We start from the raw sequence: 144,179 nt of genomic DNA, 5'->3' as shown, positions 1-144,179 counted from the left end.
CCTTTCTGCTATTCCGGTCTATATTATCAATTATTCATTGCTATTCATCCCCTGAGTTACTTAGAAAGGAAACCCGAGTCAAATTAAGGCAAACAAAACTAACCTAACGAAATCAGGTTCTTTTAGGACAAGTATATAGGTAATTAACACAAAAGCTACAAATTAGTTCTGCAGCAATCCCCTTAAAGGGTCACAATTTTGCACTCTTCTGACTATTACTCTTCTAGAACCAAATTTTATTGTTCAAAAACACTGCTAGTAAGTCTCCTCGCAACCAAACCCTGACCACTTCCACTCTCTAGAAGCGACGTCGGCCACTTATTCAACTTTATCCTCCACAACAGCCATCTCCACCCTAATCTCTATCACTCTCCACAAGACCTCCAGCCGACAGAAGCCGGCGTATCGAGAGAACAAACCACCAACGCCAGAACACAACTCGAAATGCCAGTAAAAATTACAGGTGCCTTCGCGAAGCGCCACCAATAACCCAACACTAGCTTTCTATATTAGCAGCTACCCACCATACACAGAGAAGAGGTAGCAGTAGCACCGCCGCTACACATACATAGATTTAACAAGCGGTGTACCGAAAACACGAAAAGACTGAAATAACACAATGCTAGAAATTCCTGGGATCGCCTTCAATTCTGTCACGACGCTGAGGAGTAAAAGCATAAAGACAAATTCGTCACTCGTCACACGGGATGGTCGCATCGGATTGTTCGATTGTCGAAGCCATTACGTTTTTATCCACGTTTGCCTAGTTGTACCAGATATTTAAGGCTGAGGTTAGCGGCAAACTACCGTTTTCTTTAGCCAGCAAAGGTCCTTCTCTCAAAAACCATAATTCCACTTCAGCTTTCTAGATAAAGTGAACTGGCTCTTAATGACAAATGATCGGATTTAAAAACCACAAGGTGTCATTTTTATAAAACTCTGCCACAATATGAAGGACGTATTTTACAATGCAAGCACATTATATAAAAGATTTTACCTCTTAAAGCGCCTTTCTTTTGTTATAATCCACGAGTGTGTTGCTTGGTGAAAAATTGTTTGCCTGATATGCGCGGTCCATTCCACGCGTTTCCTGAGTCGATACTGGCTCTCTGCACGCAGGAATCAAACCCCATGGTTGAGTCGGTTTCTCGGAGCCAGCTGACGTCAACGAGCTCTCCGTCCCGATCAGCCAGCGAGGACGTCGACCAAGTTGCTGCGGACATCCACACGATACTGTCCACAGTGCCTGTCCTGTACAGGATAACTAGGGAACAGGCGGCACTTCGAAGGTCCGTTCTTCTCGTTCGAAAAACAAAAAATGGGGGGACCATGTGGATTGAATTGAGGGACCATGTGAATTTAATTGCCTTTCACGCACCAATCCATTACGATTCGAATTCTATTTTTCTTAAGTTTTTTTTTTCTAACCACTTCTGATTCAGTTCGACCGTATCGTTATTAGTGCAGCCATTCTGTCCTTCACAATGGGCAAAAAGGGATATGTCAATCTCCACTTGCATGGCTGTGAGGTGTAGGCTTTACACTGACATCGTCTACCGGCAGCTTTTGCCTTCATGATAGTCCTAATACAATAGCCTTAAAGATAAATATCATAATCTCTGCACTCCTGCAACAGAAAGCTCACCCACCTTGATTGATAGAAAATTTTCATTGGTTGAAGAGGCAAGTACTCAGGTTTCACAGTAGAGGCTGGGTCGGCAAAGGATATTTGGGTATTGCCCACATAAATATAGAGATCTTTTAATTTCATGTACTATATTTTACCTTCTACTTACTCCACTACTTTTATCATGCGTCTTGCGTCTTCTCTGCTACGCCTCGAGTTTAGTGCTGGTCTTGTGACCCACAACTTTCGGTGATCCTGTCACTGACAGCTATTGCTGTAACTTTTTTCCGCACTCAATAATACTTGATATCGCTTTACTCCGAGATTCCCACAGCAAACGTGCGAGGTTATGCTAGAGAGATATTCTCTTAATTTTAGGGCGGAATGCTACTTTTATACAAAGCAAAGCACTGTTGTTTCCAGGAGGATGAACAAAAAACGCAAGCAGTACCTTTGCTGTGCCTGCATCATCGTTGTGTACATGGTGCTCATCAGTCTTCTGCTCTTCATTCCCCCTCCGGGTAAATATACAAATCCCTTCTGTTTTCCTGGAATGAAAATTATCGGCATCATTATGTCAACACGAAAGCGTTCCTCGATTTAAAAAAAAAAAAAAAAGCCGGCGTCGCTACCGTTTACTGACTTTAGTTCAAAGTCCACTAGCCTCCTTCGTCAAATCGTTGTCTGTACATAGGATGTCGAGGCACTGATTATTTGGCAAATTATAGGGAGATCACTAGACAGCATAACATGGCCGACTGGGCAGGAGCTAGCTGCCAACAACTTTAGTTCGTCTTGTGAGATGAGATAAAAAAAGATTAACATTTCAGCCCAGGAAATTTGGATACTGAGTCAGACATGCTAAGGCACGTTAATACAGCATTGTTTAAAGAAGGCGTTATGTCCATGTCGAGGAGCAACCTAACGTGGTAGTTGACGATTGAATGCTAATTTATATGTGTGAGATAAAAGCGGCACAAATGAAGAGAAGTGAGATTAAGCGAACAACAAAGCACATGTACGCGAACAATAATCCTCAAGGAAAGCAGCCGCTGACGGGAGCCATATTAACGTTGTCGACTAGTACACTTCAAGGCGAACCTCAAGATTCTACTAATCACGCATTTGTTCATCAACATCAGCCACGGTCTCCGAACATGAGTAAACATAACTGTGAGAGACCTTGACGTCAGTTTGTCAGCTCTTAAATACTTAGTCTTTACGTTGAACCTGTTCCTGCCCTTTAAAGTCGACCACAAATATATTGACATGGTAGCAAGAATACTACGAGGCACACTAATCCTCACGTACTAACCTCCATTGAAGCCACAAATATATTGACATGGTAGCAAGAATACTACGAGGCACACTAATCCTCACGTACTAACCTCCATTGAAGCCATTATCCTCGGTTCAAAAGAGAGTCTAAAAGCAGCGGATTGAAGCAAAATATATATATATGGTATCGGATAAGTGGAGTGTGATGTGTGGAGGATTAAAAGCGCAATGTAAGGCGCTAAAGATGACACAGAAATTTATTTATTGAAACTGCGCAGGTGCCGCACGGCACATGAAAACTTGGGACAACTCACAGTATGGTCTCTACAATGACCTAAACTACTCTAGCAAACGCAAGAAAAGTATGCTTTCTCTTGAGCCTTTCTTCTGTGCCAGTTTAGAGGTGTTCCAAAGCAGTAATTGTGCTGCTACCACAAAATTATAGAAGCCTACGAAGGGCATGCGAAGAATGATGATTTTTCGGCGTGTGATTACTCAGAGCGGTAAAGAAGAAATTGGGCATAGGCAAAAACCAGATGTATGCGATAAGGGACAAGGCGGGCAACGTAATCACTAATATGGACAAGATAGTCAAAGTAGCCGAGGAGTTCTATACAGGTCTCTACAGTAGCCAAAGTAGTCAGGACCGTAATGACATTGGCGGTAGGGAAAAACAGTCAGACGTTCCACCAGTGATGAAGGACGAGGTCAAGAAAGCACTAGAAACTATGAAAAAGGGAAATCAGCTGGAGAGGATCACATAACTACAGATTTGCTCAAGGACGGGGGGGATATCGTGCTAGAAATACTGGCCACCCTGTATACGCAGTGCCTGATGTCATCGACGGTACCGGAACCATGGAAGAATGCAAACATTATCCTCATTCACAAGAAAGGGGACTCTATGGACCTTAAAATTTACAGACCAATCAGCTTACTGTCTGTTACGTATAACGTATTTACTAAGGTAATCGCTAATAGAATCAGGACAACCTTTGACTGCAATCAAGCAAAGGATCAAGCAGGGTTTCGGAAACGGTACTCTACTATCGATCATATCCATACCATCAATCAGGTGATAGAAAAATGCTCGGAATATAACCAGCCCTTATACATAGCATTCATTGATTACGAAAAAAACATTTGACTCAGTTGAAACCTCGGTGGTGATGCAGGCATTGCGAAATCAGGGGGTAGACGAGCCGTACGTGAAAGTGCTGGAAGATATATATAGTGGCTGCACAGCAACCATAGTTCTGCATAAAGAAAGTAACAAAATTCCCATAAAGAAAGGTGTTAGGCAAGGAGACACAATCTCCCCAGTACTATGCACAGCTTGCTTAGAGGAGGTATTCAGAGACTTGGAATGGGAGCAGTTAGGGATAAGGGTAGATGGAGAATACCTCAGTAATCTGCGATTTGCTGATGACATTGCCTTGCTAAGCAACTCGGGGGAGGAACTGCAAATAATGATTGACGACCTAGACAGAAAAAGTAGAAAGGTAGGCTTGAAAATCAATATGCAGAAGACTAAGGTAATGTTCAACAGCCTCGGGAAGGAACAGCAGTTTACATTAGGTAGCGAAATACTGGAAGTAGTAGGCGAATATGTCTACTTAGGACAGGTAGTAACCGCAGATCCGGACAATGAAAAGGAAGTAACAAGAAGAATAAGATTGGGAAGGGGCGCATTTGGCAAGCACTCGCAGATTATGACTAGCAGCTTACCAGTATCGCTCAAGAGGAAAGTATACAACAGTTGCATCTTGCCTGTACTCACTTATGGGGCTGAAACGTGGAGGCTAACCAAGAGAGTTCTACTTAAGTTGAGGACAACCCAGAGGGCTATGGAACGAAAAATGGTAGGGTTAACATTAAGAGATAGAAAGCGTGCAGAGTGGGCCAGATAAATAACTCAAGTTTCCGACATTCTAGTGGAAATTAAGAAGAAGAAATGGACATGGGCAGGACATAGAGTGCGAAGAGAGGATAACCGATGGTCGCTGAGGGTAACAAACTGGATTCCAAGGGAAGGAAAGCGTAGCAGGGGGCGGCAGAACGTTAGGTGGGCGGATGAGATTAAGAAGTTCGCAGGGGTCAAGTGGATGCAGCTAGCACAGAACCGGGTTAAGTGGAGAAATATGGGAGAGGCCTTCGCCCTGCAGTGGGTATAATCAGGCTGATGATGATGATGATGATGATGATGATGATGGTGATGATTACTCAAGGCCTTTTTACAGTTGGTGTTGTCGTAATACGCGGTTTAATATTTGTCCTGCTTTGTCTGTGTCGGCAGCAGTCCCGTTTCTTACCTGAGCATAATGCGCGTGCCCTGCAGTGGGTATAATCAGGTTGATGATGATGATGATGAATGCGCGTGCGCAGAACCAGTAATACGGCGGGTGTTCATCACGACGACACCGAGACCAGTGACCACAACGACGACGACCGCTACGACAGCTACTACTACAACTACTACTACCACAGCAACGACTACAACAACCACAACTACTACTACTACGACGACGACTACCACCACGACAACCACAACTACCACAACTACCACAACCACCACAACCACCACAACGACGACCACTACCACGACCACTACCACAACCACAACCACTACCACAACAACCACGACAACCACCACCACAACAACCACTACCACCACCTCCACGACTACTACCATTAGCCCTACGCCCAGCACAGCCAGGCTCCCGACCTCTAGCACAAGTAAGCCCTTTCGTGTGGAGCGGTCCACCCTGTGCCGCCGCTCAGTAGTTTTAACACTGATACATTTGACGCCAGGAAATCTCAGCCATATTGAAGCGAAAGCTTCACTGTGCTAAGCAGAGCCGCGCTTCTCGTGTCTGATTATTTTACCTTCAGGAGACCTTGACAAATGCTGCGCCTTTGCTTTCCTATTTATTTAGTACATATTGCAGATTTAGTACATATAGACTTAGCACATATTGGAGACCCTTGTCAGAGTCCAAGCATGGTAAGCATCTATCAGTAAACGTAAGAAATATATACAACAATCAAGAGAAATGTGCCTACAAAGTGAGTCTTATTAAACTGCGAGAACGGCATAACATTATTTCAATCGGATATATATCAGCGAAACAAAAACGAACATTTAAAACAGTCAGTTTTAGCTATAAAAGCAATAAAGCAATTTACAATTTACGAGCCAAAATAGGCACAACATGACCTGGTTAGGTGTAAGCATCCTCCTTTCCGGGCTGTCCCCCTAGAAGTACAAGGCGCCTTTCTTTCCCCAAAACCACGGCCGGTCTAGAGGAAGAGCGTGCTTCTTCTTACGGCATTCGCAATGAGGTCTGTTACCACTTCCCGCCGTACCACTGTGAGGTCGCCACCTCATCACTGCGTCCGCTACTGCCGTTCCACCTCATGGAAAGCACGCACTCCCAGCCCGCTCAACCCGCATAAATTGCAACCTCCATGTCTCCACATTTCAGTCCTTATGGTTCACACAAAAACCGCGTAATCAGCGTCTAATACTTGCGATCTATTATAACTAGAGCTTAGTTACTACTCCGCGAAATAGTGACATTCGCAGCATCACTACTAGACTGCTGTAGAATGCACTGTGTAACGTATGTCTATGCACTTGCAGCAGAAATCAGTAAGCATTTCAGTCTACCAAACCCTCCGCTCCATGGATACTGTGGAATAAATCATCACGTAACTACCTTTAATTACCTGTTAAACTCAAACGACAGAGCATGATCCGATTATAAATTGGACATTGCATTTATGATGCTTTTGCACATCCTTTAGATTATCAAAAAACCTGCAGCTCAAATAATTGACACGGGGAGTTACTTTGTTTTTTTTTCCTCTAACTCTCTGTCGCAGTGAAGCCGAAGAAGCTGCATTTCCCCGTGTTGTGCACGACGAGCAGTGAAAAGTACGACGCAGGCACATACCTACCACCGGACAACGTGTGCACCTACATTTTCTACGACTCGGTGTACAAAGGGGGCGAGAAGCCGTTTGTAAACAGAAACCCGTCGGGCAGCGCCGACCGGTTCCACGCACACTTTAACCATTTCGTTGGGCGCCAGACATCGTTCCTGAAAACTGTACTTGGCGTATCCTTCTCAATGGAGTGAGCCGCTTATTCTTTGATTTTGTCCATCTGACACTACCTAACTGCCTAATTTGCCTAATTGCACTAAAACTGACACAGCTAATAGGAGTTTCGTAAGAGGGTGGAAGTAGAGGCTGTGTCATCTCTATACTGCAGGAAATACTACAGGCTGATAGGGATGTTCGTCTCTTGCGAATGATTACTGGGATTTGTGCCGAAGATGCTGATTTCTAACTAAACGGAGGCTTTGTACGGTAGAAAGCTTCCGAATATGAAAGATAACTAATGCAGTAAGTAGCCGCCCTCTCAGGCAAATTGTGGTCCAATCCTTCGGCGCTAAACTTCGAAGCTAGGATACTCCACCCAAATAGTTGAAAAGAAACATACAATCGAATTTTTCTTGAGGACAAAAATGACTGAAGATACGATTTATTAGCTTAGGCAATGCGAATTAGGGCACTGGTACGCGAGGTCTAATTTCAGTTTGGTCAACTCTCAAGGCCAAGCAGGCTTCACACAAAGATAGGCGAAATCTGTCAATGAGTCGCGCACTATAAAATTCTGGAACCACTTAATGGCCCTTAAGAGGGCAGTGCAATAGTATTGTATCATATATGTGCTGCACACTGAAATGAACTATACTCGATTGGACTTGATCGGATTACACTGGATTGGATGGGATTAGATTGTATTGGAGAGAAGTAGGCAGCCCAGCGCCAGACACACATGCTGGCCTAGCTGAACTAAGCCACGGCCAATTTTTTTTCCAAACAGCAGCAAGGTTTAGAGGAAGCTTCAAGCTTAGAACAGCATAAAAACGCTTGGCCTGGTCTGGTTTATGAAATTTAACATCCCAAAGCGACTAGAGCTATGAGAGACGCCGTAGATGACGACTCTGGAAATTTCGACAACCTGGCTTTCTTTCACTCGCACTGACATCGCACACAACACAAGCGCCTTCGTTTTCACCTCAATAGAAAAGCGAACAACACGGCTGGAATTCGATTGCGCATTTTTGGTTACAGCAGTCGACGCCCTAACCACTGCTCCACCGTGGCGGGGTTGCATAAAAAGCTCTCACTATCACAACTTAATTTTAACTAATTTAATACCCTAGGCTGAATGGTCAAAATGGTGGTCTGGAAATTTTGAAAGAAGGCCACACATTACCTTTTGCAAGGCACTTCTCTGTTCTAGCATACCTGCCCGCAGACTATATCTCCTACATGGCAAACGACCAGACCAAAGGCATTCTGATCTCAGAAATTACTCTTCAGAGATAGACCTTATAGTTTTCTTAGCGGGATTTGCTGGCTTTCTCTTTTCCTTTCTTTTCCTTGACTCAAAGCATTCTTTTCGACCAAGCTACTCATTTTTGTTTTATTTCAGCAACGGAACCCTTATGAGGGACTACACTACGCCCGAATTCAAGACAAACCTCGATTACACTTGGAACTCACAAATCTACGAGTACGGCATCATCAGCATGCAGCCTCCCGGTACCACGGGTCAAGATATCACCAATGCCCTGACAGTCCTCAGGGTAAATGCTTCAATGTCAGATGCGGTCGAAACTAACTGTACGTTGCACCAATTATGCACCTTACGTTCTATCTACTACATGCCATCACTCTATAATCACGGTAAACACGTAGTACATCTAATCATATGAATGAAAATGCGACCTTATTCCTCGCCATCTTAGCGCAACTCAGGAAATCGTTTGAGCAAATTTGTGCGGCATGATTTCAAAATTGTAGCGCAACGCAAACCAGCTGCATGAAGAAGATAGTAGATACACAAGCGCTCTTGAAGATCAGGTGGCCTCATCTACGCAGCATTTAAAACCCCAGCGCAAGCATATCGCAGCTTGAATCCGGCATACCCAGGGAGACTGTTTTCAAAAAAGTTAGAAAGACACTTATCATTCGCCATAGAGTGGACGCAATACTGTTGTTTAATTGTCCCACTTACATTAAAGGAAAATGCATGCATATACATGAAGTATGGACCGGAAGAGGAGATGGAAAGAAGAAACCATTAATGCTTTCCCACCATACGCTCAAGATTGGATAAGTGTCCACCCTAATTCATCAACCGCGGCGGAGGCTCTTCGGCGGAACAGGCACTAAATGTTATCACGTAACATTCCATCCTTCATACGAGTCAATATCAGCATTGACCATGCTTTACAGTCAGGAAAAATTCCCTAAACTTCCACGAATAAAAATACCTCCATTACCACGATAACCGTCACGACAAGCATGTCATAGATTGCAGTTTCGCTGATGGTATCACAATAACCGAAACCGGTCTGTGACGCTGCCATGCGTGTGGGAAACAACGCACTTTATTTCGACATCAATTCCACTGCTCAGCATAGTCCACAGTGCTGTATCATCAAAATATATGACTCTATTGCATCGTGCTCATATTCCCTGTCAGGCTTTTCCAATCGTAAATTTAATATGGTAGAACATAATGAGCACATATCCGTGTCGACAATTGCAAAAAAAGCTGCACCTGTTCCTACCGTGTTTTACCTCAAATGCATGGCAACTGGAAGGAGGAAAGAAAGAAAGAAACCTTGCAGTAAAATACGGGACAACTTGTCTAAAACCTATATTGAATACGGCTGATTTGGCGAAACCGGCAGCTCCAGGATCACACGATGCACCCGGCATTTTATGCTAGAATGAGCGCCTTATCCTCTTCATCGCTGTTGTTACGTGCAGGACATCGACCAGTACTGGCAGGGGAAGCATAACTACACTGGCATTCAGCCGTCCTCGGCTATAGGCATAATGATGATTAACGTGAGCCAGTGGCAGGAAGTCCGGACGCTGCTACAGTGAGTGATCACCTTGGATCTACTTGCGAACTTCGTGTGGAGTTTTTTTGTCCATGAGTAATTTCGTGGGTGATAAATCGCCCCTAAATGTACGGCGCAGGAAGTAGCGTGCGAGAATGGTGCTAGACTGCTTCATAAAAAAGAAAAGAACAAATGTAACCTTTATCGAATCAACGGCTTCTCGGTTCCGTGACCGGCCAGCTCGTTTCGGCAAACGAACGCTTTCCTGCTATACTCTCTTCTCTCATCCGGTTTTTCGCATCAACTACATACGGGCTGCGAGAGCGGAAGGCACTGGTTACTAATGACGAGCCTGGGAAAGGTGATATTTTTGCTTTCTTCGTTAGATGACGCTTCGTAGAGGAGCTTTAAAGATATTCTTCGATATTCAATATTTGTGTAACGCAAAAATTATATACTTATTTTGCTTGAAATACCAGCAAAATATGAGAAGCTTCGCCCCCTCCTAGGTGTCACCTGCTACCATACCGCCCCAATCAGAGAGAAGAGGGTGCTTTTATCGCCCGTGCATTTTTCCGTTCTTCCTTTTTTTCCTATCTTTGTTCCATCCATCCGTCCTTCCTTTCTTTCCCTGTTCATTTCCTGCATTTTCTCGCCATTCCGATGCATCTAATTCCTTCTCATGCCACTGCATTAACTCTGTTCTATCCATCCCATGTATCTCACCCACCACTTGAAAATATTAAACTGAGTAAAATTCGATTACATTCCATTCCCACTCCCATTACAAATAACAGTTTTAAAGCTCACTCCATAATTAAGGAAGCTTTGTTCTAAAACATCGCGTTTTCGAGCGTTTAAGAAGCACTATTCCAAGCAACGTATTTGAATTTTACAGCGGCTTCTTTTAAGGTTATGAAATAGATTGACGCACACTGTGCCTTTTTTAAAACGTTTACAGACTAGTTTACAGACTGATTTCACCATAGTCAAATGTACTTTCTCTGTTTGCAAGGAACAAAGAAAGCAGATCTGAGTATGGGGAAATTATATTTTGAGCAAAATAGAGAAATAAAGACCATCGCGTTGGCACAGTGGTTAGGAGGCCTGACTACTGTGCCGGAGTACCCGTGTTCGAACCCGACCGCCGGTGGCTGCGTTCCAATGGAGGCCAAACCGAGAGGAGTCAGTGTGCTGTGCGATGTCAGTTCAGTTCAGTCGTTCAGTCGTGTCCGACTTTTCGTGACCCTATGGACCATGTCACGCCAAGCTTTCCGGTCTCTCACTATCTTCCTAACATCACATAACTTCATCTGCAGCGCCTCGAGGATGCCATCTAACCATCGCGTTCGCTGCCTACCTCTTCTACGGCGACCCTCAACCTTTCCCAACATCAAATCTTTCTCCAGTGACTCCTCTCTTCTCATCAGATGACCAAAGTAGCTGAGCTTTAACTTTAGAATTTGACCCTCCAATGAGCAGTCAGGGTTTATGGTCGGCAATATCGACTGATTTGATCTTCTGGCCGTCCAAGGAACTCTCAAGAGTCTCCGCCAGCACCACAATTCAAACGCGTCAATTCTTCGGCGGTCAGCCTTCTTCAGAGTCCAACTCTCGCATCCATACATCACAACTGGCAAGACCATAGCAAAAGGCATACGGATCTTGGTTGGCAGACTAATGTCTCTGCTCTTTACTAGGCGGTCAAGGCTAACCATGGCTCTCTTTCCCAGAAGCAGCCGTCTCCTAATTTCATGGCTGCAGTCTCCTTCCGGGGTAATCTTGGAACCCAAAAAGAGAAAATCTGTCACAGCTTCCACTTCTTGTCCCTTGATGCTCCAGGACTTGATATGGTAAGACGCCATGATCTTTGTCTTTTTAATGTTCAGTTTAAGCCCAAACTTCTCACTCTCTTCTTGTACGCGCATCAGAAGTCTCTTGAGTTACACTTCATTTATGCCATTAAAGTGGTATCATCCGCATATCTAAGGTTGTTGATACGTTTTCCAGCAATCTTCACTCCAGCTGAAGACTCGTCCAGACCGGCCTTCCTCGTGATGCACTCTGCATATAGGTTAAATAGGCAGGGCGACAGTATGCAGCCTTGTCTCACTCCTTTCTGTTGTCAGTGCACGTTAAAGATCATCAGAAAGTCGAAATTGTTCCGTAGACCTTCACTATGGCACCTCTTCGTCTCTTTCCTCTTTTCCATTCCTCCTTCTTCCCTTCTCTTAAGCCACTGTCAGGTGTCCACAGCGCAAGTGTGAAAGCTACTGTGCCTTGGCTTTCCTGTGAAACAGTTAATATTAATGTTCCTTGCGAATGCATCAAAATCGCTCCGGTATTTGGTTTAATGCTAGAGTGTTCGTTTGCACCAAAACCCTGAAGGTCGTAATTGGTAGCAGCAGTGCTGCCGCCACGAAAGTCCCTTTACCAAGCAGGAACAATCGCACAGCACAGCTGGCTGCTTATCACCATTATGATCATGGGATCTGACTGTACCCTTTATAGAGCAAAGTTGTTTCCTTTGACCACTATAATTACCCCTCCTGTGCTTGCCTTCTTGTGGAATTGAATCAGTCTAGCTTACCGACTATCGGTTATATTACCTTCTCAATAATTATTTTCCTTGTGCATATTTCTTTTTAATTTCGACTAGAAAGTTACTAACTAGCGATTGTTTCTCGATCCACTCTGCTCGCGTCCTGTCTGTTAATCTTGCACTTAAATTTTCTTTGCCGTTCAGTCACATGCTTCGTCTTCAATTTCAGTTCAATCGTTTTTATTAGCCTCCGCATTCTTTCGAAGTTTAAACTAGGAAACCCGCAGAAAATATTAAAATTTAACCGTGAACCATTGAAATTCGTCCACACTTGTAAACACCTGTCCCTTATTACTGATATCGATCTAATACTCAAATTCTTGTTTTTGATTTGAGTTGTGCATTCTGCTCTTGACATGAACACCAAACACTTGTCTTAAGCTCTTCATTCACCGATATACAATGCAGTTCCAAATAAATCACCGTATAACATTCGGATACGAGCAAAATGAAGCTCTAATTGAAATTTAGACTCACAATATATCGCTTTCCAGGCCCGATAGGGGGTCATGCTATCCAAGTGCGATAAATAAGTCATCGCACGCACCCGACCCGAAGTGTGGCTTGGTTTTAAACAGAGCGCAGAAAAATAAGCATGGACAAAACAAGACTACGAGCGCTCCGACTTCGTATTTCGCTACGGCAGATTACAGAAACCAACTCGTCCATCTTTCTGTTGTTCTGGGTAATTTAAAACAATTTCTTTATTCTGTATAATTTCACCAGCCGAGATAAAATGGCGCACAAAATGTGAAATGAAACTAGACATTAAGATTTGTCCGCACGCGTTTTGATTGATAACTTGACATGAAAGTGTGATTCGATGACACACCCGCTTTTAGGTTCTTCAACGTTAAAACAAAACGTGAAGTAAAAAACTTCAGCTAATTTAGCTTGCATGGTCAAATGAGAAATGTATCTGCCGGCATGTCGCATTTCATTTCGTTTTTGGTTTGAGATTACAGTTTCATGTTCAGGCTTCAGGTAAAGGTCGGCGTAGACTAACTGGGGGTGATAGGGGTAACTCACTTAGTAATTTTCTGTTCGCCTAACGCTCCATAAGAGGGCATATAGTTAGCGGTATGTTCGCACCGCAGACAGCTGTTGGTAAAGACGAGAACTTGCAACTTAACAATGAGAGTGCTAGGTAAAATATGTAGCGGCGAGACCGCAGTGCTCTCGTGCACTGGCCAGGTAGTTATGTCGTCTTTTCAAACGCTCCGATGTTCTGGCTTTGTGAAACGAGGCACCAACAATAGGCTGACGTTCAGTCCTTTCTATCGCAGAAGCATTTTCTTGCCCCACATCTTCATTGCCATAAGCCACCTCATATTTCAAGACCAAGGCCGGCCGGACTGCCTTATTATGCCGCCTACCATATACAACTTTCCTGCCCGGGTGGCGTCTCGCTATTTCCCCTCTGTGGTGAGTGCTCTGCCCAGTCGCGTATTCTCGTCAGGCCCGCTGTACAGAGTTGTTCACGCTAGTCTAGGACACACGAGTGCTCCTGTACGGAGGAAGGGATGTGAGATTCTAAGGCAGGTACTGACATTTATGCTAGAACAGCCCACATCAGACACGAAGACACAGAGAACAACACTGACAGAAGCGCTCCTGTCCGTGTTGTTTTCTTTTAACATGGATCATTACTAGCTGGCCCAGCTTTCTACTTTTATGACATTTAATAATAATTCTTGAGCTTCGGTGCAGCAGCAATGTTATGTAAGCCTTATGGTGAAACAAACGAAATATGCATAAAAAATAGCTATTTTAAGTTAATTTGCTCCGGTAGTACGAAGTGTGATCATCTTCGTTCATTATTGTTCTTGAATACTCTTTCTAATTTTCGAGATTAATTAGATTCCATTGGAAATTACTCATTTTCTGTCATAAATTCATGTTTATATATCCCACATTAACCGACTAATGTTATTGCACTAGTACAGCTGCTTCTAAGCATACACCAGAAGGATACACATTTCAGCAGCGGTGCGCAGTACTTGGCTTGACATTCTGCACTTTAGTTTTCACTTTTACTGGATATAATAAATTAAGCCTCGCCAAGTTATGACGTTTCGTTCCCGTTCTCGCAGAACGAGTCTGCGGCGTTGCTGAAGTTCTTGTGGGACGGCGGGGTGCACTCGGCGCTCTCCATCTCGTTCACGATGAAAGCACGCTGGTACCGGCCTCGCAGCCCGGACCTGAATTTTTCAGGCGCTGGGAAATTCGACCTGTACAATCCTTGCGTACACACAGGCATCGATCAAGACATCAGCCCCGGAGACGTGAGCATGCACACTGCGCTTGCTGGGTTTTACAGGACTCCCGGCCGCTGAAGTCTAGAATGTCGTCCTCAAGTGGGTAATGAGCTCCAAACGAGCCATTTAATGATACCGTGTCTCTAGCCTGTTGAATTACACTAGGAGAAAAGGGCAGGGAAAGGTAAAGAGAATATGGAGGGGGAGTGTGTTCACTTAGCTTTAAGATCAACAATGCCGAATTTAACAGGTACCCTTCTAAATTAATAACTTCTGTTGCGTATCGTAATTATTTTGCCGGGCAGCTACAATATACCTTTTGAGTGTGGCAGCCTCCTTTTATAAAAATGATGTAACCACCACGTGGTAATTGGCTTAACTGCGGTGTAAGAAAAGCGCCGACCTCGGCAACAGACTCGAGCTCCACACTGTCCCGTAGAGACGTCGTGATCGTCTTAGTCATGATATAGCTTCATCACCTAGCAATGCTCATGATTTATTTTCTTTATTAGCAATGGCACACTTAGCCCATTATTCATTTTAACAACCATGACGTTAAAATCTGTAGAATATGGTTAGGACAATAGTGCGACATATGGCGGAGCAGTGGTGCACAAGGATGCATATATAGATTCCTGACGCATCTTAAGTGTTTTAGGTGGCGACTCTAACTCAACACTCATGAAATCCCCATGCCCCTGAACGACCTGATAAGGTCGGGTAATTTGGCGCCGAGCGGCAAAGTACAGATCGATCGCCCTACCAACAATTTTTCCTTGCCTCTTTCCTGCGCCTTAGTCCGCGAAAAATGAATTGTGCACAAGTCATTTCATTGTCACAAGATTCCGCGTCACAAAACTGTGGCGATGAAATGTCGCAAATTGTAGGCTCGCTCTTTATTTAGACAGTACCTAGGTTTAGTGAGTAAGCTTTTCTTAGCCTCCATGAAGACAGGATGACAGAAGCGTAGTAAATTCTAGCAGCTTAATGCGGACATAAACAGAGAGGTTACCAACTATTTTGGGTTGAGGTATTGCTCTGTTGCTTCATTGCCTTTTGTATTTTGCTGGCGTGAAGAAAAGCGGAAAATAAACAGTCTAGATGCACAGTTTCACTTTCCACTTTTTGCATCCGAATAATGAAGGAAAAGGCTAACGTAATTCAGACAGACCGACCACCTAATCTAAAGCTGCCGTGAGTACAAGCCAGAATGACCGCGAATGTGATGCCCTTAATTGATTCCTTTGTTTGAAAGTTTTCTGTTTCCTCCACCACATTTGCATTACGCTTCCAATCGACGTGGCAGAGCGCGTCGATTGGAAGTAATGTAATGACAGTTAGTGTAATGACAGCAGCAACGCGTAGAAACACTGGGCCGGAGATGGAAGGGATCTGAGGAAGAGGAAATTTTGATTACATTTCCTGTTTTATCATCACTGTGCAGGGTAGTAAAATGGCCGCGATAGGTGAAAGGTGGGCCTGCGTTGTAATACGTCAAGAATGGTACTCTCAACGTGTACTGTGTAAAAAAAACATAACCCTTGCATGCGCCACTTTAATTAACGCTAGAAAGAATTCCAGCGTCGATGCGTTGCTTGTGGCCTATTTCAGTATATTTTATTGTTATTTCCAATACTGCATCCAGCCATGGGGCTTCACTTACTCATCTTACCTCGCGCCACTCATTACTCAAAAATGCGTTAGAAATAACAGCATCGGTTCCTTGGCACTCATCATCAGAACCACTCTTCAAAGACCTTAACAACATGCGTTTTGATATAATTCGCGATTACTAAACAGCGCTTTTGGTAGGCACGACTGTAAATTCAGAAATACGGTACAGTTCTTCCACTCAAAAGCTTCCTTCAAGTCTCACTGGACACTCTGATAACAGCAACCTCAATTTACCTAAAACACACAATGTACAACGCACGTAGCACCATAGCATTTGTCAGCGCTAAAGTTTGGAACGTCATCCCATTCAGCATTAGTCCATCTCGAACATTGCATCTGCTCTAAAAATGCATATGCTGTCAGAACGGTACACCTTCCCACACTATTGAAATGATCATATGTATGTTGCAGCCATAATCAATTGCTTAGATGTATAGCATTTTGCAATAAATCTGCAACTAGCCACTGGCCAAGCAACCAGATGCCTCACTGAACCTGAACTTTGTATATTTTTCTGTGCATTAAACTTGATGATGATGATAACCCGTTCAAAAAGGCCTCACGTATGTAGGTCCGTTGAGCGGCATGCTTCTGTTATCTACCTTTGCTCATTTCGCCGGTGCCTGAAAGAAGTGGCAGGCGCTATCTGGCAGCTGGCACGGCCACCATGCAGGGACAGGATGTAGGTTTGCCTGATGTTACGTTCGGCAGGAGCTGCCAACTGGGGACTCTCCTTTCATATGGGAGGAGATATCAGAATCAGCCTGCCAGATTCCTCGCATTCACCTTACCCTAGGCCATTCGAACACGTTTATACTGATTAAAAAGCTGGCATCAGAGAGGCTATCAGAGCAACACACAGATTTCGCTCTATCGCTAGACTCAAGCACAAATAGGAAAGGACGCCATTGAATGAGCATGTCAATTGATCAGACTGGAATATTCTAGACCTCGCACCAAGGCGCGGCGAACAAGTTAATGTAATCTGGAAACAAGGGTGGTTCATGGGTGAAAATTTACCCCCCCCCCCCCCCCCCACTCCCCACCCCCACCCCGTCCACTAAGCCAGCTTCTGTGAAGGAATGGTCCCCTGTGTTTAGTTGTGCCTCAAATCTGTTTAATTCTCTACCGGATGCGAGCAGCTCATGGCAGGATGGTTTCTGCGTAAAGAACTTCCTTTGGTCCGAGCCCACAGCTGCGAAGTTTTTAAGAATATACCGCGCGTATCGCGGATCACAAGGCTTGCCACTTTGTCATCCAGGAGTCCGCCTGCAAAACCTGAGAACCGATTATTTATAACGTGTATGTGGCAGTTCGCCGTTAACAGTATTCAATTGGCTTGGATTTATGAAGAGAGGTATTGACGCTCGTGAAGATTTTATCCTCTTATCGTGCTTAAAAGGGCTTTACAAAACAGTTACAGCTTACGTACTGGAATGTCGTAATTATAGGATGCATTAAATTGTTACGGAGGGCCTTGATATGGCCAGTTAACCCAGTCTGCCTCATCTAGTACAGGGGAAATACAGTACCGCCTAGTAAACTGCGCACACTTCAGCGTCGTCGTCTCTCAGTCCAATTCCTTAATACTTCCTCGTCGCAATATGAGTGGTGGTCGGGGTGTGTCGGGCGCGGATGCACTAACGATCTCGCCAAACGATACACACAGTGCTACAACCATAAAACTCTACTGGGGCCATAGCGCATGAAGCACGAGGATTGATAGAATGTCTGTAGATATTTACTAAGTTTAGAACTTTATAATGGCACTGATGCATTGTGAAAATTGGAAGGGGGCACACTTTGCCCAAACCTCGCCGAGGTGGTGCTATGGTTAGAACATTCCACTGGTGTACCTAAGGACGCTGGATCGAAGCCCGGCCGCGGCGGCTTCTTTTCGATGGAGGCGAAAAGCAAGGCGCATGCGTGCCGCGCGCTGTTAGCGTTCGTTATAGAACCACAGGTAGCCGAAATTTTATGAGCCCTCTACTACGGCGTCTCTCGCAGCCTGAGTCCTTTGGGACGTTAAATCAAAACCTGAGAAACCTTGGCATACATTACACCAAACTTTGTGCAAACTTTATCCAGCCGTGGACCTAAACGCCAACGTGTCACAACAGGTTATAACACATGGACACCAAGAGAAGGTAGAATTATGCGAGAATTCTTCTGGTAATTTTCATTTTTGCGCAGTCATTTTTAGAAGTTGTCATATTTGTGTTCTTTCCATGTCAGTGCCTTGTCGGCCTTATAGCAATAGACGTAATTTTCATCCGCCCACGTGCCAGCTGATACACGTGGAAGATGCCATGCGGTAGTAGCGGGGTGATTATGGCGCTCTTTTACTGAGCGTGGGGTCTCGGGTTCCAACTCGTCTGCGGCGGCCGTGTTTTGGTGGCGGAGAAACACTATACACAGGAAGCCAAAGCCATGGGTTCAATTGTATCTATGTTAGCTGTGCCTGGCCCTACATAAAACCAGTGGCCTCCAACACAGCCCAATAATGCGCCAAAATTTTTTCATACTGGCACAAGTGTGATATCAGTTCTTGTTAAAGAACCACAGACGGTTGAAATTATCTGAAGGCCTTTACCACGACAGCTGTGATAGAGGCAACACTTCAGGATGCTAAACCGAATAAAACAAACCAAACACTCAATAGGTGGCAACAACGTGTACGTAGCGGTACGCCAGACACTGGCATTTCTTCGCGGTGCTGATTTAATGCTGACTGTTTATACGTATTCGGCTATTGCCTACACAAAGGTTAGTGCGCCACATCGGAAGCTATTACAGTATGCTAAGCGAAGTTCCCGCCTTCAAAAATACGTCCTAGCGGACGGTCCACACTTCGTGCATAACAGTGAACTTCCCGGCACCTTTGCGTTAGGGTCTAGTGTCAAGCTTCTGAGCCTGAGTGATTGCTTGTCTCCCATCTCCGGTGCACACATGCTTAAAATAGCACGCACGCCGACATATTGCTACGACGAATGCTAAAAATGGTGGGCGATGCCGACAGGCATGATGTTTCCGTTTATGGTGCAAGGCTGAATTTCGTATAGTGATTTTCAAACGCTCATTATCCTTAACTCACTCAACTTTTCTTTGCTAATTCCGCCTTCGCTATTCCCTTCAGTTTTACTCAGCTGGTTTTATGAGACAGTGCCAATGATAAATGCAATAGAGGGCGCACTTTAATGAGATGTGAAATTATCGTGGGACACTATGGGCGAAATGCAGTCGTATGCATGTAGTAAAACCGGCTCAGGCGCTGGTCCGCTTAAAGCGCTCTTCAGTTTTGTAGCGAGAACTACATTGGCCACAGTCTCACCATATCGCAGTGCCTGTCCGAAGAGCGAAGAAAGAAGGCAGATAACTCGGTAGTTGGTAGAGGCGAACAGCACCGAGTTGCTAGGACAGTAGAAGAACGGCTGATTGGGCAAGTTGGTGAACCATGATGGACAGCAATATAAGTGCGCAGTAATGGACAGTAATATATTATTGTCCATTATTGCTAGGACAGAAGGTTCATTCGAATGTTGCGACGGTGGTGTGCCCCGGAGTTCGACGTAGAGAGGCGATGTCGTACCTCTAGAAGTCTTCTACACCCGTATGATAATGGTCAACCGCGAGAGGCAAGAGGTGCTCATACGTGAAGTGATTCCCCTATGGCATAAATAAAGCTGAAACCATAAAGCAAACTACTATGTGCAAAAGTCATGTCTTTACCTTCAAGCCGAACCTAAGCGTAGCCACGCAGATTGCTCTCACTTAATTTGAGGTTTAACCACAAGCTAAACCAAATCTAAATTTCATGTTTTTTTTTACTATTACAGGCGTGCAACGTGTCGAGCGTCTTAAGGAACAATTCGCATTATGATCCAAACAACCGCGTGAGGATGTCTTTCGACAAGACACTCGGCCGCACGCTTGTGTTTGACTCCGTACAAGGACTGAGAGAAAAGGTAAGGCTGAAGATAACTGGTGCGCAGACAGAACGGGCCGAAGACAAGGACTGGCGCCTATTGATAACGTACATATGAATAGCATATGGTGCGATCCAAATACAGTTGGACAACTAGAGCCTCAAAAGGTTGAAAACTACAGATCCTAGCATGATCCCGTTTTCAAAAGAATTGAAAGACTCATCGCGGTGGTGCAGTGGTTCGGTTGCTTGAATTCTACTAGACACGGCGACCGCTTCTCGGCGGCGGGGAAAAGCAAGACGCCCGTGTGCTATGCAATGTCTATGCACGTTAAAGAACCTAGTGAGGTCGAAATTCCTGAAGCAATCCACAATGAAGCCATCTCATAACCTGTGTGGCATTGGGATGTTAAGCACTACGCCTAAAAACAAACCAAATAAAGGAGGTGAAAGACTTGAGGATCCTTTTCGATAATGAGCAGTTTTATTGGTTAACAAACACGTTTCCAAAAGAAGTTTGCTGCCTCTGTGTGCTAGTACTTGCTGACTGCAAAACTTTATTGCGAGATGTGAGTCCAGGTTGTGTGGGTGGAGTCCATAGTTGCACCTTGCCTTATAGTTCCATCTATCAGTCACAAATGTGAAATCAAAATGTTCGGTATTAAAATTTCTATGCCTGCGATCTATGTCTCCGATCACTGCACAGGCCGGTGGTCTAGTAGCACTAAGCAGCACTACAGTGATGGCCTGGTGATCACAGCTTCCGCCTGTCATGCTGAACGGGTAGAAATCGATTCCTGGTGTTATATGAAAGTCTCTGGGGTCTTTGGCCAAACTCCCCTCTTCTTGCTCTGTACTGCGGAAACATATGTTTATCTTTTCAGAGTACTAGCTCGGGAAGAGGCAAGGATATCTGCACCTATGTAGACTTACTCGACTTGACGGTGGCAAACCTTGGATGTAAAACATGGCAAACATTTTGACACATCATTCATAACCCCATGTTACAGCGGCTTTTTCGCTATAACCGACTGGACACTCCATTAGATACATTATTCACAACACTAGTTAAACGAAACCAAACTTCAAGAAGTGTAACTCGCGCCATTGGCAAGAACTGTGCGCGTTTGTCAGGTCTAGGCATTTCAGCGATATCTCGGAGAAAACTAACATTTTTTCCTTTTTACATTTCGTATTCTGTCTCTACAATTAATAGCTAAAAGAAGGAGCTTCGTAGTAACCTTGAAACTTACCACACACATACACAAAATAAGACTGACTGTAGCAGCTGAAATTGATCCCAGCACAGCAATGCCTTTCTATTTGTAAGCTAAGCCATTCTTGTCTAGCCAAACAAGCGTAGCCGACACGAAAACATCTCACTGAGGTATAAGGTAAGTGTAGTTTTTTTTTTTTGTAGTTTATTATTTCAACACTGAAGTGTCTCAGCACAGAGAGGCAGGGCCTATCGTGCCGGTTCACATGAGTCACTTGGGACAGTTCGATAAGGCCGATGTGCTGAAATGGAATATGACTAGATGGCTTGTCGTTTTATAATATGTTCACTTTTTTGCTACGATGAAATTATTTCGCCATCTCACTGCTAATGGCACGAAAAACCTAATGTTGTTTGTTTTATTTATTTGGCACAAATCGAAGGTGGCGTTTACGGATTCAGGTGGGGGTTAAAAATTACAAGACACGGCCAACCAAAATAAATAAACTGCGCATGCTTCGATTCTCCCACACGCTGGTCGCAAACAGGCCATGTCGTTTCCATGTTTCCACTGAGGAGACTGGGGCAGGAAGCAGGTTTTGGGAAGCGCACATTCTCCACGTGTCATATTAAGGCAAGGTTTGGTTTTGTTTGGTTTAGGGGGTTTAACGTCCCAAACTGACTCAGGCTATGAGAGACGCCGTGGTAAACGGCTCGGGAGATCTTGACCACCTGGGGATCTTTAACGTGCACTAACATTGCACCGCGGACGGGCTTCCATCGGGCTTTTCGCCTCCATCGAAAAGCGAATACCCGCATCCTTGGGCCAACAGTCAAGCGCCTTAACTGCTGCGCCACCGTGGCGGGGAATACCGCAACGCTCACTCTGACTTCCTCCAACCTCATCGCCACTTGTTGCCCTTCTGCCACTCTGGCGAGAAGTTACTGCTGCTAAACTACTTTCTTTTCCACTGTACAATACTATGTGCTGATAGCATAAACGCAACTGTTACTAAGAACTGAGTTTAGACAAAAACATCCGTTTTCGCCAGAAAACGGCTGTGACGTCCGGGCGCTTTGCTTTCGGACAGTGATAACATAGTCCTTCATTGTCTTGCCATTAGGAGTCTGGGCTGAGTGACGGAACAAGTGGTTTCACCGCGCTAACACATAGAACGAAAATAAAGACAACACCACGGAGCGCGTTGTTCTATCGCGGTGAAACCACTATGAATACCAACTAGGCCCAATTCTCGTCATTGTAACGGAAAATTTTCAAACGCATTTTCCTGCTAAATAAAACACCGTCTTCCGCTGTCGGACAAACGAAAACTTACCCACTTCGAGAATTGATTTATTATTACAGCTGAACTCAAAAGCATGCGCACATTCTATTTGAGTACATCACGATCAAGGACCTCACTTGTCTCTACATGAAGTACCCGAATAACATGGTAGTGATTGCGCACGTTATTGCCGAGACGGGTCTTACAGCTTCGTGTGTCTTCGTTTTGTTTTTTTTTTCACTGCCTGCGACAGACTTGCGTCGCGAAATATGTCTACCCACCCGTCAACTTCACCGTCACCGTGTACGACATCGAATTTGACTCATGGCGTCACACCCTGTCCGTAAATAGCACAGAGTGTGCCGCGTTCGGCATCGACAACATCAACTCAAGGGTGACACTCCTGGAAAGGATTCGAGGCTTCCTCAACCAGAGTTACTCGACGCAGCCGAACCTACAAGACTGCTTGCGGATTTCCTAAACCCATGTGCACGACCCCTCTTCAACGCAACCTTGTGACTTGTGCACAAGAGGCTATTGGTCACTTTTTCGTTTAGTTTCATATACTGCTAGGGAATTGACAAGAGGTTTGGTCAAAATATTCGACTACAATTTCTGAACGCAAATGTTGAACACGAGTGATCTGGTAAAAGTCGCAAAAGTTACGGCATATCCTGAAATCCGACACATGACGAAAGATATGCCCGAAGCCCATGGGCTCCCTAGACCTGCAAATCTAGTAAAGACGACCTGTAAAACTGATGTTACATATGCACTCTTGTTACGGTGTACTGACTTTCTAAGAATGTTTCCCAGTTTTATTCGTTCGTAAAACGTCAAACTGACGCAAAGGTCAAAGACAAGCCTATTTTTATATATGGTTGATATAAACATATCTGGGTGTCTTAAACGTGCACTAAAATTCTCGTGAGACATTGAGCTGCCGAATTCTCCGCATGTTATTTTGCTGCTACTCACTATTAGTATCAGTTATCACTATCAGTTATCGACTAACAATCCCATAACTTCATCGTTATTAGTGAATGCATATTTTCCTTCGCAGTGAATTGACGCAGCACAGCGACGTCGTGCCTAATAAAGCAATGATGACGTCGCAGTTATACTCTTCATTCAAAGCCAATAAAAATTTCGCTGACACATTTCTCGGAGTTCTTACTTTGTAGCTTCTATGACGCCCTGTCATCATCATCATCATCACCAGCCTGACTATACCCACTGCAGGGCGAAGGCCTCTCCCATACTTCTTCACTTAACCCGGTTCTGTGCTAGCTGCATACACTTGACCCCTGCGAACTTCTTAATCTCATCCGCCCACCTAACTTTCTGCCGCCCCCTGCTACGCTTTCCTTCTCTTGGAATCCAGTTTGTTACCCTAAGCGACCATCGGTTATCCTCTCTTCGCACTACATGTGCGAAGAGACGCCCTGTCACAGCTATAGAAATCATTTTAAAACTAGGCGAGGCTGCCTACTTCTCTTTTTCTCTATTTATTTATTTCACTCAAAATCACCCCACTTGCTTGTGTATTTTTGTATCCTAACCATAATTTCGCAACTTCTAGTTTGATTTTTGTATTAGTATTTCTGCCTATTCCGTGATCACTGGTTAAAATCTTGAGAGTTGTAATTGAATACATGTTCCTCCTTTCTTTTCATGCTCAACTCATGAAGACTGATTTTGCTTGCCGGTACCAGGCTCATAATATATTTTTTTTTATTTCGCTAACGTACCATAAGGCATACCGTAGAAAGTCGTGCAAATCGTTTTCTGCCAGAAACTGGAGAATGATTTTGCTTTTAGTGTTGTCCGTTAGCCACTCAGAAATCTCCTCCCTCGTCGCCGACAGTCCTACTTCCTGGCGAATCCGTGTCTTTGACGCCCTCGTCCCTGCCCAAGTCTACAGCAGATGGCGAACATACAACTCTGCAGCCGGTGTAGAACATTTCGGGCAGGTTGTCGGCCCTTTGTCTTAGGAGTCCCACCGACACATGACCGACGGGGTATAAGGGCCGATCCATGGAGCCCTTTTCCTTCTAAGGGGTACCTCCTACAGCCTAGATCAATAATTAAGGAGGGGGTAAGTGCAAGGCAGAATGAGGACACGTGTACTTTTTCGCAGAGAGGATGCTTGGATGGGGACAACAAAGCGGGCATCAAAAGGTTGCTTGATGGGTGTTCCATTAGTTTTTGGAGTTTGGTGTTCGAGTTTGCCAACTTTTCTCTGCTCAGCTTTCTCAGCACTATCTTATGTGCAGTGCATGTGGAAGCGTACATTTGTTTCCTTATTAGTGCATTGGTCTCCTGGGTTGCAAGTAGTGTCTTTGTCACTCTTTTCAGTGGTTTTATGGCAGCTAAGGAGTCGGTATAGATGTGGGCTTCTGTTATAGACTCTATTTTATTTATGGCCTACATTGCATTGTGGATGCATAAATTTCCATAACAAGCCTGTCCGGATGTTGTTTTGCGTTATGTACGTTTAACTCTTCGTGAGTCGGGCTGGTAGCTGCTGTTCTGCCGACATTTTCTATAATCGACGCGTCTGTATATGCAATACAAGTTCCAGGGAGTAAATCAACCAGGGGGCGACACGCCGGCTTGTCTTTACGACGTAGCTTAGTCGTTTTGGTCGTCCTAATAGTCGCGAGCTCCCATGGAGGGGGTTCAGCCATTGTCAGTGTTTTCCTTGTCACCGCATTGGTATGCCATGGGTATAACATATTTTTGTTTCATATTCCTTGTTGCCCCTAGCTGTTCAATGAGTTCTGTCAGTGTATTGAGCTGCGTATATTTCTGAGGAATAGGGATGGAGATAAGTTTTGGTAAGGCAGTGATTGTACTCATTGCTTCCTATTGTTTTATACTCTGCCCACCGTCGCTTCGTCAGTCTTTGGAACTGAGCCTGGTATCCTGGGCTGAAGCACCGATTGTACAAGACGTCTGGCCACCTCCGTTCCGGCTCTTCCTCCCCTTGACGAAAGTGCAAGGAAATCGCACCTACTTTTTCATCCTATGGAGCCATTGTGTTCCTTTGCCAAATCTAGGCCAAGAACTCTCTACTCGTCCACCTCTTGTAATGACCGATTTCCAATCTTTAGCGTAGCTCCTTTCGTTTCCAATTGTTTTCTTCCATTCTTATTTGCAACATGAATGTAGCTGGACTTTTGGGGTGACAGCTCCAGACCTGCTTCGCGGACGTACTCATCTAGTGTATTTAAGGCCTCTTGCAAATAAAGATTTTGTGTCTCAAGCAGTTTATGAGTAGACCATATTATGACATCGTCTGCGTAAATAATGAACTGCAATTCTGGTGTTTCAGCTAATTTCCACGCCAAAGGGATGAGAGCGATATTAAACAATGAAGGTGCCAAAACTTACCCTCGCGGCATGCCTCTGTTTGATGTGTAATTGCCGATTCGTTGTCCATTTATCCGGACAGAACACGTCCTGTCCTTACGCAGGTTATGCACCGTTTTTATGACCTGTAGTTGAATGCCCATACTTTCCATGTTGATAAGTATCATGACACGTAACACGTTATCGTATGTCTTTGCCACTTCTGCAGCCACCATGGTGCGAACAAGATGGCTATGAGGGGACACATGTACGACCTCTTCGGCTAGCATAGCCAACCCAGATTCTGTGCCAAAGCTTGTACAAAATCTAATTTGCGAGCATGGTATTTTTGCAGAATTTGCAACTACCACAACAGGGTGGTGTCTATTACTGTTTGTCATAAAACTTGTAAATTTTGGGCGTTAGCGATATTGGCCGCACAGGTTGTAAGCTCGTAGGAGGTTTCCCAGGCTTTGGTATCGAGACCAACACCGAGTGTTTCCTGCCGACTGCAATTTCTCCTCTTTGTCTTACCTCGTTTATCGCATGCAGCAGGCCGAGGTGCGCAATATCTGCTACGCTTTGCGTCGCCCGTGCATTATGTGGAAAAATGAGCTTCGATCACCTCGTACAAACTGGCGCAATGCATTCAGGGCGTCGCAAGAGAAACCTTAATGAGCGATCGGTGGCTTGCCCTTTTAAAATGCGTTTCCTTTTATGGTGTCATGGTATTTTGCCACTTCACAGCTAGCATAATTCCCAATTTAAATGTTTCAATAATGCGCAGACATTAAGTGGGTATGTTTTCAAGGTCGTGTCACCAGAGGTTTTCCGGCAGGATTACAAGTTCGAACGAAAAGAGTGCTTAAAAAAAACTGATTTATTTATAGGAAGGGAAAGGCGCGGTAACTGTCTCACTTATTTTTCTGTGGACACCGCAACCGCTCCGTAAGGGAAGGGAGGAAGATGGGAGTGAAAGTGGAAAGAGAGAAAGAGGAGCCGTAGTGGAGGGCTACGGAGTAATTTCGACCACCTGGGGATCTTTAACGTGCGCTGACATCGCACAGCACACGGACGCCTCTTCGTTTCGCCTCCATCGAAACGCAGCGCCGAGGTCGGGTTCGAACCCAGGTACTCCGGCACAGTAGTCGGGCGTCTTACCACTGCACCACCCCGGCCAACGAATGGTTGCACTAGATAGAGGGTGAAAACATTTTTGAATGGGAAAAGTCTGCTGCATGTGGAATAATTACAGCCAATTACGTCAATCAGACAGCGAAATAGCCAAGGGTCGGTGTCCAAAGCGGAGTCACGTAGTAACCAACTTTCATGGGATGTTACGTAATAGTGTGATGCCACAAACCGGGATCCTCTTCTTCCGTGCCTCTGTGGAATCTTCCGTGAACTGTGGAATCATTCTGCCAGCACCTTTTATTTATTCTTGTATTCGATCGCCTGATCCACAGCTAGAGCCAGGCGAAAAGCTAAGCTTCTTTTTCTGTACCACATGGTCAACTGTCTTTGTATTTCAGTTCCAAAATATTACTACAGCAATTACTACTGAATGATCTGGAGTCAGCTTCACATAATGTAAGGTAAAGTACAGCGCGATTGCTAGCGTCTTTCAAGTACGATTTCTTTCAGGTCCACGTCATTTTGTATTCTGCTTATTGAAGACCGTAACCAAGAAGCTCGATTTCTGTCACCCTCCATGGCGTTGCTGGTGTTTATGGCAGACGTAAAAAACTTCGCAAGCACCGAAAACTGCCCTCCATCACACCCATTCGGGTTTCACACAGAGAATATAGCTGTCACCAAAGTGTGCAGCAAGATTGTGCTTGTGCTCCACAGTCGGTTTATTCCCGCCAGGAAGAATGCAGCTGGGGCAACATCGCTCGCCTCGCTCAACGGGTCCACGTAAGCACGAATGGCTTGGTAAGCTGGTAGTGGAGACTGGACACCTTCATGAACTGAAGAACAGGAAAAAGAAGGTAGGCGCTGTGACAACTGTCCAGAAAAAAAGCTACACTCCGAGGGAAAAAAACTGGTAAAGGAAGGACAAATAACGCGAGAAAAAAGCGAAGGAAAGAAGGGGAGTCAAGAAAGAGAGTAGCAAAAAAACAAAGGCTTAAAAATTAAATGAAAGAAATATACATCAAGAAGCGGCACAGGGAAATAAATCAAGATGTAACGACTCTAGCCGACGTACGCACCTGTCCAGCCGGGTTGTAGGTGAAGTTGGTGGCCTGCTTGTTGAAGCTGACGTCCCGGGGCTTTTCGGTGACTCCGTATACCGTGACCGCGTTCAGGAGCATGATGCTGTCGTATCCGCAGTGGACGCACATGCTCGACACCGTATTCTGGGAATGGCCGGTACAGCCACAGAGTACATTTTTCTTGTAGCAGTCGACGTCCAAAAAGGGGGGAAAAATCGGTACTGTGCAGATTTTTATGTCCGTACCGTGTATAGTGATTTGTTCGCGTATGTACAGTCTTTGTCAAAGATATACAGCCCAAGGGGTTTGCTTCTAAGCACTCCAACTAGGCTACTGGAAGCAATACTGGTATATGGAGTTAATCATAGAAAAGAGTGAGGACTAGATTTTTCGTCAACGAGATTTAGAGCCCTGCAGATGCGTAAATAGCTTCGTTACGAGGCTTAGAAGCAATACCCTTGAACCGTATATTTTTGACAAAGACTGTACATTCCGATTCTGAACGTTTCCTATGCAATGATTTAGCTTTTTCCATAATACAAAACGGTATTGAGGTTTACAGCCTGTAGGTCTCATTGACGATCGGTTTGAAAATGAAGAAAATGTCAGGCAAGAAAGCAGATGCTAAAGTGTGGCAAGAAATGTGAAGTTAACGTCTTTCTGTTTTGTCCTCGATACAATCAGAGCGGCCACGGAAATAAAGAAATTCAAGCGCGTGGCATCAGCGCCCTCAAGGAGCACTCGAAGCACGTGGCAGTTACGGGTACGCACCTTGACAGCGACGAACTTGATCAGGCTGTACTCGCCCTTTTCGTACGATCCTGCGCAGTTACAAAGGGTCACATTATCAGTATCAAATGCTGCGGCACTATCAATTACAAATTCAAACATATGCTATTATGATGACTTGGTCTTTTCACGTGATTTTACAAGCGCTGCGTTGGAGCAACGTTTACTTCTTTGGGGAGCAAAAGCGTTAAGCCATTCAATTTGTGTACGGTCTTGCACCTGTCCTGTGCAGATTTGAAATATTTCCTAATGAGGCCATAATTCATCCGTTGGCTCGTATTATACCCTCCGTTATGTCTTGTTTCTTTTGGTACCCATATAATATAACACGCTTGCAAAATTCGTCACGTGTTCTGGGCATTACATTTTAAGCAGATGTTCGAATATCGTCACTTAGGAAATATTTACACAGTACTGAGGGCAGCATAAAAAAACGGCTTAAGAGAACGCAAGTATAGAAAGCGTGAAATACGAAGTTAATGTAATGATTGCGCTCCCGTACCACTGTAAAAGTCAAACAAGTAATGAAACCAGCTGTGTTTCGTTGGCTTAATTGTAGATGAGATTCCCATTTGCTGGCGAGACTCAAGATTGGAAGAAGATAGCAATGTTCTGGTTTGAAATAAGTCTTAATGGAAATTAGCTTGCACCTTATCCAAAAATTAGATAAATGCAGTTATTATTTTCATATCTCCGACAGGTGACTTGTAAGGATTTTACGAAGAGAGCGACAGTTTTTTTGTTTTTTTCCGAAGCTCGTAGGTACAAATATAGAGTAAATATTTATTGCGGTTTTAAGGACTGCAGCCATGCGCAGCTTTGATGCACTATTTTCCTAGTTCAAGCTATTTTTCGAATCCTTGGGTTACTTGGCGCTAATCCCACTTCTAAATTTCGGCATTTCGCAGCTCTCTACAGGGCACACGAAATTACCAGTATAAGTGACAGCATACGCTTTGTGGTTCATCCAGTATTCAGGATGATATACGACTCTCCTGACTTTTGTTATGTTATTTACTTCTGCATACGAGGCCTCTACGGCCGCAGGCACCAGAGAAAAAGAATTACTTGCATAGTTTATTCAACGTCTGTAACGTATATTTTGATTATTTGGTTTGCGTATAGTTTACTGTAGTTTTCTGCTCTCTGGCTCTAGAAATGTTTCCAGCTCGCACCAACACTATACCGCGTTGCTTGCACTAGGAGACAACAAGCGTCAAGAAACCAATAGTGCTCTTTAGTCCTTCGTATAGCCAGAAACATAAACACCATATAAACCTGGTGCTTACCGACGTACTCCCCATCGTCCCAGTAGAGCTCACCAGTCGCCAGCCCATCGTGGTTCTGGGCAACCAGCAGGTTGAACGGCTTCAGCCGACTGCGAGAGAAAGTGATTTAAGGAGAAATGCAAAGTGATTCAGTGCGCTGTGTAGATATTCTTGCTCTTAACTGAGTGAAAATCAATCCGCTGGCGACACGAATGGCTGTATTCGCACTCGCATCCATGCCGTCTAAATGCTATGTGCCACTATACACAACGTAAAACGGAATGACCCGTGCAACGCATGAGAGAGGAGAACTCCGGTCACCTGGCGGCGGTGGTCTGTGCGGGCTCCTGAGAGGGCACCACGTGGCCTCCGCGTATCAGCAGGCAGATGGAGTCGTTAAGCGGCGTCATCTGGAAATCCTCGCCGGCGCTGTGGTACGGTAGCCCCAGCATCACGTCGTACCAGATTCCCCGAGGAAGGTACGGCTTCACCCCGGTCACATTCTGGGCGCGCGGCACAGATTGCCGTTGGTCTGGTAAATTCAGCCTAGGTTTCATAATGTTGTACTGAGTCCGAGATAGTTGGCACGTCGTTGCAAAATCCACATTGCAGAAAGCAAAGAAATGAAAGCAGTAAGCGGGTTATCTAATGTTCCATGCATATGTTGTCCGCCCGAAACGGAAAGAAACCTTACCTATGCAAGAACTTCTAGCTTGGCAAAGTGAAATATTTTATCTGTTTCAGTTCTGTTATGTTCTAGCCTGGCATCGGATGAAGTGACGCTTTATCGCTTTGTATAGTTAAACTTCAGCAAACAACCAAGAATAAACACAAAGTACGATATCACTTTAACCAGGGGCTAATACAATAATCACGAAAATTGGTTCACAGGAACGGAAAGGCACATTATCTGTCACACTTGTTCCGTGGACACCTGAAGGGAGGAAGGGAAGGGAGGAAGTTGGGATTGAAAGCAGAAAGAGAAAGAGGTGCCGAAGTGGAGGGCTCTGGAGTATTTTCGACCGCATTGGGAGTGTTAACGTGTGCTGACATCGCACAGCACACTGGTGCATCATGCTTTTCGCCTCCATCGAAACGCAGCCGCTGGAGGTCGGGTTCTAACCCGGTATACTCCGGTACAGTAGTCGGGCATCTTAACCACTGCCCCACAGCGGTGGGGCTGGCCAGAAACGACAAATAACAAAAAACGCAGAGTAGTTAAATAATCGCAGCCTTGGGGGAAACGGGTTGATGCACCAGTTAACGAGAACTGGAAGAGAATGACATGATGAAATGAGAATTCTTGACATAAGAGTTAAAACTTAATTGTCGTGTCGGAAAATTTTCCATGTTCGGATTATTAAAACGAAAGCATTTAATGGCTCATGCTGTGGTGGACAAAGTGGGTCCCGCTTTTGCGGCGTCCTGATTGGCCGAGGCGGGATGCATCCCTGCCATCTGCAATGCCACACTCGAATGCGCGCTAAGGAACGCCACGCGATAGGAGCGATGGTGTACAGTCTAAAGTCACACTTGCCGGAGAAAGAGTGATAGATACGGCGCCTTACCTTTCCTGTAAACCAATCAAAGTTATATGTAGCACTGCAACGAACGCCGACAAGAGGCTAACGATAGGAGGCAAATTATAGGATAGGAACGATAGGCTTTCGCCATTCTCTTATTAAGAGACATCAGAGGCCCTGTAATGTTTTATTTAGCTGCCTATCAAAACCTCATGGTACCGTACAAACTCCATCCTAACTACGGCTTATCGTTGTTTGGTGAAGTATTATAATCAATAAGCGGCTAAGTGGAGTAAGATTTTTTTTTTTCAAAAAAGCACTTGTGCATTAGCCTGAGCTGCCGCTTAGCCACCAGGAGGGGCCTTATTCCGAGTTCACTACACAATGCACTAGAAACAATGATGGTTGTATCATAAGGCCTGCTACGTTGCAAGCGAGCCTTAGGACGACATGTTCCACACGTACGCGTAACTTACGGGCTCCAAGATAGGAAGAACGAGCAGCGCACTGCCCCACAGGAATTGCGTGTCGACGCCGTAGGTGTTCACGTCCTTTGGGAACCTGTAAACATAATATTGTACGAGGGGTCATCGATATCCGCAACTTCCACATCCTCTTATGTTGTTTCTTCTGCAGAACGCCGATTACAGTTACAAATTCCTGTCTACTCCGTGACAATACACTGAATGTCTAAAAGGTATTTCTGCAAGGGGATCGCCTTGTCACCTCGGATCGAAAGTTATAGGCTGCTGTAAGGGCATTGCAAATAACGCAGCTATCGGGATTCTGAATGGCTTCCACAGATAAGCAACGGGCCGCTTACCGTGTTAAATTTTATGAATAGTCCTGCAGTGACTCGATGTCAATTGTATGATGAGGGCACAGGTTTCAAACGTTAGGCCGGTGTATGAGAGGTGGTTCATATTTCTAGGTGCTGCATTTCAATTTCATTCTTCACGCAGTCTACATATCTGCAGGCAGTGTAACGCACCGTCGGGGAAAGGATGTGGAAGGGGTGAAACGGTTGCTGTGTTCCTAACAGAAGGATCAACGATGCATAAATTTTGGATTATTTATCTTATGCAACGTCACAAAGTACAGCAGAATGTTCTACTGTACACCTGTGAAAATGCCACCTCCGCATTCAGGACGCGATTCCGCGAACATATGCTGAGGAACCGAGCGCTACAATCGCATAAGCCTCAAAATACGGAAAGTATCACCACACTTTTTGCTCAGAAAATACTTATCTGCCAATGTCAACTTTGCACGCAAAATCTGGGCTACTATTCCACTTAACCTTCATCTGTCCTTTGACCTGCCTTGCACAACATGTCAGGTATTCCGCCATAATAAAAATTTGTCGCTGTGCCCTTGTTTGGGCCTGCATAACTCCTTAAGTGACAGCCGTATCTATGGCTCCCATTCTTTACTTGTTCTACAATATTTTTATTTATTTATTATTTATTGGTACTTCAAAGTCCCCCTAAGCGCGTTACATGAGGGGTGGGCTAACAGGTCATTTAATTAGTTCACTGATGAATGACTAGAAAAATTCATGATCAGGATGGGCAAAAGCTTCAGCTGGCAGGTCGTTCCAATCTCTTGCAGTCGGGAAAAAGAATGATCTGAGGTGTGTAAAAGTGGATGCTGGAGGTGTGTGGATGGCTTTTGAGAGACTGGTGAGAAGTGAAACTCGGTGAGCAGGGTTGATAACGGAAAGACTGAAAGGGAAATAATAAAATATGTGCAAAAGTGAAAGTCTGGCTATTTTGTGACCGGATGTAAGGATGGGAAGGTTAGGTTTTGTTTTCAATGATGTTACTCCCGTATGATATGAGTAATCAGAATATACGAATCGTATGGGGCGGTTTTGAACGGACTCGAGTGTTTCAGAAAGATTATTTTGTGGGGGATCCCAGATAGAGCATGAGCATTTTAGTTTAGGGCAGACAAGAGTTAAATATGCGGAACGTTTTATTGACGCCGGTGACAGACTGGAAGGTATGTTTCAAAAAACCAGGAACACGGTTAGCTTCGTTGGTTACGTTCATAATGTGGGTGTTCCAAGAAAGATCCCGTGTTAGGCTGATTCCTAAATATTTATATGTGGATGCATTAGATATCGATGCTCCGCAAATAGTGTAGTTCAGGGTAGGGTAAGACTGACGACGATGAAATGTGATTGCAGTTGTTTTGTTAGTGTTTGAAGACATTAGCCACTTATCCCATCACTTTTCTACAAATTTTAAGTCGCATTGCACATGGTCTGTGCTGTTAGTGATGTTCCGGTAGATGACGCAGTCATCGGCGAACAAACGTACAGTAGAAGATAGATTATGTGGAAGATCATTAATAAACAATAAGAATTATAGAAGATCTAAAACTGTACTTTTCGGCACGCCTGAGGTAAAAGGGGACATGGAAGATGTGTTGTTTTTTGCCAATACAAACTGTGTGCAGTTAGTAAGAAATTCGCGGAGCCATTCGAATACCAGCGGGTGCAGGTTTAAGCGGGAAAGTTTGAACAAGAGGCATTGGTGGGCAATTTTGTCGAAAGATGTTTCAAAATCTAAAAAAACAGCATCTATCCGTGTGTTAGTATCCATGGTGGAACTGTCGTCGTCAGTAAAGAGAGCCAGCTGGATATAGCAGGAAGGGTTTTTCAGGAATCTATATACTTTCCTCCTCAGCAGGGCAACCTGCCAAGGCATTAATATTCGATGAAAGACATTCTGCAACTAGCGCCTCAGGCGCGGAGATGATGGAAGAACAAAGAACGCAGCTCACTCGAAGAACAGTGGTCGGGCAACCTTCTCGACGAAAGCGTGGCTACGGTAGAAGAGCGTGTACATGTAGAGCAATAAGCAGTAGCGGATTCTGAGCGTAAAGGCAGATTTCTACAATGAGCGCATCAGGATTTAAATGGAGAGTGAAATGCGGATGCAGCTTACTCGAAGAACAGTGGTCGGGCAACAGTCTCGCCGAATACGTGGCTGCGGTAGAAGAGCGTGTACAGGTAGGGCAAAAAGCAATAGCGGATCTTGAGCGTCTTCTTAGCAGTAGCAGCCACGGACCCACCCAGCGCCGCTGGATCCTGGTCCTGCAAGCACAGTCATCATGTCACTGAGTGGGTAATGACATAGTACTCCCTCAATTAAAGATTAAGATAGAAAACGTTAGATCATTATATGTCATTTCTTATTCGCGGTATTTTTCTTTCAATCTACGCTTCAAGGCAAGGAACGTGACAGAAACCTTGAAGATACGTGTAAGTGACCCGCATCCATGAGTCTATAATACCGCTCCTGTACGTCAATTTGAATATTTCGAGCTTCCCTGCCAACGCTGTAACATGAAATCTGCAGCAGTGGTATCCACCAAGCGTTTTTCCCACCACTGTTGCTCAATTATGCATTGTGTTTCGCCTAATATTAAAATATGCTCCGTTGTGGCAAAAAAAGCATACAATACTGCAACGACGTATATGATATGAGAGACCAAGGTGACGACAGACAAGAGCTTAATGCATAGGCGACAACGTTTCTGCGCACTGTTTTGGAACCGTGTGCAACCTTTAAGGCAAGTAAATAAACTGGCATGATATGGTTACATGGCGAAGTACATCGTACATGTGACTCATATTATGGGGAAATTCCTGCTAATATACTGAGTAGCTTCCGATTTAGTCCTAGCGTAAGATCGAGATGAAATATTTCTCCCTATTTGTTTCAGTATTTTAGAGTAATCGCATATCTCTAAAGGAAGGGTCACCCTAGACGTTTTGAAGGAAGCATCTAAAGTAAGCCACGACCAGGAGTAGGTCTTGTCGTGGTCTACAAAAACCTTTGCTGTCGCAGGGACCGAAAGGGACATATCTTAAGTGCCGGAGCAACTCTTTCGTATTAATTACTTTCGCCGTTGTCAACGAAGAGGAGAAAATCTCAGTAACATTTCACAGTCACTCACGAGGTTTCCCTTGGCGTTGTGGTTCCTCGCGAACGGGTAGAAGGCTCCCAGCGCCTGCCACCTGTTGCACAGTTCGCTGGTGGTGTTGTCCCAGAAGCCGCAGATGTCCGAGCCGGTCAGCGGAATGCCCAGGATGTTAAATGTCAGCATTGCTGATCATGCGCGTAGAGTACGCGCCTTTCTTAGAACGTCGGTGCAAGTTAGAGCTCGAGCTGATGGGTATGAGCTGAGCGCTAACACGTAGGTGTATGCAGATACCTTGTTGAAACACTTGGCACCAGCAGCGCATTCGAAGGTTGTAAACGCAAATTGCTCAAGGAAAGAGGCTTCCTGATAAAACTTTTTCTCTGATATAAATTTTTAAATTGGTTCACAGGAAGGGAAAGGCGCAGTAACTGTCACACTTGCTCTGTGGACACCCGAACCGCGCCGTAAGGGAAGGGAGGAAGGTGGGAATGAAAGTGGAAAGAGAGAAAGAGGAGCCGTAGTGGAGGGCTACGGAGTAATTTCGACCACCTGGGGATCTTTAACGTGCGCTGACATCGCACAGCACACGACGCTGTAGAAAAAAAACGGCCACCCAATTGATTCCGTGCCACAGACAGCAAGTCTTGCTGTTGCATGAAGATGCGTGGTAAGCATGCGTCCAGAGCAGCGAGCTGTTGTTGTTGTTGTTGTGGCTGTAGGAAGAAGGAAAAGAAAATGCACGGGCCTGCTACTGGCTCTGTAGCTGAGCCATCTCCGCTGCCTCGTGCGGACAGAAGAGAAAATAGAGAAGAAAGAAAAGGAAGAGGGAGAGAAAGACGCGCGCCGCAACAGCCGTCGTCCACCACCGAAGCAGTGGCAGGTGCAATGACAGCCTACAACAGATAAATATTATGTGGCAGGCTAGCCCCCGCCACAAGCGGCGGTGACCCACCTGTCCCAGCCCCATCAGGGGAGTACTTTTCTCTGGTTGCAACACGCAAAGCCGTAGTTTGGAGTTGAAGAATACCGATCATAATCGCGTGTAATATTTATTACCAGAAGTATTCATGAACGCTTCTGCGGCAAGGTTAGAGTCTAGAGGAGTGGAAGAGAAATAAGTATTCACTTGCGGCCTTTCGTGGGCAGCAGTACTGCACAACAGTACCGCAACGCCATCCGCAGTGATCAGAGTTACATTTCAGAAAGGTTTCATTACCCGTATAGTCGTGCCGTCACTGGCAAATATCCGCAGCTCACAAAAGAGATATACCTATATGTGAGTGCTTTCCCGGTAGCGGAAATACAGACATTCGACCGTCAGCAACAAATTGCACATTCTGTGCAAAGTGAATAATGTGTTTCGTAGGGGACTTAGTTTGGAGCTGCGGAGCACCATTAGTGTCGCTATAACCTGTTTCTTTTGGATTGCGCCAGTGCCAGCGGCACAGGAACATGCCATAATTCTTTCACACCATAAATTAACGCGTTTCTTTAGCGTACGATACTAATTCAGCACGAAACGCAGCCACGTACAAGGAATGGATGCCCGCATGGAGTCCCAGTCTGACTCGATGTCTCCGCTCCAGTGGCCAGAGTAACGTCCTTGACCGGAGAAAGTGGACCGTGAGATGATGAACGGCCTTCGAAGCAGGATCTGGCGCAGGGAACTGTGGAAAAAACAATAAAGAGAGATATTAGCAAAACACAAATATGGAAACGAATTGTTTGTTTTTTACCTGCTCTAGTGTACACGCGCCGAAACAGTAACAAACACAGAAATCGTTCAGGGTAAACCGACTCTGTTACGTTTCCTCTGAACGTCCAAAGCTTTAGTATGGTACTAACGCGATGTAGGTAGTAATGGGTGAGGCATTTGAAGGAACTCACTCGTATGTGCGTAGTGCCTCGGTCAGGCCATAGAGGTTGTGCAGGTTATAGTGCCTGGACAGGTACTGGCGGCCGGTCATGCACAGCGTCTTTGTCCTCAGTGCCTCGATCCCTTCACCAGGCAAGTATGGAGGCTCTTCGAGCGTCGACGCCGGACAGCCTCGCTCCGAGCCGTTGTACAGGCTGGATGGCTCGTTAAGATCCTGTCACAACCACGTGATATCGTCGAAGTGTTCCTATGTTCTTTAAGCATTCCAAACCGGAAGACATAAGAAAGATATAGCCGTGCACATAAGCCTAAATGTTGGGACTTGCGGCCTCGGTTTATTGCGAATGCAAACTACGACTGTCAAAGCGAGACCTCGTGTGGCCGCAGCTACATCGTGAAGAGGCGTCTCCTCATAAAAAAATCAGCCTGCCATGACATTTGAATTCACGTCACCCCTACGCCATGGACAGGAGCTGCCAACTCGGGTCACTCCTTTCATATGGGAAGGTGATATCAGAATCAGCCTGCCAGAACCGTTTGCGTTCTCTTTACCCCTACGACACGCAGGAACGTCCATACGGCTTGGTTAAAGTGTGACTTTATATGTGGGTTGGTAGCTTATGCTCTCGCGCCATGCCCTTAAAAGATGGACTTATGTGTCCCCAATAATATAGCACCTTACACTTATAGGGCATGATAGGGGAATAATGTAGCAGGCAAAATAAGCTTCTGCCGTTGCTTTCGCAATTCAACTAGGGTTAACCAGAGCCAAACTACAGCTTTTTTTTTCTTTTTTAGATAAAGTCGTAAAATAATTTTACTCATTTCAAACACAACAGCTGTGATCCAAGTGCCAGCCTCTACAACGCGCCCAATGCAATCCGCAGGAGCAAATTCACTGCCGTCGTTCGAACCGAATGGTCTCAATTTAAAATCAGTCTATCACTGTATGTGATTTGTTCAAGCGCAACTACAGCTATGCAACGTATCCCAGTCGGAAAAAAAATACAGAAAATTTTCTGTTGTTAGGACAGAATTCCTGTGCGGTTTTTGACGGGAAACCTGTTGTGACAACAGAACGTTCTGTAGTAACATCAGAAATTTCTGTAGTTACAACAGAAAAGTTCTACAGAACTACAGACAGCAGAAATGTACAACAGAAAAAATACAGAACTACAGAAAAATTTGACGTTTACGAAGGAACTACAGAATATTTTATCGTATTTTTGACACGGTTCTGTAGTTTTTTCCGACTGGCATGCCACTCACAAGTTGACCACTAGAAACATAAGGCCGGAATGAAACGGCCGTAAAGATCTCGTTAATTTACAATGGTTCGTTTCTTAATATCAAATTACTATTTCGTAATGGCGACTTTTTCTTATTACTGGTGCCGTCTGAAATAAAGAGGTCGTAGCGCTAAAAATTTTGCTGCGAGCGTGAAGAAGCGCATTTTACTGAAGTTTTATTTAAAGCCGAAATAGAGATGTTAGCTTTATTCAGGTCAATAATTGAATTTAGTACTTGTCCCTAGATATTTCATTCTTTGTACAACATTAAAAAAATCTTTCACACAAAATATCGATTAGGTCACGGTGCCCATACTGACGTTTTCACGTTTGTTCTCTGGAGATAGAGGCTGGGAGGAATGGTATATACGCACCAGCCAGAGCCCGTCAAAGGGCACCACGTCGTGAAAGTAGGAAAGCATCTTGGTCCAGTACTCAGCGCTCGCCGGGTGCGTAAAGTCGGGGAACACCAGTCGGCTTCGGTTGCCCACCTGTGCGCACACGCACAGTGCTACTTAGTTACTCTCCATTTTCTTGCATAAACTTTGTGTGAAGACGAGACCACTGCTTAACGAGCAGATGCATTGTGTACAAAGCAAAAGAGCCCCTATCGAGAACAATGGCGCGCGCTATGCTCTTAAGGGTATTCGGGTATTGATAATCAAATTGCGCCGCTTACCATGCCGTAGTTGTAGTCTCCACTTTCGGACCTGACGAACAGAGCAGCCTTGTGACCTTCGTCAAAGGGCAGGTAAGATCCTCTTTCCAGGTTCGCGTCAATGCCGGGATGCTATCGGAGACACACACCGCAGAGTACGTTGCATTCATTTACATCAAGAGGAACACTAATATTTTTTTTTTAAATATCGACGCCATTCACTTATCATTAGGAACGAAGAATATTTACACTAGGATCCCAGTCGCGCCTGCTGGAGACGTCTTTAAGAGCTCTCATTAAAGATTCTTAGATATGCACAAGGAAGGTCTCTAATAGGCCCCGTAAAACATTTGCGCTCTAAGGACATTTCAGATGTCAGGCGTTATGTTTGCATGAGCGTTATACATGAAACCTGTGACACCGTTTTCTGTATTAGAACCTACCATAAGCAATGGGTATAACGCTGTCTTAATACCTTAAATTAAGCGGTGGTTGTTTTTATTTTCTTAATGTGTAGAAAAACACTTACACAATCGTGTCAGCATGCGTTTCCTTATACCCTTGTGCGTAAAGCAGCTCGGTTCCTCTCCATGAAAAAGCGAAAATTGAGAAGCGTTTTGGCGTTCCGCTAAAGTTATCCGACCTTAAAAAGAAATCGAGACATAATCATTGAGCACTGTTTGCAAGGCATCACTCTTACCAGCGTGAGGACAAACTTCATGTCCCGCTTGTGCAGGTCTTGAGCAAACTCGGGCAGTCCGGCGAAACGAATCTTGTCGTAAGTGAAGGGCCGCAGGGCATCCATGTAGTCAGCGTCGAGCCAGATGGCCTCGACGGGGATGCCTGCGCGGATGTTGCGGCGCCTCGCCTCCTTCACTTCGTCGATGCTGGCGTAGCCCCAGCGGCTGAGGTGGAAGCCCAGCGCCCAGTACGGGGGCATGGCCGGCCTTCCTACCAGCGCCGTGTACTGTTGAACCACGGCTGACGGAGTCGGTCCCAGGAACACAAACACGTCCAGGATGCCACCCGTCGAGCGGAACGTCACCGAGGGGCTCGGCTTCAGCAGGATGTCTGCGCAAGGCGAGAATGCGATGTGAGCATACCTGACCTGGGTTGTCAGGGCATGTGAAGATCGCCAACAATTTGAAAAGTCCTCATTATTGTCAACAAATAATTTATCGGACGAGAAACCACGTGACCTACCCATTGCGTTGCTGTTCAGGAGAAAGATGCCGCAGCTCTCTCCGGTCTCCTCGTGTATCATCATGAACGGGTGGCTGCTGTACAAGTTCTTTCCTTCCTGCGGACAAGCAGAGGTTGGAGCCACGCAAATCGAGCGTGCCATTGCGAGAACTTGGCATTTTTAAACAACGCTCGATTACAAATGGAGCTGTAAACAGCATTATGCGCCTCTTTCCCTTCAACTTCATCTTATGCGCATGCGCAATCTCAAGAATGCAAGATCTGACGGTAAGGCTAATATTGCATACCGAGAGCCAAATAACTTCCGAGTAGAACTTTAGCTTCTACCAGCATTTCTGACACATTTCGAATCATTACGTCGACTTTATTTTCACGTTTTGTTGTCATTTTCTTCTAAATATTGACCTATCTCCCCTCGGACAACGTATATTCCTAGGACTACAGGTTAGATTGACTCCATATTGGTATTTAGGCCATCCTCACCGTTGGAGATCGTCCAGCGTTGAAGAGCGTAATCTTCTGCCAGTCAGTGCTCCGCAGAAGCGGGGACTTGACATCCCCGACTCCGTACACGTAGCGTGACGTGATATATGTGGACATCTGCAGGAACTGGTCGGCAAACACCAGCGTCGACAGGTTTGTGTGGAACCTGCGAACATACGCTAAATCTCACTTTCTTTTCGAATGGCTCGTGTAGATGAATAGAGTATTGTGCGGAGCTGTATGGGCGGATGGTCGATGAAAGAATGCATTGCGCCGAGACACACACCAGACTCCAGGCAGGAACAGGCGCTCTTGAATATAGTGCAATTTCTGTGTGTGCCCCGATATGCAGTCAAATCTTGAGGGCAGGCATTTATCTTCACTCGGTTCCGACATTCTTAGCTCACTCCAGGCATCTTCTCTGTGTAGGAGGTGAAGCGCTTGGCTTAAGGAGGCGTGTGCAAATATTCGAAACTTTCGAATAACCGGTGGAATTCGCCTCTATTCGATTACCTGACCGGTTAAAAGAGCTTGTGCTAATATTTATCCGAAATTATTCGAATCCGTCCTCTCCCGAGTTTGAACAGTTTCTTTTTCGATAACTGGCCCAAAGTTGGCATAGATCACGGTGTAATTTGTTCGACAGCAGCCTCCTAGAGGGGGCGCTTTTCAACGCCACCCGGCATGCTCTCGCGGTCGAGCTGTGCGGGAAACTGGCTTCAGCGCCATCCCATGGTTCACTCGTGTGACCGCATTCATAATGCTCACAGATATGAACTTCATGACTGGGCGACGCACCAGGTTTCTGCATGGCACAGCAAAGGTCTGGTTTCAAGGCCGATTTCAGAGGAAATAATTGGTTCGAACTCAATTGTCCCTTTTAATTGACATCTGGCACTAATTTATCAAGATACTTTGTTGGGCGAGTTGGTACTTATTCATTATTAATATAAACAGCGCGAACACGAAGACAAGGGACAAGAAACAAGAAAGCCACAGTGCATGCGCTGACTCACAACGAAGCCTAAGCCGTTTACTGCAAGGCCCAGAAAAACAAACATGAAGAAAACGAAACAGTCACGTGAAAAAACCCCTGGGTTCACCTGCTGCGTAAAAAATTACTTTAAAAATCACTTAAAAAAGACACCTCTTTGCTTGAAAGAGCAAGAGACGTCTTGCTGACACACTTATTGTCCGTTGAAATAAAATACGATTCCACTATCTCTCTCGTTATCTTCTCTTTGTGGCGATATAAAATCTTAACACTGTCAAACTTAGGAGTGTACTTCTTCTTCTCCTTCTTCATTATTTCACATGACTGGCAATGGGATACCAGAAACGTTTTGTCCTTTCCAATTTCCAAGTTGTTACAGTGTTCCTGTAGTCTCTTATTAATACACCGTCCGGTTTGTCCTATATAACTGGCTCCACAAGAGAGTGGAAGCCTATACACAACACCTGTCTTGCATCCAACATAGGGGTTTCTATGTTTCACCATACATTCTTGCTTCTTCTCTTCTCTTTCCCTTTGAACAGCCGGGCAGATCCTCTTCATCTTGAGCGGGGCGGTCAGTGCGACGTCCACATTATACCTCTTGCCTACATTTTTGAGGCCATGCGAAATCCTGTGCACATATGGTACCACTGCAACCTTCCTCTTCCTCTCACCCATGCTGGGCAGGGATTTCAGTCTGTGCGTTCTTTTAAGGTTCTTCAGTACCCGGCAACTGGCCTCAATAATAACTGACTCCCGATAACCGGACTTTGCAATTCTCTTCACTTGTCTTTCAAAACTCTTGCCCATGCCGTGGTAACAAGATTTCTTCAACGCATTTAATAAGCAAGTGTTTATCATCCCATTCTTCACTAATTTGGAATGTCCTGAATTGGAGCCTAGCAACGGCTTCATCGATCTCGGGTTGTATTCCCAACAAACATGATCATCACCGAATTGAATCAGAATATCTAAATACTGTAACCGATCGTCCACTGGTTTCTCAACAGTAAATTCCAGGCCGGATCCACATTCAGTAAAAACATCCATAATGTCCTTCATTCGTTGATTGAATACTTCACGGTCTGTTAATACTAAAAAGTCGTCCACATACCTGAAGGTGGAATAATGTAAGCCCTCCAAGTTATCCTTCAGGTGTCTGTCCACGTACATTAAGAAGATGTCACTCAAGACCGGTGCAACACTCGACCCAATGCAGACTCCAGCCTTCTGCGTATACAGCTTGTTCTTCCAGCCTATGAAGGTGGATTCCAGGTAGAACCTCAAAAGTTCAAGGAAACTTTCAACACTAACACCTGAGGCGTCAATGAAGTCACATTCATTATTGTCTTCTGTAATGCACATTTGTACACGCTTAAGGAGGCAGCCATGGGGGAGGCTATAATATAAATCCTTGACATCCATGCTGAAGCCGACACATTTTCTTGGGTTGTGTTCTTTGAGGAACACGACAAGGGCTTCAGAGTTAGGTAGCCTTAGAGGGCCTTAGATTGACGGAATTCCTTTGGAAGGTGGTTCTACCTCTGCTTCCACGGAAAAAGAAGATGAACAAAGATCAGCAAGGCAAGGTATTGAATTTCGCAGCTGAAGATATACCTCTAGATATTGATAAGATGCTGAGGCTGGGTCCTAAGCATGATTTTGAGCCTAGAGTTGATGAGGCTGAACAGCTGACCATGTCACGCTGTATTGCAAATAGAGTTGAAGATTCTGATAGGTCGCGGTGCATCCATGAGTGCTTGGAAGTGCTAGAGCACACAAAAGAAGGATTAAAGGGGAAACGATGCCCTATTAACTATATTGCTAAATGGATGGCCTCAAGAGACCTCAGAGTTATACTATCAGATAAAGAAGGGTATTTTACTATTTTTTCTGAGAATCAGTTTCAAGAAAAAGCCGAGGCTGCTGTTGAGAAGAGTTTCAAAAGGTTTCCTATGAAAGCGACCATGATAAAAGAGAGGGCTATGGCTCTTTTAGATGATCTTGGGCTTGAACGGATACGTGAACAGGTGAAACAATGCAAGCAACTACATATGGAAGTATTCTTTTCGGCAAAAACCCATAAACCAGATGTTCCGTTCAGAGCCATCGTATCTGAAAAGAGCACGTGGCAGCACCTGGTGTCCAAATATTTGCAGAAACACCTTTCCTCGTTGACTTTATCAGACCCTCTAAGGCTACCTAACTCTGAAGCCCTTGTCGTGTTCCTCAAAGAACACAACCCAAGAAAATGTGTCGGCTTCAGCATGGATGTCAAGGATTTATATTGTAGCCTCCCCCATGACTGCCTTCTTAAGCGTGTACAAATGTGCATTACAGAATACAATAATGAATGTGACTTCATTGACGCCTCAGGTGTTAGTGTTGAAAGTTTCCTTCAACTTTTGAGGTTCTACCTGGAATCCACCTTCATAGGCTGGAAGAACAAGCTGTATGCGCAGAAGGCTGGAGTCTGCATTGGGTCGAGTGTTGCACCGGTCTTGAGTGACATCTTCTTAATGTACGTGGACAGACACCTGAAGGATAACTTGGAGGGCTTACATTATTCCACCTTCGGGTATGTGGACGACTTTTTAGTATTAACAGACCGTGAAGTATTCAATCAACGAATGAAGGACATTATGGATGTTTTTACTGAGTGTGGATCCGGCCTGGAATTTACTGTTGAGAAACCAGTGGACGATCGGTTACAGTATTTAGATATTTTGATTCAATTCGGTGATGATCATGTTTGTTGGGAATACAACCCGAGATCGATGAAGCCGTTGCTAGGCTACAATTCAGGACATTCCAAATTAGTGAAGAATGGGATGATAAACACTTGCTTATTAAATGCGTTGAAGAAATCTTGTTACCACGGCATGGGCAAGAGTTTTGAAAGACAAGTGAAGAGAATTGCAAAGTCCGGTTATCGGGAGTCAGTTATTATTGAGGCCAGTTGCCGGGTACTGAAGAACCTTAAAAGAACGCACAGACTGAAATCCCTGCACAGCATGGGTGAGAGGAAGAGGAAGGTTGCAGTGGTACCATATGTGCACAGGATTTCGCATGGCCTCAAAAATGTAGGCAAGAGGTATAATGTGGACGTCGCACTGACCGCCCCGCTCAAGATGAAGAGGATCTGCCCGGCTGTTCAAAGGGAAAGAGAAGAGAAGAAGCAAGAATGTATGGTGAAACATAGAAACCCCTATGTTGGATGCAAGACAGATGTTGTGTATAGGCTTCCACTCTCTTGTGGAGCCAGTTATATAGGACAAACCGGACGGTGTATTAATAAGAGACTACAGGAACACTGTAACAACTTGGAAATTGGAAAGGACAAAACGTTTCTGGTATCCCATTGCCAGTCATGTGAAATAATGAAGAAGGAGAAGAAGAAGTGCACTCCTAAGTTTGACAGTGTTAAGATTTTATATCGCCACAAAGAGAAGATAACGAGAGAGATAGTGGAATCGTATTTTATTTCAACGGACAATAAGTGTGTCAGCAAGACGTCTCTTGCTCTTTCAAGCAAAGAGGTGTCTTTTTTAAGTGATTTTTAAAGTAATTTTTTATGCAGCAGGTGAACCCAGGGGTTTTTTCACGTGACTGTTTCGTTTTCTTCATGTTTGTTTTTCTGGGCCTTGGGAGGTTTCCGAACGTCTGAAGCTAGCGCTCTTCCACTTTTCTGGATTTTATATCGCTGTGAGCTATTTGTGATCTCGACATCCTTCGGGATGGCGGGCGCACGACCCCTGCGCCCACCCGCCACCATCGAACAGGCTACAGCGTACTCGACGGGTCACCTTGACGTCACGGACGTGGAGCTTCCAGACTCGGCAGATGACTCCACCGTGACAGAGATGGATTCCGACAACAGCTACACGCCTGTCCAGTCGCGCCGCCTGAAAAGAAAGCTGCGCCGAACATCAGTAATGAGTGAGACACCAAAGAAGAACGCTGAAAAGCAAGTAATCTTCTCCGTGGCCTTCGTACCAACAACGGCAACGGCGAATCTGAATGTGATAAACAGACAGCACCTGACGCAGTTTTTCGACCAGCTGGTTCCCGGTGAAGTTGACGAAGTCAGAATTAATCCCTGGAAGAATGTCCTGACCGTGGATGTCAAATCCCAGGCAACAGTGGACAAGCTGAAAGGAATTGGTGCGCTAGGCAACATGCCGGTCCGTTCCTTCCTTGCACATGGGAAAAAGACTACTGCAGGTGTAATCAGCGACGTTGACCCCGAGATAAGTGAAAGCGATCTCTGCACGCTGATCAAATCTACGGCGCGCATTGTGGATGTTCATCGATTCGGCCGCTCAAAGTGCGTTAAATTAGTCTTTGAAACTGAATCCCTCCCATCCCACGTTAAAGTGGGCTATGTGAGGCACCCAGTTCGGATGTATGTTCCAAGACCTGTTCAGTGCCACAAATGCCACAAGATCGGACATGTGAGCGCCGTTTGTCGAAACGAGGTATCCTGCCGTCGATGCGGCGGTACGCATCCTCATGACGCATGCGAGACGGAGACTGTCAGGTGTTCTAACTGCTCGGGTGCCCATGAATCGACGGCTAAGGACTGTCCTAAAATTCGGGATGAAAAACGTATACTAAAAAAGATGGTGAGAGATAACTCGACTCATCAAGAAGCGGCCGCGTCTATTCGTCGTCGCAAGCACCGTTCCCGACGCCGGCACAAGGAATCGGAAGGCAAGCATAGCCTGGATAAGTCAACTTCAGAGTTAACGTCAGCTCAGGTGCCACAACAGATTGAGTCTAATCCCGCTAAGAGTACTCTTGCTGTAATGTCGCAGACAGTGTCACATGCCAAGGATCAGACAGAGGCTGTTGTATTACCTACCGCCTCTGATGCTGAGTGGCCAGCTCTACCATCAAAGGCCAACGCCAGGCCTAATCCCAGTTTGGTTGCCACACGTACTGAAAATTCCGACAACCCCGACAGCCAGCAGGTAAAAGAAATGCTGAAACAGCTGGTTCGTTCAATGCGGGTGCTGCTCTCCAGCATCAACACGCAAACAGCAAAGTTTGCTGTTCAGTTTTTGGACGCATTTGAGCCGCTCTTGGCGGCATTGCAATAATTCACAATGGCGCGACAAACTAACCCCACCTCTGTGACGATGCACTTGCGCCGCAGTGTTGTGATGCAATGGAATGCCCGAGGCCTGCGTGGTCGGCTGAGTGACTTCCGACAGCGGGTACAGAAGTACCGCTTTCCTGTGATTGTGATCTGTGAGCCCAACATGCCGGCTGCTTTCCGCCTTTCTGGATATGTTCTGCTATGGTCTAGAGAAGCAAACGAAACAAGCAAAGTGCTGGTATGTGTACGCCAAGACATTGCGCACGTCCGCCATGCTCTGCAGCCCCACAACACGAACCACTACATTTGTTTGACGTTAACCCTGAAAGGACGAGTATGTTCTGTAATTGGCGCTTATATTCCACCGAGGGATGGCTTGGACAAATCATATCTATTTTCAACAATCCAGTGTTGTGCAGCTCCTCGTATTATTGTGGGGGACTTTAATGCTCACCACCCTCAGTGGGGTAGTGCAATAATGAGCAATAGAGGAAGAGACCTGGCAGACTTTATGCATACGCAAGATCTCGTCAATATAAACGACGGCTCACCGACGTTTCTACGCGGAACAACCTACAGCAGCTGCTTGGATGTGGCGTTTGTTTCCAGAAACCTCCATCCCTCCGTTTCTTGGTGTAGTGATGTGGAAACACATGGGAGTGATCATATACCAACGTACATATGCATCAAGTGGTTTGCACCTGCCACTTCACCTCGTGTGCAATACACAGACTGGCCCGCCTTTAGGGCAGCGGTGGAGACTTCCAGCGTGGACCTCCAGTCACCATCTCAAATAGAGGGACTCATTACTTCCTCTCTCAGTGAGAACACTCGCTATGTTAGTGTGCCGGTGTCAGTGTCCAGCATCGACGTGGAATTCGAGCGGCTTCGCGCGATCCGTCGGCGGGCTGAAAGGAAGTACAGAAGAACGAAATCCGCGCAAGATCTCGCACTTTCTCGCCGAGCTAAACGTCAAGTTTTGCGTCACCTGGAGAGGTTAGGACGACAACGTTGGAGACAGTTCTGCTCATCACTGGATCCCCGTAAGCCCCTGTCGCGTATCTGGCATGTTGCGAGAAGCTTGCGCACACCTCCGCGAGAAAGGCACCCTTTTCGTGCCCTGGCCCTTTACCAACGCCGCAATGAAGTTGACGTAGCTGAAGATTTTTGTAAAATGGTTGTGGGCACAAACCAGGCACAGTTACCAATTTCAGAGGTTTTTGCACCACCTTCGCCGAATGATCAATACGACGTGCCCTTTACAATAGCTGAATTAGACGCCGCTCTTGCTTCTTGTCGGCATTCATCTGCACCTGGTCCTGACGGGATTACTTATTCAACCTTATCGAACCTAGGCAAGGATGGTAGAACTGCACTACTTAATTATTTCAATGATATATGGGCTTCTAGTACTGTTCCTGAACACTGGAAAATTAGCCGCCTGGTTGCTCTTTTGAAGCCTGGAAAGCCTCCTCTCGAACTTACCTCATACCGGCCAGTTGCCCTAGCAAGCTGTGTTGGAAAAGTTATGGAGCGCATGGTGCTGGCAAGACTTGAGTGGTATCTAGAGAGTAATGATCTTTATCCTAATATGATGACTGGATTTCGCCGCGGACGCTCTTCCATTGACAGCGTCATCGACCTTGTGGCGACAGTAGAACACGAAAAGCGTCACCGTCGACTAGTAGCTGCTGCATTTTTAGATATAAAGGGAGCTTACGACAACGTCCTCCATGAAGCTATTCTTGATGGACTTGACGACGTGGGAGTTGGTGGCCGGCTGTACTTGTGGATTGTAAGCTATCTCAGCGGCCGTTCTGTTTACATGACTACGCCTGAAGGAGATACTACCCACTTTCAGGTCGGTCGTGGAGTTCCACAGGGAGGAGTTCTCAGCCCAACTTTATTTAACGTTGCGCTAATTGGCCTGGTGAGTGAACTGCCAACTAACATCCACATAAGTGCATATGCTGACGACATCTGCATCTGGGCCTCTGGTTCGACGCGCCCACAACTACGTGCGAGACTGCAACGAGCTGTGTCATTAACTGCGATGTACTTACGGCGTCAAGGTTTATTTTTAGCGGCAGAAAAGTGTGCACTGATCGCGTTTACGGGAAAATGTGTCAGCCGCTACCCGATTACCCTTCATGGAGTCGTAATACCATACGTCTCCAGGCACAGATTCTTGGGAGTAATTATTGACCACCGACTATCCTGGTCGAAACATATTGCTATGGTGAAGAAGAGGCTAATTAATTTTTGCCATGTACTTCGTTACATAGCTGGCATCAAATGGGGTCCAACTGAGCGCTCCTTAATACGCCTTTACGAGGCTCTGTTTGTTGGCTACATCCGGTACAGTCTCCCAGTACTCTCTAGTATGAGCATTTCCTGCTTGCGGACTTTAGAGAGCGTGCAAGCGCAGGCACTGAAAATATGCCTTGGACTGCCCAGATGCACCTCTAACAAAGGCACAATTGAAGAGGCACACGCTCGCCCAATGTCCATATACTTGTCACACGAACCACTTCGTGTATATTTACGAGCACTTACAAGACACCGTTTTCACCCACTCAGCAAGATTCTGGATGAGAGGCCGGACTGCAGTTTTACAACTGCACTCCGCTGCCATCAGTCGCAAGTACCGACAGGATATGCCCTCCCATATCATCCCACCCAACCACCATGGACGATGGATAAACCTTTTGTGCACCTTCGTGTTCCCGGAATACTAAAGAAATCAATGGTACCAATTAGTGGACTCAAACAACTTACTCTGGCACACATCTGGTCAGAATATCCCAGTTATATTCACATATACACTGATGGATCTGTGTCAGCACAGGCATCCGCTGCAGCTGTGGTCATACCAGCTCGGAAAACGACTCTGCATTTCCTTTTGGGACATACCTCTACATCAACCGCTGCCGAACTTGTAGCCATTCGAGAATCTATTCGCTATATATGTGGGGAACCACCTCAAAAATGGTGTATATTCACGGACTCGAAGACTGCATTACAAATTTTGGAAAACTTCTTACGCCACACTGCCTATCAGTCCCTGGCACTAAACATTATGGATCTCATCACATCTGCCCAGCTGCAAGGCCACACGATAATGTTTCAATGGATTCCTGCCCACTGCGGCCTCCATGGGAATGAGCAGGCCGATGTTGAAGCGAAAAGCGCACTCATCAATGGCTTCCAAACAGCTGTGCCTTTTTCAAGAGCGGATACGACGTGTCTTCTAAAGAGTTATATGAATATTGCTACAGCAGCTTACTGGGCTCAACCAGACGCCCGACACATCCGTCTAAGAAGGCTTGATCGAACATTTAAATTTTATGTTCCGCGTGATATTCCGCGTCATCAGACATGCTTGATACATCGACTTCGTTTAAACGTGGCTTTCACGCGCAAATACTTACATTTAATTGGACAGCTGGACTCACCGGAATGTTTAACTTGTGGCATCCCAGAGACTGTGGACCATGTATTATTGGTGTGCCCAGAGTATGCGAACGAAAGAAATGTGCTAGCTGCTTCCTTGAAGCGTTTAGACAAGAGGCCTCTGTCGGAGGAACTGCTGCTGGGCGCTTGGCAGGACAAGGGGAAGGGCGTCCAGGCAGTGCGCGCTCTTTGCCGTTATTTGAGTGCCAGCGGACTTGATTCACGTTTGTAAAGCAAGCTGCTGTGTCTGTATATATATTTCATATGCCTTCTCCCACATCGTCACCCATCATGACCTTCTTTCTTCTCTCCTTCCCCTTCCCCAGTGCAGAGTAGCAGGCCAGATTTGAATTATTCGGGCCAACCTCTCTGCCTTTTCCTTTCAATAAATCCATCTATCTATCTTCTGGGCCTTGCAGTAAACGGCTTAGGCTTCGTTGTGAGTCAGCGCATGTACTGTGGCTTTCTTGTTGCTTGTCCCTTGTCTTCGTGTTCGCGCTGTTTATATTAATAATGACTAATTTATTATTTTATCTTTGTTAGCACCTGATTTTTATGTGCGCATGGAATCATGGTCGTACAGTTAATATACTGATTTTATGTTTTTTGTCCACTAGTAGACATGAATGCTACGTCTTTCGGCAGGTTCACAAACGACTGTTATTTATAGTGCTACTGCTGTTAATCCTGTGTTTGAATCTCGACTTTTACCAATATTTCTGCCAGTAGCTAATGATCACACAAGTAAATATTTGATCGACATTCGCTTCAGTTTGACGCTGCTGCCGCGTAACGAAGCGAACAGCGGTCTACAAGTCACATCTGGCGATTACTCGTATCGTCGGCTTTATAAAAAACAAAAGGAAAAAAGTACCTTTGGCCTCTGGAGTACAGATACGCGCAAGCAATACGCTCTTTTAGTCAAGTTTTACACGATTTTATCATACGTACACAACTTTTCGGGACTGTGGTCTGATGATTTCGATGTCTCCGGCGGGGCTCACAGCTGTCTCGTACAGGACGGGAAAGTAGAGCTCTTGCTGCGGCACGTTGGGCAGAGGCACCTCGTAGCGAGAAGCACGTGGGTCGTAGATCTGCGCAGTGAAGTTTTAAAACTGATGGCTCAAAATCGACTTTACAGATGGTAGATACAGTCCTGGCTTCACTCGATTTGAGATAAGGATCTTTCATTTCAACAAGACATAATCCAATATTTTATCCCATTGTCCACATATCTTCCATAATTTTAATTTACCCGCCCCTGTGATTTAATGGTTTGGTGATCGGCTTGTAGGCAAGATCGAATGTCATCCGCAAAGTTCGTCGCTTTCCCTTTCATCACAATTAGGCTAATCACAAGCGAACCCTCGGCCGTTTAGGAAAATCAAGTGCTCTAAATTAACATTTAGCCCTCTGCAATAACATTCCTAATATTAGTTCCACTGCTTTCCTCTGTGAACATCAGCCAGACGCAAGCCTAACGTTCCATTGCATCCCATTTAATCATTCGCCAACTGTGAAATATTGCAAACCACTATTATCAACGTTTTAGTTGGGATGGTTTAGCCTTCCAAAGCGTAGTTGAATACTGCTTTAAGTATTTTCCTTCAGCTCGCAGCTAGTAGTTGAGTTTGCTGTAGAAGCCTAATAGAGCGCATATCCATAATAAATAGCAATCAGATGGAAGCATTTGAGAAGATATTCTATAGGTGGATTGGTTGTCACGTTCCAGCCTTGATTGCGCTGTTAAATAACTTTAGAACGTAAACTGCTCTATAAATTCTGGGCTGGACCGTTGGCTGGGCAGCCTTTTAGAACTGAAATTGGCGCCGCTTCATGCTTAAGATCTGATTAATTAATATGCGCCTAATTATTAGAGCCTGTCCTGTCGTTTTCTATTTATTAGTCCTCGTCCTACGCACTAATCATTTTAATTAATGGGGCATACCAACTAGCTCTACCCCGGCAGCGTTCAATCTGTCCTGCTGTACGGGGCTAGTACCCTTATTCGGGCGGTGTTGTCGTTGTAGTTGATGACCTCCGCCTGGATGACGCGGAGGTCGTCGGGCAGGCCCGACGGTGTCACACGCACCGCCCGCACACTGATGCGCGTGGGCGAGCGTTGAATGGAGTCCACCTTGTAGCCCAGGTAGTTGGCAGGGTAGAAGCAGGCCGGAGGCAGCTGGAAGCCCGGCTCCAAAGCGTCCGTTGACGCGTTCACCGGCTCGAAGCAGCAACCGCGCGTGCTGCGTCCACATCGCCGCCTAATGTGCATCTTTTATCAAACTGACGTTTTAGCTCGGCGCTAAATATCAGTATCAAGCAGGAACAGGTGCTCATGTACAAAATCGCCATTCGTCGCTTCCACTTGCTGTTTTAGCCCCAGTCGAAAACAACTACAGAACTGTGTCAAAAATACGACACAATATCCTGTAGTTCTGTCGTAACCATCAAATTGTTCTGTAGTCCTGTAGTACTTTTCTGTAATTCTGCAATTTTTCTGTAGTATATTTTGGTTGTCTGTAGTTCTGTAGCACTTTTCTGTTGTAACTACGGAAATTTCTGATGTTACTACAGAATGTTATGTTGTCACAACAGGTTTCCCGTCAAAACCCGCACAGACATTCTGTCGTAACATCAGAAAATTTTCTGTAGTTTTTTCCGACTGGGAACTTCCTCTAAACAATTCCCATGATGACCGTTCAGTTGTCTGGCGTCAGCATGGCTGCACTGTCTGCTGCCTCCATGACGAAAAGCCATTGACAAAACATTTACGCCTGCCGCTGGATCTACGGAGTATCCCAACCTAGTGTGACAGAACTCATGGTGTGACTAAGACATCAAAACTTACCCACTGTCGAGGCGTGTGATAGCAGCCGATCAGGGTTCAGAATCGCATCGGTCTGCTAAAATGTTTTCTAGTTCAACATTTTAATTAGTTAGCGAAGACCAAGCTAACTTTTGCTTTAATTAGCAATGACACTACACGTGAGCGAGAAGGAAAATTGGAAGAGGGGAACGCAGCTGGAGAGGGAGGAGAGCAGTGGCGGAAGAGAGAAATGCCGGAAAGTAAAGGCTCAAATGGAGGATGAGGAGGAGTGTTGCGAGTGCTAGGACAAGCGAGAAGGGCAGAGCTTATTTTACACCAATGCGTAATGAGTAGTTGTTAATGTCTGTTAATTATGAGCACGCGGAGCGAACCGTGCTCACGCCACATACGCGCCACCCATGACAAGGTCAATAAGAGGCGGTGATTCCCCTCCCTGCGGCAATGACCTCACGTAACTAACGCATACACCCAGCTATTCAGGACAACACTTTAGTTCGGCACATTAAACATCTGCAATCTCTCAGATCATCGACATCTTCGTAACAGTCAACAACAAGGGGAATCCTCGCACTGACCGTACTGCTGTACGCGTCGTCTCTGCAAGCGTTAACAAGCTGAAAGACGATTATCTGATGAAAACTAAAGAGTAGTGCATGTTTAAATGCACATATGTGCAACATGCATGTCTCTTTAAAATTATTGCCCTCAGCATGTGGTGAAACTGGAATACCTGAAGATCTGCTCTCACATTTCACTATAACGAGTGCGTAATCGCCTGCTAACTTTTTTGCCATTCTAATATTTATTAACCAATTTTTCAACAATGTAAGACCACTCATCTCCACGTGTAACCATATTTAGTGGTCACAACCCTTCTTGACACTGATAGTGTTTTTTAATAAAAATTAATAATTTTCAGCAATGCCTTTAGCTGATATCTTGATCGCCTACACTGTTCCAGACCACAGTTTTAGAGAAAGCAAACTTGTTTTTGTTTTGTTTTGTTTTTTGTCAGCTCACCGGCACGACTCGAAGCTCGGCGCCGTCTCTGGGTGGCAGTCGACGCGCTGACTCTCCCACACCTGGCTGCATATGGGGCTCTGGATGACCACGATCTCTTTGACGTCTCCCCTAAACATCCCTGAGCCACCAGCGGCCATGGACGAACCCTCATCAACGGCACCGCCTTGGTACACCTGCGCCAGCACCTTGGGTTCACCTGGCCTCTCGAGCGATACCCGGTGGTCAACAGCGCCAGCGAATCGAGGTGGTGCTGCTGGCGAGTAGCGGCGGCTCTGGCCATGGCTAGACTCAGCAGCTGTAAGTGCAAGAAACACTTAGAACACCTGTCGTGAAGATATTTATTCCACAATTGCTCGAACCGATCACTGTGGAAAAATTGCTGTACGGAGATTGTTTTCTCTTCAGAAATTTTTAGCTCTAAAGAACTGCAGTTATTTCTTCAACTGCGTTGAAAGTGTTAGATCTTCACTCGTGCCTAAATCCCTTGAAACTTTCCTTACTTCCTTCATTTGCTCATCCATTTTCCTACGTTTGTTCCTTCAATATTCTTTAATTTTGTCGATGTATACTTTCAATTTTTCAGTCAATCGCTTACTCCCTCTTGATTCCTGCACTGAGAAATATGGTTTAATCGCTCAGTATTTCAATTCAAAGAACATGCAATATTTTCATCCACGCCTGCGGGTTCAAGTCGTTAGCTTTGTCGTTCATTGTTCTTTTGATTCATATTCAATAAATAATTCATTTCTTGACGCTCACCTGATTCATTTTCATTTATTCAATCCTACGCCAATTCTGATCACCCTCTCATTGATTCATTTCTTCATTCAATTTGTGGGCCATTACATTAATGCGTAAACATTAAGTAAATGTGTCGGATTTTTCGTTTCACCAAAATTGTCAACACAATTACGTTGGAACGAAACAAGCCATAGGAAAAGTAATGGTTGCATTAGACAGAGGGCCAAAAAATGGCCGGGGTAAATAATTTGGTGCATGTTGTTAATAAAGTAATTGAAACCGATTAAGTGAATCAAATGTGGAAATATTCGAGAGGGGTAATGACGATATATTAATGGGGTCAAGTGGTACTCGACTTCACCTAACTTCAGGTGGAGAGAAATTTGAAATGTCTGAACGTGGATGAGCGACAAAGGACGTGATTTGCACGCACAAATGGTGGGAATGGTTGTGTAAAGAGGTTATTAACAAACTGCACTCTGAAAAACTCCGAGAGTGCTGCAGAATCTGCAGTGCAGAAATGCGAAAGCTTGAGCATTGCTACTGCACACGGTACATTGCACCGCGCTCCCAGCGTTCGTTGAACGCATCAAAGTTCACCGGCGTTTTGTAATTCGTTTACAGGAAAGGTAAGATGCAGTACCTCTCACTCGCGGTATCCTGCTGACACATCTCGCGGACAACAAAGCAACTCTCAGGCTTACGAATTTCTCCTGTGCAGATTCTACAGTGATTAATAATCAATCAATCAACCTTTATTGTTTATTTTCTACTTGCTGCTTGGTACTTGTGCACTCGATAGATAACCATTCCAATTTAGTATATTTGCATTTCATTTCTATTTAAAGTTATTATTTCTGCTCTCTCGTTCACTACACAATGTCATCAGTGGTTTGATTAACTCATTTATTCATTTTCTCAGCTCTAACTAGATTCACTATGTGAGCATATAATTATGTGGACATCACTTTAATTATTTTTCTTTACTTTTCACCGCCTTCTCGTCTTCAACAGCTTTAATGCAGTCGCTGCCATGGCTATTAATTCGTTCATCCTTCCGATCAATATTTATTCGCTTAATCGTCCAATTGCTTACTTGTTCGCTCATACATCCATGCTCACGTTTATCTGAACGTTCATACTTGTGCCCTCATTCGTTCTGAGCTCTAGTGTGTTGTCTCTAAAAGCAATCGATTCGCCGCTAGGCTCATTGGCTTCTCGTGTGCCCACCTGCTCCTGCGGAGGCAAGCGAGCCGTTCAGCATCAGCCCCGGCGCGGCATGCTGGTGCAGTGCCCCCAGGAAGCCCCCCGGCAGGTCAGCCATGCGCAGCTTGATGGTCATGGTGGGCTCCGGCTTGGGTAGTGGCTTCTCCCGTGGAGAGAAGGGTCGTCCAGTGGACATGATGTAGAAGAGTGACACCAGGATCACGCAGGACGACAGCAGCATGACTACGCCGAACGAGTACATCACCGCCGTCGGGATGCGCAGCGCCCCTCCAGCCGATGCCTCGTCGCCCGAAAGGAGCTTGCCTGCGTGGTGAAGGGGAGGAGAAGGTAGCCGTTATTCCTTCCTTGTTTGAATAATTACCAAGCATATTGCATCAGTAATGAACACTGTGAGTACCGGTGATGGGTGCCTCCTCCATGTTGCCATTGTCTTCCAGCCGTACTTCCTGAAAGATCTCGGCTTCGTTGGCGTCCTCAGCGGTGCGCCGGGATGCCCTCCGCTCCATTTCCGCTTGCGATGCCTGCACGGAATAGGAGAGTTGCCTTGATGCCCACACAGCAATGCTTCCTTTTGAACAGGTACATCATGAGCTCGAATCGAACGTGAACATGTTAGTGCGTCATCGTGAGAACAGCCAGGCTACAAAATTCTTTCTGTGGGTGATGTCGGCGTCACGATTTCACAGATTTATCGGTGCAGAAAATAAAAACACAGCCTACCTAACCCTCGCGTGGGATTCGAACCCGGTGCTTTTCGACGGGTAATCATCGCTATCCACTCCTTTGTACATTCGACGGATCATCGCCGCGTTGTTTTCCCTCGCTTGTGCAACTGACAGCCTCTATCAACGTGCTTTGGAAAATCTTTTCGTTCGCATTCATCTCTGCTCCAGTCAGTCTAAGGCAAGACTCCTGGTAAGCGACAACTTTGGTTCTAACGCTTGACCGGCTTTCGCGGCGGCTTTCATGCGCAAGGACTCGGCTTTTTCCCACTTCTCCACTTCCTAAAGGCTAAAAAAAGACCTCAGGGAAGTACCTCGTGGGCCGCGTGGAGTTGCCGAATACTTGAACCACAGGCATAGGACGCAAATTACCTAATTTGTCAATGTGTGACTCTACTCAGTTCGTCATCACACACCCCTCATTAAATCTATACGAACATGCGAACCCACTCCCCACAGCATCCATCGCATAGGTCGCTACTGAATCTTTCGTGGTATTCCTCCGAATATGAGGTGGTCTCTATCGTTTCCCATCTCTTGCAGGCACTCGATAGACACGAAGCAAAGTAAAAAAAAAAAAACGGAAGGATACACAGCTCTTTATAATGCTGATCTGAATAAAAGTATTCTTGAACATCGGGTAAGCGTGAGTATTTTCGTCGCTTAAGTTTAATGTGTGTGCGATTTATTGCTGTTCTCACCCAAGCTTACATTTATCTCCAGCATTAGTCCCTAATATTTGGAAAACACGTAGACTCCGCCTCAGAATGTATGACGCAATAGTGCTAACGGCCCCCGACTTCGGCTCCTTAATTGATCCCGATTCCCGTGCATGCTCTTTTCTTCTCGCGGGATCACTAATCCCTTAATTCATTCCCCTGTTATCTCACACGTAATCACATCTAACCTACCGCGTTATGCAGACCACAACCCGACATGGTTTAGCTCCGCTCTCTTGATTCAAGGGTCTCGGATTTGATTCTTCTTAGTCGAAAAAAACTACAGAAATGTGTCAAAAATACGACAAAATATCCTGTAGTTCTGACGTAACCATCAGATTTTTCTGTAGTTCTGTAGTACTTTTGTGTAGTTCTGTAGTTTTTCTGTAGTCCATTTCTGTTGTGTGTAGTTCTGTAGCAGTTTTCTGTTGTAACTACAGAAAGTTCTGATGTTACTACAGAATATTCTGTTGTCACAACAGGTTTCCCGTCAAAAACAGCACAGAAATTCTGTCGTAACATCAGAAAATTGTCTGTAGTTTTTTCCGACTGGGAATTATCTAAAAAAACTACCCAAGTTGGCAGCGGCTACCAACACTTCTATGTTAGGTGGTCCCACAGCGCCACACAAAGCGCCAACCAGTCACTGTTCTGCCATGTTCCCTACCGAAGGTATGCCCTTAGTTTTTCGCTCACAAATCTGACGCCATTATTGTCTAGGCCAGAGGGAGTAGCACCAGCAATGGACGTGGGTACAACTCAACGCATCATTGCAGCAGCACTGAACTGCAAATCCACACCAACAACCCAACACCTAAGAAATATTAGAGGGAATATGCCGGTGGTATGAAGAGATGTGAATAGGGGTCGAGGAGCGAAGACTGCAACACAAGACGACCAAATAATGAAAGAGGTGAGCTCGTCTTGCTCGCATCGGCGCTCTCGCGGCGTCATCCACTCACCGTCTTGAAGCGTACGAGAACGGCGCCGGAGGACCGGGAGGAGACGGCGATGTGCCGGACGACTTCTTCTTCAATTGCCCGCGCGCCACGCCCTCGCTGCCAGCTCGCTGATAGTCGCCCTTTTCGTCCTTTTTGCCACCACTGCATTCCTTTTTAGTTTTCTTTTTTTTTTGTATTTTTAGTACTTTTTTTGTATTTTTGCTGCACGGAATTTAACAGGGATGATGACAAACAAATGATAGGGCTAAGTTTTGCGACTTAACACATCAATCAGAGTGAGCTGCATGAGCCATATAGGGCTTCATCAAAAAAACTACGCCGCTTAGTTCAAAAGACAGCTTCGGCAGTCATCTCCTGTGGACAATGGCGTTGCAGCGAGAGTCGATTGCCAGGCAAGGCAAAGAATATTCACTGTTTTTGCGAGGCAGCTGCTGATGAACTATTTGGGGAATGGGGAGCAGGAGGGTGTTCTCACATACTCACAGCCTGTGCTAAATTGTCAGCTTCCTGTACAAAAGCTGCAATGGAGAGCTACCGGCAGTGTGACGGGCATGTCCATTTTCAAGAAACGGGAAGGTGTCTGTAACTGCTGATCGATGATTGACAGTTTCCTCTCAAAAAAGTGTGCGGTGAGATAGGGATCACATTCGGTGGTCCTCACAACGCCGATAGAAGCACCAGGAATTTTAAATCCATACTGAAAATGTGTTTCGAAGTCCAAATCGAACCCATAATTGTCCCTTTGATAATCTGATTATGGTCGCAGGCGTGGCTCGCGCTCATTCACAGGTTCAGTAGAGTAACCTGAAACCCCGATGATGCTGTTACAGCAACTAAACTTACAAGTACGCGATGTGTGGCTTGTACTGCAACGTGGATGAGCGTGCCATGTCGAATCGTCTAAAGGCTTCCAGTGAATCTCTGAGGATTACTTCTGGATTGTAATCATTAATTATTCTTATGTAGTGCTGCTTCGAGTCCGGGGCAGACGGAGCCAGCGTGAAGTTGCGTGCCTTCAAATCACAGAGAACGTCCACTGCTGCACGCGCTGCGGGACGCGCTAACAACATGGCTGCGCGTTGATTGACCGCTTCGGAACGAATGTTTTCTCCTGCGCGATAGCTCACTTAGAATGGTGGCTTTGACTTTTATTACTCTCACTCCAGCCCATAATCCCAGGAATAAGTGACCCTATCTCTTACTTTCTAGATGACATAGTGATTTTTAAACTCGTAAACCAAGCATTAAGCAGTGTGTAATCGTCATAGCAGCGACATACATTCTCAAGGTTTTTGATTGGCGTCAACATTTTCTTCCCCTCTAAGATTGTCCGATCCTTTGGTGTTGAATGGGTACCCTACGTAAGCCACCTCTGCCTTCTACCGCTCATGGCTGATTTCCTCAATATTATATACTCCTAAGTTATTCGATGCAGTTGGAAACCATGTGGAGGATGTTAGCAGTCACTCCGCAAGTCGGGCATGCATTAGTGGGGTATTGCGCGGGCCAGATCTTCTTTCCTAGAGTTGGATTGCGGAACGTGGGCAAGCATGTGGCTCCATCCAGTGGCTTAACAATAAATGATATCTTTGTTTGGAACTGCGTATTTCGTTCAACGAAGTCGCACATGCTTTATTATTTCTGCGTACGTTAGCACGGATGAATGTTTTTGAGAAGGACGGCGGCGGATCTCGGAATGCATGGGCTCAGTTGTTTTGCTAGCTACCACACTGCAGTCTTTGCCTTCATTGGTTGGGATGCACATAAGACTGCGGTGAGACTGTCCGCAGTAGTGAACACTGCATAATATTGGCGCAACATGGGCGCAGCCCGGCGTAGCTCCCTACTAGGATACGCCCTACCGACCTGCTGCGTGTAGCTCATGGTTGAAGTAGTTGCTCGGTTGTGCGAATGCGACTTCCTCGACATACGCTATGCTGCTTAAGCGTCGGACAGTGGCGCTGGATATCTGCTCCACAAAGCTGATGATGATGGTCGCTATTGCTGCCTCATAATCTCGTAACGACCGGCGTCACTGCATAGAGTGCTTGCTTTTCGTGGTATGACTGTATGCTCGGCGTTTTTTACTCAGGCCTGTCCCCGTGTACTTCGTCAAGGAGGATTCATATCGGTTGAAATTACGACTTGTACTCCCGACGCGTGGCGAAGGGCAGACTGGTCCATGGTGGGGTAGTGTTATTTGCGACGGAGAAGGGAGATGCTATTGCAATCGCTTAAGGGTCCTGATGCTTCTGCAGCTGAGGAGTAGAGGTCGTCCTTCTCGAACGCCTCCATCAAGCATGCATTTACGCGCCTCTTTGTCAGCACTACACATTCAATGTTTAGAGTTGACAATCGATAAGTTACATTTTTTATGCCGATCGCATTGTTGTAAGGCACAGAATAGTGAACGGAGTGAGAAATATTGTCACGCTTTCACTATGCATTTCGTGCAGCTTGAATACAGGCAACGGTCTCAATAAGGTGCACCCCATCCTGCCAGCTTGCATTCACCCCCAGAAATCCTGGACTTTACGCGTTATGCAGCCAAGCAACATTCTTTTCTGCTTTTCCCCCAATTTAGTATATGCATTCTTTCCTTCGTGGAGCTTTTCTTGTGTCCGCCCATCGCGGTATGCTTGTTGACGAGGTAACAAAAACGTACCGAATCTAAGGGATCCGCAAATAATCTAAAGGCATAAAAAAGATAATGATCTCGACATTCTCGTCAAGGAAAAGAAAATCCCATTAAAAGATAGAGGTAGCTTTCGCTGCACTTATTTCTCTTATTTGCACTTCGCCAGGACACAACTCGTTCAATCTCCCGCTCACCAGAAATGCCACTTATTTTTATTTATTTATTTTGCATACCCTCAATCACCAAAGCATTGAAGAGGGGAGTGGAATGCAGGGATACAAATAAAATGAATACGCGGTGACATCTACTAGAACAGGGAACACTTGACGCAGAGCACATTACATAAATCAGTATTAATGACGCAAATTACAACAATGGCTGCAATATAATCTTATATAGCAATCAGTAACCACGTCCTATTCCTTATTATTCCGCCACCATCTCTTTTCTCGTCTATGAGAAAACAGGGCTAAGATGCCGGCACCACGTCATCATCAGCAGCTATATACTTACCGAACGTCTAGCTTGTTGTCTGAATGTCTCCTTAAAGAGGAAGAAGACGGCGACTGCTCCTTCATTCCAGCCGTATCGATTGTCGTGCCGCTTTAGACCAGTTCTCTGCAACCGCAGTTTCAATCGTAAGTTGGTCCAAAGAATTTCAGTGCCGTAGAAGACGTGCGATCGATACAAGGAAATATGCTTCAGTGTAAAACTGCATGCTTTTAGCCTGATCCACCAATCTGTACTCACCTATGGGGCTGAAACGTGGAGGCTAACCAAGAGGGTTCCACTTAAGTTGAGGACAACTCAGAGGGCTATGGAACGAAAAATGGTAGGGGTAACATGAAGAGATAGGAAGCGTGCAGAGTGGGTCAGAGAAATGACTCAAGTTACCGACATTCTAGTGGAAATTAAGAAGAAGAAATGGGCATGGGCAGGACATGTAGTGCGAAGAGAGGATAACCGATGGTCGCTTAGGGTAACAAACTGGATTCCAAGAGAAGGAAAGTGTAGCAGGGGGTGGCAGAAAGTTAGGTGGGCGGATGAGGTTAAGAAGTTCGCAGGGGTCAAGTGGATGCAGCTAGCACAGAACCAGGTTAACTGGAGAAATATGGGAGAGGCCTTCGCCTTGCAGTGGGGTATAGTCGGGTTGATGATGATGATGATGATGATGATGATGATGATGATGACCAATGTGTACTAAGGCACATGCTATGTTCGGTATATTCGCAGTCATTCTTTTTGGTCAGAGATGATTGTTTAACTATGTGTGCCGACCTTCGCTTGCAGACCAATGGCACTTTTACTGAGGTCGGTGGCGTCGCGGTCGCGGCGTCGTCATTGTTTGCGGCGCCTTTTGCCACTGCTGTGCTTCGTTCCGCTGGCCGTGCTCACGATGCGAATCTTCTCCAGGTACGTTACTGTACACCTTTGTGACTAGATAGAAATGCTTATTCACAGACCAATGCCTAGATTGGGCTCCGTTGCGAATCTTCTCCAGGTACGTTACTGTACACCTTTGTGACTAGATAGAAATGCTTATTCACAGACGAATGCCTAGATTGGGCTCCGTTGGGCTCCGCCTGCCACTGGCATCTTCGTAAGGCATTTAGCGAGGTCGTCAGTCTAGGTGGCCTCATGAGCGCTTTCGCAATAAAGTGTTTTGTAATTTTAAATGAGTCTAGGTGTGTAGCACAAGATTCCACAACGTGCAGGAGACCTCGAATGTTACTAACCGTGAGCAGCATTGTGTATGGGGAAATAAACGTGTCCTAGATGACAGAAACGCACAAGAGAAGTATATAGACAAACACGGACCACTGAACAAGAATAAGTGGTAATATAAATATTCCCTTCTCTCTTTAAGCTCATAAGAGTTTGCATAGGTCGGTTTAGGACATGTTCTCACTGAACAGCAATGTACGGCGTAATGTTTCTGACTACGTATATGCACAATCTCGGCACTGGAACAAAACACGAGGTCATAGGCGTTACTAATAAGATCATTATCAAACCATGGTGTTTCACCAGGTGCACATTGGCAGCTTCGGAAACTTAAGTCTCGCAGATGTTCAAGGTGGTTGCCCAAGCGTTGTTCAGAAAGTTTTCTTGTCACGCCTGTTTAGTTTTTTTGTTTTTGTTTTTCAGGGGTCCAACCAAACATTTGTCGCGAGAAGGTTTGGAACCGCAACTGTTGGAGGATATGAAGTCGTTCACTGAGCAGCATCAAGCGATGCGGAACATCTCTGAGGTGAGAGGAAAGCGTGCCCATTTCAGGCATTCCTCAATAACACAAAAGATCCAGGCGAACTAAAAATATGAGAGCTCCTTCATGTTCATGTTCAGTCGCGTGAGAGTATTGTGTAGGCTGAGCATTTGCGCCAGGTTCTTGCAAGGACGATCTCAGCAAAACCTGTAGAATTTTCGCCTTTAGCGACGCTCAGTGCGACAATATAATGGCACGCGACAGCTCCACTATACCGCATTTATAGGGACTCGAAGCTGTCACCTATGTCATGCATTTTCCTCCACTTTACTTGTGGCGTCACCTGTCGTACTTTCTAAGCAAGCCGCGCTTGCTCCCACGTTTACTTCCATAATGCGCGAACACGAACACCCTAGAAGAAACGCGAACACGGACTGCATGCGCGCAGTCTGAGAAAAGGTGTGAATATCACAGCAGAGATATCACAGTGACAGAGACGGCACACTGTACCACTGCCGGCCATTTATAGTGACGTAGTGAATACCCTGTGTTCTATCCTCTATCGTAGCCCTCTACCGCGCGTGGGGTAAAACAAGGGGTAAAGAAACGAACAAACATAGCAAAAATTACCTGCACAAATGCTATGTCCTTAGTGTACCCGTCCTTTTCGCACACTTGTGAAGTCGAACTGTTTAACATACTCTGCATTACAATTCAACATGGTTGAGTATTATCTTGTGTAATTACGCGTAGCTAATTGCGCAATTATTTCAGTTCGTTTATGAATATACAGGTTGTGCGGAAATTAATTATATGATTTTGGCGGAATTAGGGATATATTTCGTTAGGTTTTTCAGCTGGACAATGAGTTTTTGGCCTTCTGGGCTCTTTTATGTTATATATATATATATATATACATATTCCAGGATGAAACTGATTCAGTTTGAAATTATTCCTTTGAAAGCCTTAATGCCAATTGATCAACACTCTCGCCTTTGATTGATCAACAGATGGGGATGTTCAGCGCGCGCAGAATAACACATTTCCGAAATACTTGTCGCAAAATATTCTGACAGCATTTAAAATAATCATTATTAATATAAAATGTGTATTATTTATCAGTTAATGTTTTCAAAGGATGGACTGTGTGGCAAGACCGTTCAGCGATGCGTCCTTTCTGCCCTTTGGTAGATTTCGAATGCCGACTCCATGTTTCCGGCGCCACTTCCACTCAAGAGTTTACATTAGCCCCTTGATCCAAGCGGAGATGGCGTACACGCCACACTAACAGAACAACGCCCGCTTATTTTAGCGCTGTACGGAACTTCGCCTCCTAATGTCATTCCATGGTACTTATTTTCCTCGCCTCTTCACAGGTGGAAGCCGAAGGGAACGCGACGGCAGCCGTGTCGGCCTTCGCAGCCAAATCCTGCGCTACGCTCCACGTGCAGCAAGTGATGGCGGAGTGTCCGCCTCGCGTCGGCGTCTACCCCTATGACTGCTGGCGCCGAGGATGCTGCTGGGTGCCCGTCCAGAACAAGTCTGCAGGCAGGTCATCGCAGAGAATCTTCAGTTATTCGCGAGATGGTCCGAGCTGATAAGGTTAAGTTTTAATCAGCCATTTTCTTTCAAAAGCGACTAGAATGAGATGATCACATATGAACAATCGACGCTGTCGTGATCAAAAGGTTTCAGGCCTTATGGTCTGCTTCCAGCCGCTTGAGAAGGGCTCACGGTACCGTTAAATACCAAAGTAACTTTAAAAAAAACGGCTGAAGGCTTAGCTTGGTTAAGCCTGGACGATTACGAAAGCAATACCCTTGGCTGCGCCTTGTTCGGCGGCTGCGCCCCGACTACTGCGAACAGCCGAGCCACAGCCCCATTTATCCTCCTAGCGTGACGTCACAAACAGCGACCGCGCTCTCTCGGCTGCGACACAGCGCCGTGCATGGACTCGCCGCCACCATCCGATGGCGCGAGCTGGGGCCCCGTCTCTCGGTCTGGCGTGACGTCACACGGTCACGTGAAAGGTCATGTGTGGAGGCGCCACGACACGCCAAAGGCTCGAAGTGCTAGCAGTATTGCTTTCGCAATAAAACTATAAAAAGGCCGTTTCTCGCGTTTTAATAGTAAAAAGGTACCATAAAACAGGAAGAGCGCTTCGTTCTAACAAGCCCCAATCACAATCATTGCTACTACGCAGCGCGTCCTTCATGCGTGATGCCACCGTCGTACCGACGGTACCACGTCGAAGGCCGTGAGGTGACGAAAACCGCTTCACGGCTGACGCTTGTCCGCACGGCTACAGCGAAGCTGACACCTGGCGAGTCGACATTCGTCACCGTCGACATCACCCGGGTCACGTACGACACCATTCGGATACGCGTGAGTTGTTTTGGGCTTCAGTCCGTCAAAGCTATTTTGTTAATGCAAATTTGCGCAAACTAAGAGTATCCAAATGGTCTTTAAACTAGATTGATGCGTCGAAACTGCCTGCAATATGAAGCATAGTGGCTTTTCACTCTGACCCCAAATCCCGATCGAGGTATTGTGCGGCATCTTAAGAGAGGTCAGTTTTGTCTTCACGCATGTGTGTTGCATTCACTCTGGATCACGCGATATTAGGGCGGGGATTACTCTGCTACACAGCAGTAATGTCACTTAGACAAGGAGGTATGTGAGAGAATTAACCTTTTGTTCGGACAAAATTTCCTTGATTATCAACTGAGCTTGGCAGTCGTGATGGTTAAACGTATATGCGGTTCTCTCCAGGGCGAGATAGATCATCGCTATCTCATCACCCATTCAAAGAAAAACGTTAAATTTTTCATACAAGACACCGAAACCGGTGCAAAGAATTGGGAACATCGCACTTATTATGCAAGTCCAAATTATTCCAAAGAAACCTGATAGCGGCTTTACACGGATGCGAATATCTCTGATGGAGACTTCTAAGCTTAACAAATAATATAGAAAAACAAACCTAACAAATGTCCACCGCGGCGGCTCAGTGGTTAGTGCGCTCTACTGCTTAACGCAAGGACGCAGGTTCAATCCTGGCCTCTGATGCAGCTTTTTGATGGAGGAGAAAAGCAAGGCGGGAGTGTGCTGTGCGATGTCAGTGCACATTAAAGAACCCCAGATAGTCAAAATTTCTGGAGCCCTCCACTACGGCGTCTCTCATCTCTTGAGTGGATTTGGGAACTTAAGCTGCGTAGAACTATTTCACAATTCATTGTTTATTTACCATAGAATAGACGTCGATCTTAACTGCAGATTTTTTCCCCGAATGTCAAGTGCTATCGATGTTATCTTATCGCATGAAATTCCGAAAAGCCTTAGTGACTTCTGTGTTGCTCGCAACTTCTCTGTTGTCTAGAAGGCTGTTGGTCCGCTAGTATACGCTACATATACAGAAGGCATAATTCAATTATTCTTCTAAGCAATAACACAGGGTTGGCTTAGCTGCCACTGATCACATCATTTAACAACACGAAATTTTCACTTGACAGGTGGTTCCTGCTCCTCTTCTGTAATCGTCCCAATTGTAACAAAATCTGATATGCATTTTTTTTTTTGTGCGCTGCAGATATGGGACACAAGCCGGCAAGAGTTCGTGCCCCCCGTACCTGTGCTGGCTGAAGCAGAGAAGGACGCTTTCGAAGCTTCCGCCTACACGGCCAAGATCAGCGACAAGGACGTCCTTAACATTATGACTAAGCCCTCCGGCGGACTACTGTAAGCCGTCCCCTTTGTTGTTTCCAAATTCCTCATATTTTTCTCGGGTCTGGCTGACTGACAGGAGACACTGGAACTCCTTTGCTTGGCCACTCTCCGGTTGGTTCCCATAGTCTCCATTCTCTGTGACGTACATCGATGTCCCCACTATCTATGTACAGTCAGATGAAATGAGATGGGACAAGAAATCACTTTTCTTGCATGAAACAGAGCCAGATCTCATTTTTGAAGTGCAGTGTCGGAAACACTCATCCTTCGCGTGAACGAATGTGAACAACCGCGATGTGACATTCGTCCATCCTCATCTCTTGCTGTTGTGCATGCATATGTGCAGCATCGGTTCAACGTGGTTACGCTTTTTAGCCATGTAATGAATATCTTACCCCAACTTCAAGGCCCAATAATAGGAGATAACACAGGTTGCCTCTACCTGGTGAGGTATTTCCCTAGCGAAAAACCGTGTGAGTCACAATAACCTCATACAGATTTCTCATACTAAACTCATACTAATGTCGTACAAATCTCATATCGCATACAAATATCATTCAATGTATGAGAAATATATGTGATTGTTGAGACTTGTATGAGTTTAGTATGAGAAATCTGTATGAGTTTATTGTGACTCATACGGTTTTTTCGCTAGGGTTAGGAGTTCAGGATATAACTAAGCTTGTCACTAAAGTAATTAACACGACACTTAACCCTTTTCTAACCATGCATCTTTGCACCAACGGTGCATATCGCTAATAATGATGCGCGAGATCTCTGCTGATTAAGCCAAGTGAAAAGGCTCACCAACGAGATGTGCCGGCTTCATAGAGATAAACTGGTTACCACAGTTTAGAGAGTAGTCACGATATGTGAGCTATCAGACGAAAAGTCCTAAAAATGACTACACGAGCAAAACACTTCCGCTTTATGCATCGAATGATGAGTAATAAAATTTTGTACTGCTTTACACCGGTGCACTTAGAATTAGTGCACCAGGATATTTGGGCTCTGAACGACGCAGATGTACTTAGAAATTTTGAGTGCTTCCCAATAAATCTCTTCCCTTTACCAGCCTGTGAACTGTTTACAGAGATCTGTATTTTCACGGGGCGTGATGATTCTTGCTGTCAATTTTAGTGTACTGAACAATGTACTTTATAAAACCACAGTAGCCGAACATCGAAATTTGGTGTGCCGTAGGTCTGACTGGCCAAGCAGTTCCATGATGGTACAGTTTAAATGTCGTCGTTAGCTGTTGCCATATAGACGACCGGTGGTTGTCATAGCGACTGCCGGAGTCCTAGAACGTCGCGATGAATCTCCCAGCCTTAAGAAATGACGAACATGGTCATAAGGTAGTTTTGGAGGTGATAAGGACGGACTGTGATTGGTCCGCGGGTTCTCTCACGTCACAGGACTAGATCGCATGATCGAGCTGGAATGGGCTACCAGCTAGGGTAGCTCATTCCATGTGGAAAGGTGAGATGAGAATCGAATAGCTAGGTCGTCGTGTACCTTCTATCTCACTGGCTAAGTTGTTTCGTGACATCACGACCACGTGGCTTCGCGCGAGGAACTCAGTCTAAAGCCGGTATAGCTTAGCATGTGACCACGAGCTGACCTTTCACTTCGATTTGACCTTTTTTCTAACTTTGACCTAAACCATGAGCCAAACTAGTGATAATCAGCACACTGTCATCGGCATAACAGGGCTAAGCCTTTCCTATTTTCGTATCTCGCTCAGATTCATTAGTGTGCAGTCGTAAGCTGCCCTGTGAAGTGAAAGACTATACGACGTACATGTCTCTAATGTCCAGTTTCAATAAAGCCTTAACGACACACCAGAATGGCCTATGGCCTAGCAATGACGCGTCTTACTAATCGCCCACGCATCCTTAACTGTTCAATTCACATCTCGCCCTCTTATTCGAAAGTAGAAGTCCGATTTTGCAACTCCTGTCATACCAGCGGTCTCTTGACGTCACACGCCCCGCCCGTCAACCAATCAGTACTATTCCAAGTCGCATGCTATGTCCTGCTAGATTGGTATGAAATTATTGTCTGCCTTTATATCTGAATTGAAGTCCCTGTAGTGTTAGCGGTGCTCTTTATGCTCTTTAGGCAGGCAGATTTTTTTAATGAGGAGACCGTAGCTACTTCTCCTCACGGCGTAGCTGCGGCCACCCGAGGTCTCGCTTTGGCTGTCGTAGCATTGCTTTCGCAATAAAAAACATGCCTGCCACGACATTTGAATTCGCGTTACCCCTATGCCACGGGCAAGAGCTGCCAACATGGGTCGCTCCTTACATATGGTAGGGTGATATCAGAATCAGCCTGCCAGAACTGTTTGCATTCTCGCTATCCCTACGACACTCATGTATGTCCATACGGTGTGGCTGAAGCGGGACTTCATATTCAGGCTGGTAGCTTACGCTCTCGCGTCACACCCTTAAAGGATGAGCCCCCCAATAATGTAGCACCTTACACTGATAGGGCGTGATTGGGTAATAATGTACGTAGCTTGCAAACGAAGCTTCCGCCGTTGCTTTCGCAATTGAACTAGGGTTAACCAGAGCTAAACCACAACTAATATTTATGTAGACCGATGCTGGAAACCATACGTAGCGACCGCGATGACGACTGCGCGTCGGCAAAAGTGATCTAGGGAAAACTAATATAACTTCAACCGCCAGAAAGTCACTAGACCTTTTTGGTACACGAAGCCTCAAGTTCAGTTTCTACACTCAAGGGTGTCAGAGCACTGGAGCATACGTATCATCGACAGAGGTATTATTGGACCATATGGCCACCACTTCATCCAAAAAATGCAAAACACTGCGGCACCATCTAGTGTCAAACGCTAAAAGCACATCAAAGCCGATGCGAAAGGAGGCTGGTTTTTGCTGACGGGCTCAGTGGAGAGACTGCAGAAAATAATAGGCCAATTCGAGCACTATTCAAAAACAGAAAACAATGCGTACTTAAGAAAGCCAGTGACATTTTCTCAAGATGTGGTCGCGTGTGTTACTGCAGTGCCAATTACAGCGTTTCGCCGCAATAGATGACATCAGTCATTTTCGTGCGACTTTCAGTGCAAAATTAAAATTATAAACCTTCGTTTCTTTGCTGTTGTGGATCCCAGTCTATACCATACGAGGCAAGACCTTTTCATTTCCACCATAATCGCATTACACATTTTGGCCAGTGCTCTACCCTTTTAAGAAATACGCGTTGGTTACATGATTTTGTAACCTCTGCGAGACACCAGTCATCTAAACCTGCGTTACCGGCGCCTTTTGAAACACAGCGCCATTGATACCGAAAGTGTTATGTTGTCCAGTGTGGCCACGTTCTTTGGGGCGGAAGGAGACGTTTAAGAGTGAGCGACGTCGCAGAAGCTGGCGTGCCTTAGGAACTCGCAGTCCCTGCACTAATAATGACACCCCCGTTACGTACTGAGTACCTAACAGTATAGATTACCCACATTTCTGCCACAGCTTCCTAGCAGCGCGTTTGGTAGCCTTTCACAGTTTAGGCCCGTTATCTCTACAAGGAATTTCAGTGAGCAAACAGAGCCATGAACAAGCTAGCTGAAACTTGAACACGTTGGTATATATTCAGGTGCGAACAGCGCTACGCGGATGGGAATGCAAATAAACAAAGGACCTGGGTGGAATACTCTTGGTAGCAGGCAATTATGCAGAGCTCCATCCGATTGCCTTCTGCCTTTCTATCCGCACTTATGTAGCTCTGCTGACTTCCGGAGAAGAACTAAGAATGCACTTGTGATGTAACACAGCAATAACTCCTCTTTAAAAGAAATCCGCCTGCCTCCTTCCGGAGAGGAACTACGGATGCACTTGTAATATAACACAGCAAATAACGCCTCTTTAAAAGGAATCCGCCTGCCTCCTTCCCGACTGGCCTCAAAATAGATCTTACGTTTTAACACTCAGCAGATTCCGCAGTAACGGGATCGTTTTTGCAGCACAGCGCTAAAAGCCATTTTTTTTTTTTTTGAAAATTCATCATCGACCTTTTTCTGCGCTGGCTTGTAAACGAGATATCACGGGAACGCATCTGGCAGGCGATAGCTGGCAGGTGCCATAGCCGGGCACTTATTGGTCTTCGACTGATGTGACGTAGCGAGACCACGTGACAAGGCCCCATTGATGCTACTAACTCTGCTAGTTCTTGTAAAATGAGATGCTGAAATGAAATCAAACCCCGTAACACTCATTATCCCGAGCCAGACACCCGTGTGCCACGCAAGCAGACGGCTTGATAAAGACGCTGCTCTATATCTATGTCGTGTGTTCCTCAAGATAATAGTTTAGCTAACGTATTATGCTCATTAGTATGCATTAGATAATATAGACAAACATCAGGAGATTAGAATTTACGCGAGTAACGAAGTGCATTTATCGGATGCAAAAAGAGCCGCAGGACAACATGGTCACATATGGCACCATCAGAGTGGGAAATAATTGTACACACTTTTTTTTTAGACCTACAGTGTGTCTTTTGACGCAACTGTATTGTGTTTTTTTTTGTGGCGTCTTGCAGGGTGAGCTTCGACCTGGCCCGCCTGTACTACGCCCAGCAGGAGAAACAGGTGACGTTGCTGCACAGAGCCAGCTTTGCGTACGGAGTCAGGCGCGCTCCGGAGACGCAGACCTTTCTGGACATGCGTGTGCAACCGACCAGGCACCTGTTTTACCGGGGCGCCGGCTTCCCCAAGGTGTGTGGTCACCTCTGTGGCAAGTGGCTTTGACATCCAGTCAAAGGCCCCACAACACATTTTGCTCCGTATAATCGTTTGATGGTGGTTCCCATAAGAACCCTGTTCAAAGTTGCTCATGCACTTGGTAGGTGCGCGTAATTAACAACCATTCCGAGCGCAACCAGGGATGGCTGTATCGCCGGTAACATGGACAACTGCCTCAGTTATGGCTCTCAAGATCCACTTACTTTACTCTGCTATATTGTTCTCCGGTGTGGTTCTTCCTTAAAACTCCATATAACTCTGTGGGCTGTGCGGGTTTTGCCAAAGAAGAAACAAAGCACGCTAGAAGACACGCTAATGATGCCACACATGGATGGCACCTGGAAAACTAGTCTGCCTCTTTGACGTGCCGACATTGGTGCATGGCAAGCTGAAGAATGGTTTCGTAGACACCATGGTTTATGCATGTCTTGTGGGTAAACTTCAAGACGGCCGATCTGATTCATTCGCTTTGTTGAACGTGTTTGCTTCTGTGAACCCTTCCTAACTCGACACGTCACATACCAGATGTTTAAGATTTTTTAACAGTCTATCGTAGTCCTGTTGCGGTGTAGGATTGCTATTACCTACGCGGAATGCAGAAAAAAAAAAAAAAAGCTTCGGTGGTGCACTGATTTGAAATTCAGTTTCTGAGTTTAAGTTCGATTCAATTCGCGAGCTGTTTCGAGTCAGTCAATCAAATGCAGCGATGCAAATGTGCCCTAACTTTATATATAATAGAAAAAATATTTGCACACGTTGGTTAATTAGCTATTAGCGAGGCTGGTGAAAAGGCTTCGAGCTGGCATTTGAATCGAATGAAATCTCGTGGTTCTTTTTTCTCAACCAGGGTTCACGCACCTCCGGAACATATCCCGCTGATCACCCTTTCCTCATCCTGGTTTCGCCCGAAAATGGTTCGGCATGTGGTGTCTACCTGCACAACGGAAATCAGATAGGTACGAGGTATTCAGTTTGTTCTAGCGCTTCCGCCGTACTGAATAAAATTGGCAAGACGTAGAATTGTACATTTGGCGTTATTATAGCTTTTTTTTTATTGTTTTGGCTCTTCATATTAATAGTATACTTGTTTCAAAATTTAGAATTTTCCGCACTGTTTGCCCATTTTTGCTCCTCTCATTCCATATTCCTGCCGTTTTGTTTTGTAGCAATAGCTACACTGCGCTAGGTTTTCAAGCCGTCGGCGTGGCACCGTGGCACCGCGTGCCAAAGAAGAAGAAGGTTATTAGCAAGGGCCGAGCACAAACTGATAATAGTCGCCCCTAAGTATGTATTTTATATCGCATACTCATTCAACACATATTTTAGCACACTTTAGTAGCGGATACGAATTTATGATGTCGCTGAGTAGGCGTGATGTAGTAAACGGACAAACACTGTATGCTTTGTTCATTTGTTTATACTTTGATTCTGCTATGTATTTTATGCGTGAATTCAGTATAATCTATATGACGCTGTCTTCCGCATCCCTATGTTCTGCAATCTACATGACGTAGTTTGTTGTAAATGTATATTCCAAGCTTTTTAGCTGTCTTCCGCATATTACTTCCACAGATTCCCTATGTTCTGCTTCGCAACTGAGAAATACAAGGTTCATATAAATTTTCCGATCTGCTGCGCTGAAAATACAGGGGATAACAAGAATAGTCATTAGCCGCGAGAAAAAAGTGAAGGTAAGGTGCATTTCGCCTGTACTTCGCAGAATTGATGACGTCAGTTTCGGGCGCTGCGACGTTCCGCACCAATGGCGGCCAGCTGGACTTCTACGTGTTCACCGGTCCGACGCCAAAGGCGGTCGTAGAGCAGTACCACAAGCTGGTCGGAAGACCCAGCCTGCCCTCTGTCAACACCCTGCTGCACCCGATGCGCACGAGCGGACCCGTGCCGCTCGCCAAGCTAGCCACCAACACCAAGTTCGCGGTAGGCCTTCGGGGTGCAATCCTTCACTGACGCAGTGGAACATTGGTGGTCATATCATTACGTCATAATGATAAACGTTTAATTTCCATGTCAAAGCAGCAACCGAAGTTGGCAGCTTCTGCCATGTTATGTGGCTTCCTAACTTCCTACAACGTGTTGAGCAATCAGTGCTCTGTCATATCTCCTGCCGACTACCGCCTGCTGGAGCGATTATTGGGATGTTTCGCTCATAGCGCGGATTTTCTGGGTAAAGAATCCTTAATGCTATCGTATTAAGAACTGAGCAACACTGACTGCTTCAATGGCTGCTTTCATTACATATCTTCTCTCAAGGTTTTCTTATATGGCGGCTCAGCAAACATTTATAGGGAAAAGGGGGGTTCGCTATTAGACACATACTGTTGGCTCTCTTGTTTCATACTCGTTTAGGATTATTTCTTTGCGCATATTGCTTAAGGCGGTTAAATTGAGCTTCTAGAAGCCTGTTTTCTTCGTGTCTGGAGTTAGGGCATCATACCGCGTTTACTGGCAAGCATGCAGGGACTATTGTAACTTTATTGAATTCGTCACGCTGAGTAATCGAGATGGAGTGACGGGACGTTCTGACATTACAGACTTCACAAGAGCTCCAGCAAATAAGCAGAGAAATATTAAGAATGGAAAGCATTATATTCATGACCCCAAAAATTTGTCGCTGAATATTGCGTTACTGAGTGGTGACTGCTCTCAGAGTTGTGCTGTTCTGCCGTTTGATGTTTGTCTCTTTGGCCTCCGCCATTCTTCTGACTCTTCTTCATCCCATGCCGATCATGTCGTCGAACCGAATAATGTGCACTCTAAATAAACAATAATAAAAAACTCCTCATTAAGCGATTGTTCCTCTGCGGGGTTTTATAAGGCTTCATACTTTATAGCGTCAGCTGTCACTTTGCCCATGACACAAACTTGGAATCACGTGAAAGAATGTGCGGGTCGATAAAAAGACTGTCTTTTGCAGCGAGCCGTGAACCGTCTGGCGATGTTCAAGCATGTGTGGAACAAGAGCATCGTCATCACCTCCAAGGTCGTCATTCAGGACAGCACGGGAGAGCAACCGTATACGTGCTACGTGAGATTAATGTTATTCTAATCAATAACTGCATTCTTGTGAATACAAATTAGCCATTGCTGCTGTTGACGTTTAGATTAATCGTTTACTTCCAGTATTAGGCCTATTTTGCATAGATATATTTTACAATCTGGCTACTCCCTCATTGGCCATGGCATATCGGTATGAGACGGATCCTTATTTCGACACTCCCCAATAATATGTAATTCTGATTACGCTTAAGAATTATCATTATTGAATATGATTGATAAAAGTAATTATGGTATTTCAGAGTGCGATCGAGTGCATTGTTGATAATTATCTTTGCAAGCATTAAGTTAGGGTGATGAGCGATTGCTACTAATAAGTTGGAAATGCAGTTTTACTAATTACTGCCACTTTCAACAAATGATCCTGTACAGCACACCTTCCGCTTAGTGGGAACACGCACTTCAGTTTATTGCCGAAATGAAATGCAAAGGGGTTTTTTTATTATTTGCTTGTTTCATATCAGAAAGCGCTAAATCTCAGACCAGACTTGAGACCTTAGCACGATGGAATACATTCAGTGAAATGTTAAATCTAAAAGCGGAAATAGACGGTCGGTAGCACTCTCAGGATCGCGATGCGTGAATTTCAATGGCAAAATAAGGAAGCCTGCGTGTTGTTTGGGGCGTTCGCAATTCAGTAACCGCTAGTACGTCTACGCCTTACGGATCTGTTACTACAGCAGTGTGGCTGGGAGACACTCGATCGATTTTTTGTAACGTAAAGACACGCAAGTAAAAACTATCAGCAGTTTTGAAGCATATAAAGTGAAAATATCGGCTTCAGATTGAACGAAGGCCGAAATTACTAGTCTTATAAAGGAGGTCACATCTTTTCGCAGTACAGCCATTAAATATAATGGCACTATTCCGTGTTCCGGATATTGGAGGCAAATAGTTCTCGGGAGACAAATATTTCTCATGAACAAATTTTCCGGAAGTAAAGAACTCGGCACAGCCGCAGAGAATAGGCAAAATTTTATACCTTTAAGGTATCGCGATTTCTCTGCAGACGAGGTAAACGGCTATCGTTAAAATCCCGAAGAATTCAGTCACACAGCATACAAAACCACTATGCGCAAAACAGACAAAAAGCGTGTTCACTAGCTGCCAATTAGTCGTTATCAACGGGCGTTGCGTTGGTAGCCAGGTCTAACACAGGAAGTGTGTTCCATGCATCGGTGCGAAATTGTCGGCGATCGGCGATGAACTGTTCGGGTAATGGGCAACTCATCAAGATTGGGGCTCATGAGCAATAGATGTACAGCCTTTATCAAAAGTTTACAGCCCAAAGGGTTTGCTTTTAAGTCGTATAATATGACTTCTGTAATAATCGTGGAAGTCCTAGCCATTGGAGAGTTTAGGACGAAAATTCTTCTTGCCTTCAGCAAGTATGGAAACCTGGGAATGCATTATGAGCCACATAGTATCGCTCAGAAGTAGACCCCCTGGGCTGTAAACTTTTGATAAAGGCTGTACATGATCAGGAGGTCGACGGATGACGAAGCGTTGAACGTTTGAAAATCAGAAGCTGCGGTGGTGAAAGCCGCCAGTTTCCTAGCGCAAGCGATCCCATGCTTCTTAGCTGTGTCGAACATACTTCGCACTTTTGCCAGCGCTATTCCGCTGATACGCGCGACGCTCGTGTCGAACGCCATCCTTTTTTGAATGCGTACCTCGCGCAAGGTCAATAAAAGTAAGCATACGAATGCGAATCTGTTAGAGCATGCTGTTCTCTCTCTGTGCTTAGACACTTTAAAATTTTTGTAGGAATTCTCGCCCCGTCTTTTTACAACATAGGAACGCTAAAAGGACACAAAAAGCGCCGCCATTAACGTCATTACCAATAACAACCATGCTAACCTCCACACCGTGCTGACATCCATAATGGTGGAGACAACCAGCACCTAGGCCTGTGCACTTCATGCGAGGGCTCCACTAGATCAACTAAGGTTTTTAACATGCACTGAAATTGCATAGTACACGGGTTCGCCTTACGTTTCGCCTTTGCCGTAAAGAGACCACCGTGGCGAGAAATTCAACTAGTGGCTATGGCCTCAGCAGTCAAGAGCCCTACCCACTTGGACACCGCGGTGGTACGGAGCAGCTTGAAATATCCATTGAAAGTCAATAATCGTTGATATCGTTCAGATATATACGACGCAGTCAAAAACAGTACAGCAGCTCATCAACGCGCAATAATTTCACGCCCCATGTAGCCATTTTTACAAATAACGAACAACGCAAAACACTCCCTCTAGGTTACTGTAAGGAATTATATAGCACAGAATCAACAGCTGTAGGTAGTATATATGAATGCACAAGCGTATAATTCTCTCGAATCAAATACGTGATCCTTACGTCGTGAACTTCTTTCTCCGCCTCCTAAATGTTTGACCCTCTCTCGCCCTCCTTGCTGTACTGATGCTACATGCAGGACAAAATGGATAAAGCGGTATACTTCGTGGACTTCACCCATCCGCACGCCAGACAACACTGGGAAGAGACGCTGTTCGTCTCTAACGTCTCCGTGTTCACCAACGACACCTACGACTACCTGGTTTGTACTGCATGATGCACTTGGCCTTCGAGAACGTTTGAAGAGACGCTGCTGACAACAGCGCTAGCTTTTCATTCATTGAAAAAAAGCGAAAGTTTGGCCATTTGTGATCTCATGATCATTATGTCAAGAAGCACTTGATTTGCTGCTAATTGCTAAGTTATCAGAGCTGAAATACTCGGTCCTGACACATCCTCTAAGGCTTATGAGGCGGGTGACTCACATCTTGGAGTTTCATTGGTTCCCTTCGTTCATTTTTGGAGCGGAAAGCTCCACCATGCCATGCTTCACCAAGGTTATCTGGTTTGATAATTTGACCTTCAGCCGAAGGAGCGCCGGGGGAAGGGAGGGAGGGGTCGTAATGTCATACCAAGTAACGCGGCACAGCTGCTGCCGGGCGCCGAACCCTGCCTAGCCAGTTATGGCTATTTTACCAACCACGTTACTCGGCCAGCTGGTTAGATCACCTGGCAGATGTAACTCGCCGAGCTGCTTCGCTAAAAGAGAAAACTGTTGATTACCTCTTCTAAACCAGTTAAGACAGAGCGAAAGCTCGGTTACACTCAACTAGACATTGCGAAGCCTAACCAAGCGTAGCCAACTATAACGCAGCTTCCGCTCTGTCTTGCTTGGTACACAAGAGTTAAGCCACAGTGCATTTTTTTTTTTTTCAATTTCAAGTTTATTATCACCGATTGTTTACTGTTTACTGATAAGTTTATTGCCGCCATTGTCATTCACTTTCTTTAGTAAAATCGGTGATGATAGCCGCATACGTTTCCCAACGCATCTAGGCAGTTAAATGTTTTAATTCCCCTTCATGCAGCACAAAAGCTCATCTTTCATCACTGCAGTGTCCGTGCTTGCAAACGCAGCTAGCATAGAAAATTCTCGTAATCTGACCTCTCCATCCTCCCTGCCTTGGATGAGCTGTTTTCGCCGAAAGTAGCCTGGTTTTACTGAAATTCTCTCACCTTCAGTTCGCCCTCACTGCTACTTTAAGAACAAGAAACAGCGCCCGTAGAAAGAGCTGGCAGAAAGCTGGGCTTCATCTTATTGTCTTGTTACCGATGTCCATTATACTTTGTTAACACGTTAATTTGGACAAATCCACGTCAATCTGTTATCTCGAAGCATGTTTAAAGGTATAGCGGAAAGTACGGGCATAAATCATTGCTTTCTATACGGCTGCTATTGTCACACGCTAACAATCGGGTAACGGAGGTGAAGAAGACATTTTCTCGCTCTCGTAGCTTCGCCTCCAGTGTGAGAAGTCGCGAGTGCACTTTGCTGGCAGCATTGCTATTTTAACGAGACCTCTCTGAACGAACAGTTCGCAACAAAGAGGTATGACACAGACATGTCTGCTTGTTTCTGTGAGTAACCTATTTCTGCAGTCAGTTTCCTTACATTCCACAGATATTGTATTGTTCAACTAAATATTTATTGGTTTAGGCATTTCTTTATTCATTCACTTTAACTTCAAAGCCTAAGACATTGTACAATACTACGCAGAAAACATTCATATTCAAAACTCCACTGCAATGAAGCATAAAGCACGTTGTCACAACTGTCCCATTTTCTGTTTAGTTTATCACCATTATATGCAAAGTCTTTCCCAAGAGACGAAATATGACGCGCCATACGTCTGATTCAACAGGTACCGAGAGTGAGAGAACAGTCATTGTTTTCCTGGTTCTCCTACGTGCGTGAAGACACGTTTATAATTCTCCTACCAAGGTCTGATTGCTATTATGTAACTCCGTCAAGTGTCCCCTATCAGTCAACGACTCTATATCACTGACTTTTAGTAAAGGAACCCAATTTATTTGTTAACTAGAGCTTTGAGGCGAGTATGATGCCAGAGTATGATATATCGGTGGTAGATGCAAAATATAAATTCTCTACGTGTTCACAATCATCACTGTCGCTTATGTCAATTTTGTGCTATTTTGTTTCAACGTACCGTGTGGTTGTGACGTGTTTTTCCATGCAGCTTTTGGAGGAACCCCGTTGCTCTCACGTTGGTAGTGTCACGTCTCAGTGCCCGAAAGAGCGCCTAGATGGCGCTGCCTACAGCGCCATCTGTGGAGCAGCGCGGCTCCACCTGTCCACATACGCCAACCTCAGCAACGCTTACCCTTACCTGCTAGCCGAAATGACGCACAGGTAGGATTAGTAACTCTTGCTGATGTACGGCTTGCTTCAAGCCTCTTCACGCCGTGTTGCTATTGTATTGTGGTATTCATGTGTGCTCTGTCTCAATCTGTCGATTTCGATATGGAGAGTATGACTCACGCAGTGAGGTTAAAAGCCTGGATATTAGATCATCTGGCAGGCCTCATTGTACTCTCGGCTGAAAGGCTTACCTACTATTTACCATTCGAATGCATGGGCAGATTATTAATGCGAAAGTATTTCTTAGCCCGACAGTGGCGTGCGCAGAAAGTGACTGTCCGCCGAATGTGTGACCAAAATAGAAATCCAAAGCCAATCCACATAACAAACAAAAAACATCGAATTCAATCATAATTGCTTGGTGTGAAGAGAGGCTCTTGGGATTAGAAATAAAAAATAAAAACACACAAGGCGGCGGCACTTGGGAAAAAATCAACTCTAATTTAACAATGAAGAAACAACAACAACACACACAAGCAAGGAAAGGAAAAGAAGCACGCGCAGTGAACAGGGGAATAATTTACAGAATAAGAGGAAAGGCGCACTCATGTGTTCGTGTCCGGGGTGGGGGTGCATCTGACGAAGTGATGCGGCTGGGCGGTGGTGGAGGCTGTGGCTCTGGATGCGTCCCAGATCGGTGAGTCGGGTCAACGGCCGCTCTACAGCAGGCCTCTACGCTGTAGCCTGGATCCACCTGTTACGCGTCATATGGCCGCAGCAGCTGACATCCGGCTGGTGGTCACGTCATCACAGCTACTGAGAAGGTCTAAGTCCAGCTGCGCCTGAGTCCTGTAGCTCAGGCAGATGCTTCTGGAGTCAGGATCGGGTCAATCCGAGTCTGGAACCCCGAAAGTCTGTAGCTGAAGCCCACGCCTGGTCACTCGGGTCACCAGCAGAATCTTCAACTGTCGAGGGTGATATCCGGGTCTACAATCCCGGACGTCTGTGGTCGAAGCCCAAGCCTGGTCACTCGGGGCGCCAGCAGACCGGCGCAGCCCAGAGACTTCTATCCCTGACTGCTCTATTCCGTGTCCTCGTCCCGACTCCCCGTTTTGCCTGCGCTCTCGTCTCCATCTGCTGCTTGCTCCGCGTGGCACTTGCTCAATGCGCCATGCATTTATTGCTTTTTCCACGTGGCATTTTTCTCAATTGTACTTGCCGCTATAGTCATAGCCCGAATCCAGTTATGAATAATTGGCTGAATACCTTAATGACATTGCATAATGATTGGGCACATTAGTCAAGCCAAGAATCCAAATCGGAACCTATATAACAAGTCAATACCAAATCCATTCATGATTAATTGGCTATAACTCCTTAATGACAATGTATAATGACTTGCGACATTAGTTATAGCCGTAATTTAAGTCATATCCAACAACACAACTCAAACTCCACATAACAAGCCAACCAAACCAACGTCAGACGTCCCTGCGTGCTTTCGCATTAAAGCACGTAAAAAGACAAGTGCACCCCTTGAATTTTTTAGAATTTGGATCTGCAATATTTTCCGCCGCCGCGAAACATTTTCCCTTGCCAGAGTGTATGTCCCGCATTTTTACTTTCTTATCCTGCAGCGGAAACCGTTCGCTGCCCTAGTAATAAGGTTGTCTATGTAGATCCACTTCGTAAGTTGCCGCAGAAGATACAAGCAATTAACGCTTTAAATTTGTGAAATCTCGTTGAAGGTGGCTTCACCTTCATAAGTCTTATAATGCCGTGATGCCTGCTTTACAAGACTAACAAAAGATCCAGGTTCTACTTGGCCTGCTCCTAGGAGGGAAGTTTTGTGTGGTATTTTTCCTTGCTATGCGACATCGTTCGCCTTTATAACCAAAAATATGCTTAATCGGTATTACTAGTAATAACTAGTTATCAAACGTTTTACAGGCAAATATACGCGTCGTATTCTGCTCAGTGTTCCGTTTGACGTGCTAACAATGCGGCAGTAAATCAAATGCGGCAGCGAGTTCAAGTGAATCACAGTTACTCGGCAAATAACCAAGCACGATTTCAAAAATAGTAACGCACAAAGCTATTTGTTCTATGCAGTACCACAATGTTTGCTTCCCACAGCTAGGACGACGTTTGCTCCCGAATTAGGACTTGCACTCGAGTCACCATAAATTTGCAAAGCTTATACAATTATGTCTGAATCCATCCTGACTAAGAAGGTCGATTGCACTCAACTATATGCCTCACGATTTTACTTTCCGATTGTGGTGACATGCGGCTATTACATAGAAGTAACCTTTTTTTTTACGGATTATGCCTACATTGCGAGCAAATTACTTTTCTGGCAATGCATTCCGATGCTCCATCTGGCACTTCTTTTGTAGATTGCTTCAAGATTAGCGATCATTATCACCGTCCTCGCTGCTCGAGCCGGCTTATTATTCACCACTCTTTATTTAAGGTCGCCTACGGCGCTATACATTGTATTCAAAATTCCCGTACATTTCAAAACTTCTAGCAACAGTTCTAGCGCACACCATGCTCATTGCAGAAAGAATCAACGTACAGGCAAGCTGAAGATGTGATCTTTTAAGATATACAGATATGATAAGATATGAAAACAGAAGCACAGTCGTCCTGACTGCGTTACTTCATACGAATGGTTGGTACACAAGCGTGGCCCACATTCGAGTTTATGCGGTATCTGGTGCCAATTTCTCTCGTCTGGCTAGCAATCGCTCGCGCAGGGTGCTGAAGTATAGAGCTAGTTTTCCGTCCGACGAATGTTGTTTGCTGCTTGGCTGTGAAGCAGCCAGAGCACACATCCAAACAAAACAATGTTCTCTTTGTGCATAATGTGAATAAAGTTCTGTGGCCATCCTCTCTGTAGCCAGCGTGCATCCCTTTGACAGTAGGTTCTGTTAATGAAGCCGCACTCTGTATATTGGAACAGCACGATCGCTGTGAACACGTTCTATGGAAACCCACAAATTGACATCGAAAGCTGTACCTGTGAAATGTGCGGCGCCCAGTATGATCATTACTGCTTTCGTATCAGAATATTTCTAGAAATATGTAGCTGTTTCAAACAGCCTCCTTTCACATTACGTTCCACGAGCATAATGAGAGGAGAAAAGGTTGTTGAAGGGCTGGACAATTAACTAAAAAGTAACTGCGCATTACTCTGTTTTCGCCACACCAGCCTCATTACACGGTAATCCTCCTCCTCTTCTGTCAGTACCAAACCTTTGGAAATTCGGATGGTTTCGGCGACAACCACCCTCTGGTTACGCTGGCTACTACTAATACTACAACTGCACATTCGTGAAATGCACGTATGGGCCCAACCCAATTGAATGTTTCCGCTGCACAAACACTTAGAGCAAGCGCTGCCACTCATTTAACTTCTTACCACGGTGCTATGTTTTATTTTGTTTCGTCGTATATAGCCCGGATGGCAGGTAACTTCGGCGGGTTCGTCTTACAACTGTGGACCATGGAAGGCCTTTTTCACTTGCAGATACCGAGCGAAAGAGACGTTCCTACGGCAGAAACTTCTGTCGGATGCCACCTTCGCCGGCCAAGGAAAGTGGAGCGGATACTGGCGGGCGAGGGCCCCGGCGTACTGGATCCAGCTCAAGGACACCCTCGCAGGCAAGTATTGCTCCATAGGCGATGAAGAGAGTGCTCTTGATGTTGCCCCGTAGCACAGGTTATCGCGTGCCAAGAGCTACAGCCACTTTTTGTAAAGGCCCACAAAGCGTGGCAGAGATAAAACTCTTTCGCTCATCTAATCGTTTCGTGTATAGTTTTTGCTTATCTCGGGTAGAAAATCAAAAGTCATTAATAAGAGAACAAGAAATTATCTTGCTGCTGATACAAGTGCATCACAACCAACTAGCCCGGCAGTTCGCGATATTCAAGAAATTATCACGCTGTGGGAAATGGCGAAGGCAATGATTCGAGCGCAATACACGCATGAAAATTCAGGGGCGTTTACCGAAATTACAGAAAAAGCCCAATGCTGTGCTAGCCGGGTCGCTCATCGATGTAGGTAGTGCCTAATGTATGGAATTTTGTCTACTCGTCTCAATACGAGCCCTGGGTGAACATGTGGCTACTCTTTCGTTGTTTGCAGTGTACACAAAAAGAATGGCGCCACTTAAAACAAAATTATAAACATGTTCCTGCCGCAACATCCCACCACCAAAATTTCTCGCATTTGTTTGCCTCGTAATCATGTCGGTCCTGTTTTCACCATTTTCAAACGATCAAGTATGACCCGCCATGACTGACATAAAGAGGGCGGCATCATACATACATACATACATACATACATACATACATACATACATACATACATACATACATACATACATACATACATACATACATACATACATACATACATACATACATACATACATGCATGCATGCATGCACGCACGCACGCACGCACGCACGCACGCGCACGCACGCACACACACACACACACACACACACACACACACACACACACACACACACACACACACACACACACACACACACACACACACACACACACACACACACACACACACACACACACACACACACACACACACACACACACACACACACACACACACACACACACACACACACACACACACACACATACATACATACATACATACATACATACATACATACATACATACATACATACATACATACATACATACATACATACATACATACATACATACATACATACATACATACATACATACATACATACATACATACATACATACATACATACATACATACATACATACATACATACATACATACATATCCATCGAGCTGCTCTCTTCATCATGTTTCCCTGTCCGCTTGCTTGCTGGCATGTGCAACTTTTGTCAAATATTTAAAGTTCTCCTCTGCTTTTGGCTGCATGCTTGGCAGGCTGACAACCAGCCTTCCAAAATGAATTTATACTGGAAATAACTCTTTTCAACTTCTCCACAATTTAAAGTGTGCAGCGATGCGAGAAAGGTCGCAGCGCAAGCCCATTACATCTTGAAAAGGGTGGTCGAGATACACTTGGTTCCCGTCGTTTTATTGATTCCGGACGGGATATGATGTGCTGCGATAGAAAGTAGCACGTATTTAGAGCAGCTAATGCAATAAGTATTGCGACGCCATTTGAAGTTAGTTATCGGAATTAACGCATAACATGATTTTCAGTTTAGACTCCTCGACGTATTACGAGGACCCGTGTTAGTGTGTATCTTCTTTAGAGTGTAGAAACCCCAAATGCATTCGAAGAGTAAAATGTGCACAATTTCTCACGCGCCCACTTCTTGTGGCAAAAATAAATACAAAAGCTGGTACAGTACTGGGGAATGATGACTTGTGAGGGTACAAAAGGTGCTGTAACTCGCTCACTTCTATAAGGGCATGTCAACCGTACTAAAACTCAATAAACGACAGTAAGGGAAGGGGTAGTGAAAGAAAAAAAAACAGGCACCGTAGTGAAGGGTTTCGGAACAATTTTGATCATATGGTGTTCATTACCATGCTCTGACATCGCACAGGTGAAGACTGGATTAGCAAAGGGCAGGAGGTGGGAGGAGGGTAAATTAGGTGGGCACATGAGGTTGTGAAGCTTTCGGGGACGAGGTCACCGTAACTGGTATACAGTCAAGTTAATAGGACAGATGTGGAAGTCTTCTTTGTCTGTAATGTGTATAGGCAGGCTTATTATGCCCATGCAATCCCACAATACACGGGCGTCTTGCCTTTCGCCTCGATCGAAATGCGATTACTGCGTCCTCTGGCTCAGTGGCTCGTTAAAACACTGCTCTTGAGAGAATAATAATGTTCTCTCTAAAATATCAGCTGACTGCATAGAAAATCTTCTAAAACCTGAAAATTCTTCCTACCATTGGAAATGTTCCGCTGCTGAAGGGGATAAGACCCTGTTCATCCAGCATGCATGTAACCTGTCAATCACTTCTAAATGACAGAATGGCGGCTTCTACGTGATTTTCGCAGAGATGCTGACGTTCGGCATGCTTGGCGTCAACCTGTACGGAGCCAGCGCATGCAACTTGGCAAAAGTACGCGACGAACGGGATGCTGAGCTTTGCTTGCGCTGGTTCTCTCTCTCCATATTCTTCCCTGTGCACCAGGCACTCGCAAAGGTACGAGGCTGCAATCAATTCGCCATTTCATTCATGGCACATCGTTACGGGCTATGGATAGGACATCTGTCGATGAAAATGATAGGGTCCTCGTAGCCCTGTTGGGCGAGAAATAACGTGCATTTCGTGGCGCAAGCCTAAAACATCGTGTCAACAAAATAAAGTTTGGCGTATATATATAAATAAACTTCTCATCACCGCATCCCAAATACAAAAAAAAATAAAACTTTGCTCTTTCATAACTTACTCTTATCAAACAGAAATAGTTTTTGTGCTCACTGGTCGATTTCGCAAGAAAAGTTCATGCGTCGACTCAGGATGTTTGCTTTACGAATCCCAGTGGTTAGGCTACTCCCCATTAAGCTCCTAACGCTGATCTCGGAGTCATTACATGTAGACGTCATGAGACTGATTTGCGAAGTTGAAACACTTTTCAATGCTATTTTCTCCGCAATAAAACTTGTCTCTTGCTGCAGTACAAACAAAACCGCTGCCAAAACTATTTACCGAAAAGGTAAGCAAAAAGCATGGATGGTGATCCCGGGTTAAGTGGAGAAATATGGGAGAGGCCTTCGCCCTGCAGTGGGTATAGTCAGGATGATGATGATGATGATGATGATGATGATGATGATGATGATGATGATGATGATGATGATGATGATGATGATGGTTGGTGGTGGTGGTGGTGGTGGTGGTGGTGGTGGTGGTGGTGGTGGTGGTGGTGGTGGTGGTGGTGGTGGTGGTGGTGGTGGTGGTGGTGGTTGCGATGATTGTGGTGGTGGTGGTGGTGGTGGTGGTGGTGGTGGTGGTGGTGGTGGTGGTGGTGGGGTGGTGTTCTCCTCGGTGTACGTTGAAATACGAATCTATCTGCAATACGTTCAGTGTTTTGAAGTCCTACACCGGACTCAGGTTTAAAAGCTGCGGCTGGTAATGACTCGTACCTCCTCGTGTAGTTGACATCTGCTCAAACATCCTCACAGAGAAGCCGCATGTACCGCAGCAGCAGGGACAGCTAGCTGATTTTTTTATCCATTTGAGAACATTGAAAAGCCTAGGCAGTCAACTTTTCGTGCCATGTGAATGTGATGCTGTAAATAAGCCCTACCTTGATCAAATAAGAGTGATTTATGGATTTAAAAATGCTTATTCCTATGCGCTTCCTTCATCGCAGCATGTCAAAAAAGTTGACAATGAACGCTAGAAAAAACAAATCGTTTCAGCTCACGCAGGTCCCGAGCGTCTATGCTTTCAGTCGTATTTAGTAGAATAAAAAGAAATGAAGACCTTGTCTTTCTGTTATTATCATTTTTAAATAAATCTAGCGTAGGGTTCGCAACATGATCCACGGCTGAAGCATGTGTACTTTTTCGGTCTCCAGACATTTTTGGTTAATAATTTTTTTATTACCACGCGCTTTTAGCGATTCTTCCTATAGCCACTGAGCGATAACCCTCAGCACTCAGTCCTCCCAAACTCTAAAGGTTAGGCTACCTACTATTGTCCAACTTGTTGGCGTTAGAATATACCGCTCACCGCTTCTCAAAGCAGTTATCTTAAAAATATGAAACATCTGCGACGGTTACAAAGCGCTATTCTGCATACATAATCCTTCTACGGTATTCACAATATGTTTGAACTAATTCTGTATCAGCTACGGAGACTCAAACTGCGAGACCATGGCACGATCACCTTGTGCTTCGCCCCGGACGCTGCGCTTGAAGAACCGGGATAAAACATTACACACAGGAAGTGTAGAATTAATATAAGCCGCACGTTAACCGTATTTACAGTGGCATAACTCTTGAATATTTTACAGTACGTACCGTCAGTCCTGCCGCGCGTAGGCGCCGCCAATCTGACCACACCACGGCGGAAGAGCACTAGTTTTTCTTGGATGCGTACGAAGGCCGCCACGAATCATAGAAGTGACGTTAACGCATGCAGGCTTACAGATACGGACAAGATGCTCGGCCAGCTCAGCTTTTTTCCTCTACATCCTTATCTCCGTCCTTCATTTTATGGCAGTGCTGTCAAGGATGCCGCAAAATCGGTAAATGGACCTGTTGCTACTCGCGTAGTAGAAGCTGCCTACTTCGACCGTGTCTTAGCACCTGTGCCTAGAATGCTGAAATCAAGACACTCCTTTTTTTTTTTTTTTTTGCCGTAACACTAAATGATTAGTGTATGATTCAGTCCTTTAATGTCTATTCCAGAGACTCTGAAAGTTTCCTGAGAAAGGTTTGCTTTGTGCTCGTAGACTGTTCTTTGGACGCCATTTTGAGATTAAGCTCCATCGAATAAACGTGATTTTTCAATAAAAGAAGACAATTTTCGCACATCCGCTTAATAAAAACAGCGTGAATGACCAGAGGTGAGATTTTAAGGTGTATGTCGAATCTTTACAGCATTACCGCACATAATATACAACGCACTTCCTAGGTATCGTCAACATAAAACGGCTCAAAAGTCAGTATTGAGAAAAAATATTTCCACCGATAAAATATTGATTCTAAAATCTGGTGTGACATAATAATTTTGCAAAAAGGTTCTAATTTTTCAAAATACTAATGCTTCGACATACATGGAACACCCAGCTCATAAGTAGCGCATTCATTTGCTCACCTTGGAGATCAGTCGAGTCTGAAGTCACAGGGGATGTAGGTCTTTTATTCGGAGTTGTTTATCTGGTGAGAGCAATGAACTATTCTAGGACACGGCTTAAAAATAGCAGAATTGGTAGCATTACGTCATAGTGCGCAGTGTCATATACTGCTCCAGTGACCAACCAAAGCAATACAAAATCACCGTTTTAAAGTCCATATACATGAATCAAACCAGAGGCCTATACTTTCACCCGATGGTTACCGTCATCTTTAGATACGAGGAAAGTTTTATCATTGGGAGGCACTTTTCATGAAAGAATTCAGTGCGGTGGTCTTGCTTTTTCTTATGTTTTTGTGTTTCCCACTCGCGAAAAACGCAGCCTACTACTCCCATCCAGCAGCGAGTGGTGACACAGGCATCACGGGCGACTGCTTTGCGCCGGTTCCTGCTCCCGTACGCCTACACAACAATGGTGAAGGCATCACACGAAGGCGGCATGCTGGCGTGGCCCACTTACTTCGAGTAAGGATCTTCTACAACACGCGCCTTTCGCTCTTGCGATTGCCGTATTCCCTATATAACCTGAGCTGTCTAGATTGCGCAGCGTAAAGAAAAGTTAATTGAAAAGGCGTTTCATACAAAATGAATACTTCTTTTCACCTTTTATAATAAAATAAATTTCAGAAAAGGAAATGCGAAATAACCATCTTCTCTATGGACATAACATAAAAAAAGTGACATAGGGAATGAACCGTAAATGCGGACTCAAGAATATCTAGGCCATCTGATAATCATTAATTATGCTCTGAAATATATCCGCACCTACTCGTTCCCTGCTTTTGACCTCCAATCAATCATTGCTGCCAGGGCCAGAATTGAAAGCATTGTTCTTGAGATAACCAGTAGAGCGTCTTAACCACTTATTAACCGCGGCGTCCTCAGCGCATATATCCCCCCCCCCCCTTTCTCCCCCCCCCCCCCCCCCCCTATTCCAAACTCAACCCGGCAGGAGTGGGAGGCGACCCAGGTCGGCTGCCACGATTTACAGGCCCACCAAGCCTTAGTCGGGCGCGCCCGGGCAGCGACCATCGCCACTGGGATTCCGAATTAAGGACCTCCACGTAGTATTTGTAAAGACCGGTCCCTTACGGGCTGATCCGAGCATACCTCCTGTTCCTTGTACAGCCTAATAATGTTTTCACCAGCACCAGTGCTTATAAAATTACGGCCCTTATGCCAGAGCTAGGATTATATTTCTAAACTGGATTGGATAGTTGTTATCAAGTTAGTTTGTGACTAGGACGCCTCCCATATATTGAGTAATTCAAAATATAGCTTGTGCAGCGGCAGGAACGGTTTCTTCAAAAGATATCAGGCTGGTCTGTTCCGGTTTAATTTCTATTTCGATATAAAGCGTTATCTGCTACGCCCTGCTCGTGCGAAATAATCATTTCCGCCATTGTTTCCGCAGTATGATTCAAACCTGTTTCTCCTGTCTTTTCTCAGATTTCCAGGAGACCAAAGCACACACCAGTACCCGAATCAGTTCATGTTCGGCTCTGCCCTTCTTGTCGTTCCTCAGCTTGAAAAGGTGCGTTTGGAAGGCAGATGCGCCAGTAGAGTAAACACTTACTTGTATGTGCGGAAGGTTTGAGGAAGGCAGTTGCACATACTTACTTGCATGTGCAACTGGGGGCACTGCCCTGATTCCCTTCATCACAGAAAGTAGAGCGCTCCCGCAGTGCATAGCATTGTGCTTCTGTAAAAGTGCGCGCTCAGTGAATGTCATAACTTAGTACTGGCACAACGCATTTTGGACATGTTTACCTCTGCAGTTAGCGGCTTACAGATTGCACACAACTGTACACTTTTTTAGGATAGAATTCATTACCAACTCTAGGATGCGTGCTCACGGCGCCATGCATGTTGTTGTTGTTGGGTTTTTTTTTTTTTGTCTTTTTTTTTCTTTTCATTGTGAAAAAAGAGGAAGCAATATGGCTGGCGCTTAAATCCTGGTCTCGATTGCATGCAGCCACCACGAATTTGTCGTATTTAAAATTTAAAATATCGAAGCTTGCAAAAGGTCTTTGGAAGGAATACTGACATAGCGCTGAGCTACATTGTTAAAATTACAACTGCAGCGCTAAAGGCAGAGGACAAACTGAGAGAAAGACGCAAGTCTAGTTTAAACTTATTTCTGGATGGGCCGTTACAAAAAGTCGAACCTGAAGATTACCGATGACCGTGAGGTGATTTTTAACGAATTCCGGTGGCCTTGCGCGAACGCTTCTATTCGCACCATTGCCCGATTTTTCTTCGTCCGTAACATTAGCCAGGGTCACCGAGCGATCGTCCCGATCATGACGAGGAAGTTTGTCGATGTCGATGAGATTCATGACATGACAATGGACGTGACTAATAGTTGAAGACAGAAGAGGAAGAAGGAAGAAGACAACGGCTTACCGCCACAATGATGTCCCGAAGAATTCTGCTCCAGGACGTTTTCGGGCCACAGGTCGCCAAAAAGGGATAACGGAGGCCCAGGCACGCACCGCATGGTATGGGCAGGGGCGATGTGCTTAAGTGTGGCGGCGTCTTGGGTGGTTGGGTCTTTGGTCGTCATTTCGGATTACTGGAGTCATATGGTCGATTAGCTCCCTCGTTGTATCTTGTTGTCTTGTGGGTGGCCTCTCGGGTCAGTCTCTTTCGTCGTGTCCTATGATCGAGGCGGGGGACGGGACGGTGGAAGGGAGAGGTAGCGTCGGGTCCGGCAGGCTGTGGACCAGCCATGCGATGCCTCCTATACATAGACCTCCTGCCGACGGAGCAAGAAGACTCAGGGCGCCGAAGCCTCGGGCCAGGATGAGGAATGATGATGAACGTACCCTGTACCTGCACCGATGAATAGAGAACACAGAGGGGAAAGATGGCCGATGACTGTGCGATGATTTTTATGAATCGCGACGGGCCTAGAACGAGCGCTGCTGCCCTCGCCAATGCCCGTTTCTTTCTCGTCCGTAACAATATATAAAACCGTGCAGACGGCCAAAATAAACATGCGTTGAATTGGTATATAAAAACCAGCGCAGGCTATAACACCGTAAACTCTATTCAGCGCAAAATACCTCATGAGACCATAACCTTTTGTTTTGTTTTTTCTTGAAAAGGAATGCTAGCATTCCCTCACTGAATAAAAATGAAAATGTTTCGCAAAACTATTCGCGTTCTTTTGAAGTCTGAACGGCAGGCCATCCACACCCTGCTGTGTAGCACCAGATTTGAGATTTGAGCTCATCAACATGCCCACACTGTTGTGGTCTGCACCACATCTCGATGACTGATTCATTCCAAGATTGGGGTGCTCACTACTTTGTATCGTACCCTTTCTGCAAATAGTACTTGAATCAATGAGGTTTCTTCATTGAAGGTGTAGCGGAGTCCTTGAGACATCCTTAACGACCAGAATGTCTTGCAGCCTCCTTAAAAATCAAAAGGTCTCCAAAAATGAGAATAGGGTTCTGCTTACCTGACACTATTTAACAGTATAATAGTTTCATATACATTATGTTCCACATATTGGAATCAAAGCCAGTCGCTTGACGACTTTTTGCAAAGACAGGCCTTCGGTTTGCTTTCCTGCATTAGTCATAGCCGTTTTTATTTCCGCTTCCTAAGCCACTGTGTTTTAAGAAAAAGAAAAATAGAGTCACTGAATAGTCAGCTCCGTGATGTCCTGCCTATTTCTTCAATCCGTCTTTGTTTCGTTTTAACTGTGTCAAGTACGATTCAAATCCCCCGCGTTTTTGTTTCTCAGAAACATAGGTCGACTTCCCGTTGCGCCGCACTGGCCATGTCGGTCAGCCCCGGTCAGCAAAGATTGACTGCGTAAGCATGCGGTGGCAATGCGATCGCATTCATGCTAGGGTGCCGCCCGCGCGTCGAGGCACCCTAATTCATGCGAGCTCGGTACGTCAGCTCTGCGCAGTCCGGTAACGTGATTGTACTCTGCCGTGCTAGCATAGCCTCGTTGGCGATGTGGCTATAGTGCCTAGGCACTATAATGTGGCTGTGGTGGGGACATAAGGTAAGATGGAGTCCAAAGTCAGACTCCGCCCGCACCACTAATGTATCGCGGGTAGCTGTGGTGGGGACAAGGTAAGATGGAGTCCAAAGTCAGACTCCGCCCGCACCACTAATGTATCGCGGGTAGCTGTGGTGGGGACAGCGAACATGACGCCACGCGTTAGTCGGGTGATGTAATGTGATAACAACTTTATTTTTCCATCAGATAAGGAGGCCCCCAATCCCCGCCACCGGCACGCAGGCCTAGTCCTAGTCGAAAAAAAAATACAGAACGATGTTAAAAATACGACAGAATGTTCTGTAGTTCTGTCGTAAACGTCAAATTTTCTTGTAGTTCTGTAGTACTTTTCTGTAGTTTTATAGTTTTTCTGTAGTAGTTTTTTGTTGTCTGTAGTTCTGTCGTACTTTTCTGTTGTAACTACAGAAAGCTCTAATGTTACTGCAGAAAGTGCTGTTGTCATAGCAGGTGTTTTATCAAAAACCGCACAGAAATTCTGTCGTAACAACAAATTTTTCTGTAGTTTTTTTTCGACTGGGAGGTGACAGGAGCCGAGACCTCCGCGATCAGAAGCAGGCAAAGAGGCCTTGGCTCTTCGCGGCTTCTTCCGCCAGGCGGATGGCTTGTTGCTGTGGAGCAGGACCTCGCTCCGCAGCAGGGCTTCCCTGGCATCTCTATAATTTATATTTGTTTAAGCCCCTGGAGAGCTAGCACATTCCCAGATTATATGATCGAGGGTCCCTCTCTCCCCACAGTGCTTGCATTTATTGCTTTTCTATCGTCCATCTGGACATAATATGCCCAGATCGGGTCTGCAAAGTTCCCTGCTTGCAGGCACCGCCATGCGACTGCCTCCCCTGCCCAATTTGGACCCCTCCACACACGTCCGTTCCTGGCAACGAAGCGGCCCAGGAGTTAGCCCGAGCTCTCTACTTCCAGGTAACTCTGGAGCCGCTTGACTGCCGGAACATGGACGAGCGTCTGCAAAACTATACGGAGATTTTTCAAAATTACAGGTTAAGCAGGAGACTGGTGCCACCACCGTTAGTCGGGTGCAGAGTGTACGCTACGCTATACCTTTCAGAACAAATGGCACAATTCTCCTGGCGTGCGATCGCTCTAATTCCGTCAGTGGCAAGAAAGTGAAGCTCTGCTGTGTGCATGAACGAGGAGGGGAGAGCGTTATGGTGCCTAGGTACTTGAAATATTAACTAATATCAATATTCATTTTTCGCACTTATAGCTGCGGATACATGTGTACCTCCAAATGTTTTTTTCAACTTCATAAACACTTTGATTGTGCAGAATGTCACACTTCTGAAGGCATACTTCCCCGCTGGGCTCTGGTACGACTGGTACAACAGCCGCCGCGTCGAGAGCAAAGGCCAAGTTGTGTTCGTGCCGTCCCCCGTCGCCACGGCGGCCATTTTCCCGCGCGGTGGCTCCATCATCCCAGGAAGGGCACTCAACCGGTACGCACCTTTTCAGCGCTCTTCGGAGAAGGAGTGCAGCGTTAAGACAATATATACGCCTTGTAGCTCTTAATCCGTTGACACCATAATTACGCAATTCTTTACAAAGAGAACTTTTACTGAGAGCGTGCTGCACCTCGTTCGTTCGCTTGTTTGTTTGTGTGATTGATTGATTGATTGATTGATTGATTGATTGATTGATTGATTGATTGATTGATTGATTGATTGATTGATTGATTGATTGATTGATTGATTGATTGATTGATTGATTGATTGATTGATTGATTGATTGATTGATTGATTGATTGATTGATTGAAAAATCATTTTCTTCATACCAGAAGTGGAGTATTTTTTGGTGCCGTACAACTAAACCATTAAACAACATCTCCAGAAATAGTGTGTGGGGTGCTTGATAGTCCACTATTTTCATGAAGGCATACGTTATGAGTATTAATTTATATTTTTTGTAATTTTGAAGTTTAATCTGATCCTAGAGAATAAGAACTATTTCCATAATATTTCGAGCCCTAGGTTGAAATGGCGCGACATTTCAATAATGCTATTTTCGTCTATTATACCACAATGTGCAAAATTTGGCACTTCCGTGCGAAAACCCGACTGCAAAACTATCAGATTGTGTTCCTTGAAACTTGAATACAAAATTAAGGCAAAAACATTTTCCTTTTCAATGGAAGCGAAAAATTGTATCTGAAATGCTAAGCATGCAGTTGCAGTAACTCCGGTATTTACATCACGATGCGGCCTGTGGAAGTCCCAAGAACTTCGGCTTTAAGTAGTTGGTTTACAGTTTATCCGGACACGGCTACATGGAGAAACAAGTCCTTTTGGAGAACCTGCCGAGAGAAATTGACTACACAGGCCACAGCCAGTTAAAAGATCAGAAAGACCATTTTTAATGCACTCACTTCAAGAAGTCTGATCATAGCCAGGGTAATAATAGTAGACAAATAATAGTCATAACGACGATAGCTGCAGCAGGTACGTATCTATGATTCAATGGATAATATAAGCTACAGATATATTCACAAGCGAAACTCTTACATGTCGTTTCGCAACGGGTGACTTTTCCGCTAGTATTGGCGGGATGATATGGCAAAGATGTAATCAAGGTTCAATTAAAATAAATGGCGGCAACCACTTATTTGAAAGAAGATCATTCATGTCTTATCTGGTTGTCCTTGCAACCGTTCAATACGATTTCTAGGCTTTCGCTCTACGCTCAGAAGCGTCAATTAACGGGAGAATTAGGTCGTATTTTAGCGACTAAATGACCTGGAGGAATAGAGCACCAGTTGAAAATTCGTGGCTGTGTGTGCGTGCGTGTGTGACTATATTCTTCTGATCCCGCGTCCATATTTCCGCCTGTTCATTTTGTGCGCCTCAACCAAGTCGCTAGGAAATGTGCTCATATACAGTAAGTGCAAGTAGCAGCACTAGCTTTGAAATCCAAGATCCCTATGTGTTAAAGTCAGCCAATTTATGCGCTATTTTTTAATCATCAGTAAACAGCTCGGTCCTTGCAGTAGGCAATCTCTGGAAGATTAAAGAATAATTTCAGTGCGAAATCGCTACATCACGATGTATAACCGAGTCTTCGATTTGATCCATCGTTTACCCTTATCAGCCTAGCATATCATATAGCTGCCGAGCTCAGAGGACAAAACCAACCCGCGGAACGAAGCGTATTGAAATCCAGGAACTTCTCGTTGAAGCGAGTACGTCGTCTCCAACTACTCCCATCTGTGATCAAAAGCTTTAGCATGTCCTACTCGGTTTAACTGCGTTAACCATTTTTGAAAATCAGATAACTGCGTTAAGCATTGCTCAACAAGCCTCTCTTGGCTTCTGCGTGGATGTTTCAAACACAGTGCTAGATTATGTATACCAGCTTGGCATACCCTATCTCTAGCGGTCATATAAATGTGTTAGTCGTTTTCGTTATCAGCAAAAAAAAACAAACAATTATTTGGTTGCACCATTCTGCCTGTCTTTATAAAGAGTGCTACATTTTTGCAGCTCGACCAGCAACATACACATCATAGTGTCGCCGGACAGGTCCGACTATGCTTACGGCGAATTGATCAGTGACGATGGTGTAATGACAGGTGAGGCACCGACATGACACCACCCGTGATTCAGAAAACTTTACAAGCAAGTTACTTCGCTGTTGTATACCATCACCGTTTGTTTACGGCTTATCAAATGCTTGCTGAAAATGTTGCTTCCAGGGTGGCACTTTTTCACGTTTTTCATTGTGCTTGCATCTTCATGAGAAGTGCATGTCTGATCTGCATAGAATACAAGAATCTAGAATGCCCTTCATATTCATTCCGCTTATAAGCTGGGTGTGCAAACGAGGAAGGCTCGCAAAAGATAACTGTTAAAGAAGGCCGCGTCATCCTGAGCACCGCTACTATACTTCAATGCCGCATTTCTGCCAAAGCTGTTAAAAAAAGCGCTGACAAATTTTTTCACGGCAACTACAATGCCGGGAAGAGGTAATTTTCCCCTTCATTCTATATCGCTGGCCAGAAAGGGAGCAGATCTGTAGGCCGGCAGATGATTTCTAAATTTCCCTCCAACGACGGTAACCTCTAAAGTCGATGCTTTTTTTTTTTTTTACGCTTCTTGAAAGGCTGAAATAGTAACACGCGAAAGATAACGCGACAAAAGAGATTTATTTGTGCCAACCAATTAAAATCCCCGTCGTGCCATATTTTGTATTTTTCTTCTTATCGCTTCTTCTTTTTCTTGTGTTTTTTTTTTTTCTTATTTTTTTATCCCAAAGTAACCGGCAGATTTATTGCTGCACACTCGTAGCATCATTCGTTTTCGACCAGGTCGATTGCCTTCGGGGCTTCAAGCTACTAGGGCTTGTAAAGTCGCAGTCAGCCAAGGTTCACGTTTTGCTGGCTACCGCTCAGTACTGTGGGCTGGAACAAAGACTGGCTGCAGTGGATAACGGTGCATTTTGAGCATTTCGTTTAATATTCCTTTCATCCCTGCTTGTCAAGAAACAAATTTGGCGAAATATGGGGCACGTTAGTAGATACATACATGTGGAGCGGGTTTGAATCCTATCAACAGCAAGAAGCTGTTTTTTTTTTTTTTTTTTCAAATATGCGATTAACCTTCACGATTACGTTACCTCTTACGATCAGGTTACGCTCTCTTACTTTGGAGAGGCATCAATTTTAGCTCTGCTTGTGCTTCCAGCTTCGCGCTATGTTGCTATTTTTTTATATTTTCTTCTTCCTACAGGAACTTTCGTCGCCAAGAGCTACTCCCTCATTCATTTTTCCTATATGAAGGTAAGCGCGAAGGATAGGCGGCGTTGACGAACAAAACCTGTCATGCACTAAACACCTTGCAGCTGCGGATCTTCCCTTGTATATTTTGTGCTGCGAATTTCTTGAGTCCTTGGCAAACTATAAAAGGCATAAAAATTGGGAGCACACCTAAGCTCCGCCAATAAGGGTTTGACAAGACAGCATTAATGGCTTCCATCTGCCGTCATATCTCTTATTTTGCTTCTCTGTTATCTCGCACACACTCATTAGCATACGCTCGTAATCTACCACAATATGTGAAACACACCAGACGTAGATATAAAACTTCGCTTTAACCAAGCTCTGCAAGCGCCCTTGCTTGGCCTCATTGAGTTTCTTACACTTACCTAGAGGGAAAGCTCGTGCCGCCATCTATGTAGCTTCCTGACGATCAGTTAAACCACCATGGGCGCTAAAAGCATCATGGACCTAAAGCCACTTGCTAATTTCGAGAGGCTGGTCTGAAGAGCTACTTGGTGCATAACTGCAACTTTTGGCTAAAAATAATGCGAACATAAGCGTTGTGTGCAGTCAAAAATGTCCCAGAATTCAATACTGTGACCATAAATAATAAAAACCGAGCAAACCAGCATGTGAGTGTAAAATACGTCAAAAATAAGCGATAGCTCTCTTTCTCGTTGGCTAAGTATTCACCAGCACAAACACCGATATTTCGCACATAATAGGCAGATTTTATGAAAAAACAATGTTTTGAAAATATATATGGTTGCTCAATTTCTTTGGGAAGTTTTTAATGGCATTTCGTAAAGCAGAGACCTTTTTTTGGTGTCGTCTGCTTTTGCGTTTTTGCTACGGTGGCTTTTACGTTTTTTAGTTCGCCCATCGAGATGATGATGAGGAGGAGGAGAAGGAAGAGACATCTTAGTAGTGCCACTCTGTGTTCCCCAAAAAAACTCCGACTGTCCGGAGATTTTTGTAAGCATAATGGGCGGCACGTCGGCCCATTATGCTTACAGCGCCTATGGTGGCTGAAGTGCAGCGCCCCCAGCTTTCTCTGTCGGTAAGATTGAGAAATATGCTTGGCCTGGCAGTAGCGTATCTGAGCTGAGATCCCGGATTCCCGGCGGAATCGTTTCTATCTCGTTCTCTCAACTTAAACGGAAACATGAGTTGTCATCGTCTGCTAAATCGGTCACGTCACGTGGTCTCGTGACTTACAACCCACCGAACAATTAATGACCGTTCATATCACCTGCCAACTCTATATACCACCTGTCAGTGGCATGGTCGGGATTTTTCTCACACAGTGCCAACATCGAAGCCGACACCAACGCCAACTGCAGACTTTTCGAACTACAAAACATTTGAATATGATCCGCGTTTGGTTTAACACTAAGGCCATTTATTTTCCCTCTCTTCACCTTGGTGCTAAGAGACGCCACGTAGCAAATTTCTATAATTCAGTCCCGAAAGGACCCAGCGTGCCACGACACCTTATAGAAATCTACACTGAAGTGGGAAATTCAATTCGTAGCACTGTATCACCCCCTATGAGCAGCAGAAATGGCTCATAAATTATTCGCATCCTAACAACAGAATGGTTATTCGAAAAGATTCCGACCGATTGTTAATAATTTAATGAGGGCATGAGCCCAGCACTACACCGATAAAAGCTGCCAAGAAACACACTGGTGTTCAAAAACAGCACTAAATGTGGTGTAAAGCTTCGATGGCGCCAGTCTGTGAATTAGTAGTGTGAATATTCGGAAGATGGTTAAAGGCAAGTCTCCCTGATTTCCTGCATTAAACACGCGACAACTAAGCATCATGCGTCTACACAATGCATTCGCCCCAGACCTGCCTTTGCTAAATTAATTTAGTTCTGAAGTGACTTCTGTTCCTAGTTTATGTAAACTAGCTTTTGTACATTAGCAAAAGAATTACTTTGGTCTGATTTCACGGACGCACTTTTTCTCTTATTCAAGCGGCGCATTAACGATCTATTCGTGGCTCAATGAAGGGAGCAATCATTATTTTTCTTCTGTTTTATTCCATTTATCGTCAACAGCATTTTGCTTCTCTTGTATACCCCGTGAAACGAAGGAATATATGCCGCGTCTCATCCTCATCAATTAAGAAATTAATTTGTTTTAATTCCGGTCTGGGCATATTATGCTGTACGGAAAGGACATTTGAAGGTTTTGCTTTCTTGCTTTACGTGTTTTTCCAGCGTTCCATTCAATGTCAAAAAGTCATAATGTCACATGATATTGTTACGGGGATGTACTTAATGTAACAGCACCGCGAGATGGGCTGAACTCGACGCTGAGACTTCAGTAGCCGTGCAGAGTCCACTCTGTCAGCGTCGTCCTCTTTTTCAGCGCTTTGTCGTGCCCGTGTTCCTCGGTCGTCGTCTTCGTCAGTGAGCACATCACTTTGGTCCCGCGTTTCCAGGTAACACTACCCCCCTCGGCAAAAGGCAACGTCCCGGTGCGTATTAGGCGTGCGATGTGGAGGAAGAGTAATATGGCTTTAGGCGGGCGACATGTACGATTTCGGAAGTGGGTGTAGCAGTCGGTGACTTTGGGTGGAGCGGTGAAATATCATAGGTCATGTCGGTCACTGGGCGTAGTACACGGTAAGGACCAGTGTAGTGGGGCAGAAGTTTTTGACACAACCCCACACGACGGCACGGAAGCCAGAGCAACACCAGAGATCCGGGAGTATAGTGCACATCGCGGTGGTGAGCATCGTAGTGGCGTCTTTGAGCTTCTTGAGAGATGGTGAGATTGTGACGAGCAATCTGGCGAGCAGCGTCGGCTCGGGCGATGGTATCGCGGGCATAGGTTGTGACGGGGCCAGCGGCGGAAAGCAAAGTGTCGAAAGGCAGTAAGGGGTCTCTTCCAAAGAGAAGATAGAATGGAGAGTACCCAGCAGTGTCATGACGCGAAGAGTTATATGCAAAGGTGACAAATGGCAGACTAATATCCCAGTCGCGATGACTGTCGGATACGTACATTGAGAGCATGTCGGTGAGTGTGCGGTTAAGACGCTCCGTAAGGCCGTTCGTCTGAGGGTGATACGCAGTGGTGAACTTGTGCCGAACGGAGTAAGAACGAAGTATTTCCTCAACAACTCGGGAAAGTAAACAGCGGCCACGGTCGGTAAGTAGTTGACGAGGAGCACCATGGTGTAGTATGACGTCGTACAAAAGGAAGTCAGCAACGTCTGTGGCGCAGCTGGTTGGAATGGCGCGAGTGATCACGTACCGCGTGGCATAATCGGCGGCCACAGCGATCCATTTGTTTCCTGACAAGGACTCGGGGAAGGACCCTAGGAGGTCAAGGCCAACACGAGAAAATGGCTCAGTCGGGATAGCAATCGGCTGCAGGTGTCCAGGTGGCAGCACAGGGGGTTTCTTCCGGCGTTGACAGAGGTCGCAAGCGGCTACATAACGTTGGACAGAGCGGTAGAGTCCAGGCCAGAAGAAACGCCGGCACACGCGGTCATATGTGCGTGAGAGGCCAAGATGACCAGCTGTAGGGGCGTCGTGCATTTGTTCGAGAACGGCAGAGCGTAGGTGTTGGGGAACGACCAGCAAGTGCTCAGCGCCATCAGGTCGCATGTTGCGGCGGTATAGCGTATTCCCATGAAGGAAGAACAGGGCGAGGGAAGAGTCACGGCTGTGTGTGCGGAGGCGGTCGATAAGAGAACTGAGGGTTGGGTCCAACCGCTGTTTGTCGGCTATGTGGGAAAAGTCCGATATAGAGAAGACACAGGGGTCCGACTCATGGTCAGTAGAGGAAGGGGGATCGACGGGATAACGGGACAGACAGTCTGCATCCTGGTGAAGCCGACCGGATTTGTATACAACGGAAAATGTGTACTCCTGCAAGCGCAGTGCCCAGCGGCCGAGGCGGCCAGCAGGATCCTTGAGGGAGATCAAACATAAGGCGTGGTGATCGGTAATTACAGTGAAGGGTCGGCCAAACAAGTAGGGTCTGAATTTTCCAACGGCCCAAACGAGAGCCAGGCACTCCCGTTCCGTAATAGAATAGTTCTGTTCTGCTGATGACAGGAGACGACTGGCGTAGGCAATAACGCAATGTTGGCCGCGTTGTCGCTGTGCAAGAATGGCCCCAATCCCGTGGCCACTGGCGTCGGTGCGAAGTTCCGTTGGGGCAGACGGGTTGAAATGGGCCAACACAGGAGGATTGGTGAGAATAGCGATGAGGGTGGAGAATGCGTTAGCCTGCTCTGGTCCCCATGAGAAAGGAACGCCTTTCTTCAGCAGATTGGTGAGAGGACGAGCAACAGCGGCAAAGTTTGGGACGAACCGGCGAAAATAAGAACACAGTAATATAAAGCTGCGGACATCACGGGGTGAACGGCGACATGGAAACGCACTGACAGCGCGAACTTTGTCGGGATCGGGTTGCACTCCGGTGGCATTCACCAAATGGCCAAGCACTTTAAGTTCGCAGCGAAAGGCGACGAAGATGGCTTTCGAACGAGGGCGAGAAGACAATCACGTCATCCAAGTAACATAGACAAGTCGTCCATTTGAAGCCGCGGAGTAAGGAGTCCATCATTCGTTCAAACGTAGCAGGGGCGTTGCAAAGTCCAAAAGGCATAACCTTAAATTGGTAAAGTCCATCGGGTGTGACAAAAGCTGTCTTCTCGCGGTCTTGTTCGTCAACAGAGATCTGCCAGTAGCCGCTACGAAGGTCGATGGAAAAGTAGCGGGCTCCATGTAAACAGTCCAAGGCATCGTCTATTCGCGGCAGCGGGTAAACATCTTTCCTTGTAATCTTGTTCAGATGTCGATAGTCGACACAAAAGCGCCAAGTATTGTCTTTCTTTCTAACGAGCACGACAGGAGATGCCCAGGGGCTGTTCGAAGGTTCGATGATATCGTTGCCCAACATCTTGTCGACCTCCTGCTGGATGACTTGGCGCTCAGAAAGGGACACACGATAAGGCCTCCGATGTACAGGCTTTGCATCGCCGGTGTCAATGCGGTGAGTCACAACTGATGTTTGGCCCAGAGAACCGGCAGCAAGATCAAAAATGTCGGAGAAGGATAACAAAAGGTTGTGCAGGTCCTGAGCGTGTTCGGGGCTGAGGTCAGAGGCAATCATTGCGGAAATAGGGTCGGTAATTGTGGTAGAGAGTACGGGTGTTGCAAGGACGCTTGAATGTGGGCCAGGAGTGAGTGCACAAATGGTGCAGTCTGTGAGAGGGGACAAAGTAGCAAGGGATATTCCTTCGGGGAGAACTTGGGGTGACAGACTGAAGTTCAGGATAGGAAGGTAGGTGCTATTCTGTGTAACGCGTACGATGAGATGAGGAAGAACGACGTTGCGGTCAAGAAAGACCTCGGTGATAGGGCAAGCAAGATAGTCACCGTCAGGCACAGGCGGGAAAGGTGACAGAGGTAGGTAAACAGCAGAGTCAGGGGGCAGGCGGGCGAACTCAGTGGAGCGAAGGCGGGGTGCAGATGGAGGATTTTCTGAGCAGACAGGTAGGTCCAAACGAAGAAGGCCGCTGGAGCAGTCGATAAGGGCAGAGTGGGCCGTTAAAAAGTCAAGGCCGAGGATCACATTGTGAGGGCACTGGTTGAGGACGGTGAACAAAACAGGGATGTGATGAACGGCAAGGGTGACTCGGGCAGTGCACTGCCCAGTGACGGCAGCAGTACTGCCATCGGCAACACGAACGGTGGGCGAAGCGGCGGGGGTCTGTACTTTCTTGAGGCGGCGGCAAAACGATGAGCTCATGATCGAGACATGGGCACCAGTGTCAATGAGGGCAGAGACGGGAACACCATCCACGAACAGGGAGAGGAGGTTACAGGGCGAAGAAATGGGCAGTAGAGGATTTCCAGGTCGGGGTACCAATGCAGCGTCACCTCCGGGAGCTGCATTGGCTAGTTTCCCGTGAAGCGGCCGGCAGAGGACGGCGAGGAACTGCGGCTAGGAAGAAGTGAACGGGAACGGCGGGCTGGCGGGGAAGGAGACCGACTGGACACAGGAGGAGGCGGAGTAGTATCGGTGCGGGGCGGCTCATAACGAGGCATGAAACGGGGGTGACCGTAATTGGAGTAGCGGTCAACGTAAGGAAAACGTCGAGGTGGTGATGTCCAGCGGCTGCGGCAGTGGCGAGCGATGTGGCCAATACGCGAGCACGTGAAACAGATCGGCCTGTCGTCAGAGGTGCGCCACTCATCAGGATTGCGGTATCGGTAGCGTGGCGCGTAGGTGTTGCGGTGTGTAGCGGTGGCGACCATGGGAGGGACGGGGCTCGAACTGTGGTGTTCCACGCTGTGGCTACAGGGGACGCCCAAGTTGGCAACTTCTTGACGGACGACGGCTTGAATGAGGGATATCGTCGCTAGGTTGCTGTCCGAGGAGGGCGGGTTGGATGCAGCAGGAGCGAGCGCTTCTAGTTCACGACGCACGATGCGTGTCACATTTTCAGTGTTGGAAGGTTGCCTTAGGGTCGGCAGATCCTCGCACGTGGAGGTAGGGGCAGTGTTGGGGAGCCGATCGAAGCGATGTGCAATGCGTCTGTGTTTGGCCTGCTCGAAATGGCGACAAACCTGCAAAACTGAGTCAACCGTAGTACAGTCCCGACAGAGTAGAAGATTGAAGGCATCGTCGGCTATGCCTTTGAGGATGTGCCCCACCTTATCAGGTTCTGGCATTTCTTTATCAACTTTTCGGCAGAGGGCCAGAACGTCTTGTATATACGTAATATAAGGCTCGGTAGATGTCTGGGCACGTTTGGCGAGGTCCCTCTTGGCGGCGAGTTGACGGCCAACCGGTTTTCCGAACAATTGTCACGGAGTTTTTGCTTGCAAATATCCCAGGAGGGTATTTCTTCTTCATGCGTTTCGAACCAAACCCGTGCCGTGCCAGTAAGGTAGAAGATGACATTGGCCAGCATCAGCATGGCGTCCCACCTGTTGTGCTGGCTAACACGCTCATAAAGCAAAAGCCAGTCCTCGACATCGACCTCATCTGTACCGCAGAATGGGCCAGGGTCACGGGGGTGGGCTACGACGACAGTTGGAGTTGCGGAGGTAGATAGAGCCGCGTCGGTTGTCATCGTGACGGTTCCGAGGTGACGGCCACTGCGGAGATCCAGCGTCAGATTGTGTCGAACCCGCGGCCTCCACCAAGATGTTACGGGGATGTACTTAATGTAACAGCACCGCGAGATGGGCTGAACTCGACGCTGAGACTTCAGTAGCCGTGCAGTGTCCACTCTGTCAGCGTCGTCCTCTTTTTCAACGCTTTGTCGTGCCCGTGTTCCTCGGTCGTCGTCTTCGTCAGTGAGCACATCACTTTGGTCCCGCGTTTCCAGGTAACAATATGTAAATACTTAACCATTTCCCTTTCTTGCCTTTATCGTTCGCGCCCCTCCATTGCGCTCCTCAGTGGCCCTGAAACCGTCGAGCAAATCTAATCTTCCCCTTTTATTCCTTCCCTGCTGCCATCAAATACTCCTTTGCCTATGGCCCTGCCACTGACTGCAGGGCTAGCCACGGATCACGTGACAAATAGATAGCTTTGGTGACGTTCGCCCACGATATACACTTATTGTTTCGTCGCATCAGCTAAATAAACTAGCCTTTTCGTAATCTTCCAGAAAGCGTCATGCAAATTTTTGAGAGCGACAGTGGGAGAACAGAATTTAAATTGATTTTTTTTTTATATGCGTCAGCACCCTGTCAGCAGCAGCCAAATTGTGAAAAGTGAATCTATTACTAATCACCAGCGTCTCTTGTGCGTCTTCGCAGGGCATCTTGACGGGCCACTGCTCGGTCTGCAGATGGGGCGCTACACTGCGGGCGGCCACCGTGTTCGGCGTACCTGGCCTGGCCCCGGCACGCGTGTTGCTCAACGAAAGGCCACTCAAGTTCGCCTTTGCCCACAATGTATGTGGCCAGACATCATGCACCTCGACCTGATTTACTACAGCCTACACTGTCATGGCCCAACGCTGCGTAACTTAAGATCCTAACCCTACCTAACATATTGCAACTTCACAACCTAGCCTGAAGGAGCTAGCACAAGATAATCCAGGCTTACTTAACCAGACAAAACTTGAATATACACGAAAAGTCCTGCCTTACTTAGCAAGACTGCAGCAAGACATAGGTCCCTTACATTCGCCTCGCAAATTCTAACCAAACCCGCCCTATGCAATATCAAGCATTTCAATTTGGCCTAACCTACTTCCCAAGTAGCTCTATCATTATTAGGCTTTATTACAACGTAGCTACACTGCTACCATTCTGCAAGGTCATTCATCTGCGCATGCGCCAATTTCATCTGCGCCTCGCCACAGCTGCGCCGCGCGCTTGCTCCTTTGGCTCGCCGTCGGCAGAACCACGACTTCAACATCACAATCGTGTGACCAACAGCTGCGCCATGCGCTCCTCCTCCGCCTCGCCGCTGGTTTGAACTGGTGCTCTCGCCGGCACATAACAGCTGCTTAGCTGCACACAACAGCTTCATAACTAAGCTTTCTCAGTTTAGCCATGGATGAAACGGTGCCTGGGCCGTCTATATCTGCACTCTATCGCAAGCATCAAGACGAATCGAACAATAGAGACTTTTAGTTTAGCGCTACCGCTTACCGCCTACCGCCACCACGCGAGCGTCAGTACGCATGCGCAGATCACCCCGATGGCGACAGATGGCGCCACATTACTACCAAATCTCGGCGGACGCCGCAAGCGGGGACCATTCAGCGCGTACTATGCTGACGGTGCGCGGTAGCGGTATACGGCCGCAGTAAATGGCAGCGCTAAACTAAAGGTCTCTAATCCTTCTGGTGTAGCCCAGCGCAAGGTCTACAAAGGTTACGTTCGTGAACTAGGTTCAGCCAAGTTGAACCTTGCAAGCGTTCTTTCTTCATCTTGTCTGAGTCGTTAATATCGAGCAGCCCCAAGTTGATTATTTAAATGTTATTCGGCTGCTGGACCCCTTTTATGAAAGTAAGACTACGGCCAGTCCCGGGGGGAGTATGCGCTTTTTCCTCGAGATCAGCGCTGATCTCGAGACCGGCCGTAGTAAGACGTAGCTGTATGCAAAATGCGGCATATTCGACGTGGAAAGGCTCGAAGAAGCAGCGCGAAAACAGAACGAAGACAGAAGCTGACAGCTAACGTTTTCGTCCTTGTATTTTCGCGCTACCTCCTCGAACCACGCAATGGGACTAGCAGGCCCAAACTACAACATTAATGTAGGATTCCTATTTTAAATCATTTGATGCCACACGGACTCGGCGCCTAAGGCAACAATCGACCGTACGTTATCTATGGAACAGTGTACTGCTGCTTCTCCCTCAATTAAACAGCAATGTTAGCATATGGATATGTAAGTAACATCCGAAATTCGTAAGCATCATCCCTACAGCAACCAAAAAGCCGCAAAGTAGAGCTTCTGATTACAGAGGAAATTCATGCCGTTTATAATTAGTCTTATTCTTTTTTTTCTTCTTGCAGACACTATACATTCTCGACATTGGTCACAATCTGCGCAAGCCATTTGCCATCACTGTGACCACACATGGATAATAAAAGATGTAGTATGCAATAAATTTCTCAAAATGTGTCTTCTATTGCAAATTTTCTTATTAGGGTTGTCAGTATCATGAAACTAATACTGTAAGCAGCGGACCTAGACACAGTTAATGTGGCCTGTTTGAACGTAACAGACCCTTTAACAAACACGGAGTCTACAGAGTGAAAACAAGTGCAGGCTCTGAACCACGTAGCCCGTCTGCTCTGTTTTTTGTTGTTAAAAAACAGTTATCTAATCTCCGGTTATCTCCGGTAAGCTGTACTTCCTGCAATAGCTGCGCAATAAATGCGGTTCCGCGGTCCGTGATAGCAGTTTAAGCGCCATGGCAAAGCATGTTTTCAAGGCAATGTTTTGTACTAACAACCGAATGATCTCAGCAGCAGTACCACATCAGAGGGTTTTTTTTTAGCTATAATGCGATAAATGATCTATGGCAGCAACAATCTACCTGCCCCTTGAGGTGACGTAGGAAACGGTCCCCAAAAGTCGATACCGGCTTGATTAAACGGAGCTTTCGGTGGAAGAACAGGTTGGAGCAAAACGGTTGGCTTACGGCACAGGCAATCACGACAGGACTTCACATACTGTCTCACTGTGGCCGCAACTTTGGACCAGTAATGATTTTGACAAATGCGTGCCAAAGTGCGACTGAAGCCAATGTGTCCAGGCAATGATTCATCATGGCAGGTGCGCGAAATATTCGACGCGAAGAGTAACAGGGACGACTAATAGGGGTACATGACTGAGAGGCTGCAAATGTGCTTTTGTACAAGGCTTCATTGCGCTGGAAAAACGAAGCCAGCGCACGCGAGAAACTGCGAAATAGTTGTGACATGCTGTCTTCAAAGTAATCAATGAGCAGTCAAAGGTGTTCACGCTGCATTTGAGCAAGGGTTGACGTTGTGACTGCTCCAAGGAAGGCGACGTCATTCAGATAAGCGTCAGCCATGTCGAGTGGTAGTGGTGCGAGCGAGAGACTGTCTGCTTCGGTGTTCTTTTGGCCAGACTTGCATACCACAGTAACGCCGAACTCTTGGAGTCGCAAACTCCACCGCCCAAGCTGTCCAGAAGGGTTTTTGAGGTTCTCTAACAAGCACAGGGAATGATAGGCACTGACGATCCTGAACGGTCGTCCGTAAAGTACGGTTCGAATAGCGAGCACCAACACAACCGCGAGACATTCCTTTTCCGTGATCAAATAGTTATTAGACAGATTTAGCTTACCGTGATCCGCGATCCGCCACCGTGGCCCGCTACCCTGCAGGGGCAAGGCGCACAAGCTGATTGGTCCCGACGCGGCAGGTCTATGCGCCGACATCCAGTATGTGGCGCCATCTATCGGCGTCAAGGGATCTGGGCATGCGCAGTGGAACGCGCGGTGGCGGATCACGGTAGCGGATCGCGGATCACGGTAAGTTAAAACTCTCTATTTTCATAACGAGAGAGTGTACGGCTGGCGTAGGTGATGACGTGCTCATTGCCATCCTGCCATTGTACAAGTATAGCGCAATGTCCAACAATGCTCGCGTCTGTGTGGACATTCGTGGCAGCGTTCTCGTCGAAGTGGCCAAATATCGGTGAAGACTGGAGACGTCTTTGAAAGTCGGTGAATGCATCTTGTTTTTCTTGTGCCTAAACAAAAAGAACGGCTTCCTTGGGGAGAATTAAGGGGTCTGCGATTTCTGAAAAATTGGCCACAAAATGCCGGTTGCATTCGCAAAGGCCCAAAAATTGGCGCACGGAGTGCTTGTCGGTTGGCGTTGGAAACGCCGCCACCGCGGTCACCTTCTGAGGGCGAGGCCAGACGCCATCGGGGCTGACAAGCCGGTCTATAATTTTGTGCTCGTCGAAAGCAGGGTCGCTTCTCCGGTGTAAGGGAGAAGCCAGCAGAACGGATGGCTTGAAAACGGCATGAAGATCATTGAGGTGCCCCAAAAATGTCTCAGAAAAAAACAACTATATTATAAACGCGGCAAGTTTACCACTTGAGGCCGCAGATTACAGCACCCATCATTTTTTGGAATGTGACCGGTGCTGAACACAGGCCGAATGGAAGCACCCTAAATTCATATAAGCCATCTGGTGTTATAAAGGAGCTTTTTCAAGATCGCGTTCGTCGACCTCAGTTTGCCCATAACCGCTTCTTAGATCCATAGACGGAAAATCACGTGCATGGTGAAGACGATAGAAATAATCATCAACTCGGGAAGGAGGTAAACGTCTTCATCACGTTGTTCAGCTTTTTGTAGTCAACAAAGAAACGTAAAGTGCCAGATCTTTCTAAACCAAAACAATGGGAGATGACCAAATACTTGCTGATGGTTGTATAATACAGTCAAGCATCTGCAAGACCTGATGGCGAATCGCATCTCTTTCCGTTAAAGACACTCGGCCGAGGTGCTGACTCACAGGTCGTTCGGTGTCTTTGGTAATAATTCGATGCTTGTCAACTCCCGTCTGTCTGTTTTTGTATGAAAAAGCAGAACAGTCCGCGAACGAATGCGGAGGGCCAGAAGGCTCGACTTCTCTAATGTCGACAACTTGGCGTTAATATTGAGCTTGTCAGCCAGAAGAGATGGCTGATGTTGAACGTCGGCGGAAATGTTACAGATGCACGGGCACTCGTTGAGAGTGTAGATATCTTCGAAATAATCAGTTGTACTGTGTCTAGGCAGTGTATGGTGCTCCGAAGGGAAGTTTATAACAAATAGATGAGTGAACCCAGCACAAACCGTTACAATACCCAAGGAGCACGAACATGTATCCTTCCGCGCTTCGTATGTTTGCCGCCACAGCCAACTGGGACTAACTTGCTGGCTGGGGGCGCAGAGGGGAGGGGGGAGGCGAACATTGTCATATGCGTAATGCCATTATGAATAATTAATCATGTTCCGCCGGCAGCTCTAGAGCAGTAGAAAAGGAAACTATGGAAACTCGCGGAGGTTACCACCTGCTCCATGTTCGCGAAAAATTCGATTCCTGGGATAAGTTACCTGGAGGACTCACCCAAAACAACAAAGCATGCCAGAAATGTAACCTCGCAGATTACAACTCGAGCAGTGCATCTTCCAACCGGAGGACAAATCACGGCCGCCTCATCCTTGACCGGTTAAACGTCAACCCAATAGGCGATCCCAATCCTACAGCCCCCCTACGCGACAGGTGTACACAGCCGCGTCGTTGTCAAACCGCTGCCAAAAAACATGCTCCCTGGACTACACGATGCGCGCCGTCAGCACAAAGCCCGAGCACTCGATTACACCTACCGTACCGACGAACACACAACATACGTGGACGCGGCAAGGCAAGATGCAACAACCCATGTGGCCTGTGCTACCACGCCGCAATCTACCTTTATCTCCATCTCCACGGTGCGCGCCTCCTCCCCACCGCAGCGGAAGAAACAGCGATAGCGCTGGCCATCGCTGACCGCGTACGCGTACAGTCCTCAGTGACACAAAAATAGCTATTCTAAATTTCTCGGCAGGCTACATCTGCCTTCCTGCCGCACGCATCCTGCGTTGCTGCACTCCCGACCACAAAATTAACCTAATCTGTGTACCGGCCCACGCGAGCAGCTCTGGAAACGATGGGGTCGACCAACTTTCCCGAGGGTTAACAATCCGGGCGGTCGGTCTCACGCATCCAGACGCACTCGCTGAAGCCCGCCCAGACTGTCGCCGAAATTACCAATTTTCACAAATAGACGCAACGCTTTTTTCCCGCCTCCCAACTCCGACTTCGACCGAGCACAAGCCACCCTGCTCCGCAGATTACAGACGCACTCAATTCTTAGTCACCCCAGACTATCACTAATTACTAACGGGGAATACGACCCCGCATGTCCAAATTGCAACAGCGGAGAACCCGCCACTCAGGCGCACATCTTCTGGGGATGCGAAAATAACCCACCCCCACGGTCCCTCCTGCCAGCTCCCTCTGCGGAAAGCTGGGACCAACTCCTCACCAAGCCAGACAAGAACACGCATCTTGCACTTATTTCGTGGGCCCAGGATGTCTCCCCCACCTGGGGGCCACACAGGACCAACCTGCCCTAATTCACAACATCTGGGGCAAATAAAATTGTTTCTCTCTCTCCCAACAGGAGTGACTGAATGACCACCTGCCGTAGGCCCGTTTCATGGCGTCTTCTTCGTCGTCGTCATCGTCTTCTTCTTCGTCGTCTTCTTCTTCTTCTTTGTTTTCTTCTTCGTTGTCTTCTCATCTTCGAGGAGCAGGGGGGTCCACGAGCCACGGACCACGCGACGAGTGGTTACACCTGGCGTGGTATTGCTTTCGCAATAAAACCGCAGCAGACAGGTCGACCCTATGTCGCCACCTCCCGTTGTCCTGCTTCTGCTGCGGTTTTTAATTTCCCAATGAATTACAGAGGTGTACACCAAACGTATTGCGTTCCAGGCACATAACACATTATTAGCTGACTCGTTATTATCAATGGCAACAAACGTTACACTGGCCCGAGTCCTCGATCAACACGATGAGAAGAAGCCGAAGATGGCAAAGCTGACGAGAGCGCGTGCCCACTGCGGCGGCTACGGTTTGTAGGCTGAAGACCGGGTTCCAGTTCAAGCCTTCTTCCCGCACGACGACCGCCCGCAAGAAACACCGGCGCAGCGCTATCCGCGGACCTGATTTTCCTGAAGACTAAGCTCCCAATGGTAAGCCGTTATGAGAGGCACTTGCGACATCCGTTACGTTGGAAGGGGACAAAGACAGGCTGTGCCTTTGGGTTTACGCGCAGACCCCGACATGTGCTAGAAACCTCACGGGTGCCAAAAAAAAAAAAAAGCAGATGGGTTCGCGATATTCAGGTTCCAGCGTGATAAAAAGTGAGGGCAGACAAAGTCGCCGAATAACTGGCTGCTGGCGTTTTGGATTGGATTGGTACTAAGGCTTCCCTTTTTTACCAGGTGGACCACAAAGGTCCTAGCCAAATTCCCTACTGTGACGGAGTCTGTCCCGCCATGGCGCAACGCCACCAACACTATTTATCTAGTATGCCTTATCCAGTTCTCAAGGCGTCGTTTGGTTGCCTCCACAGCCACAGCCCTCTCATCCCGCTGTATCGCATCACTGTCCACCGCAGCGTCTCCTTGCGGCTGTCCAGACGTGAACCCCAGCACCTGCGGCAAAGTTGACCCGCTAGGCTGACATGGCATGAGCACTTGGCAATACATGATAGCTTCGCGTCACTGGTGAGACAAAAGTTGAAGAAATCTGAACAAACCCCTTCTCGCTGTGGAGGCGATCGGAAAGCAAGTTTTCCTTGAGAGTACAGGACATGCATCACACGTCCACTTTGTCGTAAACCCTTTTCTACACGTGGCTTTAAGAAAATATTTCACACTAGCCATGATTTTTTTTTTCTCTACACAGTGCCCAATCGTACAGTTGTTCACTTCTACGGGAAAGCTACAACTGTCTTTAATATTTGCTGAAGGTTCTCAGAGAGTACAAAATACAATTGTATATCCATAAGTTTTTATCATCATCCGGTCAGCCGACATAAGCTTATTTGGCCTCAGTCGCCGTTATTCCAATAAATATACCCCTCGTCAGTCAAGAAGAGTGGCCCGTAATAATGACCATGCTTTCATGCAATTTTTGAGCCCGTAGTTTTCCCAATTACAATACAGTCACAATATCTCAATATTGCCTAAAAAGAGCAGCAGCGAAGAAAAGCAGCGTGGGCTTATTCGCCGCTCTCTTAAATATAGGTAGCGAACTCGAGAGCGAGATACACTTTAGAATGTATCTCGCGCGATAACTTTCCCGTTGGTTCTACACTTTTGACAAAGGCTGTACTTTGTTTTACAAATTACTCTCACCAATTTAAAAGGTAAGGGCGGCTTCGTCCATTGCATGACCGTGCTCCCATTTCCCGTCGCCGACGGAGGTACAGGAGAGCAGGAGCGAATTCGTGCGCGATGTCCTGGTTCGCCCACATCATCCTCACATTTCGTTACACTGCAAACAGCTTGTGAAACAAAGCATTGGTGCACTATGACGTTGTGCCTGCGCTATGGAATGGCATATTCCGCTCACAACGTGAATTAACATAAATTGCGCGTGTCGTACGCCTAAAATTTTATTCCGAGAGCGAAGCGGTGCCTTGTATTCGCATTTTAAATGCTTATTTTTCTTTTCATCCGCTTATTTTAACCCCTCCTCCCCCCCCCGCCCCATCTTTTTGTTGTGCACAATTGTGTTACTGCTTTCTTTAAAAGGTGTAAAGCCGCGAAACTTTGTGCTCTTTGTTCGCGATCAATATCGCCAAGCACTGATTTATTACTTTGTCGCCCAAGATGCGTCGAGGTTTATCTCTAACCGCACCAACAGGAGCTGTTTCCGCATTGTTCTCCAGATTCTTCTCGCTGTCTTTGGCTCGTTTATCTAGATGGTTCTATAACAGTTTTCCATTGAGCTCTGCCGAGAGCAGCAGTCATTTTTTTTTTTTTTTTACTTACGTCGACCGCCTTACTCTTTTAATGCTATCAACGCCATGAGTTATTTAGTTCAATGTCGGCGCAAGCCAGCCGAAAACACACAAAACGCAGCGGCCAGACCTTGGCAAAAATCTCATTTATTCAGTATTGTAAGTTTTTCCTCCCATTACTGAAACTACAAAGTGCAGGTGGCAACTTTCGCGTAATATGGTCGCAGAAGTTTCTTGCCTATTCCCTAAGCCGTGTCATCGTTTCGTGTATCAACTGCATCTGTGAACCGCACTTATCTTGGAAATATTGCTTCAGATGAATAGAAATAATTACTATGAGTCAGGCCGGGGCTAGTGGGAGATACTAAAAACAATCGCTCTTTAATTAACCAAAACAAGCTGATGACTGACGTTCCTGACGTTCGGGTTCCAGCGTTTACCGCGAAATAAGCGTAGGTGTAATAGTCCTAGTTTTTTTATGGACTACTGTTGCGCGTGCGTTAATGAATTATGTTTTTTGGAGCTTCTAAAAAAATTATCACCATGTACTTTTGTCACACACTTACAAGAATAAATTTCGCCACAAATTTCAGGACGAAACAGCTTTAATGACAAGAGACACCTTCCTGGTCCTTTTTGCCAGGAACATGCGTTCTGCCTGCGGACTATCGGCACCACATCTTCACAACACTCCTTGAAGCATAACCATGCATCAACAGCACAAACTTCTTAAATTTTCACTGGTGCGCAGGAAGCATGCCATTTAACGACGCTTCCTAGCAAAACTTTTCTTTAAATGTGCGCTTTCTCATCCTGTTCCTCCGGGAACATACAGGCGAGAAGTCAGTAATTACAGTCCTACAATACCAGCGCTGTACTACAAAGAGAGGAAAGAAAATTCTATCACGTCTTTTAAAAAGCGCTCAGGGTTTCGCGACACTGTACGACAGGTCTCCAAGTTTGCAATGTCAGCACCAGCCTTCCTTTAATGCAGGTGCCATGGCAACCAGCGAAAGCCCAAGAACTGACCCCCCTGCACGTGTACCAGTGGACGCGCCCCCTACACGCGACATTTCCTTGGCATGTCTGCAAGGCGCAAAAGGTTTCTTCTCGGGAGAAGCCATTCAGCATAAGCTACTATGCACTGCAAGCCATAATACCGCTTGCCAAATAATCCATCATCTATCCGCTTGGAACGAAATGCTGTCCCAAGCTGGAGTGGAACTTCGGGAACAGCCCCGAACACGGGCTCGGTTGACCGTAGCGAGCATAGACATCAACCAAGTCATAGACCTCGGGGAGGAGGAGCTACACAGAGCGGCGACACTCCTGCATCTCCTCCTCAAAAAGCATCGTTGCATTACATCGCTTCAACTCGTCCCCGAAAGGCTAGATGCCTACGACGCCCTTCTGTACAAAGGCATTCTGGATAATGAAAACATCGAGAGTCTGAAGCTTGTTTCTGGCAATCTCAGCCGCACTGAGTTTGAAAGCGTCTTTTCCGTGATCCCGAGCTTAAGGAACCTGAGAGAATTTGAATGCATGATATCTAAAGAATTCGACCAACCGTGTACGAATCATCTGATGGAACTTCTATGGACCACAAGCACGCTGGAGTCGCTCCATCTTCACTCACACAACAACTCACCGGTAGGATCAACGAGCCTCTTGAAAGCCCTCGCTTCATGCTTCACTTTGAGACACCTTTCGCTCGAGTTCAAAGACGTGCAGAGCGCCAGTATTGAAAGCTGTGAAGAGTTTGCACAATACCTGAGGAACACCAAAATTTTGATCAGTCTCTCTTTCACGGGTTGGAGTTCCTTTAATAGCGATTCGAGCAAGGTGGTGTTGCGAGCCCTGTGTGCAAACAGAAGCATCCTCAAACTACATTTGGGGAAAGTGTACATAAACAATCAAGAGGATGAAGAAATTATAGCCTTAATTTTCTCCGAAAATGACATGCTCCGAAGTATTTACATCGATCCTCAATTTATGTGCATACATAATCTGTATTTTGACAGCTGGTTATATGCCCTTGCCGGAAACGATACCTTAGAAGAGTTGACTTTACCTTTTGATATTTGGCTTCCATTCCAGTGGACGGAGTTTTTTGCCATGCTTTCAACAAAGCACAGCTTGCAGAGCGTTACCATAGGTAGCCCATACAATGGACCAAAGTTCCGCGAACTCTGCAGGTCCTTGCTTGATAATGGTGTTGACGGCAAAGTTACCCTAGCACCTGCATTCAATACCTTTGTCTACAATGAATATGAATTCAGTCCTATAGGCTGCAAAAGCTTTAGGGATGTTAATGCACGTTTAATTGATGACAAAACGGGGCGTTCGCAGCTTAAACGACTGTTGCGCGAACTCACCCCGTTGAGTCACGTAAGGCAGTTGACGCTATGCGTCGCTTTGTCCGTGCGCGACCAGGATATATTCAGCAGCCTCGCCGACTACATTGCAGCAACGACTTCGCTGAAGAAACTGCGTCTTGACTTTCGCTTTTATTATCCTCTTGCTCCTGTTGTGTCCGAAGCAAAGACATCCTTTGCACCTATATTCGATTCTCTGTCGAAGAACCGGAGCATTGCAGAACTCACTATAGACACAGACCTCATGGAGGACGAAGATGTGAAATTACTGAGTGTGGTAATCAGATGCAGTGAGAACATTCGAACGTTCGCCATTTGGAATGAAGACAGCAACGTGTCGGCCGCCGTGATGCGGCATTTGTCGAGAGGCATCGTCAACAACCACAGCCTGCTCAGCGTCCCCCTTTGCGCACCTTTGGACCGGCACATGTTTGCAGTCCAGGACACAGCGCGGCGGAACTCTGGCCTGGTGGCACGTGCTACTCATTTCCGTCGGGGAATGCAACTAGACAGGTGCGTATGACTTCTTCAGGGAGAGTCCACAAGTCCCAATTCAGATTTATTCATACGGATTTAAAATGCAGAAAACAGCTGGCTCCTCTGTTGTTAAATATATATATATATATATATATATATATATATATATATATATATATATATATATATATATATATATATATATATATATATATATATATATATATATATATATATATATATATATATATATATATATATAAACGTAAAAGGGATGACGCACGGTAGAATAACAGTAAACATTATTCCGACGTTTCGGCCGGGGTCCGGCCTTTGTCAAGGAATGTAGCAGCAAGCAAGGAATGCTACATTCCTGGAAAAGGCCGGACCCCGGCCGAAACATCGGATTAAAGTTTACTGTTTTTCCACCATGCGTCATCCCCTTTACGTTTATGCCCTACCGGACCCATTCGAGCTTCAACCCCCTCCCTACACACAAATATATATATATATATATATATATATATATATATATATATATATATATATATATATATATATATATATATATATATATATATATATATATATGTTCCCAACATTGATTTTCAGGGAACATTGCACTATGTTTAATTTATCGGACTCCTCATATGAGTTTGTTTTTCGCTGAGAATTCTTAAAGCATTTCGTGTGGCAGTTAAGCAAAATCAAAACATAATAAAACGCCTAACACGTATTTGGCCCCGGAGTAGATATTTAACATGTATTGTAATGAAGACAATTGATTTGTATTGTTCCTTTAGGCGATCTTACAGGAGGTAGGGCAGAACATTTTCATTGCATCGATTAGCCCATCAGCGCTACATCATCTCTTAAAAATTAAAAAGCAGATGTCTTGAAGCGCCTATGGTTAGGCATGCTGAGTCAAGACAGACTTGCACGTTCTTCAGTTTTCAACCAGTGCCCAACAAGGTTCAGGACAGTCAACAACATTACTGTTGCCTTCAGCTTCCACTGATCGGAATGAATCCTGTTGAAACTGTGTCGGGGCACTTGAGACGATTTTAACATTCTTCTAAACACCTGCCTTGTGTTGCTTTATACGGTACACTAAGAAGACCATCATGCGTTAAACGTAAACTTTAAACGTTAAAAATACTTAACGCAATTACGCAAGCATTCACAAATTCCGCGGAGTGAAAAGGAAAGCAGAGGAAGCAATAAATGCAAGCTTATCTTTCCTTACATTTTAAGAGAAATGCGCAACAACTTAAACAGGACACAGGAAGAAACACACACACGCTCGTGAACTGTTGAGCTTGTTTCTTCTTGTGTCCTGTTTAAGTTGTTGTACATTTCTCTTATATACTATGCAGAACCAACTAGCCCGACAACACGCTCTTCTGTACATTTTACTTTGGTATGAAAAGTCATCCTTGTAGAGCACTCTTAAAGTTTTCCAGTCATTGCACATTTTACAGGCATTTTATACTATTCGATGATTATATCACTAACGTTCTCAAAGGTTTTGCACCATATAGCTGCTGTAGTGAACCTGCTTTCCCCAACACTATATAATAGAAAAGTTTTTCTCAAACACCATTCCAGAATATAACACGGTATCTGATAAAATTCCCAGTGCTTTTTGTTTATGAATATGAAATAAGGACCGCTTCAATTATTAATCATCAAATTGCATTTCCATTCTTGTTATTTTTATTTTAGGGCGCCGAACATCTGCAATATTTTGCTGTCCTATATATCGAATTCGCTGTACCGTGTGATAACTTTTGTGTATTGTCCCCTGCTCAAGAATGCAATGTCTGCTTTATTTACTCAAAATTCCCAGAAAGGACCCTATTACATGAACAATACATGCGGGTTATATTAAAACATAGCTGCAACTTCACATAAACAAAACGCAAGCCATCAGATTATATAAGCAACCACAAGATAGAGATATAGAGTCCCGCTTTAATAACGCTGTATGAGCGCGTCTGCGCGGTCCAGTGGCAGTACGTCTAACTAAAAATTCAATAATGCTGGAGTGATGAATTCTGATCGCACCCTCTCATCGCAAATGTGAAGTCCGATTTTTCAGCTCCAGCCAACGCGGCCTTGCCACGCGGCATTGTGACGTCACGTACTCGGACGACCTATATATATGTTAACGGCAGGCTCGTGATTTTTTTCTCATGACAAAGAGTACGTGCCTCTGCCGAATTTTCTTGAGAACAAAACCGTTATCGCTATCCCATTAAAACAGTGTCCTTTTGCATGGATTGATATACCTATATAACCCCGGGCCCTGAAGGCATCTGTTAAGTCTATCACGTTCGCTTATCACTGTTCTTAGATTCTGATTGCACCATATGCACGCGCAGACAAAAATGTTTACAAGTGAACGCTACCCGAAACGCTGCATGCATTACTTGCGAGAACGTTCATATGGCGGCGCGAATCTTTTCGAGGCAACTGGGAGAGGCAATATGGCGCGGTTACTGATCGTCATGTCTTGCACCAACTGCCCTGTCCTCAGGTTCACGGCGGCCGCTCTGGAAAGGGTGTCTAGGCATCGTGCATTGCTGACAGAATTTGCAGAGCTGGAGTCCATCACCGTCGACGAAGCTGTGGCTGCGCTCCGACCGGCACTCAAAAACTTCGAGGACATGCACGGCTTCATGCGAATGGCGGGCGTCGTTCGCTCTGCCGTCAGGTGCTACCCCAGGCGAGACGGCCGCATGCAGTTGGACGAACTCAACGAATACTGCTGGATGGCCCTTAGGCACTACATTATGCTGGACGACGTGGTCATGCACGTGCCACATGTCTGAAGACTTTGATGAGGACCGTTTTAAAAAGTTCTATTTTTGCCCCGTCAAAGACCTCTTCTTCTATTCCCCTCCTACTTTCGAATCCTGGAACGCAAAAACTGAATAGACACTGCCGCCACTGCATTTAACTTGCTGAAAAGTATTATGATATACCAAGTTATCAAGAGAAAATCTCAACCACTCACAAGTACAAGCTCGCGCAGTGCTGTCACCAACATCAACAAGGACGCCTCACGATAAGCGGCGCCAGAAAAATTCCAATGGTGCACTTAAGTCAGCTTCGGTGCAGAAATGCGAAAGCATTGAAAGTTCTGTCACGCCGCCTGGTGGATTCGCCCGACACTGCTATTTGATCTTGGACGAACTCTGCCAAATGGCTCATGCGTAGGAACAAGCGGCGCAGATGGAACTTTGGGAAGACGGCGTTGTTCATTGCAGAGCGCGAGTCTGTTCCATTTGGAACATGATGCAGACGACGCTGTTTAGTGGATAGCACGAGAGTACGCTGCAGTTTTACACGAGGCATGATCGGCTGCGGCGATAGCAGAGTGCTCGTGTGCCTGGGTCAGGAAAGCTGATCTGCTCGTTCTGGCGCGGGTTCGCAACCCAGTCGTGCAACTTTTTTCTCTACTGACAATTCGTGCAGGCATGCTCTGATAACACGACAATCCACATCACTCATGGATCGAGAAATGCTTTCCCATTTAAAAATCCTGAAAACTATCGCCCGAACCAGGTTGCTTATCGAAACCGTTAACCCCACATAACCAGCAAACAGCTACATCGTACTGCCATATACTATTGCACGACGCTGCAAGAAAGCACAGCGTTTGCCGTATCCTGCTGAAACGAAACTATACCCGTAGCGGCAGAGTGCTCTTCTTAACGAAATGCAGTCAAATCTATTAGCAGTGGCAATGTCCCCTCTGAAAACTTCCCATAATAACATTTGATGAGACTCTATCGTGCATGCGGCACGGCTGTAATAATTACACGAACCGTGGCTTCGGCGCTGGCCGAATTTAATTACCGAAAGCGGCGCGTGCGTGAGAAAAGCGAAGCTGAAGCAGAGCAGCCATTGGACAAACCAGAATGCGGTAAAGAGACCGCCGTGGGCGGACCCACGTAAAGAGTTCCTGTTGCATAGTTCTTTTGACTCCCATTAAAAAAATATATATAGTCTCTTTTTAACGTGGTCCAAACACCGAGCCCGTAACTTTAAAGATCCCGAGCAGTAACTCTGCTCAGGAAAACTGATTGCAAGCAGCCACGCAAAGAACAAATCTCTTTCCCACAAAGGATAGCTCTCCTTCTGCTTTCAGAATGTTTTATGTAATACTCCAGTCATACTGTGTGTATATATAATCGGCTACTTTCAGCAAATTTTTCCTGTCATTAATAGAGCATTGTAAAGAAATTTGAGTGACATGCAGCACTTGCGGATTCAAAATTCCTTTCGAGTACAAGTTTCATCTACCCTGAATTCTCAAAATCAAAACAAATGACACGCACTAACAGTCACACTAATATACAGTACAGAGCTAGTACACAGTGGTTTCATTCTATGCAAGCTTGTTATAGCATTGGCTATTACACGCAGTGTGACAAGTTCCGTGATCTTGTTCATAGTTATATCTCAGTTCGAACAAGCTGAGGACCATTACAAAATACAAATAAGTTAGGCACTGAAAACATAATAATCAAAAATGGTACTTTTCGAATGCCTTTAGTTCAAAGTGTCGAGTATATTCAACAAAGGACTTGTGAAGTATGTAATAAATAATAAAACGTAACAATGCATTCGATTCCAATTTACATTCCTTTAAACTGGAGGTCAATAAACGCAAATTCTGCGGCCGCAAAGTTTGGGCGCATGCAACGAAAGGAGATTAAGTTGAGATGGACACCGAAATGCTAAAAGTGATACGGAACAAAATGTCACACCAGGGTGAGTCGCTGCATTTTCCATGAGACTTCAGGCAGTCTGTTGCATTCCAATAAGCCTTGCTTAAAAACTAGCAGATAAAACGGCATGCTGGAAATCGTGGCCCAAAACCTTGCGGTTAACTTCAACTTGCAGCTCCAAAACAGCACTTAAAAAGTGCACGTGGAGATGAAATGTGGAGGCTAACGAAAAGGGTTGAGGACAACGTAGAGATGGGTCGCTCGGGAGCGAGGCGGATCTTTTGAGCGGCTCTTTCAAAAGAGCGGGTGAGCGGCAGCTCATTAAAAGTGAGCGGGCGGCTCTTTTGATGAGTTTCACCACTAGCATTTTACTCAGTAGAAACCACTAGTTATACAGGAATTACGAAATTAGTGTGTAGATGAGCAGTTTGTGAAAGTACTCTAAGATATCTATAGTGGCTGCACAGCAACCCAATTTCTGCGTAAAGAAAGTAAAAAATCCCACAAAGAAAGATGTTAAACAAGGATGCACAATCTCCCCAGTAGTATTCAAAGCTTGCTTGGAGGAAATATTCAGTCTTAGAATGGAAGCAGTTAGGGGTAAGGTTTGATGGAAAATACTTCTGTATACATCTACGATTCGCTTATGACATTGCCTTGCTAAGTAACTCGGGGGATGAGCTGCAAAGTATGATTGATGGCCTGGACAGGAAAATCAGAAAGGTAGGCTTGAAAATCAAAATGCAGGCGACTAGGGTAATGTTCAACAGCCTCGAGAAGGAACAGCAGTTCACAAATAGGGCGCGAAGCACTGAGAGTTGTAGGCGAATACGCCTACTTAGTACAGGTAGTAACCACAGATTGAGAACATGAAAGCGAAATAATTAGCAGAATAAGAATAGGATGGAGCGCATTTGCCAAGTATTCACAGATTATCACTAGCAGCTTACCGGTATCACTCAAGAGGAAAGTATACACAAGATGAATCTTACCTGTACTCACATATGGGGATGAAATGTGGAGGCTAACGAAAACGGTTCTACTTAAGTTGACAATGTAGAGACGGGTCGCTCAGGAGCGAGCTGGACCTTTTGAGCGGCTCTTTCAAAAGAGCGGGTGAGCGGAAGCTCACTAAAACTGAGTGGGCGACTCATTGTTGAGCCGGATCTCGTTCAGTGATCCGATTCGTGCCGAACGGTTTCCTGGGAGATGGATCTTCTCCTTGGTGCGACTTCGGTGCCATCTATTAGCGATGCGAGAAAGCAACTGCCCTCCCGAATGGCCTCCGAGATCACCCCTGTGTGCATGAGAGAGAAACGCACGGGGGGAGGTTCTTGGAGGCCACACCTCCCGCTCTTTCTCGCAAACATCCCCTCGCCTTCAGCTGTCTTTTGAGCCGCTTCTTGAAGAGGGAGCGGCTCACTGTGCGGCAGCTCTTTTGGAGAACCGCTTGGTCAGTGAGCCGCCAGGAACCGTGAGCGGAGATTCTTTTGGAGAGCCGTCATTCAGTGAGCTGTCAGGAACCGACTTGGTTAAACAGGCCTCAATTTGGTGTAGTCTTTCGTGTATCTGCTAGCAAATTATTAGAATAGAAATTAATAAAAATGGTAAAGCAGGCATTACACAGCTATTTCTTTATGCATCATCTGACCTCACACCTATTTGTGACAAAACAAACATTCAACTATTGAAATCAGAACTCAAATGTCACGGTAGAAGAAATTCAATGCCTACAAAAATTTTACTGAGCTCGGCTACATAATGGCCCATTATTTCACACACTAAAAAATTTGCCTCTGCCCTTAAAAGGACACTGATGGTAAATTGAAGCTGGTGTGGTGATTATCCTATTGTAAGTGACAAAGAGCTGAAACAAAGCTGAGAGCTGAGACAAAGAGACACTGAAAAAGAGCTTGTATTAGCTAAAAAGGATTCATACATGCGCCACTACTACCGGCCATTTTCACAAGACCAGAGCGACAGACGGTGTGGTCCTTTTTATGTATGCGAGTCTTAAGATTAGGCTACAGCACAATTTGCTTCCAAATGTGACTATGAAATCTTTTCTAGTCAGGATATCACATGTTTGAACCATACAGAAAAAAAGTCGTTTTAAGATCCAAATTTCTCTACTGACTTGGCCGCAAGGAGACAACCAATATTTACTAAAAACAAAAATTGGCCGACGTACCCAGTGTACCATTTGTTGAGCTGCCAAAGGACTAGTCTTTATTCCAGGCAAGCAAACACTATCGAGCCAGAGACTTGCCCAGGCCACAGTGAAGGTTGCATGAGTGCACAGCAGCGGTCCCTCAAGCTATCCAAGACTAACCACTCAAGTGGTTACTGCTTACAACATTGTTGACGTTTTTTGAACAAGCCTTCAGTCCCCAACTTCTCTAAAGAAGAGAGAATTCAGGAGAGTGGCACATGCAGAGAGATGGTTATCTGGCAGGCTGCACTTCACTGGGAATAGAAGAGAACAGTTAGTTATATGGAGTTTCATGGTGCATAATTAGGTGTGGCTATCATACAGCAAACACAAGGCTAGATGGTGATTATGTTAAATGCCTAGATGTTATGATACTTGCATTTGATTTGAAACATTAGCTTTCTTCAGAAATGTACACGCAAGAGAAAAATCGATGAGTGCTTGTTTGCCTAAAAGTAACACAGGATGAAATGGAATGAGTTAATTGTAAAATACAGTAAAATATTTTGTAGCGAGAGCTACATTGCCTGCAGTCTCGCCGTTTCACTGTGGCTCTCACTTCAGCAATTCTGTGCATGCGTGAGGAGCCGAGTGACGTTAGAGCCGAGCAGCTGGGGCGCCGCGCCGACCACGGAACAGATATCATTCGCCTCCGACCAAGGAGTTTCGCGGTCTACTGGGCATGTGCGAGGAGACGAGTGGTGTCAGAGTTGCACACCTGAGATGCGGAGACGCTGGAGCAGAGAGAAGAGCGCATCGCCAAGAGCAGACGCAAGGACGTGGAGCGGAAACAGCAGCGTGCCGTGGCCCTACTGGAAGACTGGAGTGAAGACATAGAGACGTCCAAAAAAAGAGGACGTGAAGGACCGTCGCATGATTGACCACGTGATCAAGCCGAGTGAAAGTTCGTGCCACGCGCATTTGACGCAGACTTCACGAACAACCCATTTGGCTTTGCGTGTGACGTGTGTGAACCAGGGCTTTTGGATCATACCAGCTGCAAAACTCCACTTCAAAAAGTGACCGAATTTGGTACTCTTTTTCGGGTGTCTATGAATTGTCGCGCCATCTAGAAGCGCTCAATACAAGCTTTTTGGTATTGCTGCCATTGCCTTCGGAAATCAAATTTTTCTCTTTTCCATTTTAACTAACTATATGGCTGTTATCCTAATAATTTTTGCTGCTGCAAGTCTTCAACTAATTTTATTTTCCATAATGGTTGTGCATTTATCGACAATCACAGTTTGGAATTTAGACGCAGTTTCCTTTAATGGCCGCAGGTGCCGCCACCATTTGTAAACACCCGAATTTTGACGAATCGAAACCGTCATTCTTTGATGCATGGGCCTTATGGAAAGTTTCGCAACTGGTAGTATTGAGGAGCTCTGGTGTAAACGACTGTGATGCCAGACTGCAGAGCATAATAGACGAAGCATAGGCACCGAGATGAGGCCTATGGAATAGTTCAGTCTACGGAAACCTGATCACTTCAATTTTCCAAAAGTGCATCTGCGAACCAGACATTTGAAGCAAACTTTGTGAACCATCCTTTTGGACACGAGTGTAGTGTGTGCGAGACACTGTGGCACCAAATGGACTTGACATCGGCGAGTAATCCAATGTAAGAGACTCTGCGGTTGGAGACTCAACCAGATCAAAATACTGTATAGACAAAATTGAGACTACTGCATGCTACTTCACAGATCATCAGGCAGTCTTCGTCTTTGTTAAGCAAAATGAATAGAAGATGTATATACCTAATGTCTTTAATTGCCAAACATACACAAACACAGTAAGCTCAGCCAGGGAAACATACACTTTCAAGTTGCTACGTATGTCCTGGCATAGCTGGGCTAAGCCACTGCACTTTTTTTCCTAAGTTTTTATAGATGTGAGCATAAGATTATAATGTAATTAATTAACCGTGGGCTCATCACTACACATTTCACATACAGGTGTGCTTTTTGTTAGCATGAAACGAGTGACGTGCATGTGTTCTATGCATAGACGATTTTTGAACAAAATGCGATAGGGCACAGCAAAGAAAAGCATAATTCTGCTGTCAGCAAGTTTTTGTTTGCGGCAGTACCTTCCAAGGCTATGCCTGACAAGTACCAGAGTAAACAACCTTTCAACACAAGCATAGTCGAAATCCCTTAAAGCCCTCTATCAGTACTACAAAAGGTGTTGTACAATACCACCCCAGAGCACTCACAACAAACTGCCATTTATGCATCCCCTTCCATGAAATGCCCAATACAAACTGGCAGCTAAGTGCTAGCAGTCAGATTGAGCCAAGACAATTTATATGGAATTCTAGAGATGTTTGTTGGATGTATTCGCTAGATTAGTTAACCTTCATTGTTCATTCTAAATGAAACAGATAGCCTCTACAAAAAAAAAATTAGCCAATTGCGCACCTTGTAAAAGCACTGAAAGGGACCACAGGATTTACCCGTTTTGGTAGGATTCAGAATTCCACAAAAAGGGACGCACTCAAAGCTTCATACTAAAACACAAGTTCATGTGGATATAACCATTAGGATCCATTTCTATGGGGTAGTTTAGTTTTCTTTACTGACACGTTAGACAATGCATTCCACAAAGTCACACAGTCACAGTGAAGGCACCATTTCTGTCCCATCCTATTCCTCAGTTTCATTTAACAGTAACATCTCACTGAACATTTCTTCCAGTTTTAGGACGTACAGAAATAAGCATGCTGTAGGCACCTCAGCACTTCACCTCAAATGTTGTAACAGCAACTACAGAAGCCTTCTGGTGCAACGGTGCTGTCCGGTTTCCTGTTTGTGATGCTGGTGTTCTGTCTCATTGATTTTGCTACATCACATGTATATTAACTAGTATGCATTGCCACTGGGCCTAGATACCCCCTTTTATGAAGGCTTAACTTAATACAGGCATACTTGTCCTAACACGGAAGTACAGGACAAAAGCACAAACGATATTGTGTACATTGCTATTCCGATCACACAGATCGCAAATATCCTTTCTCAAATGACAGCCCACGACACTTGACGAATGCTCTCAGGTTAGTTAATACGCATGCCGCAGCAGATAAATGAAACAACTGTCTGCAGTTTAAAATGGCACATAAATCGTTGCCATTTTCCAAATCTGTATAAAAGAGGCAACCAGTCTTGTGTTGACACTTTTATTTTTCAAAACTTCTTAAAAATAAAAATAACTGCTTTTCATTTGCATGAGTAACACTTCGTTGCATCTAGCAAACTGGACCCTTTGCCCGATGGCAGTCTCTTTAGCGTACCTCCCCCACAGGCTTAAATTACTGGAAGCTCTATTTACGGAACTGATGTTGCAAGTTGCAGAAATTTAAACTAAAAATCAGCTCATCTTTACAGTACCGAACAAAAAAAATGCACATTGCATCAACACAGCTCAAGGTGGTGTTGGAGCTCAGCAATGACAAATACCTCAAGAGGTCACAACATTCTATCCCCCTACTAAGGCACAACAGCAAAAGCTGGGGAGTTGGGGGGAGGGGGGAATACATCCTAGCACATTACCACTTACCAAAAGAATACTAGGATTGCAGAGGACAGGAAGTCTAGACCACCTTTCCCTGAGTCGAGCTTTACTGACCTGCAGCATAAAATGGAGATGCAAGTGGGTATTGGCACTCGTCCCACCACATGCAGTCAGCACCAGGTGTGAGTAACAATGTCAGGCACAAGTGAGTCGGTGCATTCCATCTGGAGGCACAGTCCGAAAAACTTGTACTCTACAACCGAGCCTATGCAGATGTCTGCCTGTTAAAGAAATGTTTTGAACACAGGCTATTATGAGGTAAACTTTACAGCCGAGGCCAGAACCTGCCTTGCCAGTAATAGTTTCAAGCACAGGCCTCCGCTTCCTCTAGCCTTATGAGGAAATTGAGGCTGGAGTGTGTGAAGGCTTTTAGCTTTATGTGAAAAACTACAGTTACACCTGTGACATTATGATTTCTTTTTCCTGAATGCATCATGCACTAAACAAATTTTAACGAGCATATTCAACCATGGGCAAGGGCACCATAGTGACGCATCACATAAGCCCTGCTTTTAGACTACAAGCAAATCTATCAACCCTTGCTGCACTGTTTAGCAACACCTCGGCCGTGCTAATCGTTCTGGCACCATAAAATGCATTAAATGTAAGCTGCTTTGTTCATTTTCCATTTGTTCTTATTTTGTTCAGCTGCACAATAGGTTTAGGAGAAGACAGTTTGCATCCGCAAAAACAACGGGCAGAATAATAGAGATGAAGAGGTTATTCAGCTATCATAGACTGTACTCAGAGCAGAACTAGAAAGGAGCAGATATGCAAGGCTAGAATGCAACAAAAATACTGAAGCACACCCACAAAGGAAGGAGACTGCCCAAGCCATCCACCCCTTGTTTTCCAAACCTATTGGGCTGGTAGCCAAGTGGCTAGCCCTTCTTTTTTTTTTCCTACACTTGGCTGAAGAGCAGGATTTCACCATTAATATCCTTCCTTACCTTTCATTGCACTTTAAACAGGATGGATGATTTGTGAGCTCCGAAGTGCAAAGTGGAACGCTATACGCACACTAACCACCGGAGGAAGAAAAAGCACCCTTCGGCTTTTACATACTGTAGAACCAGAATATATCTTTATATAAAATGATAGCTGCCGTTAGCAGCTCGCTCGTACAGGTACATACCACTCACAAACAACACAGAAAGGAGACAGTGCCTAAAAGGCTTGCTTAGCTGTTAACAAACAATGGTACTGTAGTCTCTGAAAAGGTTGAAAGCACTGCTTCACCTTCCATAAAAAAAATCACTTGGCACACGACATAGCATTCTGCAAACAGACATAGAGGCAGGAAGAGCATGTGAGTGAAATGCAAGTACAACAATGCTCGCAATAAAGCAGTACCATCATATCAGGACCAAAGCACAAGCCTTCAACGCAAAACTTCCCCTGAGCTTGGTGCCCGTGATAAACTAAAGTGAGTACTTTTAAATTCAAGAACTTGACAGGCTAAACACCAATTGAGACAAGCTCCAATCTTATATCGCTTGAGTGGATACACAACCGATACACTGAGTATTTACAATTATTTAGCACAAGTCTAACACTGCAAAAGCATTCGTTGAAATTTTGCGCAAACAAAAAAAAAGTATAATGCCTGACCATCTTAAACTTGTAACGAGGAATATATCAAACCCTCTTAAACGCCTTAATATTCAATATTGACTGGCCGTAGCCAAGCAGCAAAAAAAACAACACTCATCGTGCAGGAAAAGTAAACGGTTCCCTGCAATTTCCCTAGCATTACGACAAGCTCACATCTCACTTTGCTCTTCTCTGCAATGGGTTTTACATTCCACCTCGTGTTACACCATAACCTACAGCAAAAACAGACATGCAGCCTCAACAAGACCTCGGCACATGCTTGCACCAGCAACAACAAACACATCGCACAGAGCTACCACAGTCTTGAAGTGTGGCCTAACACCAGCTGCAGCACAGTTCTCACAGCAAATTCAGGTCCTGCCAAAGATCATGGCAACTCTTCGTGCAAACTGATCCAAGCATAAACCAAAAGCTCCGCTAAATTTCCGACATTTTGTAATAGTATGCAAACATTTGTTAAAAAATATATCTGTCCCAAGAATGTCAATTCTGCGTGCACTTCGCATGAAAGATGCATGGACCACACCGCCCTGCATAGAGCAGAGTTTGTCGAAATGCAGAGCTGGTTCACCGAACGCCGAGGCACTTGGTGTACCTATTTACAGTATGTACATCGATTGCAGGTGTCGTTTGTACCCCTAGACATGCCAGCGAGTGGTGCATCGTACGAGGCATCCTGCGGAAGGAAGTTTCGTTGAAGCTGCACTTCGGACTAGAGCGGCAGACACTGCTGGAGAGTGCGATGGTCTGGCATGAAGCTGCACACATACCACAGAAGGAAGGCACCTCCGCTACAACGTCCACCACACAGCGAGCGTTGCAAGAGCAATGAGAGAACAGGTCACTTAACGGAAAGGCAGCTACGTTTCTGGCAGTACGGAGCTTCCCGTGGTGACGCTTTATATAAAGCACTGTGTGCGCCGCACGTGCCTTCTAAATTAAAAATACAGATTGCTAATGCCACTTCTGAAGCCAGCAAATCGCTTGTGAGCCACATCCTTACTGAATAGAAAGAAAAAAATGTACCCAAGCTGACTTCAGGTTGCCAGACGATTTTCAGTTCGTAAAGAATTCTAAATGTTGTTCTGTTTCAAGAACAGATCCACAGATTTGAGGAAAACATGCACGAAGGAGTCGCAGCTGTCTCCAGCGGTGAACCGGGGTGCTGAGATCCGCACGCTCCAATATGACCGGTTTCGCATGAATTGATGCAGCTGCGCGTCCGCACAGCAGACATGCGCATGCACTACACAGAGAGGAGAAAAACCACACACTACTGCAACATGAGCTGGGTGATGTTCTTCTGCAGGATGGTGTCGCGCACTGCATTGAACACCACCTTGATGTTCTCTGTGTCCACGGCCGTTGTGAAGTGGTGGAAGAGGGGCTTGTGCTGACTGCGGCGGGCCTGGTAGAACCAGTTGACCAGAAAACGCTGCACATCGGCCAGGTTGTACGGGTCGCCCCGGAAGCCCTCGATGTAGTCAGCAATGCTGGTAGCCCGCGAGAGCAGCTTCTCGCGCAGCAAGTCAGTCTTATTAAAGAACAGGATGATGGACACTTCGGCAAAGCACCGGTTGTTCACTATGGTCTCGAAGATGCTCCGAGATTCCACCAGGCGGTTCGTGCAGCGGTCCTCAAGCAGCGCCTGCATGCATGCATGAGAACGCGAACAGTTGATTCACTTCTTTCATTTCAAACATACTCGTAGCTCTTCACATTTTCATCCATTGCAGGATGCCTAGACAGCTCAGATCGATGACTATTCCAAGTGCCCATACATATGGGAGTGTCATTGTAGAAGCGGGGAAAAAAAAAGGCATCAACAGAAAATAGGTGGATGACTAAATGATTCACACACATACAAAGAAAAAAATTATTGAGTTTATAACAGCTGAAAGTGCATAAATTAATGCAGAGCATAGCCAAAAAGTAAACAAATTCACAGACAAGGAAAACAGCAGCTAAACAAGAACAAGACATAAATCTGAAAAACAGCCTCAGCAGTGTCGAAACCACAGTGTAAGATATATTTACGTGCTGACACTGCACCTAGCGGCACGACCAGATTCATGCGCTTCTCTTGAACGTGGATAGATGGCGCCACACCATGAGGTCTACACCACGGTGCAAGATATATAGGTGGGTACACAGCGGGCCGCGCCGGTTCCAGATAAAGTCCCCTAGTTCGTCTAAGCCGTACGAGATGGCAGCTCGCTCAGCGGCCTGTGAGGTAGTGGGAGGCAATGCTTTCCTATGGAGAACACACGCTTTTTGAGGGCCATTTTGTCGTAAACTGTAGCCGATGATGAGGGAAAAATATTTTTGCCGCACTGTTTTTGTCTAGGTCCATTATTAAGCGCAGGTTTGTGAATCTGCGGCTTCGTGCATGCTTAAATAAAAGCGCAGAAAGTGAGGAATATTTCGCGCGGAATTTGAACCTGCTACACGAATAAGTGGCGGCACTTTTACAACATGTTTCGTTTGTTTTTTTATTTTGCTTCTTTGGTTCGCGCATCAGTATGCCCGCTCGTCTTATCGCCCGCTCCACACACACTCGTTCGACCCTTAGTTTGCTCCTTACTTTATTCCTCCCTTAAATTAGAGGTCCTTAACTGCGTTCTGCTAGCTCCCACTGAACACCCCCTCCACCCTCACTTTCTCTATACCATTACTTCTCTTTCTTTGCTACTTTTTTCCTTTTATCCTAAGGGTACAGGGTACAGTAAAGAGGGGAAGAAAATTTCACAACAATGGAGAAAGAACACCAAGCATAACTTATACAATACAAACAATAGAGGTAAAATTATGGTTACTTTTTCTTGAATCTACATTAGAGATTGAAGAACAATAATATGATGTGGTGTGCCAAAGCAGCATATAAGTCAGTTGATGAACACAAACAGATTACTCAGCACGGTAATGAACGTTTTGAGCTGGATGTGATTATTGATGCTCTTTAAAAATGCGGGCAAGAAATTTCATTAATTACTTGGTTGTTGGAAAATATGGTTGTACACATGTCACCGTATTGCAATGGCGCACTGAGACTTTCCGTGGCTACAACGATAAGAAATGAAGGGTGGTGTGCGTGTACGGACCATGCACAGGGACTAGGTCATTGAAACCTATTTTAGAGCGTAAATATTTCATTACCTAACTAGTCCCTCGCTTGATCGCCATCGGCGTAGGCCAAGATGCTGTGCGCTGACGGCTTGTTATGTTAACGGAAGCACCGGCAGCCCGCCCGGTGAACTTGGCAGTGTGCCATCTCGCTTCATCATTGCCTGCATGTCTAAACCCGGACAAGATGTGCAAAAGGGGCGCGGCGGGCGCAAATGCTTACGCGTTTTAGGGATCGTGCAGTGGTTCGTGCAGGCAAGGTTCGTGCAAGTATTGATGGCGGTGGGACTTGTTTGAGATAAAAAAAGCCTTAAATCACGGCAGCATTTGTTCCGGTTTTTGTACACGTGAATCGTCCGTACTTTTGTTCGCTTGCTAATCCCATTCGTCCATTCAGTCGTTTGTATGTTAGCGATTTGTTGTGATATATAAGCAGTACGAGACGCTGTTGGATTTCCTTCGTTAAGTGGTTAAGAATAACCTACAAAATTATTTACATTTTTCTCCCATTCACACGAGGGATTCACTTTTCCTGCCCTACCTACGCTATCCAAAGTGAGAAAACTGTGCTTCCAGAGCGCCTTGGAATGAATGACCATGACGTAATGGCTGACTGATGTGCTGCTCACTCCACAATACTTCAACATAAAGCGCAACTTCAACCTTTTCTTCGCTTCGTTGTTAGGATTTAAATTACGTCAATAGTATTGACAAGCCAATTAATTATTCTGGGATTCGCTTCTGCAGTGATTCAATGTGCACGGCTTAAGAATAAAGTGTTACGCTGATGCTCCTGGCGATGACGGAGAAGCAGTTCGGCCCATGCGAACGGCTCGCGCAAGAGAAACGCGCATTGCAATATCAGCTGGTTGCTATCGCAGCGACGCCATTGATGTATGTGTTTTCTTCTTCTGGCGAAGATTCACCGCTACATCGGCGCTGACGCTGTGATCAGCGGCCCGGTTCGGAGGAGCGCGGCTGGTACTTTATCTGGAAACTTGTGTCCAATGCCTCGCCCGCGCTGTGTCCCCACCTAAATACTCTTACACCGTGGTCTACACCAATCACTGAGATGCAGTGGCCATAATGCAGGTGTAGCGGGATCATTCAGTGCCCTGGCGTGTATGTGCGCTTTGTTAAGTGCGAAAAGGGCTCACAAGGATTGAAAGTGCTGTCGACACATAATTTTCGGCTACTTCATGCTCTCCTTGCTGGGATTGCATGAATAGGCAGAACAGGAGTGCTAACGCGGCCCCACGAACCTTCCAAACTAGTCATCGAAATGCATTCATTGCAGTTTTTTCTTTTTCGTTCATCTGCACGACCACTAAGCTATAACTTAACTACAGACTTCCTTCATGTTTAAAAACAAACAAGGCGATCGAGGTGGCGCTGCAGTCGTCGGTGATCCCACGTTAGGCAAAAAACACGGAAGCGGCACTGTGGCCGAGCTTGTCAAGAGCATGTTATTGTGACGTGCTGACGCCTTTTTGGCAGACAAAATGGCCATGTGCTCAGGCAGTTTACATGGACCCGTGAAAAGTGAAGTTGGGTTCCCTTTCAGAGGCAGAGGGTAAAATGCCAAGAAAGAGATCAAAACGCCAGTCACGCATTTCCCATTCAAGACTGGCTCCTTCTCTCTAATAATAGACTCGACCTGCATTTGTCAAGTTCATGTAAACAAGAATATGTGAGTATTTCGTGAGCCTCAGTGGTGGGGACAAAAGCGATACATGAAAAAAACTCCACGCACACGGCGTGCAGCGTCCAGTCCCACACGGCGTATCATGCAGATGGAGAGTGGGTTCGAGGCGCACAAGCGAAACGTTGCTGCCCACTACAGAAAATTAGCAATATTATTTATTATTGGCTGTTTTTGCACAGTAAATTAACTGCAGAACACGCCGATAATTACAAAGGTTTGGATACTTACATAACTACTTTCAGTCGAGTAAGTAGACAGTGATTTTTGTCGCTCGTAAACAGCAAGCGTAATACAGTGAAACCTCGTTATAACGAACAGCTAAAGAATCGGAAAATAGTTCGCTCTATCCATAATTCGTAATATAAAATTTCGTAGAGAATGCATGCAAGAGCAGCAAAATTCAATCGGAGAAGGCACCGCAACTCGGAGGGTGCCTACGTGGGTCACGTCCATTTATTTACGCACAAAAGAACTGCATTATCGCGGCCTGCTTTTTTGTGTTGATCGCGTTCCGTATCCCACTCTGTTCCACAGTTTGCAAACACTCAAAAAGGGCGAACCCACTGCTCTCAATAGCACTGCAGTGGCAGCGCAGTAAATCCAATGCAGCAAGCGCTTCTTGTGAAGTCTGAATGCTCTCATCGTCTGCAGGGTCAACTTGAGCTTCGTCTGCGGGATGTTCAGAAACTTCCACAGAGATTTCGGCGTTCGTCCGCTGGTACAACCGTGGTCGCCGCGATGTCGTCGCCACCTACAAAGTCCTCTACAGTCATTGTTGCGAGCATGTCACCAACAAAACGCGAAATATCGTTCCAGGCTCATCGAGCTCGTGGAGCTCTGCTTTTGCTTTGTTGGGATCGTCCCCATCGTCACTTGCTGCACGGGCCTCTGCTGGAACAAAACCTGCGTGCCGAAAGCAGTTGGCAATCGTTTCGCCTTTCACGCTGTTTCATGCCGCTTTAATGCTCCCAGAAGTCGATGACTTCAAGTCCTGCTTCATAAGAAGCTTCACGAGAAGAGTGTCAATCTGTCTCCTCTTGTAAACTGCCTTGAAGGCCCCGACTTTATCTTGAGCTTGGTCTTTAACGTCAGTACTGCTCTTTTTTTCACGTTCACCGCAATCATAGCACTATGCATACCCGCGCACCACACTCGACATGACCGACGCACGCTACGATGGCTATTCAAGATGATTTTGAGGAAAGAAGGGCAATGCGTGAGTGTTCCGTCGGTGACAAGAAGATAGACGTTTTTCGTTTTATTTTCGCATTTTTTCTGAATCTTTTGTCGCCTTCTTCTTATTATAACCCTACATTTTAGTGATGCATTCTTCTTCTTCGTATCACGAAATAACAGCCAGTTGGTAGCGAGCGCATCATCGGTGTGAACGTCTTACTTTAATCTCTTGTGTGTGTGTTGTGTTTGTGTATAACTATGCAGCGCCAGAGGTCTACGGAGCAAGCGTAAACCATGTATGAAGTATACAGTTCAAAACATCATTGCACCATCGGATGATTCTTCACAGCGAGCGACAAATGAGCGCTGTTGGTAAGCACAAAGCCCCTCGCTAACATTTAGCGGCTGTATGGATAACGGATTTCAGGCAGGCATGGCAACAGTAGGGCACTGCACCTTGGCACCACACGGATTTGCTTATCCTTGCATTATTCGCAAAATCACCGTGCTGCGCGCCTGTTGTACCTGCCCTGTTCGTGGGTGGTGCCGGCGTTAACATTCAAATTCCATCACGGGTATTCACGCTTTTAGCCTGCATTACAATGACAAGCTGCAGCGGCCGCGGTGATCCGTAGTTAGGACAATCCAGTTCAGTCCCGGCCACCATAGCCTCGTTTCAATGTAGTATGAACTCAGGATGCGATGGTGTGCCATGTAGTATGTAGTTGGCATCAAGTTCCCAAGAAAGTCTGAACCATGAGCACATATGTTGCTCGTTGATAATCAACGCCACAACTCGTATTCACAGTTAGTCGCTGTGAATATAACAAAAACTGCTCGGTATGAAAACAAAATGCTGCTCCAATCGAGCATATCAGCAGCTGTCAACGCGCAGTGGCAGACTTCATCATGAAATAGATTAGAATGATTTGAGATGAACACGGTGAGGGTTAGCCATGCAACATAACCACGGAGGAGTTAGATCCCTTGCGCAGCAGCTCACTATGGATACGTACAATCACTGAAGTGAAAAAAAGAAAAAACGTTTCAGGATTGTTTACATAGGTAAGCGCATGCCTCAAGAAAGAAACAATATACTGGCTGCCTCGTCTACATATATGTTACGTGTGCAGTCGCACCCGCGCCAGAACAGTACCAGGACCCTATTACGGCGTAAAGAAGGTTAAACTTGAGTTATTCACGAACTTTGAGCAGGAAGACCGCTCTGGCATAAAGGTGAATAAACTCCAACTCTGTGACAAAGTGTTTGCCGCATATTCCATGAGCCGGCGTTGGTATCCATAGGCGGCCCGCTGTTTGCAGCTACTTTCATCGGCAAGAAATCTGCGCAAGCTTACTACACTTCCCTTCCCGTGCCTTTCAAACACATGCCACGGCGACACAACCAGAAGGCATGGTGCTATGTTTTTTTGTTTGTTTGTTTTTTCGTCAACAGTAAACCACCCAGCAGTCACAGTAAGCAGAAGCAATTGAAATGGTTTGTCTACCGCGCGGAAGTCACTGCCAATGACAGCGCCACCGCATCTTCGTGACGTAGCCGGAGTGAAGGAGGTCTATACCTCCACTTAAATATAAAAGGTGGGCCTCAACATGCATGTCCCCCTAGTTGTGTCAAAGAGCTCAAGTGTGCATTCAAACATTGCTTTTGCAGTGTAATGTGATGAAGATGTGAAATAATTCCCACCATATAGAGAATATGATTAATTTCGGCCACCTGGGGTCCTTAATGTGCAGAGGAACATCAAAGGCATTTCTACATTTCACCTGTATTTCCACATTTCACCTTATCAGAAAAACTGCCTTGGCAGCGAAAAATAAAACCCGCACTGTTGTGCTGTGGTACGCATCCACCGCTATATGCACTAGTGGTGGGACCGAAAAAAAACCATGCTTGCATTTGTGATGATTTAGTGGATAGTGCAGTGCACTATTAGCTAGGTGACGCAAAAATCGTTGCTTGAATACCCCAGCGTTTACTCCGCCAAGCTCATCGTTTACGAGAACGCCCACTACGCCGAGTGGTTGTCTACCTCAAGGAAAGACCCGCGTGTAGGCACAGAACTAAAATGCACAATTCTAAACTGGAATTAGCAGACGTCAGATAAGAATAATTTCAGTTGCCTGTTCAAGCGACTTGTTGACTTTAACAACGTTGGACCACAAAACTCTCCATCGAGCGTTCTTGAGTCCGGCAAATCATGCAGCTGCATGCTGTTATAACTGTTACCGGCAAGACTTCTGCCTTTCATACTAGTACCTCATTTTGCGGCACTAAAATGTACAGCGGTTGGAAACTGACTACGAGATCGCCAAACGAAAATAATCGGTTCACTGCCATGCCATGTCGGCACCTGGTGTGTCTGTGCAGATGCTTCTTGAAAATTTGTCCCATTTATATAGAAACAGAGGACCCAGAGTGCCATTAGCAGCTTCAATTGTTTCATTTGCCGACTTTATGATCTTTAGACCTGTAAGCCCGAGAATGCCTTAGTGATGAGGGAGCTCGACTGCTGAGCCAGAGAGCACAGGTTTAGTACCGGCAGCAGCTGCCACGAAACAACGCAGAGAGTTCCCAAGCGCTACGAAGAATCTCATGAGACCTAATTTTGACTCATTCATTAAGGCGGCCATTAATGCTTATGTGCGACTTCAGGACTTCTATATCTTTTTACATATTGAACCCTGGTGACAACAAATCCTCGCCAATGTCCTCTTCCTTCAGTTTTTCTATGCTGGCAAAAGATGTCTGAGAAAGCCTGAGCATTGCTGTGTTGTCCGCGAGATGTGTCAGCGCGATTCCGCGAGGGACAGATACTGTGCCTTTCCTTTCCTCTGAACCAATTATAAAATGCCGGTGAACTTTGATGTGTTCTGATGTGTTGTTTGACAAGGGGTGCGCTATGTACCATGTGCAGAAGCAACGCTCAGGCTTTCGCATTTCTCCACTGCAGATTCTACAGTGGTCTCGCAATTTTTCAGACTGCAGTAGGTTGATTACCTCTCTTTACACACTTTCTAACTATTTCTACCATTTGCGCATGCAAATCATGTCCTTTCCCACTCCTTCACATTTAAACATTTCAAATTTCCCGCCACCGGAAGTTAGACCTACGTCACCGAATGTAGAGTGCCATGTGACCCCATTTCAACATCATTACCCCTCCCGGCTATTTCAACACCTGACTGACATAACTAGGCTCTAATTAGTTACCTAATTAACCCCACATATACCAAATTATTTCCCCAGTGAAATTTTTGGTCCTCTATCAAATGCAACCATTCTCTTTCTGATAACTCGCTTGTCTGTCTGTTTGTTTTTGCTTGTTTGTTTGTAGGGTTTAACGTCCCAAAGTGACTCAGGTTATGAGAGGCACCGTAGTAGAGGACTCCTGAAATTTCGACCATTTGGGGTTCTGTACAGGGACTATGAAACGAATAAAATGACATAAAGCAAATCGGTAAAGAGATAGGTACTCCCTCACAAGTCAATTCATCGCAAGAACTTTTCAGCTAGCTTCATTAACACCGGAGATATCGGCGATTAAAAATGGCACTCGTCCTCTCCCCCCTCAACTCAACACTCCCAGACACCAGAAACAAAACAAAGACAGCTCGGGAACTCCGCCCCGCCCATGAAACGTCATCGGGTGATGCTCGGTTCGCAGACTTCCGGTTGTCGCGCCTGTTTTTCTGAGCGTCGCCCACGCATTCACCGGTCTCTGCCTTTCCCTTCCCGTCTGCATTTGCATAGCTTTCAACCTTCTCTTGTGTCTTCCTCATCCGCATATTTCTTCAGTTTCTTGACCTGTCAAAAAACCGAACCCGAAAGGCGTGAACCCGAACCCAAAAATATTTCAGTTCAACACCCTGACAGCAAATTTGACATACACGTAAAGAAAGCAATTGCTTTTCTGACAGAGACGACAAGATGCCAATGCAGACATCTTTTTGATTCACAATCACAAGTGCCTCCATTATCTCTGAAGTGATAGAATGTGGTGCTTTTCGTAAGTGCCCAAGAATGCAGTTACCATGCTACATCGGAAAAGTGACCGCTTCTGTAAAAGCACAAAAATTCCATCATCATGCAGGTAGCGAAGACACAAGAAAATAAATTTCAGCAGGAGCAGAGTCCAAACAGCGGCGACAGCAACGAAAAAACTTTAAAGGTGCCTGCAACTGGGCAGCTGATGTAGCATCAGCCTGTGCAATAAAATATCTCCATTTCCCCCGAATATACTTCAAAAACTGAACTGAAAACTGTTGCTTTCATCTACAGACCACAACCCATCAAATTAAATTAAAGAAAAGAATGCGGCCCATAGTAGAGTGAACATGGTATTTCGACTCCGCCTACTGTGCTTCCCATCATCAAGGATATCAACCAAAGAATAAACACCACAGTAAGCACTCCTAATCGCAGGTTGTCTCAGCACTGAGATTAACCTCCAGGCTTTCATTCGCTCAATACCAACAGAGCTACCTTGATTTGCCACAGCTTTTTGCTACTTCTCTTCTTTTGCTTTTTCGGGCCACAAAGGCTGCTTGAACTAAGTATGCAGTGCAAACCTCACAGCACCCCTCAAGTTTCAAATCTCTGCAGAATGAGAATCATCATTCGCAAACTTAAAAATATTTTAGTCTATACAGCTGCCACCACGGTTCCACTGTCATTAGTTATCTTTTAAAAACTCCTGGACTTATCACTTGGCTTCGTGGAGAGAAAATGGCAGTGACCGACAGAGGTGACCCTGAAAGATTGCCCTGATAAATCTGTCGTCATAACGGTAGAGAACGCACATCTACTTTTATACCTCCTTCCCATCGCTTAATGTATAGTTTCGAATAGTATAGTTTCGAATAAATAAACGGACAAGCAATTAATGCATGCAGTGTGCACATAAGGAATAAGGCAACACCTACCTGATCAAATTCGCTGGATGATACAAGGAAGAGGATGGAAGTGACACTGTCGAAACAGCGAAACCACTTCTGACGCTGCGACCTCTGGCCACCAACGTCAACGAAACGGAACGGCACCCCGTTCACTGGTACCACGAACTCTGTGATGCCCTTGGTGGCTTTGCGTGCATGCAAGATGTCCTGGTTGGTGGGTATATACTCCTGGATGAACACAGGGGGAGGCAAAGAGTTAATGTTGTATCATGGCAAGGCAACATAACAAACGTTTGATTTCGATAGTGCCACATATCGTCTCATTAGGCTTGAGTGAAAAGCACCACAGAAAAAGAACGATTTCAAGAGAATCTCTGCGTACTACAAAGTTAAACTACGAGCTTTAGGTGACCATTTAAAACGACAATTTAAAGCCCTACGAAGTGGACATGCTTGTTGCAAATCGTACATAACAACAAGCTTCTTTGGACAAATTTAACGCATTTTTTCAAACTAGCCTCCCAGCTGTAGAGCAGGAACACATGCCAAAGTATGAAAAGAATAAATATTGTGCAACCTATACATGATTTCCATGGGACATCGCGTAAGCATGCTTGCTTCAGCGGCAGCCATGCTTATGAACCGCATGCCTGCCAAGCGCTTCGAGACATAGAAAAACAAACATGACTGGCTCTAGTTTTTTCTTTTTTTCCCGTACGAATTCACACCTTCTCTAAAGTTTCAGGACCTTTCCTAAGGACTAAATATCACACCTGATCATATCAGCTTGTGTTCGGTGCGACGTTAAACCTCAAGAGGTGCCGAGAACGAAACTGGAGCACAAGCATCAAGCCTGTAAATCACCCGACATTTCAGTCATATTGTAAGAATGTAATTGTAATGTAATTGTAAGTCATATTGTAAGAATGAATGTATGCCAATTGCTAAAATCTCACGTCTCATCAGTTAGGAGCGCATGAAGAGCTGTCAACAACCTGACAATTAAGTTTTCCAACTAAAAGAGCTCTGCACCCCAGATGTTTTGTTTGTCTCACCCTTGAGTTCTTTGAGCTGAATTCACCCATTTCAAGGTGGCGCTGGTGTAGCTTTCTTCATAAGCTTAGGCTCCTTTCATGCTTTCTGGGTGCTCAAACGCACTTCACAGAAACTATATATCGAAAGAGCTATGGCTCTGGAGCAGATCAGCCGTGGCTGGGTTGTCGCTTCTGCATGCATGTTCTGTGCCTCAGATCGTCATTTTTTGATTGCATGCTGACAGCGTACGGATTTTTCTGTGCTTTGCAAATGAATAAGTAGCAGCAGGCTCACATGGAATTCATGACGTTAAAGTATACGTAACTATGTGGGCTCTATTTCAATGCAAACAATTACATAGCAATGCTCTTTCGCAATTGCCATGTGGGTGGCAGCCTGAACTGCAAATTAACAGTTTACGAGGTGCGTTCCACTGATGTCGTTCCCACAGCTGAAGATGGCATGTTCCACAAGCACCATATATGCAAGCTTTGTGTTCAGTGTGCTTTCGTTCCTTTGCACTGCCCTCTGGAATCTTCCATGCTGAGGTTTTATTAGAAATTATCATTCATGACTATTACTGTGCTTGCGGCTGTCAAATATCCTGCACATATCTGTACTTAAATGATAAGGCATGCAGCCTGCAGGAGCTGGTTGTGTTAGTGGTTCATAAACATGATTTGCACATGTCACGATTCCTTCGACTGATATCAGTGCCAACTTCCAACGTTCTCGTGTACATGTGTTAGAGAAAACGAATCTGGTGCTGTTCAGGCACCAAGCAAAGGGTAAAAAAATTTAAGCAAGCATTCACACCACTCTAACAAATCTTGTGATCGACAGTTTAAAGTCCATACAGGCCACAGCCTCAACCTTTCACCCACACATACACTTCATATAATGCATCCAGTATTCTTTCTCATTACAAACGAAATAAGAGTGCCAAAAAGAATGACACCAAGCAGATGAAAGACCATTTCGTTTATGCTTTGTTCTAGTTGTGTTTTAAGCACTTCATTCCTTTATGTGCACATGACTTTACAACGCAAAGTACAATATGTCACTGTACAACAAAGTCACTAAATTACCACCAAAAAAAAACAAAAATCGTTTCTTGACACGCACGCAACTACAGTAAGCTTACCTTCGTGGCAATTCGATCCAAGTGGTCGAAGAAGTAGCGTACTCCGTCCCCCTGCAAAGGAGGATAAAGTTCCCATAACCTGGAAATCCCCAACTCCACAACGCCTACCACGCTCAAACCGCAAATATCGGCCTTATCCTACCCCTCATAAAACGAGCACTACTCGAAGGCAGTGGGGAAGCAGATGCCTTTGCAACACATTCTCAGTATCGGCAAACATTACGATAACATGCCAACGATAGTGACGACCGCGAAAGCGATCACCTGAAAACATTTTATCACATGCCAAATGGCTGTCCTTACGGCGCCACCGGTAGAGCCGCACTAATCTTCCCGTGACAACATACATCGCAGCAGCTATCACCAAGAAAATGTGTCCACTGGCACGGAGAGGCTTCGATTGATACGCTACTCGGCAGCTGTCAATATTTCACACGGTTTCGCAATTCGCACGCCCCTCTCAACAGCAGCAGAAATGACTGACCAGCTGGAATTCGATGCGGCGCTCGAACGCAGCTCGGATGCCGCCGTCCTGCCACAGAGTCCGCACCGAAGGCGCGTACCGTCCGAACGTCTCGGCGTCGGCGGGCTCCAGGCTCGACTCATAGCCCAACAGCCTCTGGGCGTGCGCGTCATTGGAAGGATGCTGCCAAGGGATGCCCAACTTCCGCCGGGCATCCACCAACACCTTCATACCACGCAGTACGTTCTGAAAGACGCAGGAACGGTACTCGAGCAGCTGGTCCGGCTCAAAACTGTAGTTGTGGATGATGCGCATCTGCTTGAGGAAAGTGCTCTTGCCGCTTTCGCCGGCACCCAGCAGCAGTAGCTTCACCTGTCGCCTGAACACTTGCTTGTCCTTCTGGATCATCTTGTCGATCTTATGGCTGCGCTGGAGCGACTCGAGCTCTTCGGGCCCATATTTCAGGCCGTACAGGCAGCCGCACTGCGCCAGCAACCTATCCATGATGACAGTTCCGTGATGACGACCGCGTCGCGCTACTGTCGTTCAGTGGGCCGCCGCGGCCGCTGCTCGGTCGTCCCACCACCGCTCGATCACGCCGCGCTCGTTATTCCGCACCATGCTCGTGTCAGCAGCCGTACGAGAGAAATGTCGGCCCAGCCCCGCCGCTGCGGCCAGTCTCCAAACGCACAGTCCGGCCAGCGCCTTGACACTACAGCCCTACAGGCACTACAGTTGTCCAGCCGTCTTGCCCACCAGACGACTCTGAAATGGTGGCGAAGGTTTTAAGCGACTGCAGCACTGCAGCAGGCCTGTTGGTTGAGGGCTAAAACACTATTGTGAAGAAAATAAGTACCATTTTTTTTTTAAATATAAAGCGTCAATTTTAAAAATGAGTACATTTTTGGGCCGTTTTTTATGATTGCGCTTGCATGCAGAAGTATCACTAATAAAAATCATAATAAACTTGTGGCGCCATCTAGGTGTCGTCCTAAATACTAGCGCGCAAATAGCGCGGATTTCGATTCAGAAGACTGGACAGCCCCCAATACCAACGCCAAGCGCAAGCTTAGTGCCCTGCTAAACTTCATGTCGGAGTCTGGCGCCCTCAACCTCACCTAACCCACCCCTTCCCCTCTAGGCCTCAGGTCATCCTCATGAATAAAGGTTTATGAATGAATGAATGAATGAATGAATGAATGAATGAATGAATGAATGAATGAATGAATGAATGAATGAATGAATGAATGAACGGATTTCGATTTTTTTTATAGTAAGCGACGAAAGACGGGTGCAACTACGACGAGGACACGGTGTACGGTCAGGTCAGTAGAAAAAATTGAGCCCGTAACTGTTAAGGGGATCTAACTTTGCAAGAATTTCGACTATCAAATTAGTCTTGACGTGTTGAACTTCGTCCAGTATCTTTATGCCTCCGTCGTCGTTAGCGTCAACTTTCGTCGCGCGATTGTCTAATTAAGTGGATACTAAAGTAAGTTACTTGCCTATAGCCGAATTGAGTTAATTAATTAATTAATAATTAGTTCCAGTTTCGTAGAACAATGCGGCACTCAGGCTTTCACCTTTCACTACTTTAGTTGCTAAAGTGTCTCGTAATTTTATGCGAGTAATTTTGTTTCTA

The 144,179-nt window shown here is 45.7% G+C and overlaps 5 protein-coding genes across 5 annotated transcripts; 3 read left to right on the top strand and 2 right to left on the bottom strand.

Annotated features, from left to right (window-relative positions):
• Window positions 1-27,985: 27,985 nt before the first annotated feature.
• On the bottom strand, window positions 27,986-57,268 carry LOC146189799 (lysosomal alpha-glucosidase-like). Its single transcript, XM_084605346.1, has 20 exons — window positions 57,160-57,268; window positions 56,766-57,065; window positions 54,792-55,089; window positions 52,944-53,187; window positions 51,893-52,035; window positions 41,394-41,559; window positions 40,911-41,007; window positions 40,408-40,778; window positions 39,729-39,839; window positions 39,424-39,540; window positions 37,772-37,974; window positions 37,418-37,551; window positions 35,918-36,069; window positions 34,903-35,051; window positions 32,425-32,509; window positions 30,747-30,928; window positions 30,447-30,535; window positions 29,140-29,189; window positions 28,366-28,512; window positions 27,986-28,122 (listed from the first exon to the last, which is right to left on the bottom strand). The coding sequence occupies exons 1-20, from the start codon at window positions 57,266-57,268 to the stop codon at window positions 28,057-28,059; spliced, it is 3,213 nt and encodes a 1,070-aa protein (XP_084461472.1). The 3' UTR covers window positions 27,986-28,056.
• A 5,931-nt stretch (window positions 57,269-63,199) lies between these two features.
• LOC146189798 (lysosomal alpha-glucosidase-like) lies at window positions 63,200-83,978 on the top strand. Its single transcript, XM_084605345.1, has 12 exons — window positions 63,200-63,216; window positions 63,952-64,054; window positions 65,386-65,557; window positions 66,213-66,394; window positions 67,599-67,747; window positions 72,305-72,479; window positions 73,354-73,462; window positions 74,227-74,444; window positions 75,442-75,552; window positions 78,016-78,138; window positions 80,135-80,307; window positions 83,792-83,978. The coding sequence occupies exons 1-12, from the start codon at window positions 63,200-63,202 to the stop codon at window positions 83,976-83,978; spliced, it is 1,719 nt and encodes a 572-aa protein (XP_084461471.1).
• A 2,340-nt stretch (window positions 83,979-86,318) lies between these two features.
• LOC146189797 (lysosomal alpha-glucosidase-like) lies at window positions 86,319-107,523 on the top strand. The gene is made up of 8 exons (XM_084605344.1): window positions 86,319-86,465; window positions 89,449-89,591; window positions 90,576-90,660; window positions 94,456-94,622; window positions 96,661-96,749; window positions 97,906-97,955; window positions 105,739-105,876; window positions 107,452-107,523. The coding sequence occupies exons 1-8, from the start codon at window positions 86,319-86,321 to the stop codon at window positions 107,521-107,523; spliced, it is 891 nt and encodes a 296-aa protein (XP_084461470.1).
• A 9,083-nt stretch (window positions 107,524-116,606) lies between these two features.
• LOC146189796 (uncharacterized) lies at window positions 116,607-119,814 on the top strand. Its single transcript, XM_084605343.1, has 2 exons — window positions 116,607-116,875; window positions 119,379-119,814. The coding sequence occupies exons 1-2, from the start codon at window positions 116,607-116,609 to the stop codon at window positions 119,671-119,673; spliced, it is 564 nt and encodes a 187-aa protein (XP_084461469.1). The 3' UTR covers window positions 119,674-119,814.
• A 7,135-nt stretch (window positions 119,815-126,949) lies between these two features.
• cta (Guanine nucleotide-binding protein subunit alpha cta) lies at window positions 126,950-143,290 on the bottom strand. Its single transcript, XM_084604558.1, has 4 exons — window positions 142,559-143,290; window positions 142,075-142,125; window positions 139,923-140,123; window positions 126,950-130,622 (listed from the first exon to the last, which is right to left on the bottom strand). The coding sequence occupies exons 1-4, from the start codon at window positions 143,039-143,041 to the stop codon at window positions 130,248-130,250; spliced, it is 1,110 nt and encodes a 369-aa protein (XP_084460684.1). The 5' UTR covers window positions 143,042-143,290; the 3' UTR covers window positions 126,950-130,247.
• Window positions 143,291-144,179: the final 889 nt, after the last annotated feature.

Source organism: Amblyomma maculatum, chromosome 5 (genome assembly GCF_055883805.1).
Source record: "Amblyomma maculatum isolate TAMU_Amacu chromosome 5, ASM5588380v1, whole genome shotgun sequence".
Classification (NCBI taxonomy): Eukaryota; Metazoa; Arthropoda; class Arachnida; order Ixodida; family Ixodidae; genus Amblyomma; species Amblyomma maculatum.
Note: the sequence above shows the minus strand (reverse complement) of the source record. Positions and strands in the feature narration are given on the sequence as shown.

Excerpts from the sequence above, each read along its gene's own strand:
- LOC146189797 (XM_084605344.1), top strand. The coding sequence starts at position 86,319 with ATGCTGACGTTCGGCATGCTTGGCGTCAACCTGTACGGAGCCAGCGCA. Across the intron at positions 89,592-90,575 it reads GCGTGGCCCACTTACTTCGA|ATTTCCAGGAGACCAAAGCA; the intron begins GTAAGGATCTTC and ends GTCTTTTCTCAG. Across the intron at positions 97,956-105,738 it reads TTCATTTTTCCTATATGAAG|GGCATCTTGACGGGCCACTG; the intron begins GTAAGCGCGAAG and ends GCGTCTTCGCAG.
- LOC146189798 (XM_084605345.1), top strand. Across the intron at positions 65,558-66,212 it reads CGTCCAGAACAAGTCTGCAG|CGCGTCCTTCATGCGTGATG; the intron begins GCAGGTCATCGC and ends GCTACTACGCAG. Across the intron at positions 75,553-78,015 it reads AGCAACCGTATACGTGCTAC|GACAAAATGGATAAAGCGGT; the intron begins GTGAGATTAATG and ends TGCTACATGCAG.
- LOC146189796 (XM_084605343.1), top strand. The coding sequence starts at position 116,607 with ATGGAGGACGAAGATGTGAAATTACTGAGTGTGGTAATCAGATGCAGT. Across the intron at positions 116,876-119,378 it reads CGGGGAATGCAACTAGACAG|GTTCACGGCGGCCGCTCTGG; the intron begins GTGCGTATGACT and ends CCCTGTCCTCAG.
- cta (XM_084604558.1), bottom strand. The coding sequence starts at position 143,041 with ATGGATAGGTTGCTGGCGCAGTGCGGCTGCCTGTACGGCCTGAAATAT. Across the intron at positions 142,126-142,558 it reads GCCGCATCGAATTCCAGCTG|GGGGACGGAGTACGCTACTT; the intron begins GTCAGTCATTTC and ends CCTCCTTTGCAG. Across the intron at positions 140,124-142,074 it reads TGGATCGAATTGCCACGAAG|GAGTATATACCCACCAACCA; the intron begins GTAAGCTTACTG and ends GTGTTCATCCAG.
- LOC146189799 (XM_084605346.1), bottom strand. The coding sequence starts at position 57,268 with ATGGAGCGGAGGGCATCCCGGCGCACCGCTGAGGACGCCAACGAAGCC. Across the intron at positions 37,975-39,423 it reads CCTTTGACGGGCTCTGGCTG|GATCTTAACGAGCCATCCAG; the intron begins GTGCGTATATAC and ends TGGTTGTGACAG. Across the intron at positions 30,929-32,424 it reads TTCTTCCTATCTTGGAGCCC|AATGTGACCGGGGTGAAGCC; the intron begins GTAAGTTACGCG and ends CCGCGCGCCCAG.